Consider the following 118,238-nt stretch of genomic DNA (forward strand, 5'->3'; position numbering starts at 1 on the left):
GACCCTCAACCACTGCGCCACCAGGGAAGCCCTGATGACTGCTTTTTAATGAGTTCAGCCTGCGCCTTCTTGGACAAATTGGGAGTGTGAAGAGTGTGTTAATTAGCTATCAGATCTAGCCTGGCTTTTGAAGTCCAGAGCTTTGGAATGCTACAAAAATATAAATATAATCATGGCTTTTTGTATTTGGTAATTATACCACAGCTGAAGCCTCAGGGAGCCTGCCACCCCAGGATTCTGCTACCCGTGATCCCTGAATGGCTCTGTCATTAATGGTCAGTCTCCGGGGACCCAAACTCAAGGGAAATGGCTTCCTGTTTTGTCCTAAGTGGGCTTTTTCCCCTGCAACCTTTCTCCCTGTTGACCAAATATCCTATTTCAGGATGGATAGAATAAGCCTTTTCCCCCTCCCCTTCACTGGGTAAGAAGGTATTAAGCAGCAGTGAGAAAGGCCCTCTGGGGGTAAATTGTCTTCTTATGACTACACCCACATTGTACCAAATTATACCAAATATTTTCAGGCCTTCAAATCAAATACCTACTCCTGCAAGAAGGCTGCATGATCACTCAAACTGATTCCTCTCACCTCCAATTTAGAAACATCCTCTCTTTCACAGCACTTCCCCTGTATACTTCCATGCTGGCCTTGGGCCAGGCTCTGGGTTCCCAGAGATGGAGCAAAGGAACTCACAATCTGGTGAAGGAGAGATCTCTTAAATGGCCCATAAATTTACAAGGAGCTTGGAGTCTGGGTGGGAGGTCAGGAAGGTGACAGGGAACGCTTTGGACTTTGTACACCAGGAGGCGGTGCCAGGTGAACTCAGGGGCCAAACTGCAGGCAGACAGCTACCTCTGACCAGTGGGTGTGGCAGCCCTGCTTTGCTATTTCATTGCACACTGCCCTGTGACTGATCAGTTGTCCCAGTGTTACTTTAAGTGTTATATTGTGAATCAGGTCTTCCTGTCTCTGAAAAGGTGTCCTCTCAACTGCCTACTTTTATAAAACAATGTGGACACTTAAATATAAGGAGTAAATGAATGAGTGGAAGAACCATGTGGGTCAAACTAGACCCCGACTTCAGAATCTGTGAAGTCAGGCAACATCCCAGTAGCCAGCCATCTCCACTCACCACGCTCTGCCCAATGGCCAGCATTTTGGGGTGAAAGAGGATGTGGGATGGGGATCAGAGGCTGGCAATTCTGAATTTGTTGCTAAAGTGTGTCGGTCCTAAAGATTCCCCCTCCCTATGCCAAAAAACCGTGAAAAAATAACTGCTCAAAAACTCGCTGAGGACTGAAAGGGGACTGTCCTTGGCTACAGGACTTCCAGGTCCCAGCAGGGCAGTCGAGAGCCTCCTTTTGCTCCAGAAGGCGCCCCTGACAATGAATCAGGAGCCTAGGGTCACCACTCGTGAAGGACTGAAAGCAGCTGGAGCTGTGAGAACCAGGGACCGCATGCGAACGGGTCCCGAGAGCCGCATAGGGTTGGACGCGCGCTCCGAGCTGGCGACAGCGCCACAGCCGGGCTGGCACTGAGCCACGGGGGGGGGCGGGGGAGGGCTGGGCGGGTCACGTGGGAGTGGCGCGCGGGGAGACGCAGGCGCGAACCTGCGCAGGCGCTGGGGCCACCCCTGGGACCCCTGGGGCCGGGGAGTGTTCCATCCGCCAGCCACCGTGCGTCGGGCGCGAGAAGAGGCGGGCTGCAGGGGAGCGCGAGCGGTAAGTGCGGCGCGCAGGGCTCTGCGGGGCACGTGACGTCCGCGAAGGCAGGTGAGGAAACTGAGGCAGGGAGGGGCGAATGATGCAGGTCGGGGCGCGCGCGGGTTGGCCGGATGCGGGGCTGGTTAGGTCAGACCCACGGTCAGCTTCGGAGCCCGCGGGAAGCTGCTTCAGAGCCGGCAGGGCGCGGCCACACCTGCGGGTCTCGAGGCGGCCCCCACCTCCCTCGGAGGACGACGCCCCTCCCGCCCCTGAGCCCCACGCTCCGCGGAAAAACCCAGCGTTTGCGGTCAGAAAACCCGGGGCCGGGACCCTGCGCTGATCTGACCGGCCGAGAAACCCCCCTCTTCCCCGCCCCCAGGCTTTGAGAGAGGCTAATGGCACCGGCTTGCCTGGATTGTTGGGACAAAGAACTGAGAAAGGGGCTTTGTCCTGGCGCGTCTGTTCTGCGGGGCCGAGCCCGGGATGGGCCTGCGGGGTTGCCTGTGGGTGGCGGGCCGACCAGCTGGCGATGGGCGATGTGCGGGTGGAGGCCAAGAGCCTGGTCGTCTTGGGCTCTGTGCCTGCTTAGGGTCCTGGTTTTATGGCGCCGCGATTTCTCGCGTTTTTCATCATCTCAGAGGCACCTGTTTTGCCTCCCTTACCCAAAGGTTACAACCCCTGGCAACTTTTTTTGAAAAGAGCTCAGCCGTACGTTTTAAAACACTGTGCTGAAGTCTGGGAGTGAAAAGACAAGGCACTGATGATCGGACAGTTTCTCCTCGAGGTTGTTGCAGGGATCGGAGCTGAAGCATTTGGAGAAGATGTTTAAGACCCAGCCTGGCCAGGGCCGTGGGGAGGCAGCACCCCCGGGGGGGGCCAGAAGCCGGCTTGGGGTCCAGTCCCAGCTGACTCGGGGCCTCTTTTCCTTACCAACACGAGGCTCTTTCAACAACCCAATTCTCTAACCCTGTATAGTTTTTGTCTTTGTTTTAATGCATTTTCCTTTGAACTTGTCAGGTGGTTAAAAACAGAAAATAATTACTTGGGATTTATTTAGCAAAGCATGGTCCGGGAGCCAGCTTGTATAGGCTCCGATGCTTCTGCTCCAGCCCAGTCCTGGAGATCAGAAACCCCGTCTCCTTGGAACATACCCGGTCATCAGAAACCCTCCATCTCATGTACAAACAACATTTTAGGGGCAATCATTGACTAATCTAGAAATGAGTAAGAATTACACCTCACATCATGTCACTCTTTGTAAGGTAGCTTACAAAGCACCACGTATACATTTAATTCTTTGATTCTTACAACTCTGTGGAAGATTACATTTTGTAATTTGGGAATCATTCTTGTTTTACTGATACAAAAACAGTGCCTTGTCCAGGTTCTAACAGCTTGTAGGAATTTGAATTAGGTTTGAGCTATTCTTGGTGTGGCCCTTACTGTATTGCTGTTCTTTATAAGGGCATGCCATTCATTTGACATCTTATGTGTTGTTCCTGAGGGGTATGAAGACATTTATTTTGTCTTATCTGCTTCTGTCACTTAAATGGTGCTTGGAAAGTTTGGTAAGGACTGGAATTCTGAGGCTCAAAGCCCCAGCCTCTATTAGTATCCCAGAAATAAGGCAGCTCTCCTGCCAGCTGGGTGCTTGCCTTTTTGTGAAATGTTGAGCAGAGACACTCCAAACTTCCTTCTGCTGAGGCGTGTGTGGCAAGAACTGTCTGGAGAGACTGAGCGGTAGCCAGCCCACCCCTGAGCTCAGTGGCCTCTGACACAGGGAGATTACAACTGGGCAGGGCTGTTTGCCTTCTCTGGTGCTGGCAGGCTGCAGAAGGGCAGCATGGAGTATGCATTGTGGGGTGGCAGTTAGACCACAGGGGCCTGAGAAAAGCCAGGGTTCCCTCCAGATCCAGAACTTCCGCCCAAGAGGCAGGCCTGCAGTGACACAGCTGAAGAAGTTGTTCAGTGTTTTGTGTCTGTTCTGCTTCAGATCTCCTGCCCTCATAGGAGAATGAGTGAATCTGAGCCCTGCGAAGAAGAGAAAGATGCTGCTGCCTTACAGTTTGTTCCTCGTTGCTCGTATACAGTCTTCCCAACAACCCTTCAAAGTGCCCTGGGTTCTTTTGTGGGTTTTTTTTGCGATATGCGGGCCTCTCAGTGCTGTGGCCTCTCCCGTTGCGGAGCACAGGCTCCAGACGCGCAGGCTCAGCGGCCATGGCTCACGGGCCCAGCCGCTCCGCGGCATGTGGGATCTTCCCGGACCGGGGCACAAACCCGCGTCCCCTGCATCGGCAGGCGGACCCTCAATCACTGTGCCACCAGGGAAGCCCAAAGTGCCCTGTTTTTAAGAAGACACTGAGGTTCAGAGGGACGACGTGACCTCTCATAATCGAAGAGTGAGAACCCAGGATTTTTGTCCTGAATCCTAGTTTCTTTTGTGGTATCTCCCTTGCCTTCCACCCACACTCATGTCACTGAGCCCAGACAGGAGGCTGTGCAAGCAAGGGGCAGAACAGCCAGGCATTTTGCGTGGGGCTCTGTAGCGGCAGGGTAGCTGATCAGAGGAAGAGACCTCTTCCAGCCCCCATATTCCTCACACTGGCAGTGACTCAGTGTTTCCCAGTCCTCTTGTTCTACATTCAGTATCTGATCAGAACTTTCTGAATCTGGCATTTAAGAGCTAAGCAGTCACGCCAAGTAGGAAGTCAGAGACCGAGGCAAGTAGGTGAGAGCTCCTTGCAACTGGCTAGTTCCATGGGGCTTACAACAAGGGTGGGTGGGAGTGTATGTCCTACTGCTCGTGGGGCCCTGGGTGCCCGTGTCACCACATTTTCAAGGCTGTCTATCCAGAATTGACAGGACCTTGTTACTGTGGGGAAGAGAGGTATGGAGTGGCTTCTCAGCTGAGAATGGGCAACGTGACCCTTAAAACATTTGGCTTTGAATTATAAACTGCTCACAAAGTACTGGGCTTGGGAAAGGTTAGTGCTCTCTCTAGCCACCCGATTTCCCAGGCTCTGTCCAGGAGCAGTTTTGCTTTCAGCCTTCTTCAGGCCAGTGAGCAGACTTGAAGACCTGCAGGCCCTCTTCCTGGGCTCTGATCCCACACTGTTTCAGCCTATGCAGGAGTGTCCAATGAAGGATAGATAGTTATGGACTGGGAGTTGGGAGACCTGAGTCCCGGCACAGCCACTAACCAGTCCTCCCCGCAAGTGACCTGGGACTAGCTGGTCCCATCTCTGGGCCTTAGTTTTTTCTTTTGCTCAGTGAAGGAGGGGCTGAACTAGAGCTCTGAAGGAACAGAGGAGAGCAAAGAAAAGAAGATGAAGCATCCTTTCCAGCCTCGTTCACTGAGTGCTTGAGACAAGAAAGCCCATGTACACTCCTGGTTTCTTTTGTCTCCCTCAGGACCCCTTTCTTCCTTCTGCCCTGTGTCTGCCTCAAGCCAGCTCATTCTGAGGAGGGAGGATTCCCTGGGTCGGGCTTGGCTGGGCAGGTGTACCCTTAATGTTTGGAATATGATGCTGTCTCTACTTGTTTCAGGCATGAATTAACCCACCCAGGGCTGATACTTTGTCTTAGTAAGACTTTATCAGTTCCTGCCCAGACGCAGCTCCTTGAACAGGTAGAATGAGGCCTGGGGAAGCAGAGGGTGAGACTGTACACACCCAGCAGAAGAGCAGTAGTGGCAGGTGTCCCCGTGGCTTTCTGGATGTCAGAACCCTGGAGTTGCAATCATGCAGTACTTCAGAGTCTTTGGATGTCAGAACTGAGATGAACTTGTAGATTTTCTAGTTCTCTCCTCTGTACAGACGAGGAGACCCAGGCCCAGTGTCTTCATAGCTTGTGTCAGATCACCCTGCCGATGAGCAGTGGTGGTAGGACCCAACCTAAGGTCACCTAAGCCCCAGGCTTGAGTGTTTAAGGTCAAACCAGCTGCAGATTAGTTCCAGCTCTGCCTCACTGCGGAGTTTAAGGAGTAAAATTCAGATCATTTCATTCAGAGATTTAATGCCTACTTGTTGCCAAGATTTGTGTTAAATGCTGAATTTGCAGGAATGAATAAGACAACAGCCCCTGCCCTCAGATTGCTCCACCGTATTGTGTAGACAGACGTGTAAATAACTAAATGCACTAAGTCCATCTGCTTGTGCATTGTGCAAAGGTATGTGTGTGTTTGCACATACATGCCTGCTATCTAACCAGAGGTGAGGGAGCAGTCAGTTTTCGGGGCTTTCAGGAAAGGCTCCGGAGAGAAAGTGTTACATGTGCTTGGGCCTTTCCCTAGTTGGCATGGGCGGGGAGGGCATTCTGGGTAATGGATACAACACGAGCAACAGTGCAAAGGCCTAACAAAACATGTTATAGTTTGAGTGATCTGATGAGGGTGCTGAAGTGGCCAGGGATGAGGCCGGGATGGTGGCCTGAAGCTGAGCTGTCAAGGGCCCTGGCGGCGTGCTGAGAGGTTTGTAGCTAGTGAGGGTCTGAAAGCAAGGGAAGCACGTGATCAGGCCAGGGAGTGTGACAGTCACTCTGGCTACAGCATGGAGAATAGGCTGAAGAGGACCTGGCTGGAGCCAGCCAAGCTCAGTTCCGTAGTTACTGAGATAGGCCAGGTACAGAGTAATAGGGGCTTTGCTGTGGACAGCAGCAGTGAGGCTGAGAAGAGGATGGGTAGCGAACCCATGTCATAGGATGGTCAGAACTTCCTGACTGACTTCATGTGGGCAATGAGGGAGAACGGAGAGTAAAATGCAACTTGCAGTCTCTGGCTTGAGCAGTTGGCTCCATGCTTGTGTCATTCACTGAGCTAGGGAAAAAGAACTCCGGAAGAGAAACTGACTCAGCTTTGGTCATGATGCAACAGAGAGAACCTAGAGAACCCCCAAGTGGAAACTTTTGAGTCCGGAGCAGCACTTGGAACCTGGAAGTCACTACCAAGGTGGTGAGTGAAGTGCTGGCTGTAGGTGAGGTCACTGAGGCAGGGAGTGTGGATTGAGAGGAGTCTTGAAGTGGCAGAAAAAGAAGGGAAGGCAGAGGGAGGTAAAGAATAGACAGCAGGTAAGGGGCCCCAGTGGTGTGGGGTGGAGGGCAGGGCAAGGGAGCAGGCTGCACAAGTGTTACCAAGTCCAAACTCATACTGCTCGCTACACGACATGCCAGTAAATCGGGAGAGGAGGTGATGGGGCAAGGAATAGCGACTTTATTTGGAAAGCCAGCAGACCGAGAAGATGATGGACTCATGTCCCAAAGAACCATCTTACCCGAGTTAGAATTCAGGCTGCTTTTATACTGAGAGGGGAGGCGGGTGGCTGGTGGTTGCATACTTCTTGGTGCAGGAATCCTTTGTCCTTGCAGCTGTCCATGTAGGTCTCATCACAGTGTTGCTATAAACCTCCAACAAGACAATTGTTATTTTTAGTTCTGCTACTTTTTAAAGGTCAAAGCCTCAAGAATGGGCTATCATGTATATTTCAGGCTCTAGGAAACATCCTTTTACAAAGGTGCAGAGGCAGCATGACTAAGCACAGGCTGCAGCGCACAAGGGTTAGAGCTAAAGGAATAGATCCACTATGGTGTCAGGCTTGTTTGTCTGTTACACAAGCGGCCAGGGGGAAAGGGACATCTTCCTTTGATTTCAGTTAGTGTGACCCCTGGGCTGCATTAAGGGCCACATTAAGGGCTTCACTTCATTAGCCTGCCCGGGGAAGCAGAGAGGGAGTCTGTTGGCGCTTGATAAATGTTATAATCTGCGTGACTGCAAATGACTCAACATTTGCTCCACGTTTTGAAGGGCTAGGGGATCTTGGCAGCTGTCCATATTGATGTTTTCTGGAGATTGTCCGCAGCAGAAGGAGCCCCAGGGTTTCTGGGTGGCCCGGTCCTGCCAATGGAGTGAGCTTAGGACCATAGGCGGGACTCCAGAGCCCCACCTCCAGCCCTCCCCTGCTGCCAGCTCCCCGTGGGTCAGCAGAAGCCAGGGTGTGCGCACTGCGGATGGTGAGTGCCTGGTGCCCGAGGTTGGGGATGAGGGACCATGTGTGGGGGAGGGGAGGTGGCGTGTGAAGCTCTGGGCAGCGGGGAGGAAACACTCTGGAAATTGAAATGGGGGTGGGGTGGGGTAGCGTTGTGATGAAGAACCGAGAATGTGCAGGCTCCAAAGTGAGCTGTTTTTGATAGAATCCCACGATGTCACTGGGTGCTTTAGAAGCTTTGTCATTCACCCCATCCAACCCCCTCATTTTGGAGTTAAGGAAAATGAGGCTGAGGGAGGGATCAAGCCATCTGGGCCTAGGGAGCCCAGCTGGGTCTCCTGCCCTGAGACGCTTATCCCAGACCAGCGCTGCCACTCTGAGCTGCCCCAGCTGTTGCTTGTTTGTGGTCTTATCACGCTTCACGTTCTTCTGTGGGAGAGACCTGATCAGATAAGTGCCACAGTGGGGAACCGAATACTATGGCTGTGTCAGGTGGCGGCTGGCTCTTCTGTAAACAGCCTTGCTATTATCTTTCAGAGAAACTGACCCTTTCCTTAACAGAAGGGGATAGAGAGGGGAGGAAAGAGAAGGGACATCTGTCACACGGTACATTTCCTTTAGAGTAAACATGGTTTGACTGTATGTGATGATTGAAAAAAAAATAGGTTGATCGTTTAAAATTCTCTTTTAAGACAAAAGGGGTCATGCCTCTTGACCTCCAGAAACCCACCAGTGAATGTGTGGGGAGGCCTGTGGAGTAGAGAGACTACAGGCTTTGGGGTCCTAGTGATCTGGGTCCAGGACGCAGCACTGTCCTGCTGGCTCTGTGACACTGGAAAAGGTACTGAACTTCTCTGAACTTCAGTGTTGTCAGCTGCCTAACAGGATACCATCTGCATCATACGACTGTGTGAAATTAAAGCACGCATTTCGAGTGGCGCTGAGTAAGTGCTCGTTTACCGGCCTCCCTATCTCTCCAGTTAGTAGCCTTAGAGGCCCATGTGAAAATGCATTGTTCCGTGTAGATATGAAGCTTCCTGCTACCTCCAGTCCTTTTTTGTGGGTGGGAATAGCTGTGATGCAGGATGCAGAGCCAGCGAGTTGCATGGCACGTGCTCCAAAGACATGCTGGGATGGGAACTGCTTTGCAGCTCAGGGGGCCTTGCCTGAGAGGCCAGATCTATACACTCTGTAGGTGTTTCCGGAAGTCAGTTTTCACTGCTTCCCACTGGCAGAAGAGGCAGCTGCTAGAGGCCCGCTGGGAGGATATGTTCACGGAGAGGCCAGCCTCTCACCTCTGGTGCTGACAATGTTTTCACATCTCAGTGCCGCGGGGCCTGAGGTCCCGGGCCAAGCTCCCCAGAGGGGTGACTCTGTGCTTATGCCATCCGGATCACAGCTGGAGGCGGGGGCTGGGGTGCTAAACAATGCTCCTGGGGCTTTTGAAGCCCATATCTTGTGCTCCGGCTCGTGGACTTGAGGTAGGGTGTCGGGTGCCTTTGGGACGTTCACCCCCGCCAGTCCGCTGTTTCCCAGGCTTACTGAGCCCAAGCCTGGCCTAGCTGCTCCATCCTGCTCTCTGAATCCTATGCCTGCTTCAAAGCCATTTCCTTCTGGGCTCTTCTACGGCTGCCCAGACCGGATGTAACTGGTTCTCACTGCTGCACTGCCTTAGCCCCGTGTTCATACCTTTCCACTTGAATTTCTGTTATCTGTGTACTAGGCCTGTATCTCCTTGAGGACTGTTTATCACTTAGTTTTATGTCATCCCAAACTGCCATTTATTCAACAGGTCAGTGCTGAATAAATGTTTGGAAATAAATGTTGAGTCTGTTTGAGTCTGATTCCCTTGTGCTCGTGAGCAAACAGGCTCGATGGTTGTTGATGGGCAGTGGGGAGCCGGAGCCTGTTTGCCTCCAGAAACAGCCAGTGGTGTGTTAGAAGGGTGTGGAGCTGACTGGAAGGGTCCCTGGACTTCCTGCAACGCTCTGATGTGTCCCAGGAATTGAAGTGAGTCCTTTTGGAGGGTAGGTGTAAGCTGGCCTTTGCGAACTGATGCAGAAATGTTAGCAAATCTGTGATCAGAGACCGTGCCATGTGGGCCTTAATCATATACACATGTCAGCAGTCCAGGGAGGTTTTGGAAGTGCGTCAAGGTACAGAAATTGTTCCAGGCTCCGGGGAATCTCCTGTTTACAGCAGGCAGGTGAGAGCTGTGGTTTTCCTCCTGATTGTTCTGTGAACTATAATGCAGTATAATGTGTAACTTTGACACATAAAAGAACTGGAAGCTGGCCTGTGGAATGTTCTTTCCTGCTTTGCCCGACTGCTTCGGTCCTCCATAAGTTATCATTTTCATCACTCAATCCTACTGAATTCATTTTAGCACACATTGATGGAGAGCCCACTGTGGACCACAAACAGGCCCTGTGCTGGGCACGGGGGAATTCAGAGATAAACTGAGGAAGAGTCAAAAGAGAGAAAACTTGCAAACAGGTCCACATCAGAAGGATCGTTGTGATTTGGACACAGGTGGGGGTGAATAATCCCCTCTTGGGGGACGGGGGTAGGCAGAGCATCCAAGGAGACCCCTGGAAGAGGCGTCTGAGTCATGCAGAATAGAACGAATGAGGAAGGACACTCCGGGCAGAGGCGTGGAGTTGTGCCCTGGTTTTTGCCTCTCGTTGTCTCCGTGGCTGCCCTCACACAATGAGCTGAGGAAACAGAAGCTGGCCCTTGAGGAAGGCCCAGCTCTCCAAGGCCAGCCTGCGCTCATGGCTGTACTTTGTTCTGTGGCTTATGGCCAACCAACCACAAAACCTGAATTCTTTGTTCCAAGACAATGCTTCTGAAACTTCTGTGTGCCTGTGAATTGCCTGCCGTGTCTGATGAACGCAGGCTATGACTTTTTAGTTCTGAGGTAAGGCTGGAAATTCTGCAGTTCTCCACGATGCCAATGCTGCCAGCGCGCGAGAGCATGTTTTGAGGTTATAAGAAACTATTCTCTCCCAGCTCACCTCCTCCCCCAACACACACAGTCCCCTTCTTTTTCCTCTCCCCTAGTGTACAGATGCCAAATTCCTCTTTCTTAAAGGCTATTTTCATTTGGTCATTCCCAGTACACACTCCACATCCCCTGTCTGAAAGTTCCCTTTTATTTCTGAACTCAAGTCTGAACTTCCCGGGCTGGCCTAAACACTAGTCTGGCCTACCCTTTTCTTCCCAAAGTTATCACCACCAAGTTACTCCCAACCCTACCTCATGGCAGTGGATCCCTCACAGCCCCCTCCCTTGGCAGTGACATGCGGATTTCTGGGCCTTTGCTTAATCCTTTGGAGAGGTCCTCTCCTGAGTCAAGTCCTGCAGGGGAGAATTAAGCCTTTGGTTAGGTGGGATGAGGTCAGGTGGGCCACACACACACACACACACACATACACGTAGACACACACGTCAGGTCGGTACCCAGTGATCCGAGCACATAGAGTCGTGCAGGTACTTGGGGAGGAAGGCTCCGGCGTAAGTCAGATCCTAGGATGGCGAGAGGGCCAGATGGAAAGACAGGTATTGTAAGTGGTGGTCAAGAAACAAAGCCTGGGTGGGGTACTTGCTGCGGTTACAGGGGTGGGCTGCTTCCAGGAGCTCCCACTCAGAAGCACAAGGCTTCCCAACTGGAGGAAGCCTTGGCGAGGCCCCCAAGCATGAGCTGGGGAGGAGGCCGGATGCTATAGGACCTGCCTGGACCTCCGTTTCAACTACAGAGCCCCCTGCCCAGTGCAGACTGTCTGTTGCCCAGTCCTCTGAAGCAGACACCCCAGCATCATGCTCTTTCTTACATGTTGCCTTCTCTCTCAGTCTCTCTACCTGTTCACTGGATGGGCATCTGTATAATTCTGTTCACAGGGAAAAATGTCAGACTAATAGTGGCCATCTCTATTAAACTGTATAATTTAATAGGTGGTAGATGTTGAGAGGATATTTGCTTTCTTGTCAGCTGTGGTTTTATGTATTGCTTTTTTTGGTGTTTTGTTTTGTTTTCACCATGAGCCTGTTTTATTTGTATAATGAGTAGAAAATAAAGGTATTCTCAGTTGGAGAAATGTACTGGGATTGCCTGCCTACTTCGAGTGAGGCCCTGCTGGGCACTGTCTGGGGGCTGGATGAATAGGACCTGGGCTCTGTGTCTAAGGGATTCACAGCGAGGAGGAAGGGTAGGGTTACAACAGGGTGGTTGGTCTCTAAGTGATCTAATCACACAGAGAGGCTGCTGCCTCCCCAGGGAGGTGGGAGCTGCCACTCCTGGACTGTGAAGGAAGAGAGCAGACATTGATGAGGAGGGCAGTGACACAGCCTGGAGGAGCGCCATCAAGCTGGGAGGACACAGCCTTGAGCAAGGGAGAGGGAGCACCAAGAGAGGCTGTCGCCTCTGTCGTGGCTGCTGACCCACTAGTGAGCTCCCTGGGGCAGGAACCTCCACATGTCTGTTGTATTCCCAGGCTCCTGTAGCGGCAGGTGGGCAGGGGCTCAGTTAGCAGCCCTTGTCCAGTCCCATCTCTGACACTGCTGCTTCTCCTCCCTTTGCCTCTGGCCCCCTGGTTGGCTGCCCAGCCAGAGCCTTGCTGTCCGGGAGATCAGATTCTGGCTGTCCTGTGGGAGCAGTAACGTCGTCTTCCTTTCTCTCAATCCCCAGAAATGTCTTTCCTCCAGGATCCAAGTTTCTTCACCATGGGAATGTGGTCCATTGGTGCGGGGGCCCTAGGGGCTGCTGCCTTGGCACTGTTCCTGGCCAACACAGACGTATTTCTGCCCAAGCCCCAGAAAGCCACGCTGGAGTATCTGGAGGATATAGACCTGAAAACACTGGAGAAGGGTAAGCAGTGACTCCACTGGTGTCAGTACTTTTCCAAGATGCTGGGATGCAGGCTTACTTAGTTTTTTTCTCTCTGAAGTAGTTCTTTTTTTTTTTTTTTTAATTGAAAAGGCAATATAACATTAGGAAAAATTTAGTAACACTTTAAGAATTACTGATAATTCCATTACCCTAACACAATAATCTCTTTTATTTTCACACATATTTTTCCAGGTGTACACGTAATAATATGTAGTTATGATCTTGGTGTACTTGTATATTGATCTTTTACATTTTAGCTTTTTCTTTTTTTTTTAAGAGATAAAATCTATTTCTTCTTTTTTTTTAAACATCTTTATTGGAGTATAGCTGCTTTACAATGGTGTGTTAGTTGCTGCTGTATAACAAAGTGAATCAGCTATACGTACACATATATCCCCATATCCCCTCCCTCTTGCGTCTCCCTCCCACCCTCCCTTTCCCACCCCTCTAGGTGGTCAAAAAGCACCGAGCTGATCTCCCTGTGCTGTGTGGCTGCTTCCCACTAGCTATCTACCTTACATTTGGTAGTGTATATATGTCCATGCCACTCTCTCACTTAGTCCCAGCTTACCCTTCCCCGTCCCCGTGTCCTCAGCCATTCTCTACATCTGCATCTTTGTTCCTGTCCTGCCGCTAGGTTTTTCAGAACCATTTTTTTTAGATTCCCTATATATGTGTTAGCATGTGGTATTTTTCTCTTTCTGACTTGCTTCACTCTGTATGACAGGCTTTAGGCCCATCCACCTCACTACAAATAACTCAGTTTCGTTTCTTTTTATGGCTGAGTATTAGTTTTTTCTTATCAAAAGCATTTTTCATTTTCTCATGTTGTCTCTCTAAATATAATGATAATCGTTCCATAATATTTAGTAAAATTGTACCACTGTTTACTCAACCAAACCTTCCAGAGTGTGTTCTGAGGAATTCCAGGCTCCTGGATCTTCAAAGACAGGAGCTCCTGAGTCCAATAAATTTGAGAAACACTATGTCCAATTGCATGTCCCTGGTTCTCAGCACAGGGGTTTGCTTACTGAAATGAGGTGCCTGGATCGTTACTGGTACAGGCATGGGCAGCCTCGCCTGTGGTGCAGCTGCAGCACCCGGGGAAGCACAGGGCCACATCTTTAGAATGGACCTGCCTGTCTGCCTCTTCCTGGGGAGCCCGCTGGTGTCCCTGCCGGACGGCTGAGAGCCGCACGTGGTGACTCTGCTGCCTCTCTGTGCTCTCGGCGTTGGATCTGAAGCCCAGGGGATTTTGGTCATGCCGATAGTGTGGGTACAGTGGGCATGAGAGTTTGGTGCAACTTGGGACTCACTGACTGGGAGGTCTCCAGGTTGGCCCCTCAAAGGGAGGCCATCGCGTCTGTTCAGTAAGTGAGGAAGCTTGTCAAGGGAAGGCAGGAACTGTGACTGCAGATTTATGATGTAGGTCACCTCAGTAAGGGACTAAGAAGCCCTGCAGAGAGAGTCCTATTTAGCTATGTTCGACCCAGCGTTCCCCAGTGTCATTTGATTTCGATCCCCTCCCACCTTCTTTTTTTCCTATGTAACATCCCACAGGGACATGGATTCCTCTGAGAAATGCTAAAATAATAAGGGATAGTACTTACTGAGCCCTCACTGACTCTGTATTACCTGGAGAGCACTTTTATATCCATCTTTTAATACTCCCTGTGGCCCAAAGTGGAGCTGCTAGGCATCTGCATTTACAAATGGGGAAATGGAGGTTCAGGGCGGAGATGTAGCCTGCCCCGGGTCACACCTAGATGCGGACTCAGCGTGACTGGAGCCGGGCTTGAGCTATACTACTCTGCTACCCAAAGAATTTCCTTGTTGGACATCTTCTACCCTCTCCTGTGGATAATGGTGCAGTTAACATATTTAGGTTAAATTGTTTTTTGTTTTTAATTTCTTTTGACCTAATTTCTTTGAATACTTTTTTAAGAATTGGGGTTTTCTTGGCCAAAGTGCAAGACCTCGTTCAAGTTTTGGGCATGTATCTGCCCTAAAGGATTGTTACAAGTTACATTGAGACAGCAAAGGAATATGCTATTTTTCCAGAAATGTTCCAGTTTGGGATGTTCAAGTTCACAACTAGATTTTTATGGGGGAGGGGCCTTCTGGTTATACAGTAGGACCCTTACACTGGATTCATTTTCCTTGGAAAGATGAATATTCCCTACCCGTGTTTCCTGTTTGCTTTTTCCCACATGTGAAATAGTTTTGCAGGTCCTCTGTTTGGCCTGGTGCTGTTTATGAGGTGCTTAGAGGTTGGGGCCAGGCTGAGAGGAAATGATACTGAATTCCCTTTTCTTCTCCTCAGAACCAGTGACTTTTAAAGCAAAGGCGCTCTGGGAAAATAATGGAGCTGTGATTATGGCGGTGCGGAGGCCAGGCTGTTTCCTCTGTCGAGAGGTGAGTGCATTTGAGGATCTGTTCAGAGGAAGGGATCCTAGCAAGGGAGGACTGGGGCATTTCCAGCCAGGACCAACAGTGGCCCATTATGTTATTTACTCTAGGTTTGTTTTGTTTTTTGCCTAATTCTCTGCTTCTGTTCATTTAACAGCTCACCATATCCTAGAGTTAGCAACATATTTGACTTTTCTTTGGCATTCCAAGGCCTTTCACTCTTGTAGTATCTGTGTCCTGGACCAGGTCCAATTGCATGTCCCTGGTTCTCAGCACAGGGGTTTGCTTACTGAAATGAGGTGCCTGGATCGTTACTGGTACAGGCATGGGCAGCCTCGCCTGTGGTGCAGCTACAGCACCCGGGGAAGCACAGGGCCACATCTTTAGAATGGACCTGCCTGTCTGCCTCTTCCTGGGGAGCCCGCTGGTGTCCCTGCCGGACGGCTGAGAGCCGCACGTGGTGACTCTGCTGCCTCTCTGTGCTCTCGGCGTTGGATCTGAAGCCCAGGGGATTTTGGTCATGCCGATAGTGTGGGTGCAGTGGGCATGAGAGTTTGGTGCAATTTGGGGCTCACTGACTGGGAGGTCTCCAGGTTGGCCCCTCAAAGGGAGGCCATCGCGTCTGTTCAGTGAGGAAGCTTGTCAAGGGAAGGTAGGGTCCAGCCTTGTCACTTTACACATAGGTAAACTGAGGATAAGAGTGGTTTGTTGACCTATCCATGGTCATACAGTCAGTGACAGAAGACCCAGGTCCCGAGGTTCACGGCTTTGCCTGGGGGAGAACTGGGAACGACAGTACTCCACCTCTTGAGAAAACTTTCTGCTTGACCTGCTTTTCAGGTCATGGTCTTGCAGAAAACTTTCTGCATGACCTGCTTTTCAGGTCATGGTCTTGGTCCTGTCCGAGTTGCCATCCTCCTTCCCCTGGTTGTCCCGTCTTATCCTGAGGCATTTCCTTTCGGCCTTGCAGAGCTCTCCCCTGCTTGTGTGGTTGGGCTGGCTGAGAATCTGCCTACATTGCATGGTGCACTATCGTACTATACATTCAGGGCACTTTCCGTCGGTGCTTCATTGGTTCCCCACTGCATCCCTGGAAAATACAGCTTGTTGTTGTTATTCTCATTTTACAGAGGAGGAAATTGAGGTACAGAGGTAGTGACAATGTCATACTGCTGTAGGGGGTGTATTAATTTCCTATTGCTGCTGTAACACGTGATCACATACTCAGTGGCTTTAAATAACACTGATTCATTTTCTTACAGTTCTAAAGGTCAGCATTCTGAAATGGGTCTCACTGAGCTAAAATAAAGGTATCAGCAGGGCTGTAATTCTTCTGGAGGCTCCAGGGGATAAATAATTTCTGTGTCTTTTCCAGCCTCTAGAGGCCATCTGCATTCCTTGGCTCGTGCCCCCTTCCTCCATTTTTAAAGCCAGCAATAGCTGGCCAAGTCTTTCTTACGTTGTGTCACTATGACACTGACCATTCTGCTTTCCTCTCCCACATTTAAGGACCTTAGTGATTCCACATTGGGACCACCCAGATAAAACAGGATAATCTCCTTTAAGATCACCTGATTAGCAATCTAAATTTCATCTGCTGCCTTAATTCCCCCTTCCCACGTAACAAAACATATTCACGGGTTCTTGGGATTAGGATGTGGACATCCATCCTTAGGAGGTATTATTCTGCCTACCACAGGGGGTGACATTTAAACTCAGGGCTTTTGAGTCCAATCTCTGATGCCTCCAAATACCAACATGGAAGCCTTTTGTGACTTGATTTCTCAAGGCCAGCTAAACCCCAAGGTTCCAGGAGCACCTGCTCTAATTACAACCTGTTTTTCTGGGCTCTGGTCCGTACGCTGGTAGAGCATTTTATGGAAACTTATGTTTCTAAAAGGATGGTTGGATGGCAGGCAAAGTTACTTTGAGGGGGGAGGCATGTGACTCAGTTTCCACTTCACACTTTTTCTGAGTAAAGCCCAGGGAAAGTGAGTAAAACCTTTCCTCTCACACACAGGTGCTCTTTGACCACATCAGACCTGTAGTCCTCTCTGCTCTTGGGCAGAGTCTGCTACTCACTGAACCTCTTGACAAATACATTGTAAGGAATTCTGCTTCATTAGCTATCCTTTTGTTGTTGTTCTAGAAAATACATGAAAAATTAAATGCAGTTGCCACCACATAGCAATGTATTGGAGGCAGGTAGGCTGCTTCTGATAGGATTTCCTGCTGTTTCTTGCATTCTGACACCAAATGTGAAAAAGTAGTTTGTTCTTAACATCGAAGCTCTACCCTGATGTATGAGTTTCATCTTTTCATCTAGCCCGCAGTTCCTGAGAATCAGGGATGTCCACACTTCCCAGCTCAGCTGCGGTCTCCCCATTGTCCACCTTCACCTGGAATCTTTCCTCCTGGTACCTAGTACCTTCTGCATATCCAGCCATGTGCTTGGCACTGAGGGATACAAGAAATGGAAGGCAGTTTCTGACTCTGAGACACATTTGGGAACTTAAGGGACAAAGCTCAACTTAGTGGAACCCAGTGGACTCAGTACAGAAAAAGTCGCCAAGCAGGAAAGATTAGATATACACAGAGAATCAGGCCTTTACTCCAGGCTGCGCTAGCCAGGGAGAACTTTTTAGAACGGGGATCCTTTTCTGGAGGGTAGGATTTGAGCTGGAGAAAGAAGGAAGATTATTGCAATGAGAGGGGGCCAGCTGAGCAGAGGTGTGGAGGCAGCTGTTCACATGGCCTGCATGGAGATCGACTGCTAGGCCCTTGTGCTAGTTTGCTCTAGTGCAGTGGAGGGGCTGGGAGATTAGGAGAGAAGCACTGTGGCTAGGAGTGGAGGACTGAGTTTGGGTGCAAGCTCTTAGTTATCGGATGCTCCCCAGGCCATGGTTAGGACACCCATAACAGGAGACTAGCCTCTCCTTCCCTCCATGGACAGGACAGGAACCTGGGCTGAGGAGGGGACCTGACACTATCCTGAGGCCTCGTGCCCAGCTGGGACAGTCTTTTGCTGGTCTACACAGGCCTTAATTGTTCTTGGCATTTTGTTGCCTTTGTTCTTGTGCATTCGGTGCCAGCCACGCTCTGGGCCTGTAGGAAAGAGGGTGTTGGTTGGCTGCAGAGCCCCGAGAGTTCATGCCCCTGACCTTTCCTGTCTTCCGCAGGAGGCTGCAGACCTGTCCTCCCTGAAGCCCAAGTTGGACGAGCTGGGCATCCCCCTCTACGCAGTGGTAAAGGAGCACGTCAAGACTGAAGTGAAGGACTTCCAGCCTTATTTCAAAGGAGAAATCTTCCTGGATGAAAAGGTACGTGTGCTGTGAGCCTGTCGGACACAGACCGTTGGGGATTGTGCTGGTGTGTGGAGAGTTCGGTGGCCCAAAGCATGTCTGGACAGGAGTTGGAGTCGGCCTCCCTTTCAGCTGCCCCTAGCCCTCTGAGCAGAGCATGAGTGAAAAAAACTTAAGAGCTGTCCTTCAGTTATTACTTGAGCCCTTCCTGACTTGTGACCCGGGAATGGGAGCCTTGGAACTAGCTAAAGCTCCACCGGTTTCCCTGCGCTGCAGGGGTTTGCCCAGCACAAGCCCCTATCCCTCAATTCATTGCAGCCATAGTTCTTTCCCCTCTACTAACCTCTGCAGAATGTAGGACTGTTATCACTCTGTCAGGCCCAAGAACCCTGTACGTCCATAGCAAGAGATTAGAGTCAGGGTGGCAGGCCACAGGGTTCTCTTTAGCTCGGGCAGTTGAGAGCGCTCCTGGGTGGCAGCTGTGTGTCGGGTGGTGGAGGACAGGAACCAGCAGCCTTTGGGTCTTTGTCTGAAAACAGATGCCCTGCTGGGAACTTTCCTCCCTGGGGAAGGCAGGCATATGGGCTACTCATATGGGGTCTGTCTTCCTCGCTCCTACAGAAGAAGTTCTATGGTCCGGAAAGGCGGAAGATGATGTTCATGGGATTTGTCCGTCTGGGTGTCTGGTACAACTTCTTCCGGGCCCGGAGTGGAGGCTTTTCTGGAAACCTGGAAGGCGAGGGCTTCATCCTTGGGGGAGTTTTTGTGGTGGGACCAGGAAAGCAGGTAAATTGCTAGCGTGTTCACTCGTGGGTCTGTGAGCATGAGACCCCGATGTGTCGGGTGGGAGGGTGGCTTTCCCTGCTCGGAGTCTCCCAGCCTTCCTTCCAGAAAGCCAGGGAGCATGAGGAAGGGGAAGGGAGGGAAATGATCGTTTATTGCACGCCTGCTCTCTCGGCACCTCACACACGACCGCCTCCCTCGTCACAGTAACATGGCAACATAGTCTGAGTCTTGTAGGTAAATAACTTGTGAGGGGGCAAGTGGCTGCACCGAGGAGGACGGCTCCTCAGTGGCACTTCAGGAGCCTGGACCCGGGTTTCCTGATGTCAAGTTCTCTTTTCTACACTAGAACAAAAGCAGAGTCTTGACTCTGTGAAGAATTTACTCCCTTGCAGTGTTCCCTGTCATCGAGGATGGACAGTAGAGAAAAGTGAAGAGGAGAGAAGGAATGGAAAGAGACCTCGTTGGGGGAGCAGCAGGGAGCTGTGCTGGGTGGTGCTTTCCCTGCGGGAGTCCTGGTGGCCTGGCTGTCTCGGGAGGGGCAGCAGACTCCTCTGCACACTCTATTTCAGGCCCTGGCTGTGGGGATCCAGAGTCAGCACGGGGGCTTAAGGGAAGGTGTGGAGAGATGAGGTCTCTGTGGGCTCAGGAGGCGGGTGGGTGGATGCTCCACGTCAGACTCATGGCAGTGCCAGCAGAGGCCGAGTGGGCACAGAGAAAGGACAGGGTACAGTGAGTGCAGGCTCAAGGCCTGGCAGGAAGACCCAATGGTCTGATTTCTAGGCTCGTCTCACCAACTTCGGGCATGACATTAACATTTGAGCTTGTCTGTAAAAAGACAGGGTTGGAATCCCCTGGTGGTCCAGTGGTTAGGGCTCGGTGCTTCCACTGCAAGGGGCACGGGTTCGATCCCTGGTCAGGGAACTAAGATCCCAAAAGCCGCATGGTGCGGCCAAAAAGAAAAAAAGAAGACAGGGCTGGTCTGCATGGTGGAACTCACCACTGACGTTGATAACTGCATACTTTCCCCATTTGGGGAGGAAAGCTAGTGGGACTAGAATGCCTTCAATTTTAAGCTGTATTTCGAATCTCTTCCTTTTAAACCTTGGTACCTGCAGTTGCTTGTCTGTGTGAGAATCTAGCATGAATTGGTGTCTGATATAACATAAACCTGTTTGCTAACTTTCTGGTAATGTATCGAAATGTCTTAGTGATAACGGCTGCCAGCGAGTGCCTGCCTTGTGCCAGGTGCTCATATACGTGATCTCCTGTCTTCTCTGCAACCAGTCTGGGATGGTCGGTATTTTTATTCCTATCTACATGTAAGGAAGTGGGCCTATGAAATAACTCAGCCAAAGATATGGGGCTAGTATGTGGTGCAAAGGGAATGAAACTCAGGAACTCCGATCTGTCCTGCTCCAGAGACCCTGCCCTTCCTTTGCCCATAGCCCCTCTTTGGAGGTGGTTCCCAAAGACCCCTTCCAGGTACCCTTGCACTTGGGCAGGCCACTTCCTCAGGATCCCTCAGCCTCTTCCCACTCCGGGCCCCTGGGATTCCTTCCCCTTCCTATCTCTGCCTTTCCTCAGCCCCCAGGGAAGGGCTTGGCTCACCTGCCAGCCTCCTCTTGCCTGGCAGTGACTCACCTGGTGCTCACGGGCTGCCCAAGCCTGGCTGGCTCGCTCCTGGGGTGTTGTTTGACTTTGCTGGTGCTCCCTGGAGCTCCTGTCTTCCTCCTTCCTGGTGGAAGGCTGACCAGGCTGGCCTGGCCTCAGGGCTTAACTCCGTGTTTCTTCAGAGCAGAGTTTTTGCAGTCCCACTGTGCCAGGTGCCACTCAGTAGGGATTTCCTTTGTCATAATAATCTTTAAAGCATACTTAACTTTAAAGAAGCAGTGTGTTTTCAACATAGGAAATTTGAAAACAGAGAAGGTGGGGAGAGCCATTCTATAAGCTCAGCTATCAGGGACAACCTGTTAGGACACAGCTGAGCTGCCAGGCCTTTTGTTTTTTTTAAGAAAACGGTACCTTACTAAACTAGATGTTCTTTTTTCATTTAACAGCGTGTCATGAACATTTCCCCATGTCATCATATGTTCTTCCTCAGTGTTTTTAACGTCTGCAAACCGCGCTAATGAGCGAGTGAATATACTTTCCTGATCTGCTTCTCTGTGGTCACCACAGTGTGGTGGCACTTTTCTTTTTAAAAGTCTTCATAAATAATGGTACAAAGAACATGTTTATAAATGTTTATTTTTTAAATTCAATTTGAGTTTAATTTGTCACCTATCAAAGAACCCTTTAACAAGGATTCCTTGATGCTGATCTCAAACTCATTTTATCTTTTTTACAGCTTTAGGGTATTTTGGGGTGTAGTATGTCTTAGTGCATTTTGCTTCATGGTATCAGAAGTGAGTGGCCTCCAGTTTCGTAGGAAAACTAAAGATAGCGTCTCCCTTTTCAGGTGTTCACTTAGTGCCTGTCAAGGTCTGACCTCTGAGCTCTACTTCCACAACTCCAGGCTTTTCTGTGCAAGCTCATTCTGTTCTTTCTGCCTGGAATGTTCTTTTACGTGCATCTCTACCTGTAGACATGCTCTATCACCTGTGAAGCCTCCTGACTTCCGGCTCCCAAAGTGCTGCTTGTACAGTCCAAATATTGCAGAGGAGCCTCCCCGATCTACCTTCCCCAAAAGACTGAACTCTTCAAGGGCAGAGCCGGGACCGATTCGGATCTCTGTTCCTTGCTGCCCAAGCAAGGGCCTTGATGGACAGCTGGCGCTCAGTGTCTGTCTCATGAATGAATGACTCAGAGTGAGGACTGATGTACCCTCTTGTTTCCTTTCAGGGAATTCTTCTGGAGCACCGAGAAAAAGAATTTGGAGACAAAGTAAACCTAGTTTCTGTTCTGGAAGCTGCTAAGAAGATCAAACCACAGACTTCAGCCTCAGAGAAGAAATGATTGTGTGAAACTGCCCAGCTCAGGGATAACTAGGGCTCTCACCCGTGTTCATGGGATGTGTTGTGTTTCCACTGCTGTCCCTAAGGAGTTAGAAACCCATTTATGCCATATTCTCAGTATAGACAATTAACGTATTTTAATATTGTACTCTGTTTAGGCCTAATAAGGCAAAATAACCCCCAAACAAGACTGATAAAAATCTAAAAAGCTAATTAATAAGGCTTATTTCAGCTAAAACCTGGAAAATCTGAGGCTTAAAGTTGACTGCTACACCTCATTACAAACATATGTGGTGTTTGAGTGCTGTTATTTGAAATGATTTTCATTTTCGTGTCTTTAAAAATCTAAGAAAAGTTGGTGATTGACTTGAAGATTAACGGTATAAGGTTCTGGCTTGTGTTTTCAATGAATGATTCATGTTAGTGATTTTGCTGTCTTTCCTAGAGGAACGACTTGGCGTTTAAAATTGGTAGCTGCTTTTCTGTTGATGGTTTTCTAGCCTAATCTGGTGACTGAGGAGGAAAAAGGACAGAGAAGATGAAATGTAACTTAGTTCACTGGTTTGTTATGATTTATTATATTATGTTAAAGTAATACTCGTATAAAAGGACTGTGCTTTGGATGGCTCGATAAAGGTAAACTATAAAGTGAAATCTATTTTTTCATTGTCTTCCATTCTAATCTTGGAGATTTGATTTTCTAGAAGAGATGATCAGTAAAATTAGGCTCTAATAAAATCAGGCATCAGAAATTGCCCATATGTACAAATGTTTCTGACAAAACTAACAATAAAAATATTTACCGTAATAACGGCTGAATTTATTTAATCAGTGGGGCCAAAGACACTGAACATGAAAAATCAGTATTCTGCATGTGTATGGGGTAGGGTCGGGGGAGGAGTTCCTCTAGTTCTAATGATCTAAGAGGTTTCCAAATGCCCAGAAAAGTTCATCCTGTCATTCATGTTAGTGATTTTGCTGACTTTCCTAGAGGAATGGCTTGGCATTTAAAACGGGTAGCTGCTTTCCTGTTGATGGTTTTCTAGCCTAATTTGGTGACTGAGGAGGAAAAGGGACAGAGAAGATGAAATGTAACTTAGTTCATTGGTTTGTTATCTTTGAAATTTTGTCATGTGAGTAAGTATGAGGTCAGCAAGAGCCTGAAGGGAGCTCTGCCTTAGGGAGTCTGCTCAAGGCACCAAATTGGCCCAGGAGTAGGAAGGCGGGGATGGGAGTCCAGAGAAGAGGAGTACAGTGGTCCCCTCATGTGTATATGTTCCAAGACTCCCTGTGGATGCCTGAAACCATGGAAGGTATTGAACACTATGCATACTGTGTTTTTTCCTATACATACGTACCTATTATTTTAATTTATAAATTAGACACAATAAGAGATTAACAATAGTTAATAATAAAATAGAATTATAATACTATACTGTGATAAAAGTTATGTGACTGTGGTCTCTTTCAAAACATCTATCATACTTCTCCTTCTTGTGATGACGTGAGATGATTATGTGCTGAGATGAAGCGAGGTGAATGATGTAGGCATTGTGATGTAGGGTTAGACTACTACTGACTTTCTGACGCTAAGTCAGAGGGAGGATTGTCTGCTTCAGGTGATCCTGGATTACTGAGCCATGACAATGTCAGTGGTTGGATGTCAGCAGCAGACGATGTTGATAGCTGGGGATCCCAGGCAGGACAGAGTGGGATAGCACGAGATTTTATCATGCTACTCAGAATGGTGTGTGATTTAAAACTTATAAATTGTTTTTTTCTGAAATTTGCCATGTAATGTTTTCAGAGGGCAGTTGACTGTGGGAAATTGAAAGGGTGGAAAGCAAAACCACAGATAAGGGGAAACTATTGTATTTACCCAAGGAACCAAAGCAGCCAGGAGGAGGGGAGTCAGTGTTTATCCAGGAAAGCAAGGATGAAGACTGAGGTTGGAGGTAAAGCTGGGAAGGCAGGCGTGTCGACACTGAGTGTACAGTAAGTAGGGGCAGCTAGTTCAGGACTAAGACCAGGACTGGGTCTGACTTCATGTGGTGGCGGCTATGTGGTATGTGCAGGGGCCCCTGAAGTGCTGGGCTCCTGCAGACGTTGAGGCAGTGCTCTTTAGTACTTGAAGAGGGTCAATACAGTGACTCAGCCCCCAGTAGCTGTGATCTCTGGGACTCCAGCTATTGATAGGATAACCCAGATGAGAATTCTTTTTAATCAATTAATTAATTTATTTTTTGGCTGTGTTTGGTCTTTGTTGCTGCACACGGGTTTTCTCTAGTTGTGGCGAGCAGGGGCTACTCTTCGTTGCAGAGCGTGGGCTTCTCATTGCGGTGGCTTCTCTTGTTGCAGAGCACGGGCTTTAGGCACGCAGCCTCAGTAGTTGTGACACGTGGGCTCTAGAGTGCAGGCTCAGTAGTTGTGGCGCACGGGCTTAGTTGCTCTGCGGCATGTGGGATCTTCCTGGACCAGGGCTTGAACCCATGTCCCCTGCATTAGCAGGCAGATTCTTAACCACGGAGCCAACAGGTAAGCCCCCAGATGAGAATTCTTTGGTGCCTGGAAGACACTTGATTCTGAAACAGTTCTCCTGCAACCAAAGAAGAGCAGAGCCTGCAAGGACACTGCTGCAATGGATGTTTAGAGAGGAACCTTACTGTGATCTCCTTCACCAGCTGTTTTACTCCTGGGTCTTTACGTGCATTGTGTCTTCTCTCTCCAATTAGCATGGCATTATGGAAAGAACACCAGACTGAGTTCTGTAGTGGGTTCAAGTTCTAGTTTAACTGTGTGACTTTGAGCAAAGCTCTGACCCTAATCTCTCAATGGCAGAATGGGCATAATAATTCCTGTCTATAGTTGAGGGCTGTTTATTAGAAGTCATTTAGGGAATGATAAATATTATGAAACAGTGCTTCTCCAACTTTCATATACATGCAAATCACCTAAGGATCTTGTTAAATGGAGATGGTTAAAGAAAAGCCAAACACTAGTTAAAGGCAGTGTAGACAGATCTTACTTGGTAACTCCTGTAGTTAGGGGAGAGCCCTCAGTATAGAACTGAATTCAGGCAGGCTCTGTACAAAGGTGACTGGAATTTTAAAGGCAAAATGAAGAAGTGGGAGGGGAGACAAGCGGGGGCTTGAGCAGAGTCAGAGTAGTGGAAAATTACAGAAAGCAGGTGGGGGGACTGATGGCTGTGATTAGCCTTTGACAGGCATTAGCAGGTTCTCTTTTCTTTATTTTATAAACTAATCGAGAATCCATAATAATTCAAACTACCAAGAGAATACACGAGACAGTCCTTGTAGGAAAGTTGATGGTTCTCAAAATGGATGCACAGTAGAATCACCTGAGGGGGTTTTAAAAAATTCTGATGTCCCGGCCACACACCCGGCCCCATTAAATCAGAATCTCAGGGATGGGACTCAGGCAACAACATTTCTTAAACCTCCTGGGTGATTCCAATATGCAGCCAAAGTTGAGAACCATCTTAAAAGAATTTAGCATCAAGTCTAGAAGACCAGCACTCACAACTTAAGAGAACTTACCCAGAACCAGGCTGCCCCTGGTAATCTCTGATGAGTTTTGGAAAATAGTGTTTGGATGCCAAGGGTCAGGGATGGTATGGACATGGATGTAGAGGGAGCCCGGGCTGGAACTGAACCTTCAAGGTGGAGAAGATTTGGGTAGGTGGCCAGTGTAAAGAGGTCATTTCAGATAGGATCAAGCCCCTGAACCAAAGAGGTAACCAGAGGAACAGTGAATCGGCATGGGGAAAACAGGTGAGAGGCGGGTCTGTTTTGTTTTCCTGATTCTGTGTTCCTTTCCCCAATACACTGATTTCTCAAAAGCAGTACCCTTTTCAGATCAATGAGGAAACAGCAAATCCAAAGGTCCAGAGGTGGGGATGGGATTATGTTCAAGGAACAAAAAGAAAGCGAATGTGGCTACAGCAACATGAGTGAGGAGCAGAGGTAGATGAGACTGTAACAGAAGAACAAGCCTGACTCCATACTGGATCTATTCCTTTAGTGCTAACTCTTGTGCTCTGTGGCCTGTGCTTAGTCATGCTGGCTCTGCACCGTTGTAAAAGAATGTTGCCTATAGTCTGAAGTATACAGGATAGCCCATTCTTAAGGCTTTGACCTTCAAAAAGTTGCAGAATATGACTTCCCTGGTGGCGCAGTGGTTAAGAATCCACCTGCCAATGCAGGGGACACGGGTTCGAGCCCTGGTCCGGGAAGATCCCACGTGCTGCGGAGCAACTAAGCCCGTGCACCACAACTACTGAGCCTGTGCTCTAGAACCCGTGAGCCAGAACTACTGAGCCCATGTGCCACAACTACTGAAGCCCGTGCGCCTAGAGCCCATGCTCTGCAACAAGAGAAGCCACTGCAATGAGAAGCCCGTGCACCGCAACGAAGAGTAGCTCCTGCTTGCCACAACTAGAGAAAGCCCACGCGCAGCAAAAAAGACCCAATGCAGCCAAAAATTTAAAAAAATTAAGAAAAAAAGTTGCAGAATAGAAAATAGCAATTATCTTGTTGGAAATTTATAGGAACAGTGTAACCAGACCTCTGTGGACAGCTGCAAGAACAAAGGATTCCTGCATCAAGAAGTATGCAACAACCAGCTACCTGCCTCCCCTTTTAGTATAAAAGAAGCCCAAATTCTAACGGGTAAGATGGTTCTTTGGGACACTAGTCCACCATCTTCTTGGTCTGCTGGCTTTCTGAATAAAGTTGCTATTCCTTGCCCCAACAACTCCTCTCTTGACTTAATGGCCTGACGTGTGGCGGTGAGCGGTAGGATCTTGGACTCAGTAACAAGATCAGAAGGTGGTGAGATGGTAGAAATGCATGCCATGTTCTGGCAGGCCCAGGTAAAACTTGATTTTACTGAGAGAGATGGGAATCCATTGGAGGGTTTTGAGAAGAGGAATGATCTGATTTATATTATCCTGACTGCTTTGAGACAATCAATTATAGGAGATCAACCAGGGAGACCACTTAGGATGCTACTGCAATAATCCAGGCAAAAGATTATGATGGCTGGAACCCAGTGGTAGCAGTGGAGGTGATGAGAAATTGTCAGATATATTTGAAGACAGAGCTAAGGGGATTTCCAAATGAATGGATTTGGGACATTAAAAAAAGAGGAGTCAAGGATGACTCCAAGGTTTTTGACCTGAACCACTAACTGCACATGAATTTTGCAGTAAAAGAGAGCAGAAAATGATGGTGTAGAAGTAAGGTTTTAACCAGCTATAATAGTTACAATGAATGAACCAGAGGTGTAAGTATCAACTGGGATGCATCAAAACAATGCTAGGTAAAAACAAGCTCCCAGTGGTATACTCAGTAGGATACAATTTATACAAATTTTTAAGACTGCACAACAGTAACCTTTAAAACTCCATGAACAAGGTAGTAAAGTGTAACAACACATATGGAATGATAAACAACGTGCAGCCAGGGTTCCACACCATCTGGCTGCTTCGCACTTTTACAAATTCTATTGCCCAGGCCAGATCCTAGTCCAGTTAAACCAGAATCTCTGGGCATGCATCCAGGATGGATCCAGTATTTTTTTTAAAGCTCCCTAGGGGGTTCTAGTATGTAGGCAAGGTGGAAAACCACTGCCTTAAATTGAGAAACAACTGTGATATCTTAGAGAAGTACAAGGAGTTTTCCCCTTTTATATCTAAGGCTTGAATAGAGTATCTGTTTTAGAGCTAGGCAAGAGACACCCATGCCCTAATTTCCATGTTGTTCAGCCAGGACACAAGAAGAAACTCTCCCAAGAGGCAGATGAGCCCAGACTGTGGTCTTCTAACATCCAAGGACCTCCTCGGAGAAATGGCTGATTACAAGCTTAGGGCAGAGAATGTACAAGATGAGCCTGGAACATCTTGTCATATCGGTTGTCAAGCAAGCTCCCAAACACTACTGAAGGCCTGGAGAAAGAAAGGACCCAGGATCCACCTTGAAAAGGTTCTTTCTTGCTAAAGATGGGACAATATGAGCATCTTTAGTTAAAATGGACTAAAACACATCAGATATCCATAAGTTCATAATGATCCTTAAAAAATAAAACAATCATTGGATGATACTAAGAAATCAATTCATTTTAAAACCTGGAAAAGAATAAAGAAATAAGCACTTATCCTATCTTTGTTGCTTCACAGTAACCAAAGAGTTGATGAGAGAAGTTTCTCATTACAGAAGTACTTGCTCAGGGCTGGTCCAGCCTAGTTAGAATGGGAGTGGTTGCGGTGTGGCCAGTGGGAGAGGCCAAGTCCCTGGAAATTCCTCTCTGGCTCAGTCCATAGGGCAGCTCCTTACAAGCTTCCTCCTAGCAGATGATGCCTCGAACTACTCTCTACGTCCAGCAAGACATTCTGGTTCCATTTCCTACTCCAAATGCTCCCTCAGTACAGACTGAGTCAGTTAAAATCTTGATCCTACCCCTCACTTTATGGGGGAAAACAGAATTCTGGGGAGATGATGTTATAGGACCCGAACTGGTCAGGAGCAGCTTTTTGATGGGAGAGAAAAGAGCTCTGAACTAAGCCTCCAGAGCTGGGACACCAATTTGCTAGGAAACCTTGTGCTGGTCTCTTCCTTCTCTAGGCCTATTTCTTCATCTGTGTCATCTATGGGCTATTCTAGATTTGGTAGCTACAAGCCCTGTATAGTTCATATAATTCGTTCATCAGGTCAAACCTATAGCCCAGATCTCTATGCTGTTGTTACAGAACCAGCCCTCCTTGGATCAATGGACTGGACATTCCAGGAAAGCAGGGAATTGTTGATCTTGTTCATCCTGGTTTCCTCAGCACCCAGTATAGAGCCTGTTCCTCAATAAATAATAGAGCTTGGATGGCAAAAACAGCCATAAGAAAAGTCAAAAGGCCAATAAACAATGGGGAAAAAACACTTGCAATTCAAACCACAAAAGGATGGTTTTTCAAATACCAGTTCCTACAAATCAATAAAAGGTTAACAGAATTCCAGTTTCCAGTCCCCCCAAGTAAAGAGCTTGGAAGTTAATACTCTATCCTAACAAGTAAAAAACTAGAAAATCAACAACTCTTCTTAGATCTTTAAAAGACATGAGGCAACAGGGAAAACTGCTGGCCCCAAAAGTGGAGAGTCCAACAGGCCAATACAGAGAATTACAACTTACTGAAGCACAAATCCATGTGTAGAAACCTCTGTGGGCACCAATTCTAGGACAGGAATACCTAAACTGTAACTGATGAATTGCTGGAGGCTCAGTGTGGGCAAGTCTTCGAGTCAAAAACTCCAGGGCACTAAGTCATAGGGAGTTCCCACACCTTTGTGAGTTTTACCTCCAGAAACTTGACCAGGTTCTCACAGTAAGTATTGGAGAAAAATCCCCTCATGCTTCTGGTAGGGGGAGGGGAAAAGCAACCATTTTGAACTATGCCAGAGCTATCTAACCAGAGCCTAGCTGGCATGGGGGAAAAGAAATACCCTACTCCAGCAGACTCTAGCCTTCCATGTAGGAAAACGGAAATCCCTAACTACAGCCCACTCTAGCCAACCTGTCCCACCTATGCGGGGATGGGATACTAAGAAGCACTTGAGAAGTTCACAGTCCAGGTACACAGGCTCAGTAAAAGACTCAGACTTAATCGCAGGACTAATAACACTCCCTCTACCCCACCCCCACATTACTAAATTGCTAAACAGCAATTCCTTTCCCCCAGTATACCATGCCCTGCAATCAAAAAAAGAAAATTACAAAGCATACTAAAAGACAAAAATCATAGTTTGAAGAGACAAAAATGAGCCTCAGAACCAGACTCAGATATGGCAGGGATGACTGGAATTATCGTATCGGGAATTTAAAATAACTAGGATTACTATGCTAAGGGCTCTTATGGATAAAGTAGACAGCATGAAACAACAGATAGACAATGTAAGCAGAGAGATGGATATTCTAAGACAGAATAAAAGAGAAAAGCTAGAGATAAAAAACACTGGAACAGAAACGAAGAATGCCTTTGATGAGCTTTCAAATAGACTGGACACAGCTGAGAAAAGAACCTCTGTGCTTGAGGATATCTCAATAGAAACTTCCAAAACTGAAGAGCCTCAACCACCAGAAGGCAGACAGCAGAAGCAAGAAGAACTACAATTCTGCGGCCTCTGGAAGGAAAACCACATTCACAGAAAGACAGACAAAATGAAAAGTCAGAGGACTTTGTACCAGATGAAGGAACAAGATAAAACCCCATAAAAACAACTAAATTAAGTGGAGATAGGCAACCTTCCAGAAAAAGAATTCAGAATAATGAGAGTGAAGATGATCCAAGACCTCAGAAGAAGAATGGAGGCAAAGATCGAGAAGACGCAGGAAATGTTTAACAAAGACCTAGAAGAATTAAAGAACAAACAGAGATGAACAATACAATAACTGAAATGAAAAATACACTAGAAGGAATCAATAGCAGAATAACTGAGGGAGAAGAACAGATGAGTGACCTGGAAGACAGAATGGTGGAATTCACTGCTGTGGAACAGAATAAAGAAAAAAGAATGAAAAGAAATGAAGACAGCCTAAGAGACCTCTGGGACAACATTAAACCCAACAACATTCGCATTACAGGGGTCCCAGAAGGAGAAGAGAGAGAGAAAGGACCCGAGAAAATATTTGAAGAGATTATAGTCAAAAACTTCCCTAACATTGGAAAGGAAATAGCCACCCAAGTCCAGGAAGTGCAGAGTGTCCCAGACAGGATAAACCCAAGGAGAAACACACCGAAACCCATAGTAATCAAATTGACAAAAATTAAAGACAAAGAAAAATTATTGAAAGCAACGAGGGAAAAATGACAAAAAATATACAAGGGAACTCCCATAAGGTTAATATCTGATTTCTCAGCAGAAACTCTACAAGCCAGAACGGAGTGGCACGATATATTTAAAGTGATGAAAGGGAAGAACCTACAACCAAGATTACTCTACCCGGCAAGGATCTCATTCAGATTTGACAGAGAAATCAAAAGCTTTACAGACAAGCAAAAGCTAAGAGAATTCAGCACCACCAAATCAGCTCTACAACAAATGCTAAATGAACTTCTCTAAGTGGGAAACACAAGAGAAGAAAAGGACCTACAAAAAAACCCCATAACAATTAAGAAAATGGTAATAGGAACATACATATCGATAATTACCTTAAACGTGAATGGATTAAATTCTCCAACCAAAAGACACAGGCTGGCTGAATGGATACAAAAACAAGACCCATATATATGCTGTCTACAAGAGACCCACTTCAGACCTAGGAACACATACAGACTGAAAGTGAGGGGATGGAAAAAGATATTCCATGCAAATGGAAATCAAAAGAAAGCTGGAGTAGCAATACGCATATCAGATAAAATAGACTTTAAAATAAAAAATGTTACAAGAGACAAGGAAGGACACTACATAATGATCAAGGGATCAATCCAAAAAGAAGATAAAACAACTATAAATATATATGCACCCAACATAGGAGCACCTCAATACATAAGGCAACTGCTAACAGCTATAAAAGAGGAAATCGACAGTAACACAATAATAGTGGGGGACTTTAACACCTCACTTACACCAATGGACAGATCATCCAGACTGAAAATTAATAAGGAAACAAAAGCTTTAAATGACACAATAGACCAGAGAGATTTAATTGATATTGATAGGACATTCCATCCAAAAACAGCAGATTACACTTTCTTCTCAAGTGCACACGGAACATTCTCCAGGATAGATCACATCTTGGGTCACAAGTCAAGCCTCAGTAAATTTAAGAAAATTGAAATCATATCAAGCATCTTTACTGACCACAATGTTATGAGATTAGAAGCCAATTATGTGGGAAAAAACGTAAAAAATACAAACACATGGAGGCTAAACAATACGTTACTAAATAACCAAGAGATCACTGAAGAAATCAAAGAGGAAATCAAAAAATTCCTAGAGACAAACTACAACAAAAACACAATGATCCAAAACCTATGGGATTCAGCAAAACCATTTCTAAGAGGGAAGTTTATAGCAATACAAGCCTACCTCAAGAAACAAGAAAAATCTCAAATAAACAATCTAAACTTACACCTAAAGGAACTAGAGAAAGAAGAACAAATAAAACCCAAAGTTAGTAGAAGGAAAGAAATCATAAAGATCACAGCAGAATTAAATGAAATAGAAACAAAGAAAACAACAGCAAAGATCAATAAAACTAAAAGCTGGTTCTTTGAGAAGATAAACAAAATTGATAAACCTTTAGCCAGACTCATCAAGAAAAAGAGGGAGAGGACGCATATCAATAAAATTAGAAATGAAAAAGGAGAAGTTTCAATGGACACCGCAGAAATACAAAGCATCCTAAGAGACTACTACAAGCAACTCTATGCCAATAAAATGGACAACCTGGAAGAAATGGACAAATTCTTAGAAAGGTATAACCTTCCAAGACTGAACCAGGAAGAAACAGAAAATATGAACAGACCAATCACAAGTAAGGAAATTGAAACTGTAATTAAAAATCTTCCAACAAACAAAAGTCCAGGACCAGATGGCTTCACAGGTGAATTCTATCAAACATTTAGAGAAGAGCAACACCCATCCTTCTCAAACTCTTCCAAAGAACTGCAGAGGAAGGAACACTCCCAAACTCATTCTATGAGGCCACCATCACCCTGATAACAAAACAAGACAAAGATAAGAAAAAAAAAGAAAATTACAGACCAATATCACTGATGAATATACATACAAAAATCCTCTACAAAATACAAGCAAACAGAATCCAACAACACATTAAAAGGATCATACACCATGATCAAGTGGGACTTATCTCAGGGATGCAAGGATTCTTCAATATATGCAAATCAATCAATGTGATACACCATATTAACAAATTGAGGAATAAAAACCATATGATCATCTCAATAGATGCAGAAAAAGCTTTTGACAAAATTCAACACCGATTTATGATGAAAACTCTCCAGAAAGTAGGCATAGAGGGAACCTACCTCAACATAATAAAGGCCATATACGACAAACCCATAGCAAACATCACTCTCAATGGTGAAAAACTGAAAGCATTTCCTCTAAGATCAGGAACAAGACAAGGATGTCCACTCTCGCCACTATTATTCAACATAGTTTTGGAAGTCCTAGCCATGGCAATCAGAGAAGAAAAAGAAATAAAAGGAATACAAATTGGAAAAGAAGAAGTAAAAATGTCACTGTTTGCAGATGACATGATACTATACATAGAAAATCCTAAGGATGCCACCAGAAAACTACTAGAGTTAATCAATGAATTTGGTAAAGTTGCAGGATACAAAATTAATGCACAGAAATCTCTTGCATTCCTATACACTAACAATGAAAGATCAGAAAGAGAAATTAAGGAAACAATCCCATTCACCACTGCAACAAAAAGAATATAATACCTAGGAATAAACCTACCTAAGGCAGTAAAAGACCTGTATTCAGAAAACTATAAGACACTGATGAAAGAAATCAAAGATGACACAAACAGATGGAGAGATATACCATGTTTTTGGATTGGAAGAATCAATATTGTGGAAATGACTGTACTACCGAAAGCAATCTACAGATTCAATGCAATCCCTATCAAATTACCAGTGGCATTTTTTACAGAACTCGAACAAAAAATCTTAAAATTTGTATGGAGACACAAAAGACCCTGAATAGCCAAAGCAGTCTTGAGGGAAAAAAATGGAGCTGGAGGAATCAGACTGCCTGACTTCAGACTATACTACAAAGCTACAGTAATCAAGACAATATGGTACTGGCACAAAAGCAAAAATATAGATCAATGGAACAGGATAGAAAGCCCAGATACTAGACTTCCCTGGTGGCGCAGTGGTTGAGAGTCTGCCTGCTTATGCATGGGACACGGGTTTGTGCCCCGGTCTAGGAGGATCCCACATGCTGCGGAGCGGCTGGGCCCATGAGCCATGGCCGCTGAGCCTGTGCGTCCAGAGCCTGTGCGTCTGGAGACTGTGCTCTGCAATGGGAGAGGCCACAACAGTGAGAGGCCCGCATACCACAAAAAAAAAAAAAAAAAAAAAAAAAGCCCAGAGATAAACCCACGCACCTATGGTCAACTAATCTATGACAAAGGAGGCAAGGATATACAATGGAGGAAAGACAGTCTCTACTATAAGTGGTGCTGGGCAAACTGGACAGCTACATGTAAAAGAATGAAATTAGAACATTCCCTAACACCATACACAAAAATAAACTCAAAATGGATTCGAGACCTAAATGTAAGACCAGACACTATAAAAGTCTTAGAGGAAAACATAGGAAGAACACTCTTTGACATAAATCACAGCAAGATCTTTTTTGATTCACCTCCTAGAGTAATGGAAATAAAACCAAAAGTAAACAAATGGGACCTAATGAAACTTCAAAGCTTTTGCGAAGCAAAGGAAACTACAAACAAGATGAAAAGACAACCCTCAGAATGGGAGAAAATATTTGCAAATGAATCAATGGACAAAGGATTAATTTCCAAAATAAATAAACAGCTCATGCAGCTCAATATTAAAAAAACAAACAACCCAATCCAAAAATGGGCAGAAGATCTAAATAGACATTTTTCCAAAGAAGACATACAGATGGCCAAGAAGCACATGAAAAGCTGCTCAACACCACTAATTATTAGAGAAATGCGAATCAAAACTACAATGAGATATCACCTCACACCAGTTAGAATGGGCATCATCAGAAAATCTACAAACAACAAATGCTGGAGATGGTGTGGAGAAAAGGGAACCCTCTTGCACTGTTGGTGGGAATGTAAATTGATACAGCCACTATGGAGAACAGTATGGAGGTTCCTTAAAAAACTAAAAACAGAATTACCAAATGATCCAGCAATCCCACTACTGGGCATATACCCAAAGAAAACCATAATTCAAAAAGACACATGCACCCCAATGTTCATTGCAGCACTGTTTACAATAGCCAGGTCATGGAAGCAACCTAAATGCCCATCGACAGACGAATGGATAAAGAAGTTGTGGTACATATATACAATGGAATATTACTCAGCCATAAAAAGGAACGAAATTGGGTCATTTGTAGAGATGTGGATGGATCTAGAGACTGTCATAAAGAGTGAAGTAAGTCAGAAAGAGAAAAACAAATATCGTATATTAACGTATATATGTGGAACCCAGAAAAATGGTACAGATGAACCCATCTGTAGGGCAGAAATAGAGACACAGATGTAAAGACAAACATATGGACACCAAGGGGGGAAAGTGGCGGAGGCAGTGGTGGTGGTAGGATAAATTGGGAGATTTTGATTGACATATACACTAATATGTATAAACTAGATAACTAATAAGAACCTGCTGTATAAAAAAATAAATGAAATAAAATTCAAAAATTCAAAAAAAAGAAAGAAACTTCCAAAACTGAAAAGCAAAGCACACACACACACACACACACACACACACACACACACACACACACACACACTGAAAATAGTAGAACAGAATATCCAGGAACTGTGGGACAACTAAAAGTTAGGTGTAACATATGCATAATGGGAATACCAGAAGGAGAATAGAGAAACAAAAGAATGTTTGAAGCTGTAATGACTGAGAATTTCCCCCAAATTAATGTCAGACACCAAACCACAGAACCAGGAACCTCAGAGAACACCAAGCAGGATAAATGCAAAAACAAAACGACAAGAACAAAAAACACCCTACACCTAGGTATATCATATTAAAATTGCAGAAAATCAAAAAGAAAAATTCTTGAAAAATCAGGGGAGAAAATACCTTACCTCTAGAAGAATGAAGATAAGAATTACATCCAACTTTGCCTCAGAAACCATGTAAGCAAGAAGAGAGTAGAGTGTAATTTTTAAGTGTAATTTTTAAAGTGTTGGGGGAGGGACTTCCCTGACGGTCAGTGGTTAAGATTCTGTGCTTCCACTGCAGGGGGTGCAGGTTCGATCCCTGGTCAGGGAACTAAGATCCCACATGCTGCACAGTGCAGCCAAAAAAATAGAATAAATAAGAGAAGGAAGGAAGGAAGGAAGGAAGGAAGGAAGGAAGGAAGGAAGGCAGGAAGGAAGGAGGGAGGGAGGGAGGGAGGGAGGGAGGGAGGGAAGGAAGGAAGGAAGGAAGGAAGGAAGAAAGAAAGAAAGTGGTGGGGGAAAAAAACACCAACATTGAATTCTGCAGCTGGCAAAAATGAAGGAGAAATAAAGACTTTCTCAAACAAACATAAATTGAGGGACTTTGTTGCCAGTATATCTGCATGGCAATCAATGTTAAAAGAAGTTCTTCAGAGAGAAGGAAAATGATATAGTCAGAAACTCAGATCTACATAAAGAAAATAGAGCATTGGAGAAGGAATAAGTGAAGGGAAAACAAAAATTTTTATTTTTCTTAATTGATCTAACAGATAAGTTTGTTTAATTCTTAATTGATCTAACAGATAAGTTTGTTTAAAATAATAATAGTAAAAATATATTCAATTATGTATGCTTATATATATGCTATGTATAAGTGAAGTGAATGATAGCAATGATACAATGGATGGGAGGCAGGAATTGTAATTATTTTATTATTACAAGGTACTCACACTGCACCATGAAGTGGTATAGTGTTATTTGAAAGTGGACTTGGATTAATTGCAAATGTATACTGCAAACTCTGGGGCAAACACTAAAAGAAGTAAACAAAGAAGGATAAGTGATATACTAAGAAATGAAAGAAAACAGAATCATATAAAATGTTCAATTAAAACTATAAAAGACAGCAAAAAAAGTGGAAGACAAAAATAGGAACAATATAAAAAAGTCAACAAATAAAAACTAATATGGTAGAAATTAATCCAACTATATCAATAATCACTTGAAATGTCAATGTTTGAAATATACCAATAAAAGAAGATTGTCAAGAGTGGACCAAAAAACAAGACCCAACTATATGTTATCTACAAGAAACCCACTTTAAATATAAAGACATGTATACATTAAAAACAAATGGGGACTTCCCTGGTGGCACAGTGGTTAAGAATACGCCTGCCAATGCAGGGGACACAGGTTCGAGCACTGGCCTGGGAAGATCCCACATGCCGCAGAGTACCTAAGCCCGTGCGCCACAACTACTGAGCCTGTCCTCTAGAGTCCGCGAGCCACAACTACTGAGCCCGCATGCCACAACCACTGAAGCCCACGTGCCTAGAGCCCGTGCTCTGCAACAAAGAGAAGGCACCGCAATGAGAAGCCCACACACCTCAACAAAGAGAAGCCCCGGCTCGCCGCAACTACAGAAAGCCCACGTGCAGCAACAAAGACCCAACGCAGCCAAAAATAAATAAATAAATAAATTTATTTATTTTTAAAATATTAAAAGAAAAAAAAATGGATGGAGAAATACATACAATGCTAACACTAATCCAAAGAAAGCAGAAGTATCTATATTAATTTCAGACAGAGCAAACTTTAGAGCAAGGAAAGCTATCAGGGTAAAAGAAGGGCACTGCATAATGATAAAGGGATAAATTCTCTAAGAACACAAAACAATTCTAATATGTATGCGCCTAACAACAGAGCATCAAAATACATGAGACAAACATCAGTAGAACTGCAAGGAGAATCAGATGAATCCACCATTACAGTTGGAGGCTTCAACACCCATCTATCAGAAAATGGATAGATCCAGCAGGCAAAAAACCAGTAAGGACATAGTTGAAATCAACAACAGTCATCAATCAAATGTATATAATGGACACTGATAGACTGCTTTGTCCAACAGCAGAATACACAATCTCCTCAAGCTCACATGGAACACTCACCAAGATAGAGCATAGTCTGGGCCATCAAACGTAACTTCTGTTCTTCAAGAAAAGAAATCATACAGTGTCTGCTCTCAGACTGCAATGGAATTAAACTAGTAATCAATAACGCAAAGATAGCTGGAAATCCCCAAATACTTGAAGATTAAACAACACACTTCTAAATAATACATGGGTCAAAGAAGAAATCTCAAAAATATGTTTAACTAAATGAAAATGAAAATGTAACTTAACAAAATTTGTGGGGTACAGTGAAAGCAGTGATTAGAGGGAAATTTATAGCACTGAATGCACATATTAGAAAAGAAGAAAGATCTAAAATCAATAATTAAACTTCTACCTTAAGAAACTAGAGAGAGAAGAGTAAATTAAATCCAAAGTAAGAAGAAAAAAAGAAATAAAAATTAGAACAGAAATCAAGTAAATTGAAAATAGGAAATCAATAGAGAAAATCAACTAAACCAAAAGTTTATCCTTTGAAAAGGTCAATAAAATTGATAAGCCTCTAGCCAGGCTAACTAAGAAAAAAAGGGAGAGGACACAAATTACTAACATAAGAAATGAAAGAAGGGACATCACTATAGATCCCATGGCCATTAAAAGGATATTAAGGAAATACTATGAACAACCCTATATGCATAAATTTGATAACCAGATGAAATGGACCATTTCCACAAATGATATAATCTGCCAAAACTCACACAAGAAAAGATAGACAATTTGAAGAGGCCTATATTTAGTAGAGAAATTGAATCAATAATTAATAACTTTGCAAACATAAAGCACTAGGCCCAGATGGGTTCACTGGTGAATTCTGCCAAACATTTGAAGAAGAAAATATACCAATTTTCGGGCTTCCCTTGTGGCACAGTGGTTAAGAATCTGCCTGCCAGTGCAGGGGACAGGGGTCTGAGCCCTGGTCTGGGAAGATCCCTCATGCTGCGGAGCAACTAAGCCCATGTTTCACAACTACTGAGCCTGCACTCTAGAGCCCGTGAGCCACAACTACTGAGCCCACGTGCCACAACTACTGAAGCCCACGTGCCTAGAGCCCGTGCTCCGTAACAAGAGAAACCACCACCACGAGAATCCCATGCACCGCGACTAGGAGTAGCCCCTGCTCGCTGCAACTAGAGAAAGCCCACATGCAGCAACAAAGACCCAACGCAGCCAAAAATAAATAAATAAATAAGAAAATATACCAATTTTCTACAATTTCTTTCAGAAGACAGACGCAGAGTGAATACTTCCTAACTCATTCTATGATACCAGCATTACCCTAATACCAATACCAGACAAAGCCATTACAAGAAAACTACAGACCAATATCTCTCATGAACATGGATGCAAAAATCCTCAACACAATATTAGCAAATCAAATTCAACAATATATAAAAAGAATTATACACCACAATTAAGTGGGATTTATCCTAGTATGTAAGGCTGGTTCAACATTCAAAAATCAATTCATGTAACCTATCATATCAACAGGCTAAAGAAAAAAGCCACATGATCAAATCAATAGATGCAGAAAAAGCATTTGACAAAATCCAAAACCTACTCATAATAAAACTCCTCAGTAAACAGGAAAAGAGGGGATCTTCCTCAACTTGATATCTATTTTAAAACCACACAGATTATCATGTCATCTGTTGTCTATTCTGTTCCACTGGTCTATGTGCCTGTTTTATGCCAGTACCATACTATTTTGATTACTATAGCTTTGTAATATAGTGCAAAATCAGGAAGTGTGATGCCTCCAGATTTGTTCTTTCTTAGGATTGCTTTGGCTATTTGGGGTTTTAGGATAGTTTTTCCTATATCCTTAAAAAATGCCATTGGAAATTTGATGGGGATTGCATTGAATCTGTAAATTCCTTTGGGCAGGATGGACATTTTCACAATATTAATTCTTACAATCAAGCAATATGGAATATCTTTCCATTTATTTGTGTCTTCTTTTTCCCTTTTATTATTTGTGCCTTCTTCAGTCTCTTTCATCAATGTCTTATACTTCTCAGTGTACAGGTCTTTCACCTCCTTGGTTCAATTTATTCCTAAATATTTTATTGTTTTTTGGGGATGCTATTGTAAATGCAATTGCTTTATTTTTTTGCTATAATCATTTTATTTCTGAAAATAAAATAATGGCCCTTCTTTTATTAATGATTTTAACAACTTGAGTCTTTTAGTTTTTTACTAGTCTAGCTAAAGATTTGTCAACTTTGTTGATCCTTTCAAAGAATTAACTTTTGGTTTTGTTGATTTCTTCTCTATATTTCTTCTACTCTCTATTTCATTTATTTTGGCACTAATCTTTATTATTTCCTTCCTTCTGTTTGTGTCTGGTTTGGTTTGCTCTTCTTTTTCTAGTGTCTTGAGGTGTAAGGTTAGGTTATTGATTTGAGATCTTTCTTTTTAAAATATAGATGTTGGTCTTCCCTGGTGGTGCAGTGGTTGAGAGTCCGCCTGCCGATGCAGGAGACACAGGTTCGTGCCTCGGTCTGGGAGAATCCCACATGCCGCGGAGCGGCTGGGCCCGTGAGCCATGGCTGCTGAGCCTGCGCATCCGGAGCCTGTGCTCTGCGACGGGAGAGGCCACAACAGTGAGAGGCCCGCGTACTGCAAAAATAAATAAATAAAAATAAAATAAAATAAAATAAAATATAGATGTTTACAGCTATAATTTTCCATCTGAGCACTGTGTTGTTTGCATAAATTTTGGTATGCTGTGTTTTTGTTTTCATTAATCTCAAAATATTTCCTAATATCCCTTGTGATTTCTTCTTTGACCTCTTGGTTATTTAAGAGTATGTTGTTTAATATCCACATAATTGTGAATTCCTCAAATTTCCTTCTGGTAATGATTTCTAATTTCATTCCATTGTGGTCAGAAAACAAACTTTTTGTATGATTTCAATTCTTTTGATTTTTTAAGACTTATCTGATTGCCTAACATATGGTCTCTACTGAAGAATGTTTCATAGGCACTTGAGAAGAATGTATTCTGCAGCTGTTGTATGGAGTTTTCTATAGATGTCTATTAGCTTAGATGTGTATTAACTTAGAAAGCTTAGATTGCTTTCTTTCTCTTTCAGATAGTTTATTGTTAATGTATAGAAATGCAATTGATTTCTGTATGTTGATCTTGTATCCTCCAACTTTACTGAATTCATTTATCAGTTATAGCAGTTTTTTTGGTGGTCTTCAGGGTTTTCTATATCATGTCATCTGCAAACAGAGATACTTTTACTTCTTTCTTTCTGATTTGGATGACTTTTATTTCTTTTTTTTGCCTAATTGCTATGACTAAGATTTCCAGTACTATGTTGAATAGAAATGGTGATGGTGGGCATCCTTGTCTTGTTCCTGATCTCAGAGGAAAGGCTTTTAACTTTACACCATTGAGTATGATGTTAGCTATGGGCTTGTCATATATGGCCTTTATTATGGTGAGGAATAATCCTTCCATACTTAATTTGTTGAGTTTTTATCATGAAAGGATGTTGAATTTTGTCAAATGCTAAACATACTTCTTTCCCTTAAGGTATGACCTGGAAGAAGCACATATAACTTTTGCTCACATCCCTTTGGCCAGGACTAAGGGCCGTACATCCATTCCTTGGAGATATTGTGGGTTCAGCTGCAGATTACTGCAATAAAGTAAATATAGCAATAAAGCGAGTCCCATGAATTTTTTGGTTTTGCAGTGCATACAAAAGTTATGTTTACACTATACTGTAGTCTGTTAAGTGGACAGTAGCATTATGTCAAAGAAAACAGTGTACATACCTTAATTTAAAAATACTGCCAAAAACTGCTAACCATCATCTGAGCCTTCTGCAAGTCATAATCTTTTTGCAATAGTAGCATCAAAGATCACTGATCACCATAACAAATATAATAATAATGAAAAAGTTTAAAATATTGCTAGGATTACCAAAATGTGATACAGAGACACAAAGTGAACAAATGCTGTTGGAAAAATGGCACCTATAGACTTGCTTGATGCAGGTTCCTACAAACCTTCAATTTGTAAAAAACACAATAAAGTGAAGCTCAATAAAATGAGGTATGCCTGTACTTAACTGCAAGAGTGGTTGGGAAATGTAGTCTTTCTCATGGATGGCTTTATATGTTGCCAAACTTTGGTGACTCTCTCCCTAAAAAAAGAAAACAGAATGGATTTTAGGGTTCAACCAACAGTGTCTGCCATAACATATTGATAGGAAAATACATGAAAAACCAGTAACAGTATTTGCTTCTAGGAATAGGGTACTGGTGGCTGGGAACACAGGTGAGAGGAAAATGTCCCTTTTAATGCCCTTTTGAACTTTAATACATGTGAATGCATTAACTAATTAAATATTTTTAACAAAGTAATAAAATAGCATTATCCTATGCACTTAGTAAACCTCCATATCTGATTCACTGATCAAAAGTTTTTTGTGCCATCACCCTCAGCCCCTCAGAGAGGGTTATAGATGTGGCATGAAAGTTGGGCCACATTAAGCTCTATTAAATCAGTATGGTTTGAGGAGCCAGGGAAGCCCTGTGGGCCTGCACAGGCAGAGGCCTGGAGAGGAATGCAAATTCAGATAAGCAGCTGGGAGAGCTGCTCTCCCTGACAGTGGACCCAGTTGGCACTGGGCCTTCCTTGTGCCCTTCCTGACTGTGCTTGTTTAGGGGGACAGAAGGCCAGTTCTGCTACCAGGTCCTTACTCCAGCACCGATCATACTCAAAAGGAGGAGGCGGCCAGCGCCCTCCGGACAGGAGGGGCTTGGGAGCTGGGCCTGGAGACACAGCCAACTCCTGGGGTGGGCCGTGAGGCTTGCCCTTTCAAGCAGAAAGCCTTTGAAGCATCTGCCAGGCAGAGGCCTTGGCTGCCCTTATCTGGCTCTCATTTCTATCCCAACATTTGTGACTCAAGAGAACCCTGGGGTAACTTTGGGCCTATGTGGGGTGAGGGCTGGGGGCCACCAGCAGTGAACCCCTCACCCTAGTGCACAGGGTCAGGCCCCTCACCGGCCCCAGCTGGGCCATGGGGCAGAGCACAGGACAGACACCCTCCCACCTCCTGGTGCATAGACAGTGAAGGTCCTGCTCCCTGGACTGGCTCCCAGCACCCCATGGGCTCCCCACAGCTGCTCTTTAATGCCCAAGGAGCTCTTTACCCACAGAGAAACATAGCCAACTCCGCACCTTGTCTCACGTGCAATGTAGGAAAACTGAAACAGTTAACATTTCTCTAAATATTCACATACTATTGGTATAACTAACAAACTGACTTTTTATAATTTTAACAAAGTAGAGTTCCCTGAACAATTGAAGTTAAATGTAATCAATTACACTCTTCCCAATTCTAATGCTTCAGTCTCATAAATGTTTCAAACACATTTAAAAATCGACAAATAAGAATATAATCATCACAAAACCAGATCTGCATACTCCTACCGAAACTCATCCCGAAAGTGACAAATGCTAATGTGTAGGTCTAAATTTGTTTATTATCTCGAGTCAGCAGCCCTAGCAGCAGACTCGATAGACACGACACTCTGTGCCCATTTGTCACCCATCACTGCCCTCTCCTGGGGATCTCAGAGAGCTGGCCACGCAGCTCTGGCCTCACCAGAGCTCTGTACCCCAAACTGTCCGTCCTGGGCAGAGTGACTGGACCAGAGTCACTGGTCCTGGACTCTGAGTCAGGACCTCATAGGCTGGCCAGACATGCAAGGCATGCCAACCTGCAAGGCTGGCACAAAAGTTCTGCCCAAGAAGGGATGCGGATGGTGACAGCTGACCAAAGCAATCAGCATCTCACTCTTGGGGTACAGAAATGTGCCTCTCTGAGAGATGAAGGGGGCAAGGGCTGAAGACTCACAGAGGACACAGTGGGCAGACCTCAGGCAGGGCCTGAGCGGAAGCTGGGGACCAGTTGGCCAGAGGCAGCTGGAGCCGGAGAAACAAAGTGAGACACTGGTGCCAGAGCATGAGTGACCATCTGGGAGCTGGTGACATGGGGACACCCAGGCCCGTTCTCCTGAAGAGCCTGGCTGAGGGGCTAGGCTGGCTAGTTTCTACTTCCCTGAGTGTTCTCACACAGGCAAAAGGAATGGGCAAAAGATGTTCTGAGCTCAGGTGATGACATGTGCTGAGGCTACGTGCACAGAAAACAGAAGCTGATCCGGAGATTGATGTGCAGGAAGTGAGGGAAGCAGGACAGGGTGGGGGGAGAAATTGAACTGTGAGGTTATTCCAAGGGAGGCCTCAATTGACCCCATGGGGAGGCTGGAGCTGGGATCACTCATTAGTTGTCCAGAAATGAGCAAAGGGGGATTTGGTGAGCTTTGGGCCCAAGAACCCTGATTGAGGTAGCTCCCTTCTACCCGGGGCAATTCCCTCCTATCAGATTCCATACCTGGTCCTGAAGGGCAGTCTGTGTGGTCACCACTACACTAGAGGTGACAGACTGGGTCACCGAGTGTGAAGGAGGCCTGTGGTCAGAGATGTGGTTACAGAGACCTGCTCAGATGTGGTTATAGTGACCAGGTGTGGTCGGCCTCTGAAGAATGTTCAGTGAAATGAATTTCTCGTGGTCTGGGGGAAGGGGATGATGGGATCAGATTTTCCTTCTAGACTGGGGCTGGGGCTCAGGAGAGAGAGCAAGTCTGGTGATAAACATGAAGTGTGGCCAGGGAAGGCATCTAAAGACACAGGAACAGCAGAGACCTCAGAGGCCCTGTGGAGATGGGGGCACGGGGAAGAGCAGCAACAATTACAGGGAGGGGAGATCAGGACACTCAGAGGAGTAGGTGCGTGGTCCTGCCACTATAATATGTGGTGCTGCCTGAGTGGGTAACTAGAAGAGGGAGCCAGGAGAACAAGTGCTCCAGGAAGGAATCTTCAGACCAAGACTGAAAGACCTTTCCTCCTGCCCCAACACACCCAGCTGTGGCTCCGTAAACTCAGTTCAGCCGGCTGCCTCTAGATGGCAGTGTGTGCATGCGGCAGCAGCTGTCCCACACTGCTCCCCAGGGAAGGCCAGGTTCTCCCAGGGGACCAGGGAAGTCCCCAGAGCCGTGCGGGGGACAGGCAGAGGCACCTGTGATGCCTGCAGCATCCACCTGTGCTCTGCTCTGCTTCAGGTGGGGGGGGCAGGTGCCTCTTTCTCCCCTTCCTAGGGGTTCCTATCAGGGTCCTTCCTGGCAGGGCCTGAACATAGGGGTCCCAGGGGCTTAGTGGACCCCCAAATCCGTGTGTTCGTGACTCTACAGTCTTGGGCGGAAGACTGAGACACAAAGGTCTGGACATAAAGCTAACACTTCTGATTCTACCACTCATGCGGAGAGTGACTCCCTCTGAGCCTACTTTCCACATTTGTCCTACAAATGCATAGCTCTGTGGAAGTCAGTTCACATGAGATTATTTCAGAAGAAAAAATTTTTCACTGTCAAGTGATTTTCACATTTGCACATAGTCCACAGTTCCCCTGGTGGACAGAGCTTTCAGGGGGCAAAGCTGGGGTTGAACCTAGGCAGTCTGACCTTGCTCTCGACCTCTCTGATTGGCCTCCTCCCTCTGATGTCTTATTGGCCACATCTGGACTTCCTTCTTTGGCAAAACCGTCTTCTTCCATTTGGAGAAATAACAGTAGGGTTGACTCACAGGCAGTCAGGGTTAGAAGGGCTCTGGGAGGTTACCTACTAAACAACGGTCCTCTCCCTCCCACCTTCAATTTATGGATTGGACAACTAAGGGGTGGTAAGACTCCTTGTCACCATCATCTATAAGAGTCCTGGCCTCCATCATTAAAGTATGCTCCACTGTGTCGTGTGCTAACACATGGGTTCCTATCACAAATCTTTACAGTGTGGTAGGGGACACTGTCTGAGGACAGAGGTCTCAGGGCTGTGGCTGCAGATGCAAATAGGAGCAAGAAGCCCTTGGAAAATTGCAGATTATTTTTTAACATTTAAAAAATTTCATTTATTTTATTTATTCTTTTTTTTTTTGGCTGTGTTGGGTCTTCATTGCTGTGCGCGGGCTTTCTCTAGTTGAGGCGAGTGGGGGCTACTCTTCACTGCGGTGTGCGGGCTTCTCACTGCAGTGGCTTCCCACTTCAGTGGGCTCTAGGTGCTCGGGCTTCAGTAGTTGTGGCTCGCGGGCTCTAGAGCACAGGCTCAGTAATTGTGGTGCACAGGCTTAGTTGCTCCGTGGCATGTGCGATCTTCCCGAAACAGGGCTCAAACCTGTGTCCCCTGCATTGGCAGGTGGATTCTTAACCACTGTGCCACCAGGGAAGTCCTGCAGATTTTTAAAAAAATAGATGGTTCTGGAACAAATAGGGCAGGCATTGGGTGACAGGTCAAGAAATTAATTTCTTTTCTGTTCACCTTTCTCTAGGGTTCCCTGATCTTTTCAAGAAAGGCAACATCAATTCAAAACAGCTCGGAGTGAAAGGTCTACCAAAGACGTTAGCACCTAGCTCAGCCAAGTCCTGCCATACTTCATGGGGTGACCCATCCTCCCACTGGCCTCTTGGCCCTGACTTCCTCACTGCGAGGTCCACTGATTCCTTCATTTCATCCTGATCACTCACTCCCGTGGATACATCCCTCTGTCTGACCGTAGCCACGTGCAACCATTCCTGTCTTCTGTGGTCAGTGAGGGCCCTCCTGCCTCACCCCTACCTTCTCCTTTCTTCCCATCTACTGGCCCTTCCAGCTGTCACTTCTCTCCCCTACCACCCAAGACTCATGATACGACACCTCAGGGCTTTCTTTCCAATATTCTTCAATCCTCTGCACTATTGTTTTTCTATCATGCCTTTCTAGCAGACCCTCAAACTTTGATCAATCCTACTGCCTGTGCTCTCTGCACCTGGACTTACCCCAGCCGCTGAAGACTGATGAAGGCTGTGCCATTTGAGCTGTAACTCTGACTCTGGTTCGCCATCCTCACCTGGGCTCCCAATCCTTCCTCAAATCCTTCTGTCTGCCCCTCCTCAGAAGCCTCTCTCATTTTCTACTAAGTTTCTCTGAAATCCTTGGACTCCACCAAACATCCACTTTCCTTAAACAGGTGACCTATTCCTCCTATTTTCAGAAAAAAAAAGGAAGCCTTCACTCAGGAACCCCCCACTAAATCCACAAACATCTGCATCTCACTCAGCTCTTCCGCCATCCTCTTGTCTCCATGGAGGCCTATCTGTCCTCCCGTCTTTGGCTGCCCTTTTGTTCTGAACCCCAATCCTTCCCACCTTCTCCAGCAAGCATCATCTTTTTTCCTTCAGACTCTTCAATTTCTCTTCTTCTACTGCCTCTTCCCTACATCATTTAAACATATTCAAGTCTCTCCTTTCTTAAACAAACAAACCTCTCCCTCAGCCTCTTACCCTCATCATCTTCCAGCTAAAGACCTCACTCTGATCCTCATTTATTCTCCAGCCCACTTAACAGGCTTGTGACCCAACTATCCACTGGCCCAGCTCTCTGAAGCTCCCGACACCTGTGGTCACTCCTCAGCCTTGTCTCGCAGCCTTCCTTGCAGCACTGGAAACTGGGGGCCACTCCTTCCTTCCTGAAACATTCATTTCCCTTGACTTGCACACACACCATCCTTCTGGCTTTGCTTCTATCTCACTGGCTGCTCTTTCTCAGGCTCCTTAATCCCTCTCCTTTTTCTCTTCCTAGTCGTCTCCACATTCATCAGGATTCTGCCTCTGTCGTTTTTCCTTCTCAACTCCCAGTCCCAGGATAATTTCCTCTACTTTCATGGTTTTAATCATCATCTCTGGGCAGCTCTCTCAATAATCATTCTCCTCTTCTTTCTTTCAAACAGGCTCGGAACCTAATTTTTTTTTTAGCATTAAAATGTTGGTTTTTTTTATTGTGGTAAAATATATATAACATATATAACCTAATTTTTAAAAATTACATTTCCCAGCCTCCTGTGGAGCTATGGATTGCCATGCGACCAGACTTGGTCAATGAGGCATAAGCAGCAGTCGGCAGGGATTTCTGGGGAAGTTTTGCTGTCCTAACATAGGTGCTACTCTTTCATCCTTTTTTGCTCTTTCTCCTGCCTATATGGAATGAAGGTAGGAAGCTGGAGCTGGAGCAGCCATGGTATGACCACAGCTGGCTCTGAGGAGGCAAGCTTCCCAGTAAAGAGAGCCAGAGCAGACTGACAGAGCGGACCTGGGACCTGAATGACTGTGGCACTGCTGACCAGCCTTACTCTACTTACCTTCAGACTGTGCGTTATGTCAGAGTTTTCAATGAGTATAGCAGCAAAATGCAACAAACCCTATGTAGTCAAAGCAATGTGGTTGGGTTGATGTTACAGGAGCTGAACACAAGTTTTGATTAGTACAACTCCCAAATGTACAGGTTTTGCTTATATGTCTCTCCTGAACTTCAAACAGCAAACTGGACCTCTTTTCTCTGTCCAGACACCTCAAATGGAAGAGGACCAAGTTGTCACCCCTCACGAAACACACACACACACACAGCGTCACTTGGATTCCTGGTCTCAGTAAACAGCATCACCATCTATGCAGCCAGAATCCTATCAGTCACCATCCTATTAGTCACCCCTCAATTCTACCTCCTAAATATATTTTGAATCTGTTCACCTCTTAGATCTCATCACCGACTTCCTGAACCATTGTAACAGTTTCCTTCCTATTTTTTAATCTTGCTCCTTCCAATCCATTCTCCCTACTGCAGCCTTAGGGATCTTCTAAAAGCACAAATGTAATAATGTTACTACTCTGCCTAAAACCTTTCAGAGATAGCTTAGGGTCTGAGGAATACCAGGCATATACTGTAAGACTTTGCCGGAATTATGATGTTGGTCCTGCAACACCACCTCTTTGGCATAGGTGTTGCTCTACAGACCACAGGGATGGGAATATTGACCTACACCTGGTTCAGTTACGGAAACCTCTCTCCCTTGCCACAGTGATTGGTCCAAGACTGGGCACGTGACTAGAGCTGGGCCAATTAGAGGCCTCCCTTGGGATTTGTTCAAACCAACCTAGAGTGTAGTTATTCGGAGTCACATCTCCAACATGGGGCAAACTCTGAGCACTAGGAGAGGCAGAGGAAGGGGGTCTTGGACTGGGCAGCCCACAGGATCAGCCCCTAGTGTTCAGAGTCAATCTGGTTTCCAGTTCGTCTTTTGATTCTGTGTGTGACCTGAGTATCCTTCCAGTAATCTTCCCTCCTTTGGCCTAAGCTAATTTGAATAGGTTTTTCTCACTTCCAACCAAAACATCCTGACTAAAGTGAAGATCCTTGGTTGTCTGGTGGTTCCCAGAAAACACATAAGAGTTCCTTCCAGCTCATGTTTTATAAACATTATTTCATTTGATTCTTACTATAAGCTCGTGAGGTGAGTTTTATTATTATCTTGACTTTACAGATAAGAAAAGTAGGGCTCAGAGATGTAAAGTATTTTGCTCAAGATCCAGAGGCTGAGAATTAGGAGCACTTGGACACCAAGTTCCTCTTCTATTCAAGCTGCTTCCCCTCATCGCCCCCCTGCCCCCCAGCTTGTATACACACACACACACACACACACACACACACACACACACACAGAGGCGCTACAGAGCGGGGCCCAGGGAGAGTAAAAGCAGCACTGGGATAGGGAGCAGACTGGGACAGGAGGGTAAGGAGGAAGTCTGAGGATGATAAAGGCCAAGCTCCTCCATTTAAAATTTATAGCCAACTCCAGGTCCAGGAGGAGAAGAAACTCTCAGCTTCTTTCTTTTACCCCTCCTTGTAATGTTTTTTGTTCCCATAATCTATACCTAAGGCTTGCAGTCTGTGCAATAATTCAGTTATATTCTTGGCAATTACAGTTCTGGGGGCTAGCCCGGAAACTAAGTCACTGTTTACAATACAGCCCTTTTATGAGTTGGGACTGTCCATATCTCAATTCTTTTAATTTATTTTGTCTTTTGGTTACGTTGTACTTTTTTTCTTCCAGTTTTATTGAGATGTAACTGACATACAGCACTGTGTAAGTTCAAGGTATATGGCAAAATGATATGACTTACATACATCATGAAATGATTACAATAAGTTTAGTGAATATCCATCAACTCATACAGATACAAAATAAAAGAAAAATAAAAAAAAAATTTTTCCTTATGATGAGAACTCTTAGGATTTACTTTCTGAACTTTTATATGTAACATACAGCAGTGTTAATTAATCATGTTGTACATGACATCCCTAGTACTTCTTTATTTCACAACTGGAATTTTGTACCTTTTGACCACCTTCATCCAATTCCCCTTCTCCCCACCCCCCCACCTCTGGTAACCACACATCTGATCTCTTTTTCTATGAGCTTGTTTGCTTTTTGAAGTATATAACTGACCTACAACACTATGGCAGTTCCTGGTGCATAACATAGAGATCTGATATTTCTATACATTTCAAAATGATCACCACTGCAATTCTTTTTACTTTTTAAGAAAGGAAGAGAAAATGGGCCTGCCCTGCTTTGAGTGTCCCTGATGCTTTCTGAAGCCGTATTATTGTAAAAATGGGTCAGGTAAAGCTTGGTGGGTCTCAAAGGGCAGCTGGAAATGGCAGGCGAGTGTCATAAGTAACTGTCAGTGAGGGCTGGTCGGGGAGGGGTGGAGGCCTTGCCGGTTTTGTGGGCACTCCCCTCACCCTCTTCATGCCCTGCAGCAGTGTGGCCAACTGTTCCAGAAAGCAGCTGTCTCCCTGAGGCTGCTCAGGCTGGCAGGACCTCCAACATCATCGGGTCCATGATTCACAAAGCTGGCCTTACTCTCTCCTCCTTGTTCTAGGCTCATGACCTCCTTCACATCCAGGGTTAACCAGAAATCATCAGGTGTGGATGACCATCTTCCCAATTGCAACTTTCACTGGAAACATCTTCTCTGTCTCCACACCCCCCTTTTTAATAATGGTGGAGTCATCCCTCTACCAGAGGTGTCCTCACCATTCATGCTCACATAACATCTCCTTCCACCTTTTCTTCAGAATCATCACTCCTGCATCATTCCTATCACTCTTCAAACCTGCTCTAATAACTTCCATATTTTAACAAAACCCTTTGTATCCTAACAGAAGTAAAAATTAGATATGGCTATGAGCACTGGAAAACAGAGGATTAAACAAGACAGAAATTTCTTTTTCTCAAATACAAAATCAAGAGGTAATAGCCCAGAGCACGTACGGTGGCTCCCTAAACGTTAGGAACCCGGATTTATTCTAACTTGTTGCACTAACATCCTCAACACATGGCTACGGCTTCAAAGTTCAATAGGCTGTCTGCAGCTCTATTTACATATTCCAGTGAGCAGGAGAGACCAATGGCTGAGATAAGCACACCACTTCCCTTTAAAGCTACTTCTCCAAAGTTGCACGTGGACACCTCCACTTCCTTCCTGTTGGCTGGAACTGAGTCATGTGACCACAAGCAGCCATGAGGGAGTCCTAGAAACTTGCTTTTATTCAGGCAAGCCATGTGGCCAGCTAGAACTGGAAAGTCTATAATAAAGGAAATGGGGGAGAATGGCTATTAGGGTCATCTAGCATTCTCTGGCAAAGCCTCCTATGATTCCACATCCCTTTCTAGACCTCTCCCTGTTCTGTGTTCCCTGTTGGACAAACTGTCCAAACACTATAGCTCTACCATGGTCTGGCTGCCACCCCACTACTCCTGGAACACTGTCCTTATCATGTGCACCAATGACATTCATGTGGCCACAGTCAAAGGATCTTTCCCTTTCTTCATCTTATCTGAGCTGGAAGTAGCATCTAGCACAGCTGACCACTCTTTTCTGGAAACACTGCTTTGTCAGTCTCCGGGACATAGCACTCTCCCGGTTCTCCTTTCGCCTCCCCAGCCTCTGTTTCAGTCTTCTTTCCTGCTCTGGCTCCTCTGTCTGACTCCTCTGGGTCCCTCTTGAACCATCTCCTCTTCTGCATCTACCTCCTCAACCTAGGTGACTCCCTCAGATCCCAAGGTGTTTACCATCATTAAAATGATGCCTCCCAAAGCCCCACCCCCAGCCCAGGCCTCTCTTCTGAGCACCGAGTGACTGGACAATTGAACTGGATCTCTGACGGGCATCTCAACTCAACATGACTAAAACAGAATTCTTTTTTTTTAAATTAATTAATTAATTTTTGGCTGTGTTGGGTCTTCATTGCTGTGCGTGGGCTTCTCATTGCGGTGGCTTCTATTGTTGTGGAGCATGGGCTCTAGGCGCGTGGGCTTCAGTAGTTGTGGCTCACGGGCTCTAGAGTGCAGGCTCAGGAGTTGTGGCACACGGGCTTAGTTGCTCCGAGGCATGTGGGATCTTCCCGGACCAGGGATTGAAACCCTGTCCCCTGCACTGGCTGGCGGATTCTTAACCACTGCGCCATCAGGCAAGCCCCTACAACAGAATTCTTGATGTGTCTCCCGGAACTGTAGTCCCTTTCCTCCAGGCTACTCCACCCAATAAATGAGACACTGTTCACCCACTTACTCCAGCCAGAAACTTCAAAGTTATCTTTGGTTTCTCTATTCCCTGCCCCTACATCCATCCTATCAGTGTCCATGTCCAAAACAGCATCTTTCAACTACTCACCTTAGTGTGGCCACCAGTTTGGTCCAAACCACCATTAGTTTTGGCCGGGGCTGCCATAACAGTCTAATTATCTCCTTGCTTTTATTTGTGCCTGCCACCCACCCAATTTATTTTCACACAGCAGAAAATCAGAACACAGTCTTCTGCATAAAACCCCTCAATGGTTTTTTTTACTTTTTTTTTTTTTTTTTTTTGCATTACGCGGGCTTCTCACTGCCGTGGCCCCTCCCGTTGCGGAGCACAGGCTCCGGACGCGCAGGCCCAGCGGCCATGGTTCACGGGCCCATCCGCTCCGCGGCATGTGGGACCCTCCCAGACTGGGGCACAAACCCGTGTCCCCTGCATCGGCAGGCAGACTCTCAACCACTGCGCCACCAGGGAAGCCCACCCTCGATGGTTTAATAAACAGTCTCCATTCCTAAACACAGTCTTGCATGGCCTGGTCCCTGCCCACTTCCCCACTTCATCCTTGTTCTTTTTCCCAGGCTTGCTGAACTCCAGCCACAAGGTTTTGTTTTCAGCTCCTTCACACATTCACAGCTTACCTTTCTCAGGGCCTCGGCACAAACTGTTCTTGACTTGGAATGTCTCTGCTTGGCTTTTCCCAAAGCTATCTCCTCATTTTCTTGACTTCAATTTCACCATCACCTCCTAAAAGACATTTTCCCTGCTGGCTCCACCTAAAGTACAAACAGCTCTTGTTCTCTATCCCAGTCCTTTGTTTTTGTCCCAGCATTTAGTTCAACCTGCAATAATGTGTCCTTCACCGAAAATCAGCCTTATGTAGCAAGAGGCTTCAGCTGTCTCGTTTACTGCTGAATTCTCAGCATCAGAACAGGGCCTGGCCACAGATCAGGCGCTCAGTCAAGCACCCACTATCTGCTAGAGGATGAATGGATAGACAGGTTCTGCAAGGAGGTCTCTGAGCTGCCTGGGGTGTCACAAGTAGACTGCATCCCCCTTAATAAGAAAAAACTGGGAATGGACTGAACAGTTCAAGATCTCCTCCTTACGTTGGACTTAACCTGTTGGTTGCTTTTACTAGAATGTGGTGCAACTAGTCTCTTGACCCAATTTTAACAGATCCGAGTTTCCTGCTGTCCCCAGAACAAATCGCTTAGCCCTCCTCCATCTGAATGAGTTTAAGGCTCCTTAAAAAATGAGGCGTGCCCGGGCCTCATTTTTCAGATAGGTGGATTGAGACCCCAGAGGTCAGCCTTTTTAACATCAGAGCCCAGCCAGCGGTGCGAATACCTCTCTAACACAGGCTGTACCTTCAGTACCCCCTCCCCCCGCAAGAATCCTCTCAGCCATCTTGTCAGGATGAAGGTGAGGGACGAATCTCGGCAGGTAGTCGAAAGAGAGCGTGGTATTTTTAGCACGAAGGCTACAAGCAGCCAGTCTTTACCGGCCGGTTTACAAAGAATAAATGTTAATTTACTACCCCAGTCTTGAAGCCCAACCCCAACCCCAGTCTCCGAGGCCCGGCAGGAATGCCTTCCAGCACTTTCAATTCAGCCATTTTTCTAACCCTGCGCTCACCTCTCTACCCGGTCACCCCCGTAGCCCCGAGTTGTGACACCCACAACTCGCGCTTCTCTCAGGCTGGGTTCCGGTGGGGTCAGTGACAAGGCCGACGTGGCGTCCACGTATTGCTCCGGCCCCCAAACGCTGGGTGCGGGTCCGGCCTCAGCCTACCCCGCTCACCCAAGGGGCGAGCGCCGACCAGGGCCGCCCCCCGCCTGCGGCCCCGCCCAAAGCGGGACAAAGGGGCGGGCCGGGGACCGGGCGCCGCGGGTTCTGCCCAGGCGCGGGCTGGAAGGCCGGGCGGGGCGAGCGGTGGGGGCGGGGCGTGGAGGGCGGGGCCGCGCCACGCGGCGCAGGGAAGTGGCGCCCCTTTCTTAGCCGCCGCCGGGCGCCGCGCCCCCGGCCCCGCCCCTCCGCGCCCCGCCCCCGCGCTCGGATGGCCTGAGTCGCGCCCTCCCGCCCAGCGCCGCCGAACTTGCTCTAACTTCCTTGGCCCAGCCCGGCCGCACCGCTGCAGTCGTCGTAGCCGCCGCCGCCGCCGCCGCCGCCGCTGCCGCGCCCGGGTGAGTAGAGCGCGGAGTCCCCGCTGGAGCGTCGGGCCCTGCCGCCCTCATTGTCTGAGGCCGATCCCCCTGAGCGCCCTCTGGGGACTAGGACTGCTCCCCATGTCCAGGATAGGTCCCTCCGGTTCCCTCGCCCCTGCCCCGGGGGCGGCCCGGCGGGCGGCGCTGGCTTTGTCTGCCCAGATCGCCCGTGAGGGGCCGGAGGCCTTGGCCCGGACCCCGCTGAGCCGAACTCGGGCGCCGGGCGGAGTGAGAGCCACAGCGGGCGACCCGGCTGGCGTTCGGGGTTCTGCGGCCCTCGCCCTGTCCGTGTCCCCGGACGGGTGCCTGCTGCGACCGGGCGCGAGAGGGAGCATTCGGGGAGGGAGGGGTCGGACCGCCGCGGTTCTGGGCTCTGCCCCTCTCTCCAGCCTCGAGCCTTGGGTTGGGCACTCCTTTCGTTTCCGTCACGGACCCTCGGCTGCCCGGAGCTCGGGCCAGGGGTGGAGGGCGGCGCGGACTGGGGAGGGCGGTCCCCTTCCCCGCCCCGCCTCGAGTGTGCTCCAAGTCGCCCACCCCGGCGGTGTGTACCACTCTGCCCTGCACGGGTTTGGGGCGGGCGGAGTTTGAGTAGGTGGTGATCCAGCTTCTCCGTGCTGGTCGTTTGGGGTTGTGCTTTGGAGCAAAGCCCGACTCCTGATCTAACTGGAGCTTTGGTCGAGTTGGGTCTGTGGCTGCGGAGTTGGCTTGTCCCGGGGCCACTGCTCCTGCGGGGAGGAGTGGTGGTGCCGCCAGTGGGTATGGTGTGTGTGTGTAGGGACACTGCCGCCAGTGGGTATGGGGTGTGTGTGTGTGTGTGTGTGTGTGTAGGGACACTGCCGCCAGTGGGTATGGTGTGTGTGTGTGTGTGTGTGTGTGTGTGTGTGTGTGTGTGTGTGTGTAGGGACACTGCCGCCAGTGGGTATGGGGTGTGTGTGTGTGTGTGTGTGTGTGTGTGTGTGTGTAGGAACACTTGGGTACCGGGACTGCTGGGACACGAATCCGGGAGGCACGAAGAAGTTGGTCTCAGGCTAGAAGGGGTCGGTGCTGTGAGGAGTCGGGAAATGGTTGGCCCCGGTACTGCCCTGGCGGCTGGCTGCGGCGCTGTGTAGCAGCGCGCTGGGGTCTGGGGGCATCCGGTCATCCTGGGCCGTGAGTTCAGGGCATTGCATTGGAGCTTTGCAGGTGTGCTCTCTCCCATGGCCTGCTCCGTAGGAGTCCTTCTGTCTTCTGAGATGGGGGTTGCCTTGGGGCTGATAGGAGTGGGTGGAGCTGCTTGCCAAATCCTCAAAAGTAGCCTTCCCCCTTCCCCTTGACCTCAAAGTAGGGGAAGTTAGTGCCTGCAGAGTGCTCAGGTCACCCCTCCCTGTTGGTGAAGGGAAACCTGGGGCCTAGGCCATCAGAGCACCCCAGCACCCCTACATTCCCTCTACATTCAGTCAGCCGTGTGGAAGGCCAAAGCACCCTTGTTTCCAGGGATCCTCCTGGGCCCTGAAGAATGAAGCGCATATTCCTCCATGATGGCCCCATTTGCCCTTTTACCTCCTCTCTCAGCTGTCTCCAAGCTTTGTCTCATCCTGAGGATCCATAACGTCTGGGGGTCAGGCCTTGGAAGCCCAGGCTACCAGACGGATTTCCCCTCCCCTCTCATTGCATCCCCACATCTCTGAACTCCACTGTTTGGACTACCAAACATGGTCTTCAGTTCATTCAACAAAGCATGGTTGAGAGTCTGTGGGGTGCCAGGAGCTGTTGCAAGCATTGTTCCAGGCTCACAGCTGGCTGTCAGCTCTGTGTGGTCTTAGAACCCAGGCTGGACATGTAGTAGATGCTCTGTAGCGTTTATTAATCTGAGCTTGATCTCTGCTTAGCAGCATTATTCAGGCAAACAGGAGTTCAAGGCCACTGGTGCATTTGGAGGTTTGTGGCAGCCTCTAGGAAGAAAGGGGCTGCAGAAGGGTTGGCTGCCCAGGGAAGTTCCCCCCTTTACCAGCTGGGCAGCTGTGCAAATCTCTGAGGACAGGTGAGGGCGCCTCCCTTCCGGTGACTGGGAGTGGGAGGACAAAGCACGTGTTCTGTGTGGGAGAGGAGGGGGCCCTGCCCTGCAGGTCCTGGTGGTAGTGAATTCCCAAGGAGGGGAGGGAGCAGGGAGTTCTGGAAGCTCTGGCTTGTGGAAACATTTCCTGAGGTCTCACTCTAGGTTGCAGTGCGCTCAGGGATTTGACTTGTTACTTGTTTAACTTCAACTGAGATAGAATTCAGTTTGGCAATGCCTGTAAAGTGCCATTGTGCCGGTCCTGGGAAACCTTTGCTGGTTTTAAAATGTGTAGTAATAGTTAAGTTGATTGAGACTTAATGATTGAGACTTACACCACATACTGTCCTAGAAGCTTTACTTGTATTCATTCATTTAATCCGTGAAACGACACAGTATGGTAGATAATGTTAACGTCCCATTTTACAGATGATGAAACTGTGGCCTAGAGAGGTCACAGAGTAACTTGCTTAAGGTCTGAATGTGAACCGGGTTTCCTCATACCTAATTAGATAATGCCTTCCTCTCAGAAGTGAATAAAGTTGATTAATACACTGAACAAGCCTGGCCCACAGAGGAACTAGTAAGTTCTTCAGTGCAGGTGCCCTTATGTTCCCTCTTCTGAAAGCATCTCAACTATCTGGGCACATAGCAGGTTGACTGGTGATATAGCTTTTGTCTCCCTAAGGCCAGGGAATGGGAAGACCGGCACGGCCATGCACAGTAAGAGCGAGTCATTGCCTGTATCTGTCTAGATAGATCAGAGTTTGCTGTGGTAACAATCCTCAAATCTCGGAGAATTAAAGCAACAAAGGATTATTTCTTATACCACATCCATCGCATGTCTGTTTTATGTTGTTCTCACCGTGGGACCCATGCTGATTAAGTGAAATGTTCCTGGTCACTTGGACAGACGGACAGAGAACATGATGAATCTCACCCTGGCTCTTAAAGCTTCCACCCGGAAGTGGCATTTCAATGGTCGAAGCAGTCACATGGCCACGTACTTCCCTGCAGGGTGGGGAGCAAAAGAGGACTGGGAACATTTGGTGAACAGCACTGATGCCTGCCACCTGCCCACCACTGTGCCGTCTCTGTGACTTCCCAAGGTCTGGGTCTGAGTGTCCTATGTTTCTGTGTCACCATGAACATCCATCATGAATTAGTCAAAGAAATGTCATTTAGGTTAAAGATGAATTGAGGTGCCACATTTGAAGGGCAGAGGTATGGTGAACAAAAATGCTTATTAGGGTAGTTAGAGGTTGTCTGCAGAAGCAGCTTGCTCCTCTGACCCTGGGCAAGTTATTTGAGCCCCTTGGGTCTTCTTTTGCTCATTCATTTATTCATGCATTAGTTTATGAGCCCAAGGACTAGTGATGAGTCCCAGGCCAGGGATTCTTACTAAGCACTTGTTTAGCTCCTAGCCTGGTGCTAGGGGCTGTAAACTGGGTTCCAGGATTCCTGTTTCCTGCTGCTGGGTCCTGGTGGCCTTTAAGGAGGGATGTTATTGCCTATGGGAAGCGAAGCAGGCTCCTGCTCTTTCTCTCTGCCCTGGCACATGAGCCCTTGGACTTCTTGGACTTCCTCATGCTCTATCTGTATGTGGCGAGTAGGGGCAGCCACCTTTCTTGGAAGCAGGAGCATGTAGAAGCACCTCTATAGGCCTTGCCCTTCCCCTTCCACCTGTGAGACTCTGGGGCTGAGCCTGCAGGCCTAGGGGTATGGAAAGTTAAGGTGGTGAGGTTACTAAAGGATGGAGCCACACGAGGACAGGCTTGAATATGGGGCTGGGGTGGTTCTCTGTCTTGTGAAGTGGTTTAGAACCCCTTTGTTAATTGCATTTTTCCACCCGGGCCACGCTTGCAGGGTGTCAAAGAGCTGGCTACCCTGTGGACCTTGCTTTTGTGGTTTGTCACCGGCTTTGTCCCTGGTGACTTCCAGCAGGGTCAAGAAACACTAGTGGAGGTGGTGGGACTTCAGGTTCTTCTGCTCGTGGTTAACGTACTATCCTTAGGCTTGTCTCCTCCTTTTTCAGGGCTTCTGTTTTCTCTCCTACCTGGAGTAGAGAAAGAGGTAATGGTGGTCTACAGCAGTGGTCCCATTCTTGGCTGGTCATCGGAGTCCTCAGGGGACTGTGTAGACCTGTGCTTTGAAAATCTTTGGTCTAAGTGAATGCCAGCATTCCTGATTTGTCTTATCTTCATTATAGCAGTGGGATATTCATAATGTCTCAACATCTGTTTTCTCCCTTAAGGGCATGTTTTTTTTTTTTTTTTGGTTCAGACAGGGCAAGTGGCTGTGTTGGACCAGCAAAGGGCCTGGCTAGTAGGAAATGTTTAGTGCCGATGAAACATAACGATGAGTAATGTTGTCCAGCACCTAGAGTGGAGAGTGGTGAGGCCAGCTTTAGAGTTGTATCTACTTTCTAGCTGAGTGACCTAGACAAGTCTTTGATGTTTTTTCTTTCTTTCTTTCTTGGATTTGGTTTTCTTATCTGTGAAGTGAGATGAATCTGCCCTTCCTGTCCCTCGTGGGGTTACTGTGAAGCATACACCCTTCAGGTTTGAGAAGCAGTGTGTGCAGCCCCTGAGTTAGGGTGATACCCTGGTTTGGGACTGCTGCCGTCACGCTGACGGCTCTCAGCAAAGTGCTCACCAGCCAAGGATTCTGGGAAGCCCATTTCCTCCATTCTTGGGCCTGGTGGGGTTGGCCAGGGCTGGGCCTGGCTGGGCGTTGCTGTGGTTTTTCCTCAGGAGGCCGCAGGCTGGTAATCTGAGAGTAAGTGGGCCTGGGCAGGCTCCTGGAGGTCTGTTACGTCTCGCTGGCCCAGTAGCCAGGGAGAAGTTCCTAGAGCCCTGATGTCTATCAGCTGGATAGCTGGAGGGACCAGCTCCTCCCTTCTTGGGCTCTGTCAGCCTGTGCTGCGTGGCTGCGAGAGCCGTGGCGGGGCCATCGGGATCCTGGGTCAGAGCTACACTTCTGGTGCTGCCTCAGACTCTGCGTATGTCCTGGAATTTGGGAGAGCTGAGGCTGGGCTTTCCTGCATGGGTAAGGTTTGGGGAGGGGTCGGGACGTGGGGCTAGGCAGAGGTTGACCCTGAGGAGAGGTTCGATGAACCCCCTCTCTGTGTTTTCCCTGTTTACCTGTACTAGCTGCTGGGGCCTGTGCCAGTCTATTCTGCAGGGCCCAGGAAGCATTAAGAAAAAAAAAGCGGCTTTGAGGAATTTGTCGTCCTGATACTCTGGAGAGGGACCCTCACAGCAGCTGGAATTAAATGAGTGTCCCCTGTATCTCTTTCATCCACACCCTGAAGTCTGAGTGGTGAGCCTGGGAGGGTCGAGGGCAGCAGCATATCCCAGGACACACAGTTCCAAGGCAGGGTCTGTGCTGATGCATCAGAAGCCCATCAGGGCACCATGGGATAACCGGGCTTGTTGGAAAGTGGCAGGTGGAAATAAGGGATATGGCCGCCCCAGCTTCAGATTTGGCCTCCCAGGGATGGGCGACTGGGCCCTACACACCCACTGCAGCAGTTCGGGCCATGTGTGACTCTCAGCTTTTGGAGTGTTTTGATCCCCAGTCTGGGGTGCCCACTCAGCTTGCTCAGGTCCCTGCTCTTTCCAGGCTACTGGCTGCTGCCACCAGCTGCTCCAAGGAAAGGCCCTGGTTGCCCACTGAGTGACCATTGCCACGAAGAGACCCTGTTTCCTCTCCAGATGACCTCCCTAATGTCCGGCCACCCTGCAGCTTGGCTGTCTGGTTTCAGCCCTTCACCCCTGCGCCAGACAGACAGGGTCTGTCCCCCAGGGCTTGGTTGGGGAGGCCAGCCCCAGCCCCAGCGGTTCTCACACTCTGGGTGAGGGGTCCAGGAAGACTTGGAGCTCCATATTGTTTAAAAAAAATTATTCTGACACTCGTGAAAACAGTAAGGCACGCGTTATTCAGGAGTGTCGTGATAGGTATAAGGACTACAACAGTGGGGAATGGGGTTTTGCAGTAGGGGAGAGAGATTGGGCTCAACCCCAGATGTTACAAGGGAGCAGAGGTGGGTGGGTGGATGGATGGTAAATTTATAGGAGGGGAGGGTAATTCTTTGCTAACTGACCTGACAGTTCTTGCTGAAGGCAGGCTAGGGTGATCAGGTGTCATGTGGCGGGTGCTACACGGGGAGGAGGAGGAATTTGGTCAGATGTGGAAGGTGATCAGCTATGGAGGGTGGGAGATCCTGGCTAAACTGCCTTAGCGGGATTCCTGCTAAAACTGGACTCTACAGGGACAGAGACAGAAGCCCGGGTTTGGGCCTCATGGGGCAGAGGGCTCAGAGGATCCTGACTAGTTTGGTCAAAAGGACACTGTCAGTGTACGAGGCACTAGCCTGAGCTCATCAGCACTCACGCTTGTCGCTCAGGAGTGGTGCCCGGCTTTGTGGGCGTCACTCCCTTGCTTCCAGAAACCTAGTCCTTTTCTTTTCAGCACCTACTGGCTCCTTGGCCCCTGGCTCCTTCACTCTTGGCCCCTGGACCGCCCTCTGCATCCAGGAAACAGTATGGACCCGTGGCCTTGGTTCCCTGTGCCCCCGCCCCCCGCCCCCAGGCCAGTGCTGGCTGCCCTTGTTGCCAGATCTGTTGGGAGCCAGATAACAGCCATTTGACTCTGGACAGCCCTCCCTACTTGACCCTCTTTCCTTGGCCTGTGTACCTTGTGTTTCCTGTTCTCTGCATCCTGGGCAAACCAGTCTGACAACTTTATGGATCTCCCTCTCCCACAGACCTGGGACCCAACTGTCTAATCTGCCTGAGCTGGGCCAAGGGAGGTGCAGTGGGTGATCCCCTCCCTCCCCGCTAATGCCGCTCCAGGGGCCTTCTGGCCTGATCCCCCGCTGCTTCCTTCCGCTGCCCAAGGCCTTCGATCCTCCTGGTTTTCTCTGCCCCTCTTGTCTGTTTGGTCACACCCTGCGCAGATGACCCTGTTGGGTGTGTCTGCTACTCCTGGGGGGGCTCCTGTCTGGACAGTCAGCTTGTTAGGAACCAGACCCCCCGCTGTTGTGAGAAAAAAGGGTGTGTGCAGAAAATCTGACGGCTGCGGGTTCGGGCCTTCCCCCCTTCCTGAAGGCTGGCTTCCACCCCTGCAGGGGACAGTGGCTCTGTGCAGCCATCCTACCTCCACTGTTATCGTCTCCTGGTGTCCTAGCTGCTTCCTGTGAAATACAAGTAATGATATAAACATGGACAAGGGGGCCTGTCAACAAAAGAGCTGGTGGTAGCCATGGGGTATTCATTCATTCCCGAGGGAGCAGGGAGGTGCGAGTGGTGTGTGCCCTGGTGGAGGGGTGGGATGGGCAGGCCTGTCGGGGGCCCCTCTGGGCTAGGGAGTCCTGAAGCTCTCTCTGTGGGAAGACAGATGCGGGGAGGTGGGGGCTGCAGGATTCGTTGTGTTGAGGGTCAGTGCCTACCTGGGTGTACGGCACTGCGTGCTCATGCAGAAAGGCGGTCAGAGAGGGGCCGGCCTGGGGTTGATGGAGGGTTGTAGGATTCTGCACCGGAGGTGCTGAGGGCCCACTGCGGGCCCAGGAACTTGTCTCTAGCAGCTGAGGTCTGAGGGCTCCAAGTGCCTGCGTGATTTTACTTGTTGTGGAGTCTCATTTGTGCTCCTTAATTTGGGGGCTGCTTGTCGAACATTGAACACTCATCAGAAAGCCTCTAATAGGATAGGGGAGCCAAACTTAACATCTTCCCTCTTTCCAGCCACCTTTGTCTGTGGTCTGGGTGGTCTGCGAGTCATTAGGAGATCTTTGTGGTGGGCTGCGAGGTGGGCCAGGGAACTTCTGCTAGGTAGAGAGAGCTCCATCCAGGAACCACTCCCCTCCCGCCAAGTGGTCTCACCCAAACGGTCTGGCCAGTCCTGGTTCTAATAGGCATTGTGTCATACCCCTCAGAAGCAGGAGAGAGACTGGGATGGTTATTATATTGTTCCTTAGGGGGAAAATCACTTGGAGGAAATACATCAGTGCTTCTGAGTGCAGAGTATTTATTGACGCGTCAGTTAAAGTAGGCTTTTAAACAACATGTGCGTATTCCCTTAGTAAGGAACAAGTGTGCAAACCCCTCTCACAGCTCCATTTTGCAGCTTGCATTTCCTGAAAGGTACAGGGAGTTTAGTGGTTAAGGGGTTGGAGTTTAGAGCTGGGATTTTGGAGAAACTGTTTTTAGCCTGTTCTTGGAGTTGGGCCAGGCCTAGAAATCTGTTGAAATAGCTTTCTTCAGCTGCTAAAATTGGGATGAGTTTGTAACACCAGGACCTTGAGCCTCACTGATGACTGGGGAGGGCCCTGAGAAGGGTCCATGCTGAGGCCTGGGATGCCTGCGGCTCAGTGCCCTCAGAACCTGGGGGTCTTACAGTCTCATCGTGGACCGAGTGAACCTGGCTACAGATGGTCCTCTGTATGCAATAACTTAGGTTTCCCTTCTGCCTTGGTCAAAATCGGCTCTTGGTCTTCCTAGGAAGGCTTTCTATTTTGGGACTTGGGGAGGAGTTGTGAACAGGGAACTCTCTGAGTTGGTAAGTCTGTCTTTATTCCAGAGGCTGGCACTCTCTTCCCCTTTTTCCCCCCTTCTTCTTGTTCTAGGGAGATGCCAGAAACTGCCTGCAGAGAGCTACAAGCCAAATTTTTTGTGCCACGAACTTTAGGGATTTTAAATGTCAATTTAGTTTTAACTTTTTTCTTTAAAAAAGTACGTAATGAAAGATACATAAAAATATATAGTGAAAATTAATATTTCTACCCCTGACCCCTTCAGTTCTGCTCCCCTGAGGCCCTGTCACCATCACCAGGTGTTGGGTGTCTAGTGAAGCGTCTCTGGCCTCCTCTTGTTTATCACCATGCCGTACACTACTTAGGGTGTTCTGATTTCTACCCTAAAGTTTATCTTGGGATTGCTCCATTTCAGCACACGCAGTGCAGGCCATTCTTTTTAACGGCGGCATGTTATTCCTCTGTGTGGTCAACCATGATTCACTTTATCAGCCCCCTGTGGATGGACATTGAGGTTGCTTTCAGTGTTTGGTTCCTCCAAGCCAAGCTGCAGGAATGCCTCACACGTACATTCTCAGAGGTCTGTCGTAGAGATGGCTAGACGGGGAATCCAGGCATGGGGTGCTTGACCAGAAAAGAAACACGCTGTTTTGATTCCAAGAGGGAGCATGAACATTTCAGAGTTTTTCTTTTGGAGGGATCTTGTGTTTCTGCAGTCAGAGCCTGTCTGTTTCAGCTCAGGTCAGCCTGCTTCCAGGGCACCTGGTGTTTGCAGCTCTTGGCTGTGCCCTGTGGGCCTGCCTGTGCGTCCAAAAGTGTGATGTAAGAGTGTGAAGAGGCAGTCAGAGCCAGATAGGGTCTAGGGAGGTTCTGGGGAGGCGGGGAGTGGGGAGGCTTTTCGTACCTGGGTTTGAGCGGCCCCGGGAGTTTGCAGGAATTGGGCCAGGTGTGAGGTCCGGCATCCTGGCTGAGAAACAAACAAGGAATTGGGAATCAGTTTTTAGAAGAGCAGATTCTCCCTGGGTTTCAGGGGTTGGTGTGAAGCCTCTTGTCCAGGCCCCACTGGACCTTCCGCGGCTCTGGGATCCCCCATCTCCCGCCTGCCCAGAGGCTCTGCCTTCTTTGTACCGCTTCAGGGCTCTGGGCCTGACTGCCACCCTGTGATTTTAAAAGCCTGTGTACAAGGCACCTGGTGTAAATAATAGATGGGTTTTTCTGTTTTGAGCAGGCGGCTTCCTTGCAGAGCAGAAGCAGGGGGTGAGGGCAGATGGGGTTTTCTTCCTGGGATGGGTTGGGGCAGGGAGAGGGCTTACGTTGGAGCCATCTACTGGGATCCTTCTGGGAGTCCTGGGAGTGCTCTGGCTGTTTCCCCATCCTTGTGGCCACCGTGTACCCCAGAAAGGACCATAATCTTCCCCTATCTGGCTCTGGCCACCCCGTGCCTGCAAAGGGCAGGGCAGGAAGCGGGGAGATTTTAGGGCTGGCTGGCAGATAGCCCCCCTAAAAAGAAAGGTGCCCGATATGACCCTGACCTGGTGAGTTTGAGGCCTGCGTCCCTGCCCTGTCTCTCCCACCATTGCCCTTACATGCCGCCCCTGTGAGAAGTCCACAGCTTCCCATGCCCACCGCTCTGTTGTAAGGGGCTTGGAGCTTGGCAGCACAGAAGTTTCTGTTGTGGCCGGGTGGCAGCTAGGGCTGACCTGTGGGGCTGAGGAGGTGGCGCCTGGGAACTGACAGTGGAGCTATTCATGGGCTCTGCCCCGGTTTCCTGCTGCCTCCCATTGTGAATTATTTTGGGGGGAGGGGAGGAGGAGAGGGGGTGGCCAGTGGCTCCATTGTTGCTGGTAGCGGGAGCCCATTATGCTAATAGAAGTCCTTTAGTGAACAGATCTTAGCCACTCCAGGGCCCCACTCATGTTCTCTGATGTTGGGTGAGCTGCCTAGCCCAACCCTGCCTTCTCCCAGTGCTCCCCATCCCTGGAAATCTGGAGGGACCCTGCCCTTTGTGGGTACCTCTGTCAAGATTCCCCTTCCCCCCTCAAGCCCCCTAGCTGTGCCTGGAACCCCCCTGGGTGTGAGAGCTCTGAGCAGCTGGGCAAGGAGCAGGGGTGCCCAGTGCCTGTCTTATCAGCCACCTGCCCGCTGCCTCTGGGAGTGGTGTCTGCCTGAGCTTTCTCGGCCCAGCTGCACCCTTGGGTGGGGGCCAGGCGTGTGCCTGGGTAGCTGTCAGTCTTGAGGCCCCCATTTTCCTTTGTACCTCAGCGCTCAGCCCGGTGTCCCCTGTGCCTCGCTGGAGCACTCAGCTGTAGAAAAGCCTGCTTGCTGGCAGGCCGGCCTGCAGTCTCTCCACCCCCCCCCACCCCGCTGCCTGAGCCACGGCCATTTTCCTTTGTTCTGCCATCTCCGGGCTCTTGAATCTCAGGCAGGCGGCGGCAGGCTGGGCAGGCAGCAGGCAGCGGGTGCACAGCACCAGCGGAAGCCCTCACGACATGAATCTTCCCACTGAGCCGATGGTGTGCAGTCTGCCGGCTGTACCGTCACTTCCCCCAGCTGTACCCCCAGCTCCCCGGTGGTGCTGAGATTTCCGTTTGTTTAAAGAGGGTCTTGCATCTTATTGGATCACAGTGATGCTAACTTGTACAGTGAGGACAGAGAGAGGGCTTGCCTGTTTGTGCCACTGAGGGTGTGTGAGAGGGAGAAGGATGGGGGGGAGGGTGAGTTCATGGATGCCTTTGGGAGCACCAGCCTCCTGGTCTTTGGCAGAAAAAGCCACTCCCAAGTGTAAATTTTGATCCCTTTACCTCCTGGTCCTTCTCCATGAAAGAGTCGTGTAGGAAAAGCTCTTAGCATTTAGTGGCAGGGGTAGTTGAGAAAACAGTAGGTTTTTTTTTTTGGTCTCTGTGGTTGTGGGAATTTTTCTCCAGCTGAGGGGAACCATCCATCCCCTGCCCCTTTGCATCTGCATGTCTCTCATCCCCAGTTTTTGGTGGGCAAAAGGAGCTTCCTCCTGGGGGTCTGATTTCACCCAGTGTGAGGTCACAGGCCAAGCTGAGGGTTACTCTCCGGCATCTCTTTCCGGAAGTGTGCCCGCCCCAACTCATACATCTCCAGCTTTCTAAACCGCAGCCGGAATCTGAAATGTAGTCCCTCTGCCTTTGACATAAGAGTTGTCTGGTATGAGAACTCCGGAGTTCTCACTACTTTTTTTCGTGTTTAGCATTTTTTTTTTTTTTTATCTTTTCAAAACCCATCTTGAGATCAGCCTGGCTGTCTTATCTGACTCTTATCAGCCAACCTCGCAAATTAGGAAGCAAGTCCCAGCCCTGGACAGGGTTGCCCCTTGGAGTGCCCTTGTTTCAGCAAATGTTGTACAAGACTCAGCAAAAATAGCTGAGTTCGCAGTCATATGCATTGAAACACAGATGCAGCTTTTAGGGTAGTTGGGCCCAAACAAGTGTGGGAAAGGTCGTGACTGAGGCAGCACGCTGCTCCGGAAAAGCGCCGGGAAGTAAGGAGAAGGCTGAGGTTAGGTCCCAGCTGTGCGACTGGCCCTCTGGGTGACCTTGGCGATTCATTTCCATGGGGGTAGTTCTCTGGAAAATGGAAGGGTTGCTCAGATGAACTTTGGACGTTTTTGAGCTGTGAGTCTTTGAGTTCTATGAATCTAAGTCCAAAATGCTTGGTCGCTACGCTGAGCCCCTCTCACCAACTCAGGGTACCTTTTTGGAGGAAATGTCATCAGATGGGGTTAACGGAGGGCATCTCTTCCCCGGGGCATTTCTTCCTTAGGTTCTTGAGGGGCTGGTGATGGTGAAACCCACCCATCCTGAGCCCAAAAGCACACGGCCAGTCCTCAGGGGCTGAGTGTGGCACCAAGGAGCCCACTGAGAAATAGTCCTGCCTCAGACAATGGCATTGACCCTTTTCTTGGAAATACCACGTTCCCTCTTTGGTGAACCTCTGGGGATGGAAAGAAAGCTCTTTATTTTACCTCCCACCAAAGTGAGGCCAGGCTGTTAAAAGTAAAAACAAAACCTATAAGACAGAGATACCATCTGTACTTAAATATCCAACTTGGTCCTGGGGGTGGCGGCTAGATTTACATTTTGTCTTTATTTTGTTAAAAATTCCAGGAGGCAAAAACGGGTTTCTGGCCCTTTATCTGCCTTTCCCCACCCAGCCTCCACCCCCTGGGAGGCCTCCTGTGCCCCATGGCTTTCCTCCCATTGTCTGCTGGGCTGGGATCAGCCTTGTCACTGTTCTGGGCTGTGTGTTTCTGCCCTGCGTCACAGGAGGTCTGTGGTCTTGGAAGATATCCAAGGGGCAGGGAGTCCAGCTTTGATAAACATTTGGTTAGAGTAGCTTCCACAGCTGTGAAATGGGAATAAAAATAACCTGTGAGGATCCAGTGGGGTGCACTAAAATACTGAGCAAATTCCACAGTTAAAGCATTCCTCCGAGAGAGCTGATTGCATCCCTGTCAGTGGACGCACGATTAGGTGGGTGGGCTTTCCCCCATGACCTGCCTTTAAAGGTCCTTTCCCTCCATCAGTGTTACTGCTTTTCTTTTGGGCCCCTTACACCCTCACTGTTCAGAGTACTGCCCACTGGGCAGTACTGGCAACACCTGGGAGCCTGTAGCGCTGCAGACTTGCCTCACAGCAGCTGACGCAGAATCTGCTTTGAACAAGATTCCCAGGTGATTTCATGCGCTTTCAAGTTTGAGAAGCACTGGCTCAGACACCTCGTCCCGCCCTGCACCACCCTGAGACTCTCGCACCTTCCTCTGTCTCTTTTGTGGTTTTGCTGTCTTCACCCTCTTGCCCTCCTTAAAGCTGCCGACTTTAAAGGGCTCTGCCAGCTCCGGCTCCGTGGCTCCCACCCCCTCGGGCGCGCAGTTTGCAGCAGGTAGCCCTGGGCCCTGGCGGTGTCTGGGAGGTGGGTCTGGGGATCGTGGAAGCAGCCTTGGCGGGCAGCTGGCTCCCTGAAGCCTGCTGGCGAGGTCAACTTTGGGGCACTGAGCCGAGGAGGTAATTGGAGCCCTCTTTTGTGAAAGGGGGTGCAGAGCCTCCCTCGGCCATCTGGTGCCACTTGCCCCGCCCCATCCGTCCAGCTGGGCGACAGGAGATCAAAATCAGGTTGTAAATGTTGTTTGCTTTTTGTAGAAACACAAAGCATTCTATATATAAAGATGTTTTGGTAGACGTTGAAGTTCAAATAAATAGTCCAGAAAAGGGATTGTAAATTAATTTTTTTTAGTGGAAAAATGTTTGAGATGACTCTCCTGATTTCGCTAGGATTGCCTGCCCTCCCCCTGCATTCTGGTTGAGGTGGGTGGAGGGCTCGGGGGTGTGAGCTTGGGCCCCCAGGCCTGGGGATGCCCTGGCTTTCCTCAGCTTTTTTCAGTAGAGTTCCACCATTGATTTGCATTTTTAAAAAAATCTGCTTCTCCCTCCCCCACCCCTCTTATTCCTCTTCTCTTTTACATTTTTAATGCACTTTGTTATATTTATTTACTTTTCTCCAGCGGGCTTCACCTTTTGCTTTCGTCCCTCTGTGAGCCTGACCCCAGGCTGTTTGCCTTGCTCAGAGGCCAGGAGCCAGGCTCTGCCCTGGCCTGGTGAGCCCCTGTCTGCCCAGGGCAGGATTAGGGGGTGCTCCCAATGCTGACCTCGGAGTGAAGTGGGTTGCTTGGTTGTCTTACAACACAGTATATTGTAGTGAACTGTGCAATTTTGGATACAAAGATTTTGACTATCTTAGAGCCACAGTATTTTATGCCTTTCAGGCGTGGAGAAATGGAGGAAAAGGAGTAAATGTGTGTAATTCTAAGTTCTCCTATATAGTTTCTTTGTGTTGGGGCAGAGGAGGGTGGGGGTAGGGCAACCCCTGCAAAGAGAACATTTCCCACCTACATTAGACGGGCAGGTCACATCCTGGCACCGGAGCAGCTCCCCTGAGGGAGCAGCTCCCCTCAGCTATTGGAGCAGAATTTACTCCTCTCCAAGAGCAGGCCCACTTGTCACTCAGTATGTTTGCTGCTGTTAGGAGTGGCCCCTACCGCAACTGTGTCAGCCCTGCAAGGGCAGCCACACCGGTGGGGTCTTGGTGCCATCCTCAGGGCCTGGCCCAGAGCTGGGGCCACACTGGGGCTCTGTTGAGACTGTCGGCTGCCACCATGCTGGGTTGTAGCGGTTAAACCCACTGCTGTGGGGAACATTTCCTGACCAGCTTCCCGCCTCCTCCTTCCTTCCTTCTTGGGCCCCATCCTGCCCTCCTGCCCCTGCCTGACTGCATTTAGCAGAGGGAAGCGTGTCCTGAGCCCCCTGCGTCGGGCACGGGTCTCACTCGAGTTCTTGGTGTCCACAGCCCCATTCTAGGTGCCTGGCACGCAGCAGGTGCCGGGACATGTAGAAACAGGTCCTGAGGTGTTCATCTCCCACAGCAAAAGCCTTTCCCCCAGGGGCTCGCAGAGTGAGTTAGGGCACTGGTGGATTGCTGTGCCCTCGGCTTCAGTCGCGCCTTGGCCTTGGCTTAGGCCCTTCGTGGGGAACCTCAGGGTGGACAGAGGGTCCAGGCCTCTGGGTCCTGAGGTCTGGAGGTCACAGCACATAGGCCTCATGGGTTCTTGTCCATGCTGAGGATGTTGCTGTAAACTGGGTCCAGATTACCACGTCTTGTGTGCACCTGACTTCTGGGTGTAGACATTTTGTGTGCACTTAGGTTTTCAGAAACAGGCCTGCTGTGATTATCGGGGCACAAGGTGCCGTACACCATGACGGCAGGGCTCCCCATCCTCACGTGAGCAGGCGGCTTCACCTGCAGCAGCAGAGGGAGGGCAGCTGGGAGGCCAGGACGGTGCCAGGCCTCCTTCCCCACAGCCTTTTGAGAGGCTGGGGGGCAGCAGCTGTGAGTGACCTGGCCCTGCCTCATCTGGGTGGGCAGGCACCACCCTGGTGCTGCCTGAGCAGTTGAGTAAGCTTCCTGATGAATCATCTTCAAGATCTTTGTTTGGGCCCCAGACTTGTTTGTTGCCCAAATGTTTTTTTGTTCGTTTGTTTAAAGGAAAATGGCCACAAATTCTACATTTTACTGGAGGTGAGTTTTTTGGTAGACTCTGCCTTCATTTGTTTTGTTTGTTTTTTGATCTTTCGTCAAGATAAGACTCGGGTTATGCATTTTGTGGTGTGTCCTCAGTGTATCCCTTCAGGAGGGATGGATGTTGGCTTGAGGACCTCATTACTAGGGATGACAGTGGTGGTCACTTGGTTAAGGCCGTATCTGCTGGGTTCCTCCACTGCTGAGCTACTATTATGTTCTTTGTAATTAGTAAGTGTCCTATGGGGAGATACTTTGAGACTATGTAAACATGCTGCTTTCTCATCAAACTTTGATCAACTGGTTTTAGAACCTGTTTACTGAATGTTTTTGTGTCATCCCCTGCCCCAGTTCACATATTGAAATTCTAGTGCCTGGTTTGATGATGTCAGGATGTGGGGCCTTTGGGAGGTGCTTAGGTCATGGTGGTGGAGCCCTCAAGAATAGGATTAGTGCCCTTACAAGAGACCCCACAGGGCTCCCTTGCTGCTCCATCTTGTGAGGACATGGTGAAAAAGTGCCAGCTTTGAACCAGGATGAGGCCCTTGCCTGACCATGCTGGCACCTTAATCTTGGGCTTCCCAGCCTCCAGAACTGTCAGGAGTAAACTTCTGTGCTTTAGAAGCTGCCTGCTCTGTGGTATTTTGTCCAGTCTGGTGTTTTGTTATAACAGCCTGAACAGACTGAAAACCCATTATCAGTTATTTCTGTTGTGGTTGCTGAGTGGCAATGATTTAATTACATTAATTTTACATTTATCATTCTGCTGTAAAGAACTTTCCCTTCTCCTCCACTTGTTTATTTATCCATTTATATATATTAGAATGGACTCATGGATTCTTACTTTATTCAATGAGTTAAAATGTATTAGTATTATTGTTTATTTTGACACTCACATTGTTCCAGACTGGGCCAGCGGGGGTCCCTTCAAACTGACGGCTGTGAAGGACAGCTCTTAAAAATGTGAATTTCCAGGTCTGTCACAGTCCTATTAAACTAGTCTCTATGTGCAGTTTGGAAAAAGCTCCTTGAGTGATTCTCCTGTTCTGTGGAATTTGGGATCAGCTGGACCAGGTCGGTCATTTTCAAGTGTGTAGCTCATGGAGCCTCCCCTTTCCACCAGCCACTTGAAGAGGCCTGCTATGCCCACCTCCATGCTGGGTTTCTGGGTCAGAGTCTCTTTGTACAAAAGCTCTTGTAGCTTGAAAAGTAATAAAAATAGTAAGTTTGAAAATCGCTGCATTAGGTGACCTCCATTCCAGGCCCAGCATTTTTCCCGCTGAGCCCTCACCTCCCCACTTCCCTCCTCTGACCTACATCCCTCTCTCCCTCAGCTTCTTCCCTGGTGACAGCACTGAGGTAGACAGATGTCTCCTCACCAGATTAGTGAGGGGCCCCTTGGTGCTCCTCAAACTCAGCAGGTTTGGGGTTGTGGGTTTTTGGTGGTGGAAGCTCATAATGCCGTGTTTGCTAAGAACAGAGTTTCATACAGGAAGCCAATTCATACAGCACTTAGAATCCTAGGCCCGTTGGAGAGCCTGGTGGGGCTCAGAGCTGGTGGCCTAGGCTTTCCTGGACCTCCACCTGGAGGCTATCCCAGGTCCAGCAGTCAAGGGCCTGAGGGTCTCTGAACTCTGGGAACCTCCCTTCTCCCACACCTGTGTGGCAGGGCCTGTGCTTGTGACCCTGTGATAAGGGACGGTGGCCCACCCTAATGCCTGGCTGGCTTTGTAGTGTCTTCCCATAGTGAAGAGTCAAACTTCCAGACCCCTGTGAGTGGCTGCTGCCACCATGTCCAACCTTGCACTATTTCTGGCAGACTCTGAGTATGGGGAGTTGGGTCCTGAGGGGTATGGGTTAGGGGAGGACTTAGACACTTCTGAGGGTGAGTCAGAGCTGAGTGGGGAGCCCGTGGACCTGACCCCTCCTTCCCCTCTCAGGGTGGCGGTGCCCCAGGGCTGAGGCATGACGTCCTTTCTGTGTGTGATTCCCATGGGCAGTGAGGCAGCCTACTCTGGCCTGCCTTTGTGACCATCTCTCCTACTGGAACCCATTTCCCTTGAAAGTCACCTGTCTCCTCCTAGACTTCTCCCCTTGGGCCTCCCTGTTCCTGCGGCCAGTACTCAGTGGGTACTGAGGACCTGGAAAGTCCAGGGCCTAAGGTGTGCTGTTTGGAGGTGCAGCAGGGTTCCCAGCTCCATTGGGAATATGGCTGCCCTTCCCCGGGATGGGCCTGTGGGCAGGTACAAGTACTGGGAGCCTCGAAGCCCAGGTAGAAAGGTTGAATCTTGGTGAATGGCTGAGTCTGGAGAATGAGGCAGGGGGGAGCCAGCAGGATAACTTGGGTTCTAGCTCGGGATATGGGTGGATGGTGTTGTCCAGATCAACATAGTTCAGCTGGGTTCTTTGCTTAGGGGTCTTACATGGCCCAAATCAAGGGGTAGGCAGGCTGCATTCAGAAGAGGTTCTGGGGCAGAACCTAGTTCCTTGCTGTTTGTTGTAGAACTGAGGTCCTGTTTCCTTGCTGTCAACCAGGGCTACCCTTAATTCCTGGAGCCTCTCTCTGGTCCTTGTATGTGGCTCCTCTGTCTCAGATCCAGCAACAATGCACTGCATCCTTCTCATGCTTGGAATCTCTCTGACTACTGCCCTCAGCTGGGAGAAGGCTCTGCTTTTAAGGGCTCATGTAATTACACTGGACCCACTCAGTTTCCCTATTTTAAGTAAATTGATTATCTTGATTACATCTGCAAAATCTCATTTGTCCTTTCTTTTATATGGTTATAAATTATACTTCCTGTTTTTTGACTTTGCTCAGTAAAAAGATGGCAGTTAAAAAAATGTTGAAGTCATCCTAGAGATCCATGTAAAAATGGTGGATTGAGTGGACACACCTAATTTTATTTTATCCTTAAACCCCATAAAAGTTAAGATAAAGGGAATTTTAAAAAAGCAATCAATCTACGAGGACAGGGAGAATGGGAAAGGAAACAACAGCAAGAAAAAATTTGCAAACCAATAATTAGATGGGTGAGGGGCTCAGTTTGAAATGTAGGAGTTGGTGTCACCATATTATTATTTTAGGGGGGTTTGCGGGGGAGGAGCATCAGAGGTGGCTAAATATAAGAATTGTTTGAAAGCAGTTGATGTGGTTAGAGCCCTTTCCTTTCTCAGTGGTGCTTGGTGACTGCTTCTTCCCTTTAGCTGGACATTGGAGATTCCTTCTGCTGAAGGAGAAACCAAGGGCCTGGGAGACTCCAGGTGTTCTGGGAGGTTCATATGAAGACTACCTCCATTCCCCAGCCTTTTATCCCACTTGGCTTCTAAAACACTGACAGCCAGCCCCTTACCTTTCAGGCAGGAGATTAAAAGACACTTCACTGGGGAACCTGACCGGCCTAAGAGGAAAGAACTAAAGATGCTGATGACATCTTTAGCAGATGGCCCAGCCAGATCTCCCTGCACAGAAACTCACCTGCCCAAGAACTCAGTGCTACTAGTCAGTTCTTAGGCATCTATTCTTAGTCATGAGGATTACCAAAGATTGCTAATATCTGAAGAAAGTACCTAACATGAAAGGAAGCAAAACAAGTAGGGGGGAAAAGGCAACTTGAAATAAATATTCTATTTAGAGAGAATATTTTGAAAAAAATTAGACATTTTCTCAGAGAGATAAGAGAAATATTATATCTATGAAATATGAATAGGATACTCTACAAAAGGAACATTTAGAAAACAAAAAAGTATTAAAAGTTTAAAAGAGTAAGAGCAGAGCAAAAATATCAGAATTATTAGAATAATTAGAATTATTATAAAGTTGAAAGAGTCTTCCAGAAAATAGACAAGAAAGATGAAGAGATGGATAATAGAGCAGAAGAGGTAAGAAATTTAAGGAATCAGCCCGGGTTCCCATATCCATTAATATAGGAGCTGCAGAAGGAGAGAACAGAGAAAAATGCAAGTGGGAAAATCATCCAGAAAAAAATTTCCTAGAAAGATATAGGTTTCCATATTGTATGGACTCATCAGATGTTGAGCCAAGTGGATGAAGATAGACCAGTACCCTGAAATGTCAGTGTGCTGGGGAGAAAGGGATGATCCTACAAGTTTACAGAGAGAAAGGAACAGGTTAAATACAAAGATCAGGAATCCGAGTGGTTTCAGCCTTCTCAATACCCTGGATTATAGGTAGGGCGACGCCTTCATTATTCTCAGTAGAATTGACTCCCAACCTAGAATTCTATACACAGCCAAGCTTTTATTCAGAAATGAAGGTAAAATAAAGATGTTTTCAGACATATAGGGTCTGAAAAACTTCCCTTTTGCCCTGAAGATTTCCTCCACAAAGGTGAACGAAGACTGGCTCTCTCGTAGACTGTATTCCAAATGAGGCAAAAGGGAGTTCTGGGACCCAGTCCAGATTAAAGCCGCTCAGAGGATTCCAGGAGAGGTTTCTTCTGGAAGAAGAACTAGAAGTAGGACATCTTATGTGAGTGAACTTATTGAGAGGAGATTTGGACAACTGGCATTGAATTGGGGGTTGACTATTAATAAATTCATAGAAAATTAAACAAACAGAAAAATAAGAATTATTAACTCCAGAAAACAAAAAGTTGTCTAGGAAAAGTAATCATGGTAAGACAAACATATCATATACAGAAATTTCTAAGAGATATTTGGGAAGTTAACGTCAAGACCAGCTAGAAGTTGAGGGAGTCCCTGGAAAGGGCAAGGCCTGGCCTTGCGACCTGGGATCTGCTGTTTTTCTCAACACAGCTTTTACAGTCGCTGATTCGTAGATTATGTGCAGGGACAATTTTGAAAAAAATTAAAGCAACAGCAAATCTAGAACACATGGCCTGTGATAAGGGGAAGTCCTGTTTCACAAAACTCAGGGGTGCATGTAACTATGTGTGCCCTGGATTGATTGTTAAATGTGCTTCTTACTGTGGGCCATCGTAAAAAATTTGAAAGCCATTGACTTCTCATTGCCAGTTCCCTTTGCACACTTCTGAATTGTCCAAGTATTTTACAGTTGAGAGTGTGCTACTTTTTAAATTAAATAAAGTGGTGGGAGGAAGAGGGAAGAGGAAGGAATCTTACAAGTTAATATCCCAAAGTAGATGAGCCCTGTTTACTTTGCCTACAGAGGTCATCACACCTGGGGGGCCAGCATCCTCCACCAGCAGTAGCCTCTGTTTATTTTTTTAAATTTTATTTATTCTATTTTTTTATAAATGTATTTATTTATTTATTTTTGGCTGCGTTGGGTCTTTGTTGCTGCGTGCCAGCTTTCTCTAGTTGCGGCGAGTGGGGGCTACTCATCGTTGCGGTGCACAGGCTTCTCATTGCGGTGGCTTCTCTTGTTGCGGAGCACAGGCTCTAGGCACGTGGGCTTCAGTAGTTGTGGCGCGCAGGCTCAGTAGTTGTGGCACGCAGGCTCAGTAGTTGTGGTGCACGGGCTTAGTTGCTCCACGGCATGTGGGATCTTCCCGGACCAGGGCTCGAACCTGCGTCCCCTGCATTGGCAGGCGGATTCTTAACCACTGCACCACCAGGGAAGACCCTCAGTTTATATTTTTAATACAAAGGTGGTAATGGTAAGTGCGATGATGAAAACCTTTTTAGAAAATCACTTGTATGTCTACCAACCCATGAAACCATTTTCACGCTTTTAGTTTCCACTTTGACCTTTGACCACATGCTTACAAATTGTTTCATAATTGCAAACCAGCATGTTTAGATTTCATACTTAACTCATATTGTTTTTCTTCTTTTGGTTTCTTTCCTTGAGGCAAATTCTGAGTCATGAGTTTACTGGATTAAGGGTCTGACTTTTTTTTTTCTGAATTTGAATGTCTGTAACTGTATTGCTTACCAAAGAGTTAGTAACGGTTTACTCCCATGCCAGCAGGGTATGCATGCACTAGCCTCACCGTGGCTTGCCAGCAATAGTGGTGGTGATTTTGTTAAACTAAAAAGTGTAAAACACTATCTGCGGGTTGTCTTTAAGTTTCATTTCCAGTGACTATGAATATTTTTCCATTTATGAATTGTATTGTCCTTCCATTTCAGTATAACGCCCGTATCCTTTGTCTATTTGTCTAAAACTAGGATCTTTTGTTAAGTATGAATTTTTTGTTTTCTTTTTTTTTGACATAGAAAATAAACTCATGTTCACCAAAGGGGAAAGGGGGTGGGGGACGGATAAATTAGGAGTTCGGGATTAGCAGATACAAACTAGTACATATAAAATAGACAAACAACAGGGTCCTACTGTATAGCACAGGGAACTATATTCAATATCCTGCAATAAACCATAATGGAAAATATCCTGCAATAAACCGTAATGGAAAATTACCTTGCTGTACAGCAGAAACTAACACAACTTTGTAAGTCGACTGAAGTATGAATTTTTATGTGTTGCAGATAGTATTTACCCTTTGTCATAATAGCTGCAGCTGCAGGTAGCTTATCATTTGTGTTTCCTTTTTAATTTTAATGTTACTTTTAATTGTATGGGAATTTAAAAACTTACCTGTTTTATATTGATATTTTTGTACTTTTGATTGTGTTTTCCTGTTGGCTCAAAAGTGAAGGAGATTGGTGCGTGTGTGTGTGCGTGTGCGTGTGTGTACATGTAGCCTTTAATATTTAGATTGGTTTTAGTGTGTTATTCAGTTCCTCTCTGATCGCAAACGAGCTATCTCAACACTTAAAATAATTCTGACTTTCCCCCTTGTTTTAAGAAGTTGATGTTTTGACAAACACATGCCTCCTATTTGCCACATAAATGCTTTATTCTGTTTTGATAACTTTTGGAGTTGAGACAGTTTGTGGACTTGGAATTAAATTTTTCTGATAATTGTTTTCTATGCAAAAACCACAAAATAGCTTTTGGAGATTCTTCTCAATTGTGGTGGTAATTAGTATTTGTGAAAAGTTTATTCATCTTCTGTTAGGAGGCAAAGTTCTTAGTCTGTGTATGTATTTTAGGGTAAATGGTCTTGGTGTTAATTGGTTAGCTGGTAGAGAGCTGAGTTCTGCCTTCCTCTGACGTGACTAGGGCTACCAAAGAAGGTGAGAAGTCAGGGACCACAGTCACTCTGGAGTCACTTTGGCTAACTTTTGGGTCAGATCTGGTTTTGGTTTCAGCGCCGCTGTCCTCATCGCCTTCTGTTCTTTGGTCCTTGGTAAATTTCGGGTAACACCTCAGGCTGGTGTCTGCGGAGCACTCCACAGTCTTTTCTCCTTCACTGAGGTTCTGAAGCTGCCAAGCCAGACCTCAGATGCTCATTGGCTTCATTCCCCCCCAAACCCAAGGCCCTGCGTTGGAGGATGTGGCTTAGGCTAGGGTCCAAACAGGTCTAACTGTTACCTCCTTCCATTTAAATTCTGGGACTTGCCTGTGTGGAGACCTGGATCTTCTGGCTGAAGTTCAGGACCTGCTTCTCCACCTCCTGGTCCCAGAACAGAGCGAGCAGGTCAGGAGTGAGAGGCAGCCTTTCCTCCCTGCTCCTTAGGTGAAGTATGGGCTGGGGTCACTCTCCTCACCTCCTGGTTCGTTGAGTGCCTTCTCTTCCCATGCGGAGGAGGAATAAACAAGTGGGTGAAGAAAGACTAAACGGTTTCCTGTCAACAGTTTCCTCTTCTGTGGGTTGGAATGGGGAAATAAGTGTCATTGAGACACCCTGCTCCAAGACCTCATGAGGTTATTTTGGTCCAACACAAATGGCACAGTCCTCATGCGAGTGCTCTGGCGGGGGAGGGGGGTGGCAGGCATGTAAGGGGACATATCTGAGTGTGACACACCATCTGATGGATGATTAGGGTGTTTCTCTCTGATCATTCCCTGGCATGGACCTGGCTGGTATAGTTTCGAGTGTTTAAGTTACCAGGGAGTGAGGGCTTGGGGTTTACGTCATGGTTGTTGAGATTCTCCGGGTGTGGATTCGGACCCTGACATCTGTGAAAGCAGAGTTATTTCCTGGTTGTGAGTCTTTGTTGGGGTGAGACCCTGGGAGCCCAGTGGAGGAGAGGGGAGCAGATGGTGAGAAAAGCAGCCCGCTGCAGAGAATCCACATTCCAGAGCACAGGCTCCCTGCAGCCTGTGTGCCAAGGAGATCCCTGTGGCCTTTCCATGTTCTCCCTGCTTACCTGGCTGGAGCTGAAGGAGACCAGGGATCTCCACATGGAGAGTCCCTGTGTCACCTCAGGGTCATCGTTTTTCAGAGGCCCTGGGCAAGCGGGTAGGGATGAGGTCTGCAGTGCTGTGGAAAGCATACAGGCCAGTGCTAATTAGCTGGCTTCTTTGTGGAGCCAAGACCAAGGAGAAAGAAGGGAACCTGGCTTTGTTTACTGCTTCAGAGCTCTGGGGAGAGCTCTTTACTATGCTTAGGTTAAATGATGTCCAAGGAGCGCCCTCTTGGATTCCCGAACATTCGGGTACCATGCCTGAGCAGCCCTCCCCAGTCTCTGGGGCCCAGTTCCATGGAGGGCACGGCCATCCACTTTCTGGCTTCTTTAGGATGCACAGATGGGGAGGTGCATTTGGCCTTCCAGGGAGCAGGATTGTCTTGTCCATACAAAGAACGGGGTTTCTACCACTTAAACATTTTTCTGCCTCATAGGTCATTTCCAGCCAAGCTGGCTATTCTCTGTCTTAAACTTACTTGAGTTTTAGATTAAAAAAAATTTTCCTGTGTGGATTAATTCACTCATCTGCAGCTAGGAAGACAAACCAGTGCTTTGGGGTTTTGTAATCTGCGAAACACAAGTGGGTGAATTTTGGTTACTTTTAGTTAATTCCTTACCAGGAGCCATGACTACTGCACTCCCAGTCTCTGTGCTGCAAACACAGCTGACAAGGTCCTTCCACCTTTGCAAGATCCCCAGAGGGACTACAGCCTTCTGTGCCCAAGCTGATACCTCGTCCATTAGGCATGGCAGGAATCACCTGGGGAATTTGTCAAAACTGAAGATTCTTGGCCCCAACCCAGACCTGCTTATCAGAATCTCCAGAAATCTGTGTTTGGAGTAAGTCATTTTGATGCTGCCGGCTGATCTCCTGTGACATTAGGAATCAGTCGTTAAGGCCCCATTTTAGTTGAGGATGCTGAGGCCCTGAGAGGCAGACGCTTGCCCAGGTCAGGTCATGTCGCTGAAGGAAGGAATCTCTGCCTGAGAGCTCCTTTTCCTCTCCCTGCAGCCACCCTGTGTGGCCCAGGCTGTGTTCAGGCCTCCTGTGTGTCCTTGTGTCCAGTATTGTCCCTCATTACCTGGGGCTGTGTTCACACGCATTCTCGGAGGGCAGTTTTGTAGAATTGCTGCTCTGCTGGTGGGATGGGGAAGTGGGCATGGGGCTGCTGGGTCACTGCCCCTCCCTGGCTGGGTTTGAGGCCAGGCAGGCCTACACTCCCAGCTGGGCCTTGACCACGCTCCCATTGCTCCTGGAGGGAGGGGAGCCAGTGGATGGTGGTGTCCAGGCTCTGCCTGTTGGTTCTGCTCTGTGGGAAGGATGGTGGAGCAGTCAGAGCACCCGTTTCCAGAAGGATGTGGTTTTCATGTCCCTGCTTGGCAACACTTTCTCAGAACGTTACAGACCAGTGGCCAGGCCACCGAGGCCACCTTACAGGAAGGGATTTTGCCGTTGCGGGTGGTTTGTCTCCCCACTGCCAGAGTAGCCTTGTTCGTTTTTGCCTTAGGCTCTGGGTTACATCTTGTTCCTCTCCTCACCCTGGGGAGTGGGGCGAATGGGGGGGGGAGCATTCCCCGTGAGCCTTAGATCCCACCCTGGGGGTCAGCTTGAGGCAGGCACCTGCCTCCTTCCCCACCATTCAGCCACTGTTTGACAGCAGGGGATAATGGAGGAGTTAAGGGTTCACCTAGGTTGCCATTGGGGTTCAAAAAGGAACATAGTAAAGGTGGACCAGGCCCTCGGAATTCACTCCCCTTTGAGGGCACCCTCGTTTGTGCAGGCTTTGGCGGATGGACACAGATGAAAAAGAGTGGCCCCTCCTTCACCCTGTGCAGTTCAGCGTTCTATAATCCAAGCTTTACTGCAGCCCCAAGAGGCCAAAACAGTGGTCCTGGTAGGTGGGAGATTAGGCAGAGGAAGGGGCAATAGGGTGAGGGCTGGCTGCTGTGGGCTCACAGGATCTCCCTGCCCGGGCCAGGGTGCTCTGCCTTCCTTACCCTTTGAGGGTGAGCTTGGGAGGTTGTCTCAGAAAATGTTAGATGAACAAATATGGCTTTTCCTGACTGGTCACTGTTAGGTCACGTCCAGACCTGCCCTTTCATCTCTTCTTCCTAAACGCGGCTCTCAGTGGTCAAGCCCTCATTTCTTCCTTTGGTTCCCTCGACTCCTGGCTGCTCTGCCCCAGGTAGCCGTGGGTGGAAAGAATGTGGACTGTGGGGAACCCCCAACCCCCACCCCCACCTCCCTGCCTTGGTTTAGATCCTGGGCCCCACATGACCTTTCTGAACTCCTGTTTCCCCATCAGGAAGTGGGGAAATCAACCCAATGGAGAGGTGATGAGATAATGTTTGGGAAGGTTCCCAGCAGAAGTCCTGGTATTTAGAACACACTTTTTAAAAATCACCGTTCTCCATTCTTTCAAAAATTCTCCTCTTATTCTTTTGACTGTTTATGGAAAGTTGACTTCACCTGATTTTTGTCTAACCTGTAGCTGCCATTGATAGTAAACCCACGTCTGGACTAGTAAAAGAGCACAGGGGACAATTTGGGGATTTCTGGAGCCTGAGTCTGTATCTTGCCTTTGCTCTTTCCTTGGGGAGCAGGTTTTGGGGAGATGTTTCCAAACTGAACCAGCTGTCTCATCACTCCTCCTCTCTCCACAGATCCTGCTTCTCAGAAGATGCACTATTATAGATACTCCAACGCCGAGGTCAGCTGCTGGTACAAGTACCTCCTTTTCAGCTACAACATCGTCTTCTGGGTGAGTGGATGAGAGCAGCCATGTTCCCTGGCGTAGTCCTTAATTAGTAAATCATGCTTCTTCATGTTCTTTTGATTTGCCAGAGCCCCGTGAGGCTCTGGGTGAGGTGGCTGACAGTCAGGGTCCTGCCCTCATGAAACCAGTGACAAGTATTGGGTTGACCAAAAAGTTTGTTCAAAAAACTGGAAAATCCAGTTCCGTTCAAAACGGAAAAACCAGAACAAACTGTTTTGCCAACCCAATAAATTATAAAGTAGACCATCAGGTGCTGTGATGGGGAAGGCCAAGGTGATTGAAGACTAGATTAAGGGGCCCTACCCCAGCTGTGGGGGTTTAGGAAGATGGGGCTCTGACCCAGATGCGTGTCGGTTTCCCTCCATCCACACCCCAGGAATGCCCCAATGAGGCATCAGCTGCCGGGTCCTTTGTGCACATTGGACTGTGGGCCAGGCCTTGTCCTGGGCTCTGGGAGGTAAGGGTGGACAAGGGGAGTAAAACCCTGTCCTTGTGGTGCTGGTGTTCAATCAGAAGGGGTGTTAGCCTACTGAGCCTCAGAGCAGGGAGGGGGAAGCCGCTTGGCCAGGGTGGTTGGGAAGCACATTCTAAGGAGAGGTGGCTTGTAGGCTGAGACCTGAGTACTAGTGAAGACACAGCTATACGGGGTCTTGGGAAGAAAGCTCCAGGTAGGGAGAGCAGCATGTGCAGAGGTCCTGAGGCAGGAATGAACTTGGCATGTGCAAGAAGCAAAAAGAAGGGCATGTGGCTGGAGCTGAGTGAGTACAGGGCACAGGGGACACAGGTGAGGACGCGGGCATGAAGAAGCCAGGTCATGCAGGACTGTATGGTTCCCAGTAAGTAGCTGGAATTCTACTTCTGTCAGTAACTCTTGGTAGGTTATAAGTTGGATGGTATCATCTGATTTTGGAGTGATTCTGCAGAGTGAAGGCATGGATGGTGGTCCCATGTTCTGAGATGGGCATTTGGGGCAGAAGGGTTTGAATGGTCTCTTAGCCAGCCACATGGACATGTCAGTGTCCCGTACCAGTGGCCATCCTGGAGATGAAAGTCTTGGCCACCATCAGAGGAAGGGGTGACCAGATCATCGAAGGAGAGTGTATTGACTGAGGAGAGGAGGGGTCTGAATATTGAGGTGGGGATGCTAGAGGTGGGGTTGAGGAGGAAAGTCCTCTCCAAAGTTGGCTGTGAGTGAGTGAGTGGCCTGAGGTAAAAGGAAGACCAGGAGATTTTGTGTCGTGGAAGCCTTGAGAGGAAGCCCTTCATGTAGAGGGGAGTAGGATGAGGACAGAAAATTGACATTGGCTTTGACAAGGTGGAGGGTATGACCTTGACCAGAACTACTGGGGATGGAAACCCACCTGGAGTTGGTCCAGGAGCCCATGGGACATGAGAAAGTGGAGACCAGTGACTCATGACAGTTCTTTCAAGGACTCTTGCCTTAAAGAGGAGCAATGGGTACTGGCTGGAACTGGTCAAGGGGTTAAGGGAGATATCAGAGCATGTCAGTGGCATTGGTCCAGGGGGAGGCAGACATTGATTCTGTGCAGGAGAGCACGGTGACATGACCGTGCACAGAGGGTTTTAAAACCTCATTTAATACAAGCGTCGAGTCTGCAGCTAGTGTCTGGGTGGGGCCTGATGGAGAAGGAGGGACAGGATAAGTGGTCATGATGCCACATTTGCCTCTACTGAGGATTTTGGCATTTCCTATTTGGACTGGAACTTTTGACATCGAGGCCGACTTACCAGGATCTCTCAGCCTTTCACCTTGTTTTTCCAGCATCACCCCCTGATGATTTATCTCAAAGTTTGGGGGGGGTTCTGTTCTGGAGAAGTAGGGTGCGATTCAGTGGCTTGGCCATTCACCGCAGGACTTTTCTGGTGCCCAGACAACCTTTCACCAGCAGCCTCATTATTGCCCCTGAGGTAGGGCAGTGCTGGACATTTGAGGTGGTTCCTGTGGGCCCCTCCTAATGGGAGGACTGTGGTTGCCCCTTCCCTGAGATGTGTGGCTTCTCAGACCTGCATTGCTCCCTGTCTGGAGGAGAGCCTTCTGGCCTCACCTGGAGTCCCCAGCCCCCAGCCAGGTGCACAGTTGAGGGCCACCTGGCTTAGGCAGGTGGTTTGACACTTTAGACACTTTGTCCACCCTCCTGTTGTACCCCTTGCCCGGTGGCCCGCTGTGCTTGCTTGGCCTTACATCCCGACCTCTGACTCACATCCTGATTTTTGCATCTGGGGTGAAACTCTCCTGCTGCTGCTGTGGCCCAGGGCCCTGGTAATCTCTGTTTCTTCAGAGTGTCTTCGGGATAGATTCTTTGCTCTTGGGAAGCTTTACTAACTTGCCCAATATAATACATTTGCAGCACCAAATTCACATAGCAGAGTTCATGAATCCAGAATTGTAGCAAGTCTGCTTGGTGATTCAAGGGGGCTACAGCGTTATCGGAGTTTTGCAGAATTGGCAGTGTCTGTGGTCGAGAGTTAATCATTTTTCAGTTAGTGTGCACTGGGGCAGAACAGGACAGGACAAACAGGAACAGTCAGGAAAACGAGGCATGAGAGCTCTGTTGGGAAAATGAGAGGGGGAGGCTGCCCGGCCCCTCCCTGCTGGGTTCTAGGCGGAGATTTGCTGTCTTCATCTGCACAGGAGCTGGGAATGTGGAATAAGGCTTGGGAATTGGGGCGCAGAGCCCTTAGGGAAGTGCATGGTGCAGCGGGGGTTCCTGGGTGCCGGTCTGGACTCTCAACCTGAGCTGATTTCTTTGTGAAATACTGCTGTCACCTGCCTGCTGCCTGCCTCGCAAGGTTGTTGAAAATGAGTAAGATGATGTGCCAAGCCCTCACCTCTTCAGAGAAGTTTTCTTCTTTAAATGGAGAAAATACAAAAGTAGAGGAATATACTGACCCCCACCCCAGCTGCCATGTTCCCATCAGCTTCAGAAGTTACCAACTCAGCCTATCATGTTTAACTTGTATCTTCCCCCACCTTGGATTATTTTGAAGCAAAGCACAGATGGATCATTTTGCAGAGAGTTTTTGTCTGGTTTCGATGAATTAACAGTGAGAAAGCGGAGCAGAAGGATGACAGCCTTGACGGTGGACTTGGGCTCCTTAGGCAGGTTTGAATATGCAGAAGCAACCTGTTGAATTCTTTGACCAGTTCTAGGTGCTGGAACAAGCAGAGGTCTTATTTAACAGTTTGCTCCATCCAGAATTAGTTTCACAGTAACGTTCTTTATAGCAAACACCTGTAGCACTCTAACCGTTTTTTTGTGTTTTTTCTTTTTAAGCTGTCTCCTTCCAACTTCAAGGCCGAGATTTTTCCAAGGGACCATTAATACTTGCTTGAGGCGAGAGATGTGGATGCCCGCAGTGTTTGTGTGTGTTCTGAACTGCATGTTTTACTGGGTGTACGTGGAGCTGGGCTTCCTGGGGATCTTATCACAGGGATGTCAGGAAAATGCTGCCACCACAGCCTTTTGAGGGCACTAGCACTTTTTACCCTTTCTCGGTTTTTTTAAATTATTGTTATTAGTTTAAAATTTATTTTATTTTATTTATTTTTGGCAGTGTTGGCTCTTCGTTGCTGTGCGCGGGCTTTTCTCTAGTTGCGGCGAGCGGGGGCTACTCTTCGTTGCGGTGTGCAGGCTTCTCATTGCGGTGGCTTCTCTCTTTTCTTTTTATAAATTTATTTCTTTATTTATTTTTGGCTGCGTTGGGTCTTCATTGCTGCGCTGGACTTTCTCTACTTGCCACGAGCAGGGGCTACTCTTTGTTGTGGTGCGCGAGCTTCTCATTGTGGTGGCTTCTCTTATTGTGGAGCACGGGCTCTAGGTGCGCGGGCTTCAGTATTTGTGGCTCGTGGGCTCTAGAGCGCAGGTTCAGTAGTTGTGGCACACGGGCTTTAGTTGCTCTGTGGCATGTGGGATCTTCCCGGACCAAGGCTCAAACCCATGTCCCCTGCATTGGCAGGTGGATTCTTAACCACTGCGCCACCAGGGAAGCCTGGTTTTTTAAAATTACAATCATTCCTTGGATGTGTTAGACCTGTTTCTAGGGCAAAATCTCACTTTGACACAGGAAAATGCAAATCAAAACCACAATGAGATATCACTCTCACCCATTAGAGTGGGTATTATTAAAAACCAGAAAAATAACAAATGTTGGTGAAGAAGTAGAGAAACTGGAATCCTTGTGCACTGTTGGTGAGAACGTATAATGGTGCAGATGCTATGAAAAAAAGGATGGCGGTTCCTCAAAAAGTAAAAAATAGAATTACCATATGATGCAGCAGTTCTCCTCTGGGCATATACCTAGAAGAATTGAAAGCAGGATCTTGAATAGATATTTGTGCACCCTTGTTTGTAGCAGCGTTATTCATAATAGCTGAGAGCTAGAAGCAACCCCTGTGTCTACCGAAGGATGAATGGATAAACAAAAAGTGGTCTATACAGGCCATGGAATATTATTCAGCCTTAAAAATGAAGGAAATTCCTACGCATACTACAACGTGGGTGAATCTTGAGGACATTATGCTGAATGAAATAAACCAATCACAAAAGGACAAATACTCTATGATTCCACTTATATGAGGTACATAGAGTAGTCTGCTTCAGAGACCCAAAGTAGAATGGTGGGTACTAGGGGCTGGGAGGAGGGGAAAATGGGAAGTTACTGCTTAATGGGGACAGAGTGTCAGTTCTGCAAGATGGAAAGAGTTCTGTGGACGGTAGTGATGGTTTCACAGTACTGTGAATGTACTTAATGCCACTGAGCCGTACACTTAAAAATGGTTAAGATGGTAAGTTTTATATTATGTGTACTTTACTATGATTAAAATTCTTAAAAAAATCTCACTTTGACTTGCAGAGGAAAGGAAGCTGGGAGGGGCTTACAGCCTTTGTCTTTGTTCATTCTCACCCCACCTGATTCCACAGAGAATTTGAGCTTCCCTGGTTTTGCTGAATGAATCCTCTCGAGGGATGATTCCATGATGCCTGCAGCTCCCACCACAGACACTGAGTTTAATCTGCAAAGATTCTGATAAAGCCCTTGCCTGGATTTATTTCAGAGGTGGATTAAAAGTGAAAAGCGGAGACTGCTTGTAGGCACAGACGACAGAGAGCCCCCCACTCTGCTGTGGACCTTCTCAGTGACAAGGGCAGGTCTGAGCCACAGCTTCCCTGCTTGTAAAATGCGGGAATTCATTGCTGACCCTAATGTGCAGCCTGTTTCTGGGTGAGAAACATGGACATTTGTGCTCTGTGACCAGCATGGCTTGAGGCCCCTTCCTTCGAAGTAACAGATGCCTCCCACGAGTAGGGTGAGCATGTAATTTGTGCTCCAAGTTGGGAAACTTTTAAGAATGAAAGAGAGATTATTAAGAATTTTGCCGGAACAATAGATGTGCCCCAGGACTGTCCCAGGCAAACCAGGACAGTCCCTAACCCTAACCCTTCCCGAGAGAGGCAAAGCCAGTCTGATGTGGAAGGACCTAACGGCAGCTCCCTGCCCTTGCTCCCGTTTGTGGCATTTTTGTGGATGGATGGTCTTAACTCTCTTTGTCTGGCCCCACAATGGGCTGTTGACTCTGGATCATTCTAACCGTTAGAGAATTGCCCTTACTTGAGCTGAACTCTGTCCATGTGATATCAGACCCCAAGGCCTGATCCCTAGGTCTGAGCGCAGATGGTTTCTCTGTTTCCATTTCTTGGTAATTCAGTGCAGTCAGAAAGGGAAAGTCTAGTGTTTTAATAACATGTGTAGACTATTTCACTTCCACTGCTGAGAGGTGGTACCTTTTTTCCCTTCCAGTTTTATTTACTAAACTTTTGTAACTGCATGGAAATTCTAGAAGACTACACAAGGCATCCCAACTTGACTGTGTTCCCTCCTTCAGGCTCCATTTTCCTGTCTGCAGTCACACATAGTTTCACATCTTGGTGAGAGTATCCACGTGATCTTGAAGTGTGCGTTTTCGTATCAGCATCACCTAGTGTAGAACATTCCAGGTTGCCGCACAGTCTTCCTGATTGTATTTTTGGAAATTCCTATATTGGACATTTAGGTTGTTTCCAATTTTTCTACTATCCTAGATAAGGAGCGGTGATTAGCTTTTGTAACACAGATTCTTCCCTTTGGGGAAAGGGGAGAAATTATTTGCTGGGATAGATTCCCAGGAGTGAGAGTAAATGAGTCAGAAGGTGTGTCCATCGTTTTGACCGGCCTGACATTTATATAGTCATATTCTCCAGAAGGGCTGCCCCAATTCATAGGAAATAGACCGCCTTATCTTTTGGCTCATAGGGGTGTGTGTTTGTGTATTTTTCCACATTTTGTCTTGCCAAGACAGAGGGCGAGGATTGCTTAATTAGAGACTCCGCTAGAACTAGGAGTTGCTGATCCGTTTAGGGCCTCAGCTCCTGATCTCACTGGCTCAGGTGCATCTGCGGCTGGGACCACCAGGAGGGATTTGCGAGGATGGGCAGTATGGTGCACTGTGATTATTCCCCAGGACATATGATTATTACACACTCACAGGGTGGCGTCAGGTCTAAGTAACTGGTGGTGTGTATAACTCTGCTTCCTTGGCCAGTAAATAGTCAGCGTGGGCCAGTCTGCTGGGGTGATTTATCATCTATGGGGGAGTACCCTATTCCCATCTTGTTTGTACCTTTTTTTTTTTTTTTCCCTAGAAATGCTTTTAAAAAAATCACTTCTAGGGACTTTCCTGGTGGTCCAGTGGTTAAGAATCCGCCATCCAGTGCAGGGAACGGGGGTTCAATCCCTGGTCAGGGAACTAAGATCCCGCATGCCGTAGGGCAACTAAGCCCACACACCGCCACTACTGAGCCCGTGCACTCTGGAGCTGGCACACCACAGCTAGGGAGAAGCCCGCGCGCTGCAACGAAAAGACCCCACGTGACACAACTAAGACCCGACGCAGCCAAATAAATTAAAAAAAAAAATCACTTCTATTGAAGTGTAGATTAAATAGAATAGGCCTCTCGCCTTCTGAGATGGCCCACACTCTGTCTGTGGAGTCTATTTCTCGCAAGGCCATTCTCGCCTTTTGAGACGGACTGCATTCTGACTATGGAATATGTATCTCTATAAATAAATCCACTTCTAATATACATACTGATACATACATACATAGAAAGAAGGAAGGGAGGGAGGGAGGGAGGAAGGAAGGAAAGAAAGAAGGAAGGAGGAAGGAAGGAAGGATGAACCTGTACCCATTTCAAGTGTTCAGTGCACTGAGCTGGCAGCTGTATCCTCCCTCCCCTCTCATCATGATCGCCACGATGAAGATGTGAAACGTTTCCATCCCTCTAGAAACTGTCCTTATGCCCTTCTGTAGTCACTCCCTCCCCACCCTTCCTCTGGCAACCACTGATTTGCCTCCTGTCACTTATATAAATTAGATTTCACTCTCCGATCTGACTTCCTTTAGTTTAGGTGATGTTTCTCTGTTGTTTTTCTGCTTTTATTTTATTAATTTCTTTAAAAGTTTTTCAAAAATCATATTTTTATATTTAAAAGTTGTGGTAAAACATACATAACAAAACTTAGAATTATAACCATTTTTAAGTGCCCAGTTCAGTGGCATTAAGTGCATTCACGGTGTTGTGCAACCGTCACCACCATCCATCTCCAGTCTATTGCACTGATTTCTGCTCTTTTTATTATCTTCTCTCTTCTACTTATTTTGGGATTATTTTGTTCTTTGTCTGGCTTCTTAAGGCAGAAGATTAGGTCATTGCTTTTAGATCTTTCTTCTTTCTTATAGTATAAGTACAGGCATACCTCATTTTATTGTGCTTCCCAGACACTGCATTTTTAGCAAATTGAAGGTTTGTGGCAAGCCTGCATTGAGCAAGTCTGTTGACACCATTTTTCCAGCAGCATTGGCTCACTTTGTGTCTCTGTCACATTTTGGCAATCCTTAGACTGTTTGAAACTTTTTCATTACTATTGTATTTGTTATGGTGATCTGTGATTAGTGACCTTTGATGTTACTGTTGTAAAAAGATCTATGACTCACTGAAGGCTCAGATGATGGTTAGCATTTTTTAGCAGTAAACTATTTTTAAATTAAGGTCTGTACATTGTTTTCTTAGACATAATGCTGTTGCACACTTAATAGACTACAGTATAGCGTAAGCATACTCTTCCTATGCACTGGGAAGCCAAACAATTAGTGTGACTTGCTTTATTGCGGTGGTCTGGAACCAAACCCAAGTACCTCCAAGGTATGCCTATATTTGATGCCCTGCGTTTTCTGCATCCTACACATTTTGATATGTTTTCATTTCATTTGGTTAAATGTCTTGTATATGCGTACTGTTTATATAATGTGTCTTTTCTTTCCCTCTCTGGCTTACTTCAGGATTTTCTCTTTGTCACTGGATTTCAGCAATTTTATCATGATATGTGCTGGTGTGTTTTCTCTGTGCTCTGTTTGAAGTTCATTGCGTTTTATGGATTTGTGGGTTTGTATTTTTCATCAAATATGTGATTACTCCCATCATTATTTCTTCAAACGGACACCCTCCCTCCCTTGGACTCCTTGTTGTCCCACAGGTCACTGAGGTGCTGCTCAGTTGTTGTTTTTCTTAACCCCCTTCTACCATTTAGTTTAGAAGGTTCCTATTGCTTTTTCTTTAAGTTCACTCATCTTCTATAGTGCCTGATTGGCGATTAAACCCATTTAGTGATTCTTCATTTCTAATGTTGTATTTTCTATTTCTAATAGTTCTATTTGGATCTTTTTTATATTTTCTGTTTGTCTCTTCATTATGTTTATTTTCCTTGAAATGTTTGAGCATATTTACAGTATCTGTTTTAAAGTCTTTGCTGATTCTATCTTCTATCTCATTTCTGTGTCTTATAGTTACTGAATTTCTTTCCTTGTTATAGGTCATGTTTTTATTTTCCCTCTTGCCTATCTAGTAACTTTTGATTGGATGCTAGATCTCATTTTTCTGCCGAAGTATTCTTCCTGTCTTGGTCAGCTTGGGCTGCCATAACAACACATCACAGGCTCTTTGGTTTAAACAAGAGAAATTTATTTTCTCCCATTTCTGGAGGCTGGAAGTTTGAAATCAGTTTGCCAGCATGGTCAGGTTCTGTGGGCTCTCTTCCTGGCCTGCACATGGCTGCCTTCCTGGCCTGCACATGGCTGCCTTCCTGCTGTTTTCTCATGTGGCAGAGAGAGAGAACCCAAGCTCTGGTCTTTCTTCCTCTAATCATGGAGGCTCTACCCTCATGACCTCATGTAACCCTACTTACCTCCCTGCCTCCAAATACCATCACACTGGAGGTTAGGGCTTCAAGATATGAATTTTGGAGGGACATCTTTTGAGTCTGACATCTTTTGTTAAATCTTGTATGTGAGATTCATTCATGCTGTGGTACGTAATTGTAGATCGTTGATTCTCATTGTTGTGGAATATCCCATTGTGGGAATATATCATTTGGGTTATTTGCAGTTTTAGGCTATTAAGACCTGTTGAAGTAATATAAAAACCTACCAGGGTTGGGGACCCGGATTATAGGGATGTCCTGGGGTTCGTGTGGCTGAGCTGAAGGAAATCCTGTCTAGGTCCAGATGGTTTCAGTGTGATAGTTTAGTGCAGGACTTGGCAGACTACGCTCGCAGGCCAGACCTGGCTGTCTGCCTGTTTTTGCACGTACAGCTTTACTGGAACACACTCCTGTCCATTCGTTTACGTATTATCTGTGGCTGCTTTCCCGCTATAACAGCAGAGTGGAGTAGTTGAAACAGAGACCTTCTGGCAGGCAAAGCTGAAAACACTATCTGGCTTACAGAACTGTCAACCCCTAGCTTAGTATCTTGTTCTCTACTCACTGTTAATCACTGAACTGTGCCAGCGATGGCAGGGGCTGGGGTGGGGTGAGGCTGGGGTGGGGGTTCCTTCTCTCCATTGCCTGGGGCGCTGCCTGTAACCTCCCTTGGAGAACTCTGCCTCCCTGCCTTCCTTTCGTTCAAAGGCTGATACAGTCAGATTCCTGGGCAGGGTGTGGTGGGCGTCAGCTCCCTGTTATCAGGGAGCACGAAGATTATGTGGAAGCTGCCCCAGAGCCCTGTGGGTAGTCCTCCCCACCTCCTCCTCGGGCCCCTCGCAGGAGTTCACTGGCTCTGCGGGAAGGGCACATGTGCTTCTGGTTTTCAGAACCACCCTTCCGGCAGGAGGAAGAGCTGGTGTGTGATAGCTGTGTGACCCTGAACAAGGCACCATCCTGCCCTGGGCCCATTTCCCTCCGGGAAAAGAAGCTGGGCTTTAGCGTCCCTTCCAGCTCCCAGAACTTCCAAACTCCCACAAAGAACTGGCTTGGTTTAAGCTTTTTCTTCATGTGGGACTGTTTTGAAAGAGGCGATCCTTTTATGCTCTGTTTAGGGTCCAGAGTGATCGCAGTCTGGAGGGGCAAGGCCTCCTGATCCCGACAGATGTCCTGGGACTCCCCCTCAGTGCACTGGCTCTCAGGGCCAGGTTGGGTCTAGGGTCTGTGCCCTCTGGTGTCCTTTCAAGTGACCACGAGCATCTCTGGTGTTCCCTGGACTCCCCAGACCTGGACTCTGGATTTCCAGTTCTGGAGAGTGAGTGCCAAGGACTGTTGGGTTTCCACCTGGCATGATTTATGGTGGCAGAGCTTAGGCAGTGGGAGGTGCAGAGGCCCTTGGAGATCATTGGTCTCTACCTATTCAGTTTTGCAGGTTGGCAAACTGAAGTCCAAGAGAGAGGGATGGCTTGCTCAGAGCCACAAGGTGAGTTAGGAACAGAGCTGAGACAGTTCTATCTCCTTCCACTCCCTGCCCTGTTTTCTTTCCATCATCCTTTCCCCACCTCACTTGAAAACCCTCCAGAAGGCATCTGTTTCCTTAAACTCTGCTTTACTCTTGTCTCCAGAAGCCCAATGAAACAGATGCCTCTGGAAAGGAGGACCTTGTCTCAGGACAAAGCTGCAAGTCGTTGGGGGATGGTGCGCAGAGTGCTTTCAATCCAGCAAATGCTTGTGGCGTCTTGAGGGTCCCCGCGACCTCTGTTCTGCCTCCATGTCAGGGCAGGGCTCGCTCAGTGCTCCAGGGTAAGCACATCACTCGGGATACTTCTTTGAATTCTTACAACCCTCCTATGACCCAGGAAGGGTCATCCCCATTTTGCAAAGAAAAACAGGCTCAGAGAAATTTCTGGACTCGCACAAGTCCTGTCATTTGTTGCAGGGTGGAGCCGGAACCAGGACTGGCTGACCCATGCTATTTTTTCAGCGCTGCCCTGGACTCCCTCGGGTCTCGGTGCTTACTCTTGGGTTTCCTTCTTGTTTTTTTCTGAGGCTCCCTCTGGTGGCCCAGGGGCAGGGGTTCTGTGAATGTCACCCTTCCTCAGCCAGGGGAGTCTGCAAGAATCAGGGGCCGGCAGGGCACGCCTGAAAGCGTTTCGCGGCTGCTGGCGGTTTGTCTCGAGCTTGTGGAGGAAAGTCCTCTGGAGCCCGCAAGAATTGCCTAAGTGCGTTCGCGCACTGAAGTGAAATCTTACAGGAGACCAAGCCCACTACATCGTGGGTGATGAGGGGCTGCTTTTGACCTCCTTGGCGTTGGAATCCTCCTCCAGTCCAGCAGGGCCTGGCTACATGTCTACACTTCCGCTGTGTCTGGGACCTGCTGGGTAAAGGCTTGCCCACTTGGTGAGTGGACTCCATGTGGCTTCCGGAACAAGGCAGGGCTCGACCAGCCCAGAATGCCCCCCAGGAAACCTCTCACCTTCTTTCACAGAGGCCTTTGCCTAAGGTGGAGAGGTCACTACTGAATCTTCACAGTGACCCCCAAAGAGGGCCTGACGACACAGAGTGATCCTCCCCACCTGATGATGTGGGACGTTGGCTTTAGGGTTGCACAGCTTAGAAGCCCCTCCTGCGGACTGCCACGCCGCCGGGCACTGTGACTGCCCCGTGTGGTGGAGGGCACAGGCTGGTGCCCGCTCTTCCTGCCTTGGGTGGCTGCCCTGAGGGCAATGAGATGACATGATGTCAGGACAGAGACACGCAGGTTTGTTTCTTGACTTTGCCACCAGCTAGCTGTCTGACTTTGGGCAAATAACCAAATCGTTTTACATCGGAACTTTCCCATTTGAAAAATGGGGGTAATAGTACCAGTGTTATGGGGTGTGGAGGGCCTCTTTAGGTGTATTGTGTTTAATGCAGCACCTGGCACCCAGGAAGGGGTGGTGCCCTGGTGACCACCGCAGGGTATGCACCTGATGGTCCAAGGCTGGCCTCCCTTTGGGCTTGGTGGGAGTTGGGCTCCATTCTTTGGTAAGGAATTTAATCAGGTCATAGAAGAGAGACAAAGGAGGTTACTCTGAGGCTGGAAGGCACCTTAACTGTCACTCCCAGGTGGTTGGCAGCCAGGAGGACAGCCCAGCTCCATAGACCATCTGTCCCAGGGAGGTCCAGGGAAGGGTCTCCACGGGGAGCCAGGCAAAGCTGGCCAGAGTCCTGGATCATTCAGGGGGCTGTCGTGAGCTCCCAGACAGGTCACTTCCCCAGTTTGGTTCTCCCTCAGTCTCCTTGTCTCTAAAACGACTGTTGGTCCCTGAAGGTCCTGCCTTGGACCACTGTTCACTGAACCCATGATCGGACATGGGTCCCTGCCCCCCCCAGTTCCTGTCTTTCTGGTGCAAAGTTAACTTTAGTTCTTCCTGTAAAACAGAATGGAAAAAAACACAAGCTCTCATTCTTAGAGCCCCGTTGTTGTGAGAGAAGGAGAACTGGGTTGCGGTGGTAGGGAGCTGGTGTCTTAAGCTGACTGCATTCGGCGAAGGGTTTCCGAGGGGCAGACCTTCCTGACTGTCCCTCCTGGCACCGGGTGGTGGGTGGGTTGTCATGGAAAGTGGTTAGGCAACCCTGAACAGAATAGAAAACATCGCTGCCCTCAGAGGGCTTAAGTGGGGGGGAGGCACAGTAGACAGACAGACAGCTCATGTGGTCTAGGATATGTGCCATGAAGAAGATCTAGCAGGGAAGGAGATCAGGAGTGATGGATGGGGAGCGTCCACATAGCATGGCAAAGGGAGATGTGTTTGAGGAGGAGAAATTTGAAGAGACCTGAATGGAATGAGGGAGGAAGCCAGGAAGGGATATGGAGGAGGAACATTCTAGGCTGAGGGATCTAGTCAAGGCTCTGAGGCAGGGATGAGTTTGGTGAGTTCAAGAAACAGTAACAATACCAGGGTGGCCCAGAGAAGGGGATTGGGACCGGGGAGCCGGGTCGGAGATGGTGTTGGAGACGCACGCCACAGCATGGCTGCCCATGTTCTCGTGGTCTGCGGCAAGGAGTTTGAATTTTATTCTAAGTGTGAAAGGAAGTCATCGGAGCATTTTGAGGAGGGGAGTGATCTAGACGTATTTTTAAAGGATTGTTCTAGTTGCTTGGGGACCTGTGGGGAGACGGTGGGGAGGCCCCTGCAGGGATGAAGCATGGACAGGTGGGAGCAGAGAGGGTATGCTATGTATTTTGAAGGTAGGACTAACAGAGGGGTCCTGATAGGTTGAATGTGGAGTTGGAGGGAGAGAGCTGTCAAGCCTGAGGTCTAGGTTTTCTGTCTTAAATGAGTAGATGGTCAGTGGTGCCATTTGGTGAGAAGGGGAGAGGTGGGGAGGAGCTGCTCCGGGGTTGGGAGACCACAGCTCCATTTGGGGGCACGTGAAGATTGAAATGTTACTAGTCATATTCATTGGACAAGTCAAGTAGGCATTGGGGTGTTTGACTCGGGAGCAGCTATGGCTGGAGGTTAGGATTTGTGAGTCAGCCGTGTTAGTTATGAGATCATCTAGAGGGATCAGGGGAGGGCAGGGGTCCAGGACTGAGCAGTGAGGTTCTCCAGCATTTAGAGGGCTCTGAAAGACGAGGACAAACCCACAAAGGAGACCGAGAAGAAACAACAGGGAGGGTGGAAGACAATTGTGTGTGTACACTTGGTGTCCCAAAGCTGAGTGCCTCAGTGACAGAGAGAATGACCAGCTGTGTTGGGTGAGATCAGGTAAGCTGAGGCAAAAGACGTGACCCCCCCGCTTGGCAAGAGGGAAGTGAGTCATTGGAGACCTTGAGGAATGGTGGGGAGAGAGGCCTACGGGGATTCGGCAGGTGGCGACTGGTCACCTTCAGGCTTGCTTACCGTGCAGTGTCAGACACTCGGGAAGGGAAGGGAACTGGTCGTGTACCCCATCAAGGCAAACGAAGCCCTCTTCATCAACTCATTAATCCAATGGGAGGATGGAAAAGTGGGAAATCAGCACAATGTGGTGGAAAGGACCACGTGTCGGCTCCGGAGAGCCTAAGTTCTGGCAGCAGAGGGGTCTTTGCCCGCGTGGCGCAGTGCTGTCTCCAGTGCTTGAGATGGTGCCTGGCACTTACTCAATGCCTGTTGAATGAATGAGTGAGTGAGTAAATGAATGAACTAAACAGAGACTTGGGATCTGGGCCTTCTCACTTACTGCTTGGGATTGTTACTGAACTGAACTTGGGTTCGCTCACCCGACTTGCAGCAAAGCCAGTCCTTTTGCTACCAGGTTGTGGTGAAGGGAAGTACAAGGTTTATCGCAGAGTGCCCAGCAAGGAGAACGGGCAGCTCGTGCTCAAAAGACCCAGACTCCCCGATGGCTTTCAGTCAAGGGTTTTTAAAGGAAATGTTAGGGGTGAGAGTCACAGGGTATATGATTAACTTGTGGACTTCCTTCTGCTTGGTTAGTGGTGATGTAACAGGGAGATGGTTGGGGAATCTGAATCATCTGCCTTCCGGTTCCAGTCAGTCTGGGATCCACATACCTCTTCAGGTCAGCGGGTAATCACCATCCTCTACAGGGTCGGGGGGTGGTGGTCTTAGTTTCTGCAGAACAGCTCAAAGATAGTGTCATATTGTTATCTAAATCCCTTCTGGAGGAACCAGGAGTCCTGTGACTCTGTTGTTCTAATCAGTAGCTGCTTGAGTCTGCTCTTTGGAATGGGGGGAGAAGGGGAGGGGAGACCAACAAGAAGCAGCGGGCACAGAGGGGCTCATTGTACCCAAGAAGACCCCGCAGGGTCCTGCTCGGTTTCAGTCACCCCTTTTCTTTGATATTCCTCAATCTTGAGAGAAACAGGGGCGGGACGAGAAAGGGAATAAAGTTGTGGATAGAGAGGTTAATCATCAACTTGTCAGGGAACTCTGTTTCAGAGGAACTCGGTTTCAGAGGGACTCGGTTTCAGAGTTTTGGTCCTGGCCCTCTCGGCTCGCGTGCTGCTTTGTTAGGTGGGGGAATCAGGTCTTGGCAGGACTCCATCACTTGGGGTCCACAGACTGCTGTGGGAACCCGCAGTAAGGAGTCTGAGAACCCTCTGAAATTCCCTCCAAAACATTGGGCATGTGCACATTTTCTGAAAGTGGCCTGTGACCCAGAGGAGGTTGGGAACTCCGGGGCTTTCTCTGAAGGCCCTTCTTCCGAGTGCAGCCTGCTCGGGCTTGCAGTGAAGTAGACAGGAGTATCCTAAAGCTGGGGAATACACTTGGGAAAGTTGCAGCCACAGAGAACCTTGCCCTGTTGTTTACCGAGAGGTCCTGATAAACGGCAGCAAAATGCCAGCAGCGTATAAAGCAGTTAAGCAGAAAGATGCGGGGCTGCTTAGTTTGTAGAGGCCACGTGGTGTCTGTTTTCTATGAAACAATCCTCCGGGGTGTAGGAATCTGTGGAGTGTATTTGGGGGTCCCTTTTTGTCATGGTGCACGTGAGGCACCTTAGCCCCGGTGGGTTCCTGTGTGTAGGAGGTCAGGTTTGGGGGCACTGCTTTTCTGGGGTGAGCACTTGGCCTGGTGCAGGCTTCTTTTAGTTCGGTAACATAACCTGGCATTTCCTGAGCGCAGGCATGCCCTGCAGTGCCGAGTGTAGGCACCACAGTGAGGAGCCTGAGCCTTGCCAGCAGATGGCCTGGGCGGCTGCTTGTCTGTGCTTGGAGTCTGTCTCCGGGGCTGGAGGCCCGAGGCGGGCGGCACAGGGGGTGCTCTGTCCTAGGCAGGGCTTCGCCTGCACTGGGAGCCCATGAAGGCTCCTGGGGCAGCCATCATGAGGGGTGATGTCTTCTTACACACCAGAGAGTGCATTGAAATGAGTAGGGGGCTTGTGGAATGGGGAAGAAATGGGGCGTGGCCTGACGTCTCTAACTCCACAGTCTCTCCTGGACAGAGTCTGCTCCGAGATCTTTGTCTCTGCTCTCCAGAGCATGGGGACCTCTGGGGTTGAAGGAATTGGTCCCAATGGTCTGGGAAGATAGGTGTGGGTTATCTGAAGAGCCTCACCGTCCTGTTGTGCTGGTGTAGAGTCCCTGTCATCTGCAGGGGCCAAGGGGGCCGCCTTGCCCTGGTTCTGCCCAGCCTGGACACGAGCCAGGAACACGCCCTGACTAGCAGTGTGGTCCCTCCTATGAGAAGCATGTTCGTGGAGCTGGTTTCTGACCTACCTTTCTCTCTCTCTCTTCCCGCTGTGCCTGCTCAGTTGGCTGGAGTTGTCTTCCTGGGTGTCGGACTATGGGCGTGGAGCGAAAAGGTAGGTGTGACTGTCACTAGGACCCTGAGCATCAGTCCGCCAGGTTTGTTTGTCCCTTCCTCCAAACTCCTCCCTGACGAGGTTCGTAGTCATTAATCTTTACAGAGCCGGCTCTTGGAAGTTACTGAACTTCTGATGAAAACTCCTGGGGTCCTGCTGCTGGCCCTGTTTCCCCGTGGTAGGGTCGCTGCTAGAGGTCAAGGTTGGGCTGGTTGGGATTTTGAGCCCTGTGAGTGTGGGGAGCCCTCTCTCCTGTTCCCAGAAGCTCTGAGTCACCCTGGGGCATGTCTACAGCTGTGTCCAGGGCAGGCGTGGGGCTACCTTCTGGAATGGGTCCTGTCTGTGCCTCTGGGAGCCAGCAGGACCCTGAACACAGTTGTGTTGATTCCTGAAGCTCTTGTTCTCGTCCACGGGAAGGACCCCTGAGTCAGGGAGCAGGACTCTGGGACGTGCCCCCTGGGCGCCCTGTAGGCACCTTTGAATCTCCTTGCCCAGCCTGTAGAGGAGAGAGGAGGAGAGAAGACCAGGCTCTTACTGTCCGGAAGGACAAGGGGCAGTTGGAACTCCAAGGATGGGACTAGACTGGGTGTGGGCAGGGTGGAGCTTTGGTGCCACATTTTGCTCTGCAGGTAGGTGGGCGCTGGGGAAGTAGAGAGACCAGGCTGGAAACAGTGGGAGCTAAAGCTTCCTCTCGAGTCTCAGGCCCAGGGCCCTCTGTTCCTTCAGTGGAATCTCTTTCTGCTTTCAGGAGGAGGAGACAGGAGCGCTTAGGTCTGTGGGCTTTCTTGCCATGGCCTTAGGAACTGGATAAGGTCTGCCTTTGGGTTTGGGCCCCTTTAAGAGCTTGTAGTGCAATGTCACTTTGCCCTAGTGACCAAGAAGCTGGTGCAAACCATGACTCGTAGTGCCACCGTGTGACCGCCTCCGGAACAGCAGCATCTCAGCCAACGGAGCCCTGAGCCTAGGCCGGGCTACCCTGGCTCCCTGATTCTAGCTGGGTGCCTGGTCCGGCTGCTCTTTTCTCCATCCTCCTTTGAATCCTGTAGAACTGCTCTGTCCATTTCAGTTGCCATTAGCCAGATATGACTAATTATATCTAAATTAATTAAAATGAAATACAAATTAAAATTCAGTTCTTTAGTTCCACCAGGCCACATTTCAAGTGCTCAGTAGCACATGTGACCAGTGGCTACCATTGTGAACAGTGCAGATATAGAACATCTACATCATCACAGAAAGTTAGTGGATGGCGCTGCCTTCGCCTGTCCTTGGCGGGTGTGCTGTTCACAAGCGTGTTCATGTTGAAGCTGTTTTCATCTCAGGATAGTGGGGTGCTCCATGAATTGAGTGCCACGTCAACCACCAGATGGCCAGAGGCCAGGGCCCTGGGGTGCCCTTGACCACGGACCAGAGGGCCCCTCAGGGCCTCTTCCACCCCAGGCCTGGCGTCAGTACCCTGCAGGCTACAAAAGAAGTGTGGGGTCTGCCTGGGAGGCGGTCACAGCCTAGATGGAGACCAGGAACGGGAGAGTGGCTGGGGGCTGACGTAGGCAAAGATCTACTGGGCAGAGGGGCCTCTGAGGGGGCAGGTGGGGAGGGGCCGTGCCATGCCGTGGCTTTTAATGACAAGACTGAGCCTTGGAAGGCGGGTCCCTGTCCTCATTTAGGTCCGGACACAGCCCCCCAGGGCACCCTCGACTCTCTTTGAAGCTGATGTTACCCTGCTTTCTCTGCCTCTTTCAGGGGGTGCTGTCCGACCTCACCAAAGTGACCCGGATGCATGGCATTGACCCTGTGGTTCTGGTGCTGATGGTGGGCGTGGTGATGTTCACGCTGGGTTTCGCTGGCTGTGTGGGGGCCCTGCGGGAGAACATCTGCCTGCTCAACTTTGTGAGTGGCCCTAGATACGTGGGTGGGAGGAGATGGGGAGGTAGGGGTGTGGGCTCTGCCGGGCAGGCCTAGCCCTTATCTGGGGGGTGGGTAGCAGCTCTTATGAGCCTCCCCCAGGATCTGGCAGTGGGGGGAGGAGGCAGCCCTTGGTGCCCTGCTGCCTAACGAAAGGTAAGATTTCAGGGAACAGTCAGATGAACCAGATCCTCATCTCTGGAGAGGCTGGGCCCCTCTGGATTTTATCTCCTAGTGGGCAGAGTCGGCTGCTCCCTGGCCTGCTCTCCTCCCCTTCCCTTGCCTTTCATCTCCCTTAAGAAGTTCCAGTTGTTTGTTTGCTACTCACCTTTGCCCTTCCTGGCTAAGATCAAAAGATGTCAGTAATGTTAGGAAATCTTTTCCCTCCTCCAGGGTGTGTGAAACTGTTGGCTGTGCAATGCAGAATCCTTAATTTCCTGGCAGAACTTCGAGTTACTAAGAGTTTAGTTTTATACTTAGGTACACATTCATTTTGAAATGCATTCAGCTAAAATTAAATAGCACCTGGTGGGGAAAACACATAATTGTGTTTTGCACTATAGTTTTTGTTGAATTTATTAGATCAAGCCTTTTTTTCTGGGCTTCATTTAGAAAGCAAAACACGTGGGCTTTTTCTCATTGTTTTTTCTCTTAAAGATTATGTTTGGTTACCTTGCTTCTCTATGAATGGAGATTTCATTCTGGAGGGCCTTATGTGTGTATATGTTTGTACATGTGCCTGTCTTATTTTGAGATATTGTTGGTTGTTGCATAGCTGCTTAGTGTGCTGTATGGCCAGTGATAACGGCTGTGATAACTTGAGCTCTACAGGCTGGAGCCCCACCTTGATGGGAGGGGGTGTGTACCTGTGACTGCAGTGGCCTTTACAGAATTCCACCACTATTGTGGCCAGGGACAGCTCTGCTTCTGCAGAGGTTTTTATGCAGTTGACTATCATATACACACATACAGAGTAGGTACTGATAACGTTAGCAACTCCAGAGTTGTAAAGAGCCCTGCCAGGGAACTCAGATGTCCTGTATCTAAAGTATGTAACCCGAGTGAACCTCAGCTTCCTTATCCCTAAAGTAGGAGTAACAAGTTTCTAGCAACTGGGATGGTTGTATGTGCGAGGAGAGTGGTCAGATAGCGTGTCTGGAGCACAGTCTCTGCCCTGAAGGAGCTGATACCTGGTGGGGTAGGATAGCCATTCATTCCCGTGATGGAGTTTCCTTGGAGTGGGGGCTACTTCATAGGAGGTGGTTGGTACATTGTCTTGGAGCTTTCTCATACTTTCACTCATCTGACTCTTACCAACAATGCAGCAGTGTGAGTAAGGATGAGTTGCCCAGAGTACCCAGCTAATAACGTGGGATTCCCCAGACTCCAACGTGGGTCTCTTGGGTGCCGAGCTCGTGCTGTTCGCAGCAGGCAGAGGTTCTGGGTCGGGCAAGGATGCGCGTCTGGCTGGGAGGCCAGAGGTGTAGTGACTTCTGCTCCCGTGCTTGTCCCCCTGCAGTTCTGCAGTGCCATTGTGCTCATCTTTTTCCTGGAGCTGGCCGTGGCCGTGCTGGCCTTCCTGTTCCAGGACTGGGTGAGGGACCGGTTCCGGGAGTTCTTCGAGAGCAACATCAGATCCTACCGGGATGACATTGACCTGCAGAACCTCATCGACTCCCTTCAGAAAGCTGTAAGCACCACCTTCTCCCTGATAGAGCTTGGCTTTTCTGGCTTCAGTCTGTGTGCATGGCTCGGGGGCCAGGCTGGTGGGGAACACTGGGCCTTCCCTTCTCAGCTCTGCCCACAGCCGGGAGGCCAGGGGAGGTGCTCCCCCCCCGACTCTGGTCAGGTTAGCTTTGTCTGCTTGTGGTTGCTGGCGGGCCAGGCTTGCTCTCAGGGCGCCCTCCCCCATTTGCTTTGGGCAGGCAGTCCAGCTGCACCCACGGCCACCCTACCCTCTACCCGCGCAGGGCCCGGGTCTCTCCAGCCCTGGCCACGCAGGCGGCTGCAGTCTCCTAGATGCTGTGTGTGCTGAGGGGTAGAGCTGGGCGTGTGACTCCCCGACTGAGGCTATTCTTGTCCCCTTCCTCCTTGGGACCTTTTCCCCTTCCTGTTTGGGAGGGCAGAGCTGCCTGGAGGAAGGTTCTTCAGATGGAGAGGAATGTGACCTCCCTGGACTCTGTTCCTGGGGGTTTGTCTAAGCAGTCCCAGGCCGTGGCCTTTTCTCTGTCAGGCCTTCCTCCCCCTTGTGTGTGGCTGTACCTGGAGGCTGGGACCACTGCTGTCCCCCATCCCTGCCACCCCTCCCGCCCCCCCCGGCCCCAGGAGAAACCAGCTCCCCACCATGCCAGCCTGTGCAAGGCTGTTGTTTGATCTGTGCTCTGCCAGAAAGCCTAGCTTCCTCAGGAACTTTCTATATGGAACCCTTTTGTTCTGAGGAGAAAATAGAAGAGCATTAAAAATAACTATGAGCTATTCTCCTCATTAACCAGAACTTGTTTACCCCTTATTTCACGTATTGTAGGATCCCTCAAAACCCATTTATGTGATCAGAGATCCTTCCTGTGTCGTTAGATCCTTCCTCTGTTGTTAGATCTCTTCCGTGTTCGTCTGCGAAAGTCCCCATCCCACCCTCTGCTGACATCACTGCCTCCTGTGCCTTTTCCTTTTCTGTTCAAGGCTGCCATTCTCTCTTCACTTCCACATAACCTTGGGCTTGCTGGTGTCAAGGATGCCAAGGCGGTTCCTCTCTGCACTGGCCTCAACGACATTGTAGTTTTCTCCACTGCCTTCCTCTCCTTTTAAAAAATACCTTTCCTTAGAGATTCAGTAAATGATGGAGCTTCCTCATGGTAGAATATCAGGTAGTCGTTAGAGCACCTGGAACCACGGAGGACAGGGCAGGGGAGGCGGGATTTTTACCTTAGAACCGAAAGTGAAGCCAAAATCCTGGTTGTGGGCCTGTGATTACGGCCATAACCGTGAGACCTGTAAGGGCAAGTGTGAAAACGACATCTGCTCTCGGATTGGGATGCCACTGACGTCACAGTGCCGCTTTCACTGTGTTTGGTTGTACGATTTTTTAGACAAATGGGGTTTTTCTTTGCTGCTTCACCAGATAGTGGGGGGTTCTGGGAAGGGAGGGTGGAGACCCCGGGTCAGGGGCAGAGCTTTGCTTGCGTTACCTTTCACCCCAGCCATAACTCTCCTTGGGAGTAGACTTCAGCAGCTGTTTCCTGTAAAGAGGCACGAAAGGTGACTGGGGTCAGCTTGGACCTTTCCTGGGGAGGAAAGCACACTGCCCACAAAGAGGTGTTCTCTCGGCGGGCAGTAGAGGACCACATCAGAAGGAGAGCGAGAAGCCCGCTCTCCCGGGTTGAGGGTCAGTTGGAGGGGAAGGGGAAGTTCCAGGGTGAGGAGGGAGTAGAGCTGACTCCCAGGGCACTGCCGAGCCGGCCTGGTGTGTTGGGCCCAGACAGGACCTGGACACAGTTTCCTTCTTAAGGGTCCACTTGGGTCACCTCGCTCACATCTCAGTGATGGGAGGTCCGTGGGGCGGGCTTCGATTTCTCTGTGTGATACACAGAGGTGCACTGAACCCCGTGTCCCTAAGACAGACACTCTACGTGGGGCAACGACAGCCCTGGCTCAGAGCCCCGACCGTTCTCGGCTTTATGATTGCAGAACCAGTGCTGTGGGGCATATGGCCCTGAAGACTGGGACCTCAACGTCTACTTCAACTGCAGTGGCGCCAGCTACAGCCGCGAGAAGTGTGGGGTGCCCTTCTCCTGCTGTGTCCCCGACCCCGCGGTGAGTCTGCCCAAGCATGGACGGTCCCTCTGGAGCGGAGCAGTTCCTGCCTCCCTGAGGGCTCTGGCTTCTTCTCTTCTGCGGATGGATTGAGTGCCCGGCTCCCCCTCCACTCGCCTCAGGGCTCTTGCAGCTCTGAAATCCTATACCTATAAATTCCATAAATGTTTTTGCATGGCCCACCCTGGCTCTGGTGTGCTGGGTGAAGCAGGCAAAAAACAGTGGTCCCCCTCCCGTGAGGGGCTCTCACTCAGGGCCGCCTGGACAAGATGCTGTGAATATAATGAGGCCTGGTCTCCTTTCTCTGGAGAAAACAAACACTCAGTCCTCCGAAGCCCTGGGCGGTGGCATACATCGCCATCCGGGGGTGGTGCAGAATTCTTTCACCGTTCTTTCTTCTTCACCTGTCTTCATCCCCAGGCCACAGACCACATCCTTGGGTTCCAGAAACTGAGCTCTTCGGTGCCCCCCGCCCCATTTTTTTGGCCACGCTGCACGGCTTATGGGATCTTAGTTCCCTGACCAGGGATTGAACCTGGCGCCACAACAGTGAAAGCGCCGAGTCCTAACCAATGGACTGTCAGGGAATTCCCTTGGGTGTCCTTGAAGGAGCACTGAATGTTTGCCCAAACCTAGCCTGAGCAGAAGGGAGCCCCTACGGCCGTCAGTACCATCACACTGCCTGGTGCTGGGCCACGGGGCTCTAGGCGCGTTCCCCAGCCCGGGAGGGGTTCAGGTCTGCAGAGGCTGCACAGCGGTGTCTGACCTCTCCACCGTGACTGTGAAATCTTTAGCAAGTGTAGCTTTTCCCTTCTAGCTCAGAGATTGGCAGACTACAACCCCTGCACCAGATCTGGCCTGCTGTCTGTTTTTGGATGACTTGTGAGCCATGAATGGTTTCAGCCGTTTTAAGTGGTTGAAAATAAATCAAAAGAAGGATAATATTTTGTGCCACGTGAAAATCATGAAATTCAAACTTCAGTGTCCATAAATAAAGTTTTATTGAAATACAGCCATACCTGTTCATTTACATATTGTCAATGGCCGCCTTCATGCTACAACAGCAGAGTTGAATAGTAGCTACGTAGGTGGGTTTGAAATATTTACTATCTTGCCCTTCACACAAAAAATTTGCCAACCTTTGTCCTAGCATGGAAGGTTAGTTGGCAGCATGATGGAATGGCATGAGCTGTAATGGAATTGGTGCAGGTGTTTGCTGGTGTTTGGTTGTGACTTTTCTAGAGCTTTCTACCACCGGCTTCTGGAGCACAAAAATGACTAATCTTTCTGCTTTTCTTACAGCAAAAAGTTGTGAACACACAGTGTGGCTATGATGTCAGGACTCAGGTGAGAGCTCCAATGCATATGACTTTGAATTCTTCAGGTTTATTCTCTAGGGTCCACCTTCCCGATTTAGCACAAGTGCAAACTGGAGTGGGAAAGCCAGGGGAGACTAAGCTCAGAGAGGCCACCGAAGCTGGGAACCAGGCAAGCGGGAGCACACGGCCACACACACGCCTTCCCTGAGCCGCTGGCAAGACGAGATTCATGGGAACAGTAATGGGTGTGATTTCAAGCTCTGTGAACCACAGTCACAAAATCTAGCAGTTGCTACGTTAGTGGAAAGAAGATGGATGAAAGTTTGGGGGAACAAAGGCGACATGTTTAAGAGACCCTTGGGGTCCCAGGAGGTGTCTGTTATGTAGGGGTTCAGGGTGGAGTTGCAGGAGGCACATGGCTTGGTCCAGCCGCCATTATGGAGGCCATGCTGACAGGAAGGGAGATAGGCTCAGGGCAGGAGCAGGGCTCAGCCCTCTAAGGGCTTCCTCAGGCCGTACGGAGTGTGCTCTTGCACGTGAAGAGGCGAGGACCCACCCCAGTCCTTGCTCTGGTGGCCTCTGGTGATGTGAATGACAGCTGTTCTGAAGGAGAGGGATCTCGGGGAAACTGCAGGCACCCTGCTGTTGGCCGTGGACACTAGGGATGTGACCCTCCAGGCTGGGAAACCTCAACTCCCTCTGCAGTGAGCTCCGCTTCATAGCAGTGGGCCTATGTCAGCATCAGCTTCTTCAGTGACCAATTTCCTCGCCACTTGCATCAGTTGCTAGGGCTGCTGTAAAAAAGTACCCAGGCCCTGCGGCTAAAATAACAGAGATTTAATTTTCTCATAGTTCTGGAGGTTAGAAGTCTGAGGTCAAGGCCTCAGCAGTGTTGGTCCCTTCTGAGGCCAACTCCTTGGCTTGGATGGTGCCTCCTCTTCCCTGTGTCCTCACATGGGCTTCCCTCTGTGTCTGTCTGTGTCCTAATCTCTTCTCACGAGGACACCAGTGTTATTGGATTAGGGCCAACTCCAATGACCTCATTGTAATTTATTTACCTCTTTAAACGGCCTCTCTCCAAATACAGTCACATTCTGAGGTCTTGGGGGGTTAAGACTTCAACATAGGAATTTTAGGGGGACATAATTCAGCCCCTAACACTGCTAATGAATGAATGTTCCGTCAGTGTTTCATGGGTGAGGCTGATAGGGGAGGGGGGCCGGGGCTGACTGCTGTGTTCGGGGTGGGTGAGGACACGGTGTCTGCCGAGGCCACATCCCTGTGTGCTGACTGAGCCTCCGCTAGGGTCGACTTCAGCCTGTTCCTGCTGGCTCTGCTTCTTGGAGCCAGGCTCACCTGGGCTCGGGGGCACACTCGGAGAAGCCATTGTCCCTTCCCTCTCCTGACTCAAAAGACGCTGAACCCTCTTTCCCCAGTTTCTCTCTTTAAGGCACATTTTCCTTCCCCAAGCCCTCATCCCCCTCCCCTTTCTCCAGACGTGGGCTGTGGAGGTGTGTTGAACAAGCTGACCTTGAAATGTGTGGAGGCCCTAAGAGAAAGGGGTTAAAGATCACAGCCAGGGAGCCTTTGCTTAGACAGGTTACAAAATGCGAACTGCCCGGGGAGGGGCAGAGACCGAGGCAAATAGACGTGTTTCTCCTGGAGAGTTCTGTCTGTCCGTCTGTCCTCGGCACCAGCCTCCCGGATCCCTCATTCCCCCCCAGCCCCGCCGAGCTTTGCTCTGCCCCCGGCGGGAGCCCTCTGGGGATCCAGGGTGGGGACGGCCTGCGTGTCTCGGGCTCAGGCCGCTGTCCTGTTTCCCTGCAGCTGAAGAGCAAATGGGACGAGTCCATCTTCACGAAAGGCTGTATCCAGGCGCTGGAGGGGTGGCTCCCACGGAACATCTACATCGTGGCCGGCGTCTTCATCGCCATCTCACTGCTGCAGGTTTGCCCCCGCTGCCCTTCGTGGCTTCCTCTCCCCTTGTGGCCGCACCTGTTCCCTTGAGCCAGATTTTACACTGGGAAAGATGCCGGTGGCCGAGGGCGCGTGAGGCCCAGGGTGAGTAGGCTGCTGAGTGTCTCCCGGGAGAAGAACTGGTGGGAGAAAGTCAAGAATTCAGTGAATCAGAAAAACCAGGAGTTTTTCCAGGGTTGCCCAGGGCTGGGAGGAGAAGCCGGCAGCCCCCCAGGCAGCCTCGGCGGCAGCGGAGGCTGCTGCTCTGTGGAAAACCCACCATTTAGAAAATGTTCAGCTCTGACCTTGCCTTGAAGAGGGTGACTGGGGTGGACTCGGGGTCACCAGCCATCCACGCACCTTTTTCCTCCTTCACTCAGTGGTTGACTGATCTCAAAGGAAGGCCGAGAGACAGAAGCATCTGGAAAAAGAAAGAAAAAAATTTACTTGCAAAACAGGCAAGGATCTCTTACTTCAGAAGGCCTGGCCCATCAGCTACCAGCCACAAGAGGGATTGAAAGTGGGGGGTGAGGGGAGCAGAATTCCTCAGGTCACCAAGTTCACATTAGTCTGTTTCTGGTAGGAAAAGATCAGCCTTCCCACGTGATTATCCTGGTCACTGAGGTCGGGGTGTAGCTTCAGACACCAGCATGGCCCAAATCGGGGACAGTCTTGTTTTTATGGTGGAATCCAGGTTTGCAGGAAACATTCGAGATTTGGTATTTGGGGAATCAGAACCAGTCAGGGTGACCCTGTCATTTTCCGTTTCACCCCGGGTACAAAGCGAGTCGCGGCCTGTGATATGGGATGTGCGTGGTCATGTTGTAGGCAGGGCAGAACGTCCGTTTTGCTTCTGTGGTGCCTGCTGTTTGCCCCTTCAAGGCTTTAGGGAAGATCCCACTGTTTTTCACGCAGCAAAGCAGAGCCCGGGCTCATTTGTTTTAACTGTGGGTTGGTCTCGTTTGGCCACGTACCCAGTTGCAGCCTCTGCGGGTGGGCGTGGAGGTGATGGGAAGTGCGGGGTGCCCTGCCCCACCTCCCCCTCGGCCCCGATGCTGACGGCCGCTGCCTCTGCCGGCTTTGTTGTCAGATATTTGGCATTTTCCTGGCGAGGACCCTGATCTCGGACATTGAGGCAGTGAAGGCAGGCCACCACTTCTGAGGAGCCACAGGTGGGCGAGCAGAGCTGAGCCACGCCGTGGAGGCCGAAGCCCTTCACCGCCATCAACTTCACGTCCAGAGGGAGAGAAACGGACACACCCAGCCCGAGCCAGCACCCCGCCTTCAGCATCCGCGTGACATGATCTCTGTTTCTGCTTGCTGGTGCTGGAGACCCAGGGGCCCCCTCGCACCTGCACAGACTTGTGACCAGCAGCCCCGCTGGGGTCTGCCTGGAATCAGAGGATATGTCTTTAAGTGGGGGAGGTGACTCTGAGGGACAGACGGCTCTGGTGGCTGCACCCTGGCCTCCTCACCGCTCATGTCATTGGTGCTGGCCTAGGGGGCAGCCACACCTTCTGTGGCCCTCTGAGTGCCGGGGGGGGGCCCGCAGTGTCTGCACAGGTCGGGGTGTTGGCAGGATCCTCGGCCATGTCAAGTGAAGTAAGCCTGAGCCAGTGCGGGGGCTGGTGCCACGGGAGTGCCTCGTCCGTCGTCCCCCGGCGCCCAGGGCGGGAACTGTCTCCAGCCTCAACAGCATTATGCCCTGAGGGCACGAGGGGGCAGTGGGCATGGCTCTCCTGCGGAGTCAGCTCTCCTTTTCCTGAAGTGTGTAAATAGTTTATTTATAGGGCAAGAATGTTCTCACACCACATCTTCATTTCCTCTGGCATTCTCCTCTCAACAGCCTTACGCGGCGTCTGGGACTGACGCCGTCCCTTTCAGTTCCCTTGAGTGTTCCACGAACCAGCTCCAGCAGCTTCTCCATATCACCCCTAGTAACCCAGCTGCACATACATGCTCCCCCTTCGTCTGTGCACCCCCCACATGCATACCCCCACTCCCCTCCCAACTTGGCCTCACTGTCTTCTGGTCTTGGTGCTACTGAAACTGTTACCCGGAACTTGAATCGTGATCCTGACCCTCCCCCACTGCAAGGCCGGGGAGCCCCAGCCAGAGATGGCCAGCTGGACCCCTTTGGCCAGGGCTCCTCTCCAGGCCACATGCTGAGGGCCGGCTGGCCGGCCTGGCATTCGCCTCTCCCTGGAAAGAGAAGCCCCGTAGCCAGGCCCCTGGGCCGAGCCACGGACCCCAGCCTGCAGCTGCGTAGAGGCTCAGACGTTTCGTTGCTCACTTTCATGGTGACCTTCCACCCCCTGACGGGGATATCTGTGGTCACCGTGTCCACCTTTCCTGTCAGGGCTATTGGGGGCTTGCTGTTGGAAATGAAGTCTGTCTTATGTACTGAATAACCCCCCAGGCGGAGCTGGGGCGTTCGTGCATCTTTGGCTGGTCTACACCCTAACGCCTCTCTGGCTCTCGTACCCGTTCTGTCCTCGTCGTTCAGGGATGGAGTGCCACCTTCACATACTTGCCGAAGTGTACATGCTAAACTGGTATATACTGGTGGGTGTTTGTTGACGATGTTGGTTTTGTTTTGTTTTTTTACAATTTTCTCTGTAGACTAGGGGAAGAATGCTTGTGTTTTTAGGAAGTGTGATGCTTTTCTTTGACTGCCAAACTCTTTTATGGAATATATCTTTATATTAATGCTGTTGTTGTGATTGTTTTTGTTTTGGGTCATATCAAGATGGCATTAAGCATCTCAGTGGTGAACTCGGCTGCCGAGGGAAACGGTGGGATCGGGTGTGGGTAGGCATGACGGGAAGGTAGGTGGTTGGCACAATCTGAAATAAATTTCATCGGGTGATTTTTTTTTTTAGATTCTGTGTGCCACTTTCAGTGATTCTTTGTGTGGAGGTTACACCTGGAACAAGCTGGCTTGTGGCTAAGTTATGCCCAGCTGGAAGCATAAGGTAGAACTTTGACTCCACAGGCCCGGAGGAAATGTTATTTTAGGTTATAACTGTACAGCCCCAGGCAGTAAGGTCCAGGCAAAAGAGCTTGGGGACACTGGGTTGGAATCTGGGCACTGCCACTGCATGAGCTGTGTGTCTTAGACCTGCTGGCCCATCTGTGGAGGAGGTTAGTGGCAGTGCCAGGTACCTCTGACCCAGGCTGCCCTGGGGGAGTCGGTGGCCCCAGGCCCTCACCGCTGGTGTGTGGGCACCAACAGCTCCTGCTGTCCCATCTATTCACGTGGACCTGGTGGCTGGACCCCTTGCAAGTGTCTTCACAGGTCACAGCCCAGTTCAGGGTGAAGTCTAGCTGTGACTTTTTCAGAGTTTGGGTTTGTTTTCCAATTAGTTTACGAAACTTGCTGGCCACTTTCAGCCATCTCATCTGACTCTGAGTTGGATGAGAATAGAAAAGAAGTGCAGGATAAGGGATGCTCACGTGGCATCTCCAGCACACTGGGCTCCCTCCATGGAGCCGCAGTGCAGCCCTCCCAGTCGCTCCCTGCCCAGCCTACCCTGAGTCTCCAGCCACTCCCTGTCCCCTCAGACTGGGATAGAGGCCAGCCTGTGCCTCTGCACTTCCCCTCCTGGCCCCCCATACACTCTCGCTTTGAAGTTTCAGGGTCTTTGCTCATCCTTCCTGTGACCCTCCTGCCCACCTCCTCCTGGGGCTTCTGCACTGTTATCTTTCCCACCTGCTGTCCTCGCCCCATCCCACATATCCCCATCCCAGAAAGCTTGCCTTGGCCCTCTTGCCCTCTTACCGGCCCACGCCCCACCACTGCTTTCCTTCCCAGGCGGCTGCTCGTCCGGGCTCTGTCCCCCTCCCACCACCACCCAGTACTCTCCTCACTTGACTGAAAGCCACACACCCCAATCACCGGCCACACACCCCAATCACCGGCCTCCATGACTCTCTTGGCCTCTGCAGCACCTGGCACTCTGGACCACCCCATCCTCAAAGTCCTCTGCTGCCGCCAGGGCTCTCAGGTCTCTCCGGCCCATCCTTGTCCCACCTTCAGCTGTACCTGCCAGGGCTCACCTGTCTCCTGGGGCTCCCGTGCCCCCAAGGCAGGGCTGTGAGCCGGGCAGGAAAGCCATCTGTGCTGGTGCATGAGACTGTGCTTCTCCACATAAATAACAATAAAAATTAATGGATCCAGAACTTCCTGGAACGTAGGAAGTACACAGAGTACCTAACACTTAAAAACTGATTGTCTGGCTTTCCTGGTGGCGCAGTGGTTGAGTGTCCGCCTGCCGATGCGGGAGACACGGGTTTGTGCCCCGGTCCGGGAAGATTCCACATGCCGCGGAGCAGCTTGGCCCGTGAGCCATGGCCGCTGAGCCTGCGCGTCCGGAGCCTGTGCTCCACAACGGGAGAGGCCACAACAGTGAGAGGCCCACGTACCGCAAAAAAAAAAAAACAGATTGTCACCAGAAGAGCTCGGGGAAGCCATTTTTATGCTAAAAACATGAGGTAAGTTGCTGATCAAGGATTTGGAAGAACTGGGTTGAAACTCTGGGAGCCTCTTGCCCCTGAACCTGCACCTGCAACTAGAATAGGAGGTTGGGTGCCTGCCAGCTCCTGATTCTGAACCTCTGCTTGGCGCCTGCTGAGCAAAACCAGCACCAAGGGCACGACTGAGAAGCATCAGTGTCCTGAGGATGAGCCAGTTACTGGGCTCTGAGGCACGTCGACAAGCAGCTGGAGGAAGGGTGCGGATCCCCGTCTCTATACCTGGATTTGGGTGCCTGGTTTGGTTTGGGGGGACCTTTGCGGGAGCATGATGTCATCCCCAAGGAGCTCAGCCCCACCCTGTGCTGGAGGCCCCGGCTCTGAGCAGCAGCGCGCTCACTTCCTCGCATGGCCAGAGCTGCCGTCCACCCAGCAAGCCTGCTGGGCGGTGAGGGATCGGGCATAGCTTTCTCTTCAGGAGACACTACTTGGGGGCTGCCACTGGGGCAGTAATGGGCGTGCCTGTGAGTGTAGGCTACTGCCATCTTAGGCACCCCAGGGGAGAGCTCCCCAGAAGAGGAGGCGGGGTGAGAGGCCCGCAGAGGACGGAGGGACTCAGTCTTGGCAGTAGAGACCACCTGATCGCTTCTCGGCCAGCAAGCTCAGAGTGTGGACTGCAGAGGCACAGAGAAAGGGGAGGAGCTGTTGCCGTGGTCCCAGCACCCAGGGCATCCTCCTGCTCAGGTGTCAGGAGCTCAGCCCTGTCACCTTGTGGTCCAGGGCCCTCAGCTGTCCCCGGTGAGTGGGGTGGATGTATGACCTGCATGGGTGGGTGCTTTCTAGCTCTGGGGTCATGTGAGGTGTCTGGCCACAGGGTTTGTAGGATATGGGCCCCCAGACTGTGGTAACCTGTCCCCAGGGTTGAATCTTGGTACAGGTGCTTCCACGTGCTTGTCTGTCATCCAAGAGGATGCCTCCCAGCCTTCCAGGGCAGACTGGGCCTCTCGCAGTTCCTTTCTCCTTCATCTGGGTGCTCTCCAAAAATCCAGAGAATTATACAACTTTAGGTCCTTTTTAGCTCCTTGTAAACTCAGCAAGACCTGGCTTTTCCTCCTCAAAGGCTACAGTGAAGGTAGATTCATTCTCAGAATGCTTTTGGGGTCTCCAGGACACCTCAGGAAAACCTGATGTGGGCACTACAGAATGGCAATGGCAGTATAACTTTGGGAAGGAGAAAGTTAAGGCTACATTCAAATGGATACTGTTCTGGTGTACTTACCAACTTTAGAGACTCCAGCTTTGTAAAATGAGGAGTCTGTGTGCCTTGTAAAGGTCTGGAAGAGTTATTTCTTCACTCTGCTTTCTTCCCATGCTCTGCATCTCGTACATCAGCAGGGGCTTCAAAACCATGGCCTAGTAACTACCAAACTAAATTATCCCCTTGGACTGTAATTTTATTACCTCAAAGGGCTCTTAAACTAATCTGTTTTTTTCAGTATCCAAGCACAGAGTGTAAAAAGTATGTGTCCTGTTTTCCAGAGGCATTCACCATTAAGTACCCTCCTAGGAAATGTCCATGCATATTCAAATGAGAATTTTCCACACAAATGAGAACTGTGTTTTACAATGAGTTTTACTCGGTGTATCTCAGAAATGTTTCTCTGTGGCCGCGTACGCATCCACAGCGTGTTTTCGCAGTCCACTGCAGGACTGCCGTGAGTGAATGAACCTTGCTCTGGAACGAGGATTATGTTTACAGTCACAGGTAACAGAAAACCCAGTTGAAACTGGCCTAAACAATGAAGGGAGGCTTTTGGCTCCTGAACCTGGAAAGTCCGGGGGTGGGGTGACTTTACGGGTTTGATCCGAGTGACTCAGTGATGCCGAGGATCCGGTTTCCTTTCCCCTGTCTGCTCTGCCTGTCACAGTGTTCCCATCACCCAAGGCAGAGGGAGGCAAGACCCCACCAAGGACCGCCTTGAGCCTCTGGTGAGGACGGCATGGTGGTCCCATTGAGGGAAGCCCCCCCCCCTGCCCCAGCCCCCTGTGCTTGTCCATCCCGCTGAAACCACGTGGTGGGGAAACCAGGCTCCTATGGGAGGAGATGGACATGGGGAAGGCTGCCAACCACCCCCATTAACTCCTGTGGGTGGACGTTTCAGTTACGGGGTGTTTTGCTCTTACAAGGGCTTATGAGAACCCCACGGTATTTTGTTATTAGAATTACTTCCTAGAAGTTTTTATAAGAAAAACATGTTTTTAAACAAGTTCTCCAGGGAGGTGGGCTGGCTTCATAGTGAGCGGCTACTCGGGGCTGGTGTGTGTGACGGCGGCCTGAGCACCAGGGATGTACGGGCTGTTTCTGGGCCAAGAGGGGTAGTTGGGAGTGGTGCAGTGACGTCTCCTCCAGTAGCCTGTGGCCTGCAACAGCACAGCTTCCATAGGGAGGCTCAGCAAGGTGGCCCTGCAGTCCGCCTTTGCCTTCGGAGATACCTGGTCATGTGGGAGAGCAGTGGTTTGGGTGGCATCCCTGTGTACCGATGAAGACATGCACTGGAGATCCAGTACCACCCCGAGGTTGCCAGGGAGGGAGCTGCAGAGCCCGGCAGACCAGCCTGCGATGGGGCTTTGGGGTCCAGACGGCTCACTGCCTGGTTGCTGGAGAAGGGCAGCACACTCGGGTGGGCTCTGCCTGCCCACGTGGCCACTTCCCCAGACAGGCAGCTATGTGCCTAGACAGTGAACCCAGGGTAAGTGGGGAAGGGAGAAGAGGGGGTGTTGGCCCTGTGGGGCTGCATTCCCAGGGAGACCGGGTGGGGTTGCGGTGTATCTGTTTCCTCTGTAGCACCAGGCAGACTGCTTTGGATTAAGGATTAAGTGAGGCCTGTGCTGCAGTGGGAAGAGCACTGAGCCTGAGTTTGAGCTGGGGCTCGAAAACAAACAAAAATCACGCGCACACACGCGCAAACCCAAAACACCTTAGTGCCTCCATTTTTCATCTGTCAAGTGGAGATCATTTTATTTATTTCACAAAGTTTCTGGAACCATTTGATGAGTTCGTGTAGATGAGAGCTTGGTAAACTTGGCAGGTGTTACCGACTCCGCAGCCACCTACTACTCACTAGCCTTGTGGCCTTTAGCAAGTTACTTAAACCTCTTTGAGTCTTTTTTTTTTGTAAAATTGGGGTAAAAACACCCCAACACAGGGTTGTTTCAAGGATTAAATGGGTTGAGGTGGGTAAAGCGTTTTGACATAGGTCTAGATTACTTAGTAGGCACCCCCCAAAATTACTGCTAATGCAATTATTGAAGAAATTTTATCTGGAACTACCAGTCCCCACCAGGCTTAGCTGCCTGGGTTACGTGAAATACAGCTCAAGTTCCCAGCCAGACTGAAATGAAAAGACCCACTTCCCTGTCCTTTCAGGAGCAAGGCTTAGATCTGTGGGGAGCTCAGCAGGCATCTAGAGTTCAAGGTCTGTTTGTTTGCTCTCTGTGTCATGGGGGTGGGGAGGGGGGAGAAGGGGTTTCTTCTTGCCTGGGGTGTGGATCCTGCCAGAAATCAACACAGCCTGAGAAGTCGTTCCTGGGGCCCCCAGAGGAAGCAGAGTGGTCCTCACCTGTTGAGGGGGCCAGGCCATCTGCAGAGGCTGCCCGAGGGAGCCAACAGAGGGCCACAGCCTGCCTTCAAGGGCTCCAGGGGGGATGATCTGGGGGAGAACAGGGGTTAGAGGAGCTTGGATAGGAAAGAAGAAAGGGCTGGAATAGATGCTCTGAAACCAGCAAGATGACCTGTTTGGACAGGATGGGGAGGGTCTTGGCTGGGGAGACCCCATCTGGTCCCACTCATGGTAAGAACAACAGAGGCTCAGGGAAGTGCTGGGACCCACCCGAGGCCTCAGAGTGAGGCGCTGAGTCCAGGAGGTGGTCTGTGCATCTCCCACCTCTGACGAGTGAGGGTGTGCATCCCCGAAGCAGGGCAGCCTCAGCAGGACTGGAAGTGTGTGTGTGTGTGTGTGTGTGTGTGTGTGTGTGTGTGTGTGTGTGAGAGAGAGAGTAAGACATGTGCATGGAGCCCTGCTGTGCTAGCCCAGGCCCCCCCCCCCCCAGGAGAAAATCTTTGTGTCTAAGACCATGTGGGTTTTATTCAGAGCCCCATGTCTCCATACGCTCCTGCAGACGCGTTGAACTTGTCTTCTGTTCCTCCAACCCTAAATCCCAACCACACCCAGCCGGCTTCTCCCCGTCTCGCCCATCTCAGCTGAGGGGACCACCATCCACCCAGGGGCCAAATCCAGGAGTGTGGGTATCACCTGGGCTCTGAGGATGAAATCGGCTCCTCCACAGTCAACAGAACATCCGGTCACCTCTTCTAAAGGTTAAACCTTTCGTGTGCATTCAAATAACTGCATTTTGAAGTGAGCTTACCTCCCCTCTCTGCAGATCTCAAAACCATTCTTGGAAGCTGCAGGGCCTGGGGGTCTTTGTAGGATTCTCATATAAAAATGAATCTGTAATGATGTTCTAAGAAACTAGGGTGTGCGGCCCAGCCCCCAGCTGGTGAACTCCCCTCCTTCCTCCCTGCAACACCATTCTTACACCCCGCAAAGGTGCATTTAAAGTTTTTGATTGTGTGTGGGTTTTTTTTTCCTACACCCCCACCCCCCCTTCCTCCACCCCAAGGCTGTGCCAGGATAGATGTCAGCCACTGGCCTTGGAGGCAGCAATACAGGTGAGGCTGGAACGGGCTCATCTAGGACCCACGTTTGTTCCTGCTGTTCCAAGTATCTGCTACTGAAGTGCGACAGTCAGACAGCCTCATAAAAAACCTACTGTGGGCAACACTGCTGGGCAGGGGGGTGGTATTTTTGACACGAGAGGAAACGGGACTTGCCTGGTGCCACACAGCTGGTGAGGGGCAGAGCTGGGTTTACAGCCCAGGATGTCTACTCCAAGGACTGTTCTCTCTCCCTCTGAGGATACTAACTCAAAAGACACAATCAGTGAGCACAGAAGCGGGCAGGTGTGTGGGGGACATGCACTGATGTGGCACAGTGTGAAGGCAGCACAGTGCTAGTGAAAGAGCCAGGAACCTGGGACTGTTTCCTCTGTAAAGTGGGAATAGTGATCCTTACACTGCAGCTTGGCTGAAAGTGCAGTTGCTCTCCATGTGTGGCTCCCTGGACTGGCAGCCACCGTGTCACCTGGGAACTTGTGAAACATGCAAATTCTTTAGCAACTCCGGGCCCGTGGAATCAAAAACTCGGGAAGGGAGCTCAGCAGTCTCTGTTTGAACCAGCCCTTTGATGATTTGAATGCAAGCTCAAGTTAGAGGACCATTGCATTAGAGTCAGGATAGACTAACCATTATAGCAAACGTCCCCTAAACTTTGATGACTTTGAAAAATAAATGTCTTTTGCTTACATCACAGTCTCTGGCGGAAGGCTGAGGGGCTGGGTTGGCAAACACTCTGCGCAGTCTTTTAGAGACCCAGATTCCCTCCATTTTGTGACTCCACCCTCTGGTAGGTCTTTGAAGTTTCTAGTCTAGTCAGCTGGTGGCTGGGGAAGAGGGTGAAGATCCCGGGAGAGAGAATCTTAGGAAAGAGGCCTGGATGGCTTGCACATCACTTGTGCTCATGTTCTGTTGGCCACAACTCAGAAGCTATGTCAAACTACCAGGGCTGGAAAAGGCCTTGCTGTGTGTGCAGGAGGAAGAGGCGAGGCCAGGTATCGGAGGACACCAGTGGTGTGCCCCGAGACCCACAGCTTAGGGAAGTGAAGAGTGGGACTGGAATCCCCCTCTGTAGGGAACTGAGGGCCCAGCCTGTGGATGGGTGTGTGGGATACCACGGGGCTAGAGATGTGGTCTGTGAGCAGATGAGGGGGCAGACGGCACACGAACTCCTGTCTGGGGAGGTAAGGCACTGCTGCGTGGCCCCAGAAGGGCTGTCCAGCTCAGAACAGGAGTCCACGGGGTGGGAGTGGAGGATGGGAGGGCAGGAACCTGTTAGGGCTCAGTAAGACTTGGGTTTAAGTCCTGGAGCATTAGCAGCTGTTTGACCTTGACAATAAAATTGACCTTGGCAGGGGCTTCCCTGGTGGCACAGTGGTTGAGAGTCCGCCTGCCGATGCAGGGGACACGGGTTCGTGCCCCGGTCCGGGAAGATCCCACATGCCGCAGAGCGGCTGGGCCCGTGAGCCATGGCCGCTGAGCCTGCGCATCCGGAGCCTGTGCTCCGCAGCGGGAGAGGCCACAGCAGTGAGAGGCCCGCGTACTGCAAAAAAAAAAATTGACCTTGGGATAATAAAATTGCCTGCTTCATAATCTTGTTCTGAGAAGTAAGCTAGGAGAAGAAAGCCCTTGGCACAGTGCCTGCTGCCTCACGGTGGGTGTGTAGGAAATATTAGCAGTAATCTCTGGTTGCTCTTCTGAGGAGGGCCTGGGGATGGGGGGCCCAGGGCTCACTGGAGTTCTCAGCTGCTTACAGGGCAAGGGCACTGCTTCTCCTCTCTACCGGGCAGGACAGCCTTGGGGCCTGCTGGGGCTGGGCTTGTGGTCTGGAGGTGACTCTGCAGCTGAGAGGGGCAGCAGGCAGGGCTGGCCGACTGTGTGGTCTTTAGTAGGTGCCAGGGGACCTGGGGAGGGCTGTGTGGGGGGCTGCCAGCGTTGAAGCCTGTTTGCCGTCTGCAGCCTCAGAGTTTCCTCCTGCCCTTTGAGTTAATAAGAATCCGTCCTGGGCTGAGACTGAATCAATCTGTTATACTTGTGCTGAGTGGCCTGGTTCCAGGGGAATTTGGACGGAGTAGAGTATTTTCTAATTAGCAGGACTGGGGCTCCTGGAGAGGTTTTGGGGGCAGGGGTGCAGGCGAGTATAGGTCATCTGTCTGCATC

The 118,238-nt window shown here is 49.1% G+C and overlaps 2 protein-coding genes and 2 long non-coding RNA genes across 10 annotated transcripts; 2 read left to right on the plus strand and 2 right to left on the minus strand.

Annotated features, from left to right (window-relative positions):
• The first annotated feature begins 1,587 nt into the window (after positions 1–1,587).
• On the plus strand, positions 1,588–23,320 carry PRXL2A (peroxiredoxin like 2A). 6 transcript variants are annotated; one of them, XM_082673545.1, is made up of 6 exons: positions 1,588–1,719; positions 12,384–12,546; positions 14,891–14,982; positions 18,156–18,296; positions 18,900–19,064; positions 21,906–23,320. In XM_082673545.1, the coding sequence occupies exons 2-6, from the start codon at positions 12,402–12,404 to the stop codon at positions 22,017–22,019; spliced, it is 657 nt and encodes a 218-aa protein (XP_082529671.1). In that variant the 5' UTR covers positions 1,588–1,719; positions 12,384–12,401; the 3' UTR covers positions 22,020–23,320. The 6 variants fall into 6 exon arrangements, with proteins under 6 accessions (XP_082529671.1, XP_082529666.1, XP_082529667.1 ...); XM_082673540.1 differs by having other exon boundaries at positions 1,602–1,719; positions 12,367–12,546; positions 21,906–23,318; XM_082673541.1 differs by having other exon boundaries at positions 1,637–1,770; positions 12,367–12,546; positions 21,906–23,319.
• LOC309834591 lies at positions 7,012–42,059 on the minus strand. Its single transcript, XR_014297873.1, has 3 exons — positions 41,992–42,059; positions 10,938–11,039; positions 7,012–7,099 (listed from the first exon to the last, which is right to left on the minus strand). It is a non-coding gene; the product is annotated as an uncharacterized lncRNA (long non-coding RNA).
• A 7,879-nt stretch (positions 42,060–49,938) lies between these two features.
• Positions 49,939–54,247, minus strand: LOC309834767. Of its 2 annotated transcripts, none has more exons than XR_014297885.1 (3): positions 54,072–54,247; positions 53,075–53,180; positions 49,939–51,441 (listed from the first exon to the last, which is right to left on the minus strand). It is a non-coding gene; the product is annotated as an uncharacterized lncRNA (long non-coding RNA). The 2 variants fall into 2 exon arrangements; XR_014297886.1 differs by having other exon boundaries at positions 53,075–53,209.
• Positions 54,248–54,536: 289 nt separating this feature from the next.
• On the plus strand, positions 54,537–109,579 carry TSPAN14 (tetraspanin 14). Its single transcript, XM_082674311.1, has 9 exons — positions 54,537–54,619; positions 81,163–81,260; positions 97,830–97,880; positions 99,624–99,770; positions 101,305–101,475; positions 103,470–103,595; positions 104,898–104,942; positions 106,742–106,861; positions 107,961–109,579. Exons 2-9 carry the CDS (start codon positions 81,180–81,182, stop codon positions 108,030–108,032), a joined length of 813 nt encoding a protein of 270 aa, XP_082530437.1. The 5' UTR covers positions 54,537–54,619; positions 81,163–81,179; the 3' UTR covers positions 108,033–109,579.
• The last annotated feature ends 8,659 nt before the right edge of the window (positions 109,580–118,238 follow it).

Source organism: Grampus griseus (genome assembly GCF_964374135.1).
Source record: "Grampus griseus genome assembly, chromosome: 16".
NCBI lineage: Eukaryota > Metazoa > Chordata > Mammalia > Artiodactyla > Delphinidae > Grampus > Grampus griseus.

What these genes read in the sequence shown, in the direction of transcription:
- PRXL2A (XM_082673540.1), top strand. Translation starts at nt 12,369, where the DNA reads ATGTCTTTCCTCCAGGATCCAAGTTTCTTCACCATGGGAATGTGGTCC. An exon ending in CCTGAAAACACTGGAGAAGG is followed by an intron (nt 12,547 to 14,890) that starts GTAAGCAGTGAC and finishes TCTTCTCCTCAG; the next exon opens with AACCAGTGACTTTTAAAGCA. An exon ending in AAATCTTCCTGGATGAAAAG is followed by an intron (nt 18,297 to 18,899) that starts GTACGTGTGCTG and finishes TCGCTCCTACAG; the next exon opens with AAGAAGTTCTATGGTCCGGA.
- TSPAN14 (XM_082674311.1), top strand. Translation starts at nt 81,180, where the DNA reads ATGCACTATTATAGATACTCCAACGCCGAGGTCAGCTGCTGGTACAAG. An exon ending in GCTGTGTCCCCGACCCCGCG is followed by an intron (nt 103,596 to 104,897) that starts GTGAGTCTGCCC and finishes CTTTTCTTACAG; the next exon opens with CAAAAAGTTGTGAACACACA. An exon ending in GCTATGATGTCAGGACTCAG is followed by an intron (nt 104,943 to 106,741) that starts GTGAGAGCTCCA and finishes GTTTCCCTGCAG; the next exon opens with CTGAAGAGCAAATGGGACGA.